Source organism: Physcomitrium patens, chromosome 9 (genome assembly GCF_059467195.1).
Source record: "Physcomitrium patens ecotype Gransden chromosome 9, ASM5946719v1, whole genome shotgun sequence".
NCBI classification, from domain to species: Eukaryota; Viridiplantae; Streptophyta; class Bryopsida; order Funariales; family Funariaceae; genus Physcomitrium; species Physcomitrium patens.
This window is the reverse complement of record NC_143418.1, coordinates 536,457-680,239: the sequence shown is the minus strand read 5'-3', so window position 1 is coordinate 680,239 and position 143,783 is coordinate 536,457. Positions and strand designations below refer to the sequence as shown.

General features: G+C 34.1%; 10 protein-coding genes, 1 long non-coding RNA gene and 1 other non-coding gene across 29 annotated transcripts; 7 read left to right on the top strand and 5 right to left on the bottom strand.

Moving 5' to 3' along the window:
* Positions 1-36,139: 36,139 nt before the first annotated feature.
* LOC112287106 (uncharacterized) lies at positions 36,140-41,578 on the top strand. Its single transcript, XM_024529797.3, has 6 exons — positions 36,140-37,306; positions 37,989-38,320; positions 38,564-38,889; positions 39,097-39,313; positions 40,336-40,637; positions 41,153-41,578. The coding sequence occupies exons 1-5, from the start codon at positions 36,814-36,816 to the stop codon at positions 40,612-40,614; spliced, it is 1,647 nt and encodes a 548-aa protein (XP_024385565.1). The 5' UTR covers positions 36,140-36,813; the 3' UTR covers positions 40,615-40,637; positions 41,153-41,578.
* A 2,679-nt stretch (positions 41,579-44,257) lies between these two features.
* On the bottom strand, positions 44,258-47,974 carry LOC112286809 (uncharacterized). Of its 2 annotated transcripts, XM_073536299.2 has the most exons (4): positions 47,767-47,974; positions 47,562-47,613; positions 47,268-47,430; positions 44,258-47,157 (listed from the first exon to the last, which is right to left on the bottom strand). In XM_073536299.2, exons 3-4 carry the CDS (start codon positions 47,375-47,377, stop codon positions 46,503-46,505), a joined length of 765 nt encoding a protein of 254 aa, XP_073392400.1. In that variant the 5' UTR covers positions 47,378-47,430; positions 47,562-47,613; positions 47,767-47,974; the 3' UTR covers positions 44,258-46,502. The 2 variants fall into 2 exon arrangements, with proteins under 2 accessions (XP_073392400.1, XP_073392399.1); XM_073536298.2 differs by having other exon boundaries at positions 47,268-47,613.
* Positions 44,402-45,704, top strand: LOC112286810 (protein METHYLENE BLUE SENSITIVITY 1). The gene has a single exon (XR_016504638.1). It is a non-coding gene; the product is annotated as a protein METHYLENE BLUE SENSITIVITY 1 (transcript).
* Positions 47,975-48,097: 123 nt separating the features above from the next.
* On the bottom strand, positions 48,098-52,537 carry LOC112286805 (uncharacterized). Its single transcript, XM_024529095.3, has one exon. It carries the CDS (start codon positions 52,051-52,053, stop codon positions 48,418-48,420), a length of 3,636 nt encoding a protein of 1,211 aa, XP_024384863.1. The 5' UTR covers positions 52,054-52,537; the 3' UTR covers positions 48,098-48,417.
* Positions 52,538-52,986: 449 nt separating this feature from the next.
* LOC112286806 (origin of replication complex subunit 1B) lies at positions 52,987-59,903 on the top strand. The gene is made up of 19 exons (XM_024529096.3): positions 52,987-53,174; positions 53,360-53,604; positions 53,731-53,841; positions 54,319-55,133; positions 55,452-55,540; positions 55,791-55,926; positions 56,045-56,191; positions 56,303-56,503; positions 56,705-56,853; positions 57,039-57,141; positions 57,258-57,380; positions 57,642-57,803; positions 57,908-57,965; positions 58,240-58,418; positions 58,573-58,824; positions 59,045-59,140; positions 59,250-59,326; positions 59,474-59,557; positions 59,676-59,903. Exons 2-19 carry the CDS (start codon positions 53,388-53,390, stop codon positions 59,737-59,739), a joined length of 3,063 nt encoding a protein of 1,020 aa, XP_024384864.1. The 5' UTR covers positions 52,987-53,174; positions 53,360-53,387; the 3' UTR covers positions 59,740-59,903.
* Positions 59,904-59,935: 32 nt separating this feature from the next.
* LOC112286807 (uncharacterized) lies at positions 59,936-65,624 on the bottom strand. Of its 11 annotated transcripts, none has more exons than XM_090252813.1 (17): positions 65,511-65,624; positions 64,668-64,826; positions 64,360-64,410; positions 63,849-64,024; positions 63,512-63,589; positions 63,220-63,331; positions 62,844-62,928; positions 62,667-62,718; positions 62,423-62,484; positions 62,117-62,229; positions 61,572-61,684; positions 61,360-61,428; positions 61,127-61,184; positions 60,821-60,894; positions 60,661-60,712; positions 60,332-60,411; positions 59,936-60,197 (listed from the first exon to the last, which is right to left on the bottom strand). In XM_090252813.1, exons 2-17 carry the CDS (start codon positions 64,789-64,791, stop codon positions 60,129-60,131), a joined length of 1,368 nt encoding a protein of 455 aa, XP_090108939.1. In that variant the 5' UTR covers positions 64,792-64,826; positions 65,511-65,624; the 3' UTR covers positions 59,936-60,128. The 11 variants fall into 11 exon arrangements, with proteins under 11 accessions (XP_090108939.1, XP_024384867.1, XP_090108941.1 ...); XM_024529099.3 differs by lacking the exon at positions 65,511-65,624 and adding an exon at positions 65,082-65,235 and having other exon boundaries at positions 64,668-64,833; XM_090252815.1 differs by lacking the exon at positions 65,511-65,624 and adding an exon at positions 65,086-65,233 and having other exon boundaries at positions 61,572-61,681; positions 64,668-64,833.
* A 7,893-nt stretch (positions 65,625-73,517) lies between these two features.
* LOC149988321 (uncharacterized) lies at positions 73,518-74,240 on the top strand. The gene is made up of 2 exons (XR_016504637.1): positions 73,518-73,586; positions 73,989-74,240. It is a non-coding gene; the product is annotated as an uncharacterized LOC149988321 (long non-coding RNA).
* A 666-nt stretch (positions 74,241-74,906) lies between these two features.
* On the bottom strand, positions 74,907-78,572 carry LOC112286409 (putative plant SNARE 13). Its single transcript, XM_024528272.3, has 10 exons — positions 78,270-78,572; positions 77,786-78,091; positions 77,440-77,532; positions 77,035-77,128; positions 76,835-76,940; positions 76,583-76,647; positions 76,358-76,429; positions 75,894-75,980; positions 75,536-75,610; positions 74,907-75,377 (listed from the first exon to the last, which is right to left on the bottom strand). Exons 2-10 carry the CDS (start codon positions 77,854-77,856, stop codon positions 75,288-75,290), a joined length of 753 nt encoding a protein of 250 aa, XP_024384040.1. The 5' UTR covers positions 77,857-78,091; positions 78,270-78,572; the 3' UTR covers positions 74,907-75,287.
* A 10,561-nt stretch (positions 78,573-89,133) lies between these two features.
* Positions 89,134-97,178, top strand: LOC112286571 (DNA mismatch repair protein MSH7). Of its 3 annotated transcripts, none has more exons than XM_024528550.3 (18): positions 89,134-89,297; positions 90,146-90,387; positions 90,728-91,235; positions 91,368-91,463; positions 91,911-91,966; positions 92,089-92,152; positions 92,459-92,554; positions 92,723-92,872; positions 93,034-93,067; positions 93,199-93,246; positions 93,337-93,548; positions 93,761-93,890; positions 94,182-94,459; positions 94,680-94,892; positions 95,086-95,529; positions 95,644-95,740; positions 96,043-96,170; positions 96,395-97,178. In XM_024528550.3, the coding sequence occupies exons 2-18, from the start codon at positions 90,170-90,172 to the stop codon at positions 96,851-96,853; spliced, it is 3,231 nt and encodes a 1,076-aa protein (XP_024384318.1). In that variant the 5' UTR covers positions 89,134-89,297; positions 90,146-90,169; the 3' UTR covers positions 96,854-97,178. The 3 variants fall into 3 exon arrangements, with proteins under 3 accessions (XP_024384318.1, XP_024384319.1, XP_073392307.1); XM_024528551.3 differs by having other exon boundaries at positions 89,138-89,221; XM_073536206.2 differs by lacking the exon at positions 89,134-89,297 and having other exon boundaries at positions 90,023-90,387.
* Positions 97,179-97,370: 192 nt separating this feature from the next.
* LOC112286572 (pyruvate kinase, cytosolic isozyme) lies at positions 97,371-100,490 on the bottom strand. 3 transcript variants are annotated; one of them, XM_024528553.2, is made up of 6 exons: positions 100,355-100,490; positions 99,825-99,937; positions 99,178-99,552; positions 98,596-99,057; positions 98,179-98,490; positions 97,371-98,056 (listed from the first exon to the last, which is right to left on the bottom strand). In XM_024528553.2, the coding sequence occupies exons 3-6, from the start codon at positions 99,454-99,456 to the stop codon at positions 97,532-97,534; spliced, it is 1,578 nt and encodes a 525-aa protein (XP_024384321.1). In that variant the 5' UTR covers positions 99,457-99,552; positions 99,825-99,937; positions 100,355-100,490; the 3' UTR covers positions 97,371-97,531. The 3 variants fall into 3 exon arrangements, with proteins under 3 accessions (XP_024384321.1, XP_024384320.1, XP_024384322.1); XM_024528552.2 differs by having other exon boundaries at positions 100,161-100,472; XM_024528554.3 differs by lacking the exon at positions 99,825-99,937.
* A 37,360-nt stretch (positions 100,491-137,850) lies between these two features.
* Positions 137,851-141,046, top strand: LOC112286839 (eukaryotic peptide chain release factor subunit 1-3). Its single transcript, XM_024529154.3, has 6 exons — positions 137,851-138,092; positions 138,467-138,668; positions 138,823-139,168; positions 139,324-139,723; positions 140,177-140,300; positions 140,483-141,046. Exons 1-6 carry the CDS (start codon positions 137,968-137,970, stop codon positions 140,603-140,605), a joined length of 1,320 nt encoding a protein of 439 aa, XP_024384922.1. The 5' UTR covers positions 137,851-137,967; the 3' UTR covers positions 140,606-141,046.
* A 944-nt stretch (positions 141,047-141,990) lies between these two features.
* LOC112286840 (uncharacterized) lies at positions 141,991-143,506 on the top strand. 3 transcript variants are annotated; one of them, XM_073536186.2, is made up of 2 exons: positions 141,991-142,131; positions 142,371-143,506. In XM_073536186.2, exon 2 carries the CDS (start codon positions 142,422-142,424, stop codon positions 142,818-142,820), a length of 399 nt encoding a protein of 132 aa, XP_073392287.1. In that variant the 5' UTR covers positions 141,991-142,131; positions 142,371-142,421; the 3' UTR covers positions 142,821-143,506. The 3 variants fall into 3 exon arrangements, with proteins under 3 accessions (XP_073392287.1, XP_073392289.1, XP_073392288.1); XM_073536188.2 differs by having other exon boundaries at positions 142,009-142,131; positions 142,321-143,506; XM_073536187.2 differs by lacking the exon at positions 141,991-142,131 and adding an exon at positions 142,137-142,194.
* The last annotated feature ends 277 nt before the right edge of the window (positions 143,507-143,783 follow it).

Below are 143,783 nucleotides of genomic sequence, written 5' to 3'. Positions count from 1 at the left end.
CTTGAGTCTAATATCTCTTCCACCTCAAATTCTTCATTATTATCTACTTCTATAGGAGGCGGTGGCATTTGTCTTCTTCTTTGTATATCCACTGTCTTATATGGTTCAAGAAGAGACACGTGGAATACAGGATGGATCTTCATTGACTCCGATAGATGTAACCGATATGCAACTGGGTTGATCTGTTCAGAAACAGAAAAGGGGCCAAGCCTACGATAGTCCAATTTGTCACAAGGTCGAGTGGTCTTGATATTGCGACGAAGTAGCCATACCTTATCACCCACGTTGAGTTGTAGATGTTGAAGCAGCTCCGATCATCTCTATATCTCCACTTTCTGCTATTCTTGTTCTTTCCTGTGTTGGTGAATTGAGTTGATGCATCGCAAGCATTAACTCCGTCATTTGCTCTTGCATTTGTGCCATTGCACTCTTCATTTCAACAAGCTCTGCCATAATGACACTAAGAAGAAAAATTTGTTTGATATTGCTCAAGACAAAAGAAAAAAAAGACTTGATAACAAAGAAGATACTAAGAACAATATTAGTTTAGAAGTGGGTAATCCGCAAACTTCTAATACGCTTATGTCTTGTCAAGAGAAAGGGGTAATCCACTCTTACTCAAGAAAAAACAAAGCTCTGATATTGTAAGTGTACTCTTGTCAATCTGTCAAGGACAAAGACCCGATGAGGAAAAATATACACCAAAAAGGCTATCTCGATATAATAAGTCAAAATATAAACAAGTAGGTATATTAAAAAGAAACTGGAATGGCTATTGCCGCAAGACAAGAAACTAAAGACTCTTGAACCTGGACTAGAAGCAAGAAAGGAGTTGACAAGAGTGAAGAGGGCTTCACTCTTGCCTCTATATATACTATCTAACTAGAAGCCACGTGGCGATGTTCTATAAGACCTCCAATATATGTTGACTTTCTAGGCCACATGCCTTTGCTTGCAAGGCAAGTTTTCTATGGATGGACCACGTAGTTAGCTTGTTCTTTAAGCTTCCAACATGCGTGGCACATGGCTAACTTGTTGACCAAGTTTCTAACCTAAAAGTCAACTATAGACTCCTATAAAGTCAAAGCAGCGTCTATGAAGCTTCTAAGAAGCTTCTCTAGAAGATATTACACAATTAACCTACTTTTACATACTTTTATCTATTCATATAGGTAATTATATGTATGTCCGTGACACACCTATGAATCAGAACCTATAGAGATGAAGTTTAAAGACCATAGTAGTTATATTATTTTCAATATTATTAGAACTCTGTCAAATCCTATTATTCTTGGTCTTTCTTGATTAAAAATGCATAACCCATCTATAGATTGGAGGTTACAAAGGATGACATTTCCTATAGAACATTCCGAGAGTAAGCATATTAGAAGATCTCGAATCATAAAATCCTTATTTATTGGAGGAAGAGCGTTATAACATCGTCCTAAGAAGGCACATTGTTTGTCATTTATGTGACTTCAACTAGCAAAGAGAAGATTTTGACAACAAATATACTGGAGTAATATAAAGATTTTGAAGACTTGTTTCAAAAGAAGAATGTCGACATGCTACTGGAGAATCGACCATATGATTGTGCCATAGACTTGCAAGAAGGAGCACAACCGCCTTTTGGTCCAATCTATAATTTGTCGCAGATGGAGTTAGCGGAATTGTAGAAGTACATTGACAAGAATCTAGCAAAGAACTTCATTTATCATTTGAAATCGCCAATTGGGGTACCAATCTTATTTGTGAAGAAGAAAGATGGCTCGTTGTGGATGTGCGTGGATTATCAAGGTCTCAAGAAGGTGACAAAGAAGAATCATTATCTATTATTCTTGATATCAGGTCTTCCTAGAGTAACTTGGATGTACAAGGATCTTTACAAAGATTGATTTAAAGAGAGCTTACAACCTTATACAAATTAAGGAAGGAGACAAATAGAAGACAAATTTTCATACAAGGTATGGCCATTTTGAATATAATATCATGCCTTTTGGTCTTATCAATGCTCCGGTGGTCTTTCAACACATGATGAATGATATCTTTCAGGAGCACCTTGACAATTTTGTTGTCATCTATCTAGATGATATTTTGATATTTTCCATGAATATAAAAGAGTATGAGAAACATGTTCGTCTGGTCTTTGAAAAACTTTGTAAGCGAGGACTTTACGCCAAGTTGGAAAAGTCCTTATTTAACCAAATTGAGATGGAATTTTTGGGATTCATTGCAACTATAGAAGGCTTGAAGATGGATCCTAAGAAGATAGAAGCAATCATATCATGGAAAGTTCCAAAGATGATTAGAGATGTACAATGATTTCTTGGCTTTGCTAACTTCTATCAGATCTTCATCAAGAATTATTCTCAAGTTGCTGCTCTGCTCAATTGATTGATATGTAAAGACAAGCTCAAATGGAGACCTCTAGTGGGAAAAACATTTCAAGATCTTAAGACGGCATTTACTATGGCTCCAATTTTGGTACATTCGGACTTTGAAAAGGCCTTCTATTTGGAGACCAATGCTTCAGATTTTGCTATGAGAGCTATATTTTTGTAGATAGGTGTAGATAAGAAGCTTCATCTAGTTACATTCTATTTTCGAAAGTTTTCTGCTACCGAGATCAACTATGAGATCTATGATAGAGAATTTCTTATGATAATCGATTCTTTCCAAGAGTGGCGTCATTTTTTCAAAAGAGCTGCGCATTTGGTGTCCGTATATACGGATCACAAAAATATAGAGTACTTCATGTTGGCTCAGGTTCTGAATCGTCGTCAAGCTTGATAGAATATGTTGCTATCCAGGTTTGACTTTGTTATTACTTATCGACCTGGGAAGCAACAAAGACTATCCCATGCATTATCAAAGAAATTATATCTAGCGCGAAAGGCTGAAGAAGTAGAATTTGATCAATAGTGTACAACAATGTTGAAGTCGGAACAATTCAGGCTTTGCTCTATTATAGTACCAATTGATACTGACTTTGTTAATTAGTTACGTACTGCGACTATTGGAGATTTCGTAGCCCTCAATATCATGCAACGTGTCAATAATGACAAGTTTAAGGTGGAAGGAGATCTTTTATACCTTGAAGAGCAGTTGTATATTCCAAAGGGACCAACACAGCTCCAAGTTCTCCAATCTCGACACGACTTTCCAGCTGTGAGACATTTTGGATTTAATAAGACCTTAAAACTTATTTCCTAAGATTTTTGGTGGTTCCAAATGTGGAAGGATGTCAAGGATTTTGTCCTCTCTTGTGACATTTATTCAAGATCCAAGAATCCTGGACATCGTTCTTATGGTCTTCTTCAGCCATTGTCTATTCTACGTTGGCCATGGTCTTTAGTTTCCATGGACTTCATTATAAACCTGCCACCATCAAATTCATTTGACAGCATCTTTGTTGTGGTAGTTCGGCTTACAAAGATGGCACACTTTGTCTCTTGCAAGAAAACATCGTCAAGCAAAGACACAGCAAGGCTCTTCTTTGATAGTGTGTATTGATATCATGGATTATTAGATGATATCATGTTGGATCGAGGAACCCAATTCGTATCAAAGTTCTAGAGATCTCTCTTTGAGATATTAAAGGTAGATATCAAGCTTTCTTCGACTTTCCATCCTCAAACTGACGGCCAAACAGAACGAGTGAATCAAACTTTGGAGTAGTATTTACGATGCAGCATCAACTACCAGCAAGATGATTGGACTACATATCTATCATTAGTCGAGTTTGCATATAACAACACCCTTCATGCGTCGACTCAACAAACACCATTCTTTTCTAACTATGGGTATCATCAGAAGCTTGATTTGTTGAGTCCGTCAACCAATAATAACTCGACAGCTGAAGGATTTATAAAACAACTATCGGAGCTTCAAACTACTTTGAAGCTTCAATTGTAAACCACCCAAGAAGCTTACAAGGCGTGCATAGATAAATTTTAGAATCAAGCACCTACTTTCAAAATTGGAGATAAAGTATGGCTGCTTTGACGGAATATCAAAACCAAGCAGCCATGTGATAAGTTGGACTACCGGAGATTGGGACCATTTGTCATTTAGAAGCAAATCAATCAAGTGGCATACCGTGTGGGATTACTGGCTGCTATGAAGTTATATCCAGTCTTTCATATTTCTTTGTTGGAGCCTTATTGAGAGTCGTCTTTTCTTAGAAGAGTGCAATGTCTGCCACTTAGTATTGAAATTGAGAACCACAAGGAATATAAGATAGAAAAGATACTAGATTCATGACAAAAGTTGGGAAAATTGGAGTATCTAGTGCATTGGAGTGGCTATGATATCAATGAGTGCAGATGGGAACCAACGGAAAATCTTATCAATGCATCACATAAGATACATGAGTTTCATCGATGCTATTTTCAGAAACCTAAGCTCTTTTGATGAAAGTTTTTTAGTGAAGTTCCTTCTCCTTGAAGCCTCTTAATCCTCACCCTTACTAAGAAGGGAGAGAAGAAACCTCTAAAAGACATAGTTAGAGACTATAAATTTGTAACTTGAGCCCATTCTTCCATGTTTAGTGCTTGTTTTTTTTTTGTCTGATATGGATAGCCAAAAGATAGATACCATACCAGTCATGTCTTCTCAATCGAGTATCTTATAAAGACGACTCTAAGATGAAGAATTGCATGTACCACAAAGACGATGGAGGATACTTAGTAACAGGTCGCTAGTGATTGTATTTGAGGTAGAACTTGCCTACGGTGATCTTTCCAAAGGAGTGTTTGTAGGGCATTTTCACAATGAAGACATGGAAATTTATGCCTAGTCAAAAATCAAAGGCGTAGGACACTATTGTTGGTTACAAGGACCAATGAACTACTTGTTGCACGAACAATAATTAGAGTATATTGCAGACACTATGCAACAAATTTTCAACTTCTTACATTGGTACTAACTCGCAATAGGAGTGCTTCTAAAGGACTTTGAAGCTAAAGGGGGGAGCGATGTTAAGGACATACACTAGGAAGTTGTAGAAGATTCTAGAAGGTTCTAGAGAAGCTTTGTAGTTTGTCGAAGCTACTTGAGAAGTTTTCAAGTTCGTGGAAGCTGCTTGAGAAGCTTCTTAGCTCGTGGAAGCTACATAAGAAGCTTTCTAGCTTGTGGAAGCTACTTGAGAAGCTTCTTAACTCGTAGAAGCTACTTGAAAAGCTTCTTATTTTATTGAAGCTACTTGAAAAGCTTCCTAGCTTGTAGTATATATAGAAGTCGAGACTGAAGGGATCTTCAATCTTGACAACACACCTCTTGGAGCTCTAGCTCACCTCTCTAGTGTTGTTTTTGTACACATCTGATTAATCTAATTCTTGTCGATTCTTCTTGAGCTTCTTGTTTAGATTTTCAGTTAGTATTCTAAATTCATGACAGATGTGTGCCATATGTCCAACTTATACTACAAGTGGTCAACATGTCGATACATGGCTTCTTTGTTGGCTAAGTTTTCAACCTACCAATCACCTATAGATATGTATACAAGCAAAATAGTATCTATAAAGTTTCTAAGAAGATTTCCTTAAGATATTATCATATTTATTTACTTTAATTTACTTCTATCTAAATAATTATCTAGATAAATATGTATGTCCGTGATATTATCTCCCTTTTTAGGGACGAGTTCCACAAGGAGCAGTGAGTACATAATGATGAAGTTCAAGATGTGGCTAACTTTATTTGTCACATACTTTGAACTTTATTTCCTTCAAAGGTCATTGATAGGTCTTTGCAGCCATCAATAATGTCTTATATTAAGGCGAGAAGACCACCTTGATATTTGATCATTATTGAGGACTTCATAACTTTCTTCAAACAAAATATTAGTAATACCATCAAGAGTGGTTTCTATCTCAAAAAATATCACTAAACATCGAGAGTTCCTTCAAAGGTCATGGTACCAAATGCGTTGTATCTTGCCATCTTATTGAAGAAGAACATGTTATTTTTGAAGATCTTCATTTCAATTTTGCCATCTTAAAAGTTGTGATAGTTGCAATGTCTTATCTAATAGCCCAACAAATGATAGCTTTTGAATTGAATTTGTTAGTTGTTAGTTCTCTATCTCCTAAGCACTAAAAAATACAAAGAAACAATATTACTATATAGAATGAAATATCCATTAGGCTTGCTTTGCTTTATAGCAAAGAATTTCTTAACTCTTCATCTTGATTTTGATGGATGTTATTGATGGAAAGCTTTAACTTTGGCTGATACATTTGCTAAATTTCTAGATGGCTCTTATGTGTATTCATTAATGTTATATCCATGCTAATGTATCAGATTTTCTAATCTATTTTGTGTCCCTTTGAATCTAAAACTTCTTCTACCTCAAATTCTTCATTATTATCCACTTCTATAGGAGGTCATGGAATTTGTCTCCTTCCTTGAATATCCATTGTATGGTATGGTTCAAGTAAAGATACATGGAATATATGATAGATTTTTAAAGACTCCGATAGGTATAATCAATAAGCAATTGGATTGATCTGTTCACAAATGGGAAATGGTCCATGCCTACAATAATCTAGCTTGTCACAAAAACAAATAGTTTTAATATTACGATGAAGTAACCATATCTTATCTCGCACAAGAAATTGAGGTTGTTCCTTATAATAGACATCTACATTGGCTTTTTGTCGTTCTTGAGCTTCTTTTAATTGTGCCTTTATTATTGCATGTAGCTCTAACAATTAATTTTTCACATCTTTTGCTGTAGGATTATTAACTTTTGAAAAGTCAAAAGTGTCAAATTGTAGATGATAACCATAATTGACAAAAAGGTGTTTGTTGACTAGAAGAATGTACCAAATTATTGTAAGCAAATTCTGCCAATGACAAAAGAGTTATTCAATCATCTTGTTGATAGTTAATGGTTCACCTCAAATACTACTCTGAAACTTGATTTACCTATTCTGTTTGACGATCAATTTGAGGGTGGAAAGCCGAAGATAGTTTTATATCCACCTTCAATATCTTGAAAAGAATTCTCCAAAATCTCGATAAAAATTATGTTTTTCTGTTTGATATAATATCCCTTGATAATCCATTATAGCGATAGATATTATCAACTAAGAATTTAGCTATTTTTTTTACCTATGATAGATTTTGTACATGGTACAAAATATGCCATCTCGGTGAAACGATCTACAATCACAAATATAGAATCATATGAACTTGAAGTTGAAAGATCCACGATAAAATCTATAGAGATAGAAGACCATGGTTGTTCTCATATAGGTAATGGTTGAAAAAGTTCATAAGGTCGATGATGAGGAGTTTTTGATCTTGAATAAATATCACATGTCTCTACAAATTCTTTAACAACCTTTCACATTTGAGGCCACCAAAAATCTCTTGAAATAAGCTCCAAAGACTTATTACAACCAAAATGTCTTGCTGTAGGGAAATTGTGATGAGCTTCAAGAGCACGTAATTGTGCTTCTCATTTTAGAACATATACATGTCCTTCAAAATAGAGTAGGTTCTCCTTAAACTCAAACTTGAAAGTATTTTGAGACTTAGAGGAATTATTTTTAATATCATAAACAAGAAGGTTTGAGGACATACTTGCTTGGATCTATTTGAAAAAATTCAAATCAATAATCAATGTTGATTTCATTGCTTAGACATGAAATTATTATAGCTTCAGTAAAATTATCTTTTGTTGGTCATAAGCTACTTCTTCTTCTTTTAGTATAAAATAAAAATATTTAGAAAAGGCATCAAATAATTCCTATTATTTTTCTAGCTGATAAGTGATATTAAATTCAAATCTTCATAAAGACATGCTTTAACAAGCCTAGCAATGATTCAAAATATGTGTTGATTTGAAATACTTGAGATTCTTGTGATCTGTATATACGATGTCATATTGTAAATGCTTACAGTATGTAAAAATTAGTTAAAACATATTATGTGTTGATAAATCTAGATATGTGTTAGAGAGGCTAGTAGATTAAATTAAAAGGAGTTGGTATAAGAAACTTTACTTTGTTTCTTTACTTCTTTTGATTTTGACATTAACATATATATATATATATATATATATAGGACCTAAATGTTTAATATGAAGCCTTGGAAGAAGGTGGAAACCTAAGGATAAAAATCTAAACTAGTAGGAGGCTAATTAGAAGGGATGAAAGCAAGGCATGGTCGGATGAAGGCAAGGAATGGAGAATTTCATCCCTATTGGTCGAATACTATGCCCAATGGGCTTCAAGGAGGCTGCCCAAGGCCTTATTACGGATTAGGGTTCTTCTTTCGAGAGCATTCGGAGATTACAAGCTAAAATTATAAAGTTTAGGATTTGGAATACAATTTGTGTACAAAAATTACACGATTTGGAATTAGGATGAAAAAGTTATAGCCGTTTGAAGTTAAGGTGTTTATTTAAGACATATTGTTACTCTTTTGAGAGTACGAGGAGTTTTACAGCAACTTTTGAAGATCGAAAGGTGCGACTGGAACGGCGATTTCAAGGCCTAAATCTTTCATAAAAAAGTTATTGTTTTTAGAGTATATATGAAGGAGTTGTAAGGAGTTGAAGGCGGCACTTCCAAATCAAAGGCAGTAAGTAAGCGGTTTTGTTTGTAGTAATGGTTGGAGCCATAACTTGAGTATTCGGATGAATTTTGACTCAAACTTTTTGGAGAATGTAAATTTTTGTGTTAAAAAGCTATACATACAAATTTCGTGGCATTTGAGCTTATATTTTGTAAGATATGAAGAAAATTGCACATGGATGTATAAAGACAAGGGTTTGAAGCGACTATTAGGGTTTTCAAGATATCTCAAGATCTGCAACGAATTTGCAATTGAAATTTGTTGTAGAAGTTAATAAGAATACATGAATATCTCATGTAAAATTTGAGTTTTTTTGGACGGTTGGATTAGGAGATATGAGGTGTTGAAGTTTGGGAAAATCTCCACATAAGAATAAACAAGGTTTTAGAAGATTTTATCATATTTTGGAAGTTGTGGGTTACTTGAGGATTGTATATTTGGTGTAATTATTCAAAAAGGAAAAAATTATATATAAACTTAGGACTTCTCTTATTTTCAAGCTTGATTGAATAATTAGTAATAGCCAGAAGCCCAACATTTTCTTAAGGCAAACTATCTCTACCCCGACAACGATGATTAAACTTGAAGCACCTTTTAAATAATGATGCCATTCTTGAAAAGAATCCGTGATTGTAAGAAGTTTCTTATTGTGGATCTCATAATTAATCTTGGTTGTTGAAAATTTTCTTGAATGAAAAGCTATTGGATAAAGTTTGTAATCTATTCTTATTTGTGGTAAGTCTCCACCCAAGGCAAAGTCAGATGCATCTATTTCCATAAAAAAATACTTTGAAGAAGTCAAAGTGATGTAGGATTAGTACAGAAATAAAAGTTTTTTTTAAAGCTTTATATGATGCTTTTACTTCTTTATTCTACTCGAGCTTGTCTTTATAAGTTAAGCATGTAAGTAGCACTACAACTTGAGAAAAGTTCTTGTTGAAGCTCAGATAAAAATTGGCAAATTCCAAAAAGCATTGTACATCTCTTATTGTTTTTGAAATCTTCCAGTCCATGATTGAGTGAACTTTTTTAGGATCCATCATTAGATCATTGTTTGAAATGATGTATCCTAAGAAGTCAACTTAAATAGTGTGGAATACATACTTTTCCATCTTGACATACAATCTTGCATCTCTAAGTTTTTATAATATACCATGAACATGAACTTCATATTTTTCTGTATCCTTAGAGTAGATTAAAATGTCATCTAAGTAATAGATAACAAATCATCTAGAAACTCATAAAAAATATCATTCATAAGATGTTAAAAAGTAGCTAGTACATTTGTGAGTCCAAAAGACATGACATTATATTCAAAGTGTCCATACCTTGTTTGAAATGCAGTCTTTCATTCATCTCCTTCTTGGATGTGGACCAGATTGTATGTTCCTTGTATATCTAATTTTTGTATAGATTTTAGCTTGATTAAATTGACCAAGATGTCCAAATACCAAAGGCAGAGGATATTTATTCTTGATGGTAATCTTGTTGAGTCCTTAATAATCCACATTCATTTGCTATAATCTATCATTTTTCTTCACAAATAATATAGGAGCTTTTATAAGAGATTTTGAATAGTGTATAAAATTCTTAGCTAATTTCTCATCAATGTACTTCTTGAATTCAACCAATTTATTTTGTGTTAAACTATAGATTCGACCAAATGGCAATTGAGTTCTTTCTTTAAGATCAATAGAGCAATCATATGGACAATGCTCCAAGAGAATATCTCCATTTTTCTTTTCAAAAATATCTTAAAAAACTTGATATTGACTTAGAAGTTCACTTAAAATCTTTCCATCATTTAAAATGGAAATGGCATAAATAACAAAAAATGATCTTTTTTTTGCTGCATGCAAAAAAACTTTTGTACCTACAAGTACAAGTTTGGCTATATTACATTCTGTCAAAGACAAGAACATGATAAAGATAAATAAACAAGTGAGACTTCTCTCAAAGAAAGATGACAAAATAAAAATAACTTGATATATATATTAAGAAAGAAACTGGAATGGCTATTGCCAAAAGCCAAGAAAACTAGACACCCTTAAAATTAGACTAGAAGGAAGAAAAGAATTGACAAGAGTGAAAGGACTTCACTCTTATCTCTATATATACTATCTAACTAAGGGCTATGTGGCAACGTTCTATTGGACCTCCAATATGTATTGACTTTCTAGGACACATGCCTTGACTTACAAGGTAAGTTTTTCTACGTGCGGGTCACATAATTAGCTTGGTCTTCAAGCTAACAATATGTGTGGCACATGGCCAACTTGTTGACCACGTTTCTAATCCAAAAAATCAATTAAAGATACCTATAAAGTCAAAGCAGTATCTATGAAACTTTTAGGAAGCTTTCATATCAAATACTATAGAATTAACTTACTTTTACTTACTTTTATTTACTTCTACCTATTTATACATGTAATTATTGGCTTATATGTGTATGTCCATGATATTATCCACCCTTCTAGAGATGAGTTCCATGAGGAACGGTAATCATATGTTGAGAAAATCTATGATATGACAAATTATATTCGCCACATACTCTGATCTTTATTCTCTTCAAAGATGATTGATAGGGCCTCTCAACCATCGGTAGTGTCTTATACCAGGGCGGAAAGACCACACAATTATTTGATCATTATTGAGGCCTTCATAACTTCTTTCGAATAAAACATTTAGAACACCGTCAGGAGTTGTTCCTACCTCTAGTAAAATCACCAAACATCTGGAGTCCCTTCCCAAGTCATGATACCAAATGTGTTGTATTTTGCCATCTATTCAAAGAAGAACATGTCACTCTTGAAGATCTTCATCTGGATTGCGTCGTCTTGAAGGTTGAGACAATCATAATGTCTCGTCTAGTAGGTCAACAAAGAAAGGCTCTTGAGTTGAATCCACTGGTTGTTGATTCTCCATTTCTTGAGCATCACAACTACAAAGAAGCTACAAACAAGGATTGAAAGTAGAATGATATCTTACCTAGATCTTGTTTCTTTTATAAAGAAGGTTTTCATCTTAATTTTGATGGATGTCATCGATAAAAAGCCTCCATCTCCTTTTTTACATTTGCAAGATTCTTTACTAGCTCCCATGTGCGTTCACTAATATCATATCTATGCTAATGGACAAGATATTTCAATTTATTTTGATGCCACCTTGAATTTAAGACTTCTTCTACTTCTATAAGAGGAGGTAGAGCTTGTCTTCTTCTTGGTATGTCCAATATCTTGTATTATTCAAGAAGAGACACATAAAATATTGGATGGATTTTTATTGACTCCGATAGATATAAACGATATGGAATTGGATTGATTTGTGCAGAAATAGAAAATAGTCCAAGCTTTCGATAGTCCAACTTGTTACAAGGACGACTAGTCTTGATATTACAATGAAGTAACCATACCTTATCACCTATGTGGAATGGTGGTTGTTCCTTTCAATAGACATCTACATTGATCTTTTGTTGTTCCTGAGCTTCTTTTAACTATGCCTTCATCATTGTATGTAGCTTTGACAAATAAATTGCCAAATCTTTCGCAGCAAAATTATCAACTTTTGAAAAGTCAAAAGTATCAAGTCGTGGATGATAACCATAATTAGCAAAGAAAGGTGTTTATTTTGTAGAAGAATGTACCATGTTATTGTAAGCAAACTCTGCCAATGGCAAAAGAGTTGTCCAATCATCTTATTGGTAGTTAATGGTACATCTTAAATACTACTCCAAAACTTGATTAACATGCTCCATTTATCCATCAGTTTGAGGATGGAATGTCAAAGATAGTTTTATATCTACTTTTAGAATCTTGAAAAAAGTCCGCCAAAATCTTAATACAAATTGAGTTCTTCCATCTGATATAATATCCTTGGATAATCCATGATAGCGATAGATATTGTCAAGAAAGAGCTTATTTTTTTCTTCACCTATGATAGATTTTGTACATGGTACAAAATGTGCCATCTTAGTAAAACGTTCTACTATCATGAATATAGAATCATAAGAACCTGAGATTGGAAGGTTTGTGATGAAATCCATAGAAATAGAAGACCATAGTTGTTCTGTAATGGATAATGGCTGAAGAAGTCCGTAAGGTCGATGACGAGGAGTTTTTAATCTCGAGCAAACATCACAAGATTGTACAAAATCTTTAACTGCTTTCCACATTTGGAGCCACCAAAAGTCCTTGGATATTACTTCCAAAGTTTTATTGTACCCAAAATGTTCTACTACTAGAAAATCATGATGAGCTTGAAGAACACATAATTGAGCTTCACCTTCTGGAACATATTGGCATCCCTCAAAATATAGTAGATTCTTCTTGAATTCAAACTCGAAAGTATCATGAGACTTTGAAGGATTTCCCTTAATATCACGAATAAGAGGATCAGAAGACATACTTGACTGAACTTACTTAATGAAAGTTGAATCAACAGTTAGTGTTGATTTCATTGCTCAAAGATGAAGATACTCTGGCTTCAAGAGAATTATCCATTGTTGATCAAAAGCAGCATCTCCTTCCTTTGGTGTAAGATAAGATTATCTAGAGAGTGCATCTAACAAACCTTATTGTTTTTCTGGTTGATAAGTGATCTTGAATTCGAATCTTGACAAAGACATACTCCAACGGGCTTGGCGACGATTTAAAACACGTGTTGACATAAAATATTCAAGGTTCTTATGATCCAAATACACTTTGACTGGATTAAAAGTACCTTTTAGATAATGGTGCCATTCTTGAAACAAATCCACAATTACAAGAAGTTCTTTGTCATGGATCTTATAGTTGATCTCGACTGCTAAAAATTTTTTAGAATGAAAAGCTACTGGATGAAGTTTATCATTTGTTTCCATTTGTGACAATACGACACCCAAAGCATCTTCATCTTTGAGTTCAAACAATTATGGATGTTGATTTCATTGCTCAAAGATGAAGATGCATTTGTTTCCATAAAAAATGGCTTAGAAAAATTGACGTGATACAAGATTGGTGCAGAAACAAAAGCTGTCTTCAGAGCTTCAAATGCTACTTCCGCTTCATGATTCTATTGAAGTTTATCTTTATAAGTCAAATGTGTAAGTGGAGTTGCAACTTGAGAGAAGTCTTTAATGAAGATCTCATAGTAGTTGGCAAATCCTAAAAAGCATTGGATATCTTTTATCATTTTTAAAATCTTCTAATCCATAATTGTTTGAACTTTCTTAGGATCCATCATAAGTCCATCATTTGAAATGATTTATCCTAAGAAGTCGACTTGAGTAGTATGAAATGTACACTTTTTTATCTTGGCATAGAGTCCTGCATCTCTTAATTTTTGTAATACTTGACGAACATGAAGTTCATGTTCTCTTTGGTTCTTAGAATAGATTAAGATGTCGTCTTTGTAACAGACAATAAAATCATCTAAAAACTCTCGAAAGACATCATTCATTAGATGTTGGAATACTGCTCGTACATTTATAAGTCCAAAAGGCATGATGTTGTATTCAAAATGTCCATACTTTATTCAAAACGCAGTCTTCCATTCATCTCCTTCTTTAATGTGTACCAAATTGTATCCTCTCCATAGATCTATTTTTGTATAGATCTTAGCTTGATTCAATTGATCAAGAAGTCTTGATATCAAAGGTAGCAGGTACCTATTTTTTATAGTGATTTTATTGAGTCTTCGATAATCAACACACATCCACAATGATCCATCTTTTTTCTTCACAAATAAAATTGGAGCTCTTGCTGGAGATTTGAAATGGCATATGAAGTTCTTGGCCAAATTTTCTTTAATATACTCCTTGAATTCAGCCAAATCATTTTGAGATAAATTGTAGATTGGTCCAAAAGGCGGTTGTACTCCTTCTTGAAGATCAATTGAGTAGTCATAGGAATGATATTCTGGAAGAGTATCTGCATTTTTTTTCTCAAATACATCTTGAAAATCTTGATATTGATTTGGAATGCCACTTGAAGTCTTTCCACCACTAAAAACATGTATGGCATAAATGACACAAGGTGATCTTTCTTTTGCAACATGCAAGAAAGTACTTGGACCTACAAATATAGATTTAATTATACTTAACTTATGACTTTTTATTTGATTAACTACACTCTTAGTTATACTTTCAAAAAAGTCAAGACTACAAGAAGTCCAATCTATTTTAAGATTATATTTTTTTAGCCATGATAAACCTGAAATGACTGGATTAGAAGGAGATCTAATGATATTAAATATTATAAAGCTACTATGACCATTATTTGTTATTTCTATAGAAAGGATTTCATGAGTAACATCTCTTGAAGACAACGGATGACCATCTATGACTTCTACATGAACAAGTTTAGTTTTATTTACTAAAAATATGCTATATCTTTTAGCAAATTTTTCATCTAAGAAACATGTTGAGGCTCTTGAATCTAGTAAGGTAGAGGCTTTGAGATGTTTAGATTCTAGAATAACATTTATCGTAAAACATGGAAAGGGTTCTGATGAAAGGATAGGACCTTCACTAGGCGTTGTATAAGGTTCCAACTGCACGGTCCTTATTGCAGCTGGACAAATTTATTTTCTAACATGCTATCTTCTTTGATTGCTGTACTTCTCATTTTATGATTGCATCACTTCTTTGGATAATGTTGAGTAGTGTGCTTAGGTTCTCTACAATATAAGCACAATCCTTCTTAAGGACGACGAGTCTTTTCTTGCTTAGTAAGAGGTATGAAACATACTGCATCAATTTGCATATCCTCTACTTCTAAATGTATGTGTTGAAGAGATGTTGGTGTTGCTATTGAATTATAGTTATGTTGAGGACTACTTGTACGGTTCTCAAATCGAAATTCAAAAAGGTAATTGTTGCACTTCACAGCAAAGTCAATTGCTTGACTTAATGTTTGAGGATCACATAAGTTTAGCATTAATTTTTTTACCTTATATTGTAATTCATAGAAAAATTGGCTAATAAGTGCAGCATCATTCCACTTGATATCAATTGCAAGTTGTCAAAATTGTGAAACATACGATATTACTGATCGATTGCTTTGTTGTAAAATATAGATCTTATTGGTTGCAATACAAATTGCATCATGTTCTCCATACATGAATCAAAACTCTGCCATAAAAACTTCTAAATTATCTAATATTGGATCTCGTCGTTCAAAAAAAGATGAAAACTATGATAATGCTAAATCTGAAAGAAGTATACCAATGAATCTAACTTGAGATCCTAGAGTTGGATAGCTTTGGTGTTAAAGTTCAATCACAAGTTGTACTTGATTGATAAATCTTCTAAACTTTGATTTGGTGCCATTAAACTTCTCGGGTAGGGCAATTCTTGGTTCTCTAACACTGGAAGGATGTTCTACTTTAGGAGAAGGGACATGATTTGGTGCAGATGTTGAAGCAACTCCAATCATTTCTATATCTTCACTTCTTGTCAATCTTGTTGCTCCTTGTGGTCGTAAATTGAGTTGATGCATCGCAAGCATTAACTCCCTCAATTGCTCTTGTATTTGTGCCATTGCACTCTTCATTTCAACAAGTTCTGCCATGATAACACTTAAAAAAGAGAAGGTATCTAATATTTTTCAAAACAAATAAAAGAGAGGACTTGAGAACAAAGAAAATACTAAAGACAATATCAGTTTAGAAGAGGATAATCTGTAACTTCTAATATGCTTATGTCTTATCAAGAAAAGGGGGTAATCCACTCTTAATTAAGTTTAGACAAAGCTCTCATATTGTAAGTATACTCTTCTCAATTTATCAAGGACAAGAACATGATAAAGACAAATAAAAAAGTGAGACTTCTCTCAAAGAAAGATGAAAAAATAGAAATAACTTGATATATATATCAAGAATGAAACTAGAATGGCTATTGCCAAAAGTCAAGAAAACTAGAGACATTTGAAACTAAACTGGAAGCAAGAAAGGAGTTGACAAGAGTGAAGAGGGCTTCACTCTTGTCTCTATATATACTATCTAACTAGGAGCTACGTGGCGATGTTCTACAGGACCTCCAATATGTGTTGACTTTGTAGGACACATGCCTTAACTTACAAGGTAAGTTTTTCTGCATGTGGGCCACATAGTTAGCTTGGTCTTCAAGCTAATAATATGTGTGGCACATGGCCAACTTGTTGACAATGTTTCTAATCCAAAAAGTCAATTAAAGATACCTATAAAGTCAAAGTAGCATCTATGAAGCTTCTAAGAAGCTATCATATCAAATACTATAGAATTAACTTACTTTTACCTAATTTTACTTACTTCTATCTATTTATACATGTAATTATTGGCTTACATGTGTATATCCGTGACAAATTCATGGCTTTCTATTGAATTAGAAAAATTCTTGATGATGTTTGAAAAAAAGTCAAGTTTATGAGAAAACTAATCTATTGGAGGATTATACTTTTTTAGCCACGATAAACCTAAAATGATTGGATTAGAGGGAGATCTAATTATACTAAAAATTATGTAATTATTATGACTATTTATTACTATATTTATAGGAAGTCTTTTATGAGCAACATCTCTAGAAGATAATGGACGACCGTCTATGACTTCTACATATACGGGTCTAATTCTTTGTACTAACTGTATATTATGACTTTTAACAAATTCTTCATCTAAAAAACAAGTAGAGGCTCTTAAATCTATTGAGGCAAAGGCTTTGTAGTTATTAGATTTTAAATGCACATCTATTCTAAAATAGGGAGAGGATTTTGAGGAGAGAATAAGACCTTCATTAAGAATTGTATAAACTTTTAGCCGCACAATCCTTATTGTAGCTAGACAAATTCATTTTTGGACATGTTTTCATCTTTAACAACAGTACTCTTTATTTTGTAGTGTAAGTATAAATTTTACTCCTCAGTCTCAATTACAAGATGGCCTCAATTAAGAATTACTTTTAATTGGTGGTGTGAAGTGAAGTAAGCAATTGGCAAAAGACCAAGGAAGAACAACCACAATACAAGTAAAAGAGATGAAATCAAGTAATTACAACATCCAAAATGAAGTCATAGTCCATTCACTGGATTTTCACCCAATAAAAAGTAAAAGTAAAAAAGTAAAAAATATATTTTTAGATAGATAATTTTTTTTATCTTTCCAATGACATAAAAATCATGTAATTCCAAGTTACTATGAGTAAGTTATGATAGATTAAAGATAGAATGTAAATAATAAAAAAGTTAAGTAAATAATTTTTACCTCAAGGATAACTTGCTTAAGAAATTAGGAGTTCGAGCCTCACCAAGGCTCACAAGTAGTGTATATTCCCTCCTTCAAGAGGCCTTGAGGCCTTAGACTTATCTTCCTACCTATACCCAAGGTGCTACAACCCATATGGGAATTAAGCACCTCTCTTCCTACAAGGACTATACTAGCTGCTGGTCCTCCTATTTTCTACTAGTAAAAATACTTTTTTTGCATTTTTGACTTCACCATGGTGTTCAAAAACACCCAATTAGCCTAGAAACCTTGCATAGTCTTCAAATCTTGCTTCATTTCTTCATAATGGCTCTCAAGGTGATAAACTCAATTTTACCAAAGTCTTGAAATTTTCTCTAAAAATTCATAAAAAATTCTAAATAAATTCTAAATAAATTCTAAAAATCCTATAATATTTTTATAATACTAATATCCATATGAGGCTATATTTTCCTATCTCGGTGATTTTTTATAGTAATAAAATCAATTTAAATCCACTAAAAATCATATTTTTTATATAGTTAATTAAAAAGACATGAAGCTCTTTTTCATGCTTCTTCTAACTACTAACTAATCATTGATAGGATTTTATAAGTAATACATGTAGATAGGAGCCAATAAAGATATTGATTTCAATAACTAACTCTTAATACTTAACAATAAGAAAAATACTAAATTAACTAAGATAATTGCCTCTAAGACTTACTAAGACTCCATTTTTATAACTTTTCTTCTAATAACACTTTTGTAATTTATAAATACTTCTAAATTATAATAAATACTCGAATAGTCAAAAAAAAATCTCTACTCTTAACATTTGTATAATTGAATGACTTAAAACTATGTTTTTAACTAATCTACTAATTAAGATCAATTTGTGGGACTCACATGTAGTTGCATTGTTTCTTTGGATAATATTGAACAATGTCTTTAGCTTTTCTACAATATAAACATAGTCTTTTTTAATGATAACAAGTCTTTTCTTGTTTGATAAGACATTTAAAATGTACTGCATCAATTTGCATGTCTTCTACTTCCAAATGCTTAAATTGAGAAGTCATTGGTGTCATCATTGAATTATAATAATATTGAGATTTCCTTGTATGATTCTTAGATCAAAACTCAAAAAGGAAATTATCACATTTTACAACAAAATCAATTGCTTGACTCAATGTCTAAGGATCAAGTAAATTGAACATCAATTTCTTTATTTTATTTGTAATCCATAGAAAAATTGGTTGATGAATGTTGTATCATCCCACTTGATATTTGTTGCTAATTATTGAAATTGTGAAGTGTATAATGTCACTAATTGATTATCTTGGCACAAGATACAAATCTTGTTAGTTGTAATATGGATTGTATCATGTTTTCTATACATAGATTAGAACTTCGCTAAGAATGCTTCGAAATTATCCAATATTAGATCACATTGTCGTAATGTGTGAAGTCTTGCTTGAGAATGCTTAGGACACCTGGCTGTAGAAGGAAGAATAGAAATTGCGATAACAAAATCCTAAATAGAATACTAACAATGCTCTAATTAGACTATAATAATAGTAAACAAACGTAATCAAATTCAAAACAACTCAAAGAAATTTCAAACAAACAATAAAATTCTTAAAGAAATATTAGAATGATTACAAATTTTACTCAAATATATGTCAATTCAACCTTAATTTAATTCTAGTTAAAACCCTATTGAATTTCACTCAACTTTAGACCAAACCTAATTAAATCTTAAACCCTAATAATTCCTAAATCCTAAGTCAAATCCTAAATAAATCTTAAATTAAACCCTATTCCAAATCCTAAACCCTAAAACCAAACCTTAAATCAAACCCTAAACCAAACCTTAAATCAAACCCTAAACCAAACCTTAAATCAAACCCTAAACCAAACCCTAATCCAACCCTAAATCCTAAACCAAATCTTAAATCAAATCCTAACCAAACCCTAAATCAAACCCTAACCAAACCCTAAACCCTAATCCAAACCCTAATCCAAATCCTAATTCAACCCTAAACTCTAATCCAAATCCTAAATCCTAAACCAAACCTTAAATCAAGCTCTAATCCAAATCCTAAATCAAACCCTAACCAAATCCTAAACCCTAATCTAAATCCTAATCCAATCCTAAACTCTAATCCAAATCCTAAATCCTAAATCAAACCTTAAATCAAACCCTAACCAAATCCTAATCCAAACCCTAATCCAAATCCTAAATCAAACCCTAACCAAACCCTAAACCCTAATCCAAACCCTAAACCGAACCCTAGCCAAATCCTAATCCAAATCCTAGTAATTCCTATGACAGATTTAAACCTCAATATCTAATGAATAAACCGTTGATCTCAATTCAAAATTTGCACACTTCTTAAAAATCAAGTTCAAAACAAGCAAAAAAAATTTGAAAAGGATCGGAGTTACTAAATTGACGAAAACCTCAAAAATGTGTTCGGGAGTTAGCCCGCCTCCTTCTCCAATCTTGTTGCCAACCTTCCAGAGCCAATTTCTCTTCTTTGCGCCGTTTGATTGGTTTCAAATTTCTCATGGACATAGGAAAACAAGTCTAATATCCTCTCACACAATTTTTACTCAAATCTAACTAGTAGATTGCATGAAATCTTAAAAACCCTCACTGGACCTAAAATTCTACTTTCTGAGACTTTGACTCACTCAAACCTCAATATCTCTCAGTTCAACCGTTAGATCAAGCTCAAATTTACAATATGTATTCAACACAATTATAACCATGAATCTAAAAAAATTCACTTATAGATCTGTAACAAAACTCTCGAAATTACTCAAAACATAAACCATATTTTATTTCATAAAATCCAAGTCATCCAAAAAAAACCCTCAACTTTGCAAAGCTCTTACAAATTCATATCAACTCTAAATCACCCAAAATTAATGCCTATAGAAACCCTATCCAACCTTCTCTCAAACCCCACTCTCCAATTTGCCAAAGAGTCCCGGAGTCATCGTCGAGACTCGGTTTTGTGCCTCACGGTCTGATTTCGACCCTGGTTCATAACCGGCCCTCTCCAGGTATCAATATCTAGTTTTTCTAAGTAACTTTTTTCTAGAATTTACTCTTAACTTTCTTCTAAAGATTCCTATATCATTTATTTTCCCAATCTACTTTGATTTGCCTTACTTATGGTACTACAAAGTAAGTAGAAGTCACCTTTCTAAAAGGCAGTATTGATACCTTTTAATTTTTCTACCCCTTTGGCTATTAACTATATTTCTAAGATAATTTGTTCTAATACTTTGAACTAAGATCTCTTAAATTATAAAAATCTCCACACTCTATCACCTATTAATCGTGTTACATCATGACAATGTCATTCAAGAAATGATGAAAACCATGATAAAGCAAAACTTAAAAGTAGTGTTTTAAGAAACCTGACTTGTGATCTTTGAGTTGGATAACTTTGAGGTTATAGTTCAATCACCAGTTGTACTTGCTTGATGAATCCTCAAAACTTAGAACTTATACGATCAAACTTTTCAAGCAATCTAATTTTTGGTTCCTTAAAATTTGAATGATGTTCTATTGTAGGAGTAGTAGTATGCCTTAGTGTAGATGTTGAAGCAACTCTAATCATTTCTATATCTTCATTGCTTGATAATCTTGTCGCTCTTTGTGGTAATAGACTGAGTTGAGGCATTGTAAGCATTAACTCTCTAATTTGCTCTTGCATTTGAGCCATTGCACTCTTCATTTCAGCAAGCTATGCCATGCTAGCACAATAAAAAGAAAGGTGTCTATTTTCACAAAATATAATACTCAAGAATCAAGAAAAAAAAAATCTAGAAACAATATCAATTTAGAAGAGGGTAATTTGTAACTTCTAATATGCTTATGTCTTATCAAGAAAAAGGGATAATCCACTCTTAATCAAGAAAAGACAAAGCTTTGATATTGTATGTGTATCCTTCTCAATCTGTCAAGGATACAAATTGAAAGAAGATGCTTAAAGTTGTAAAATTTGTGTCAAAAGAAAAGTGACAAAATAGAAGAAAGTATGTATATTCAAGGAAGAACTAGAATGGCTATTGCCAAAGACTAGAAAACATAAGGCTCTTAAAACTAGACTAAAAAGCAAGAAAGCAGTTGACAAGAATGAAAAAGGCCTTATTCTTGCCTCTATATATACTACTTAACTAAGAAATATGTGGCGACATGCTATAGGACCTCTAATATGCATCCAACTTGTAGGACACATATTTAATTTGCAAATCAAGTTTCTTAGGTGTGCGCCATATGTCCAACTTATACTATAAGTAGTCATCATATTGACACGTGGCCTCCTTGTTGACCAAGTTTTCAACCTACCAATCACCTATAGACATGTATAAAGGCAAAGCACTGTCTATGAAGCTTTTAAGAAGCTATCTTTAAGATATTATCATATTTATCTATTTTGACTTATTTCTACCTATTCTTATTATCTAGATAATTATCAAGATAAATATGTATGTCCATGATACCTTGTTATTCATTGATAGTATACCATTGTATTGTTCCATTCAAAATACTTGTACAATTGTAAGTCATAGTCAAAAAATTAATGTTGATAAGTCCTACTATGTTTTTTATTTTATTTTTAGTATTTGATATATTATTCCTTTGCATTAATTGACTTTGATTTCTTATTTTTGTTTTATTTTATTGAGTTTTATCTTCAATTTTTTAGTCTTATAATATAACTAATAATAATAAATTTTAATTATATATATATATATATATATATATATATTAACATTTAATTATATTTTTTCTTGGTTGATGTTGTCATTGTCAAAGCAAAATTGTGAAGTTAGTGAAGAAGATTTTTTAGTTGAGATAGTTACTTTTTGTAGATTTTAATTAAAATAAGTTTTAAAATTGGTATTTTCTTCAATAGCATTATCAATCAGATTTTATGTCATTTGCTATAAATACATGGCATGAGTGTTTATATTGTGGCCATAGTATATGAATTAAATTCAAGAAACAAAATTCAAAAGATTTAGAGTACAAGAAAGGACAAGAATTTTAGAGTATAAAAGCTATGTCAAATTAACATTTAGATTTTTTCTAAGATCAAGGTCTTTCAAATTTTATACATGAATGCTGATTTTCTTTTATCAAGTTGATTTCTATTGCTAATAAAATTAATAAGGCCAAAGGCCTTTGTAAATATGTTTACTTATTGTGAATTTTTGGAAATATAACTTATTGAAATTATATCATCTTGATGTTTATTTTTGATGTAATCATGGTGTCATGGACATACGTATTTATTATGATATCTACCTATATAATTAAGTAGAAGTAGATAAAATTATATTTATTTCAAAATATTTTCTAGAAAAACTTCCTAAAAACTTTATAGATAGTGCTTTGACTTTACATGTATTTGTAGTTGATTGATAGGATAGAAACTTGATTATTAAGTTAACCATGTGCTGGTAGCTTGTAGAATAAGCTAATTATGTAGCATATATATATCAAAAAATTGCCTTACAAGTTAAGATACATGTCTTGTAAAGTCAACACGTTTTAGAGGTATTATAGGATATTATCTCATAGTTCCTAGTTACGAGTATATTTGAAGGCAAGAGTGAAGTCTTCTTCACTCTTATCAATTCTTTTTTAGTCTTTAATCTTGTTTCAAGACTTTCCAATCTTTTTTTCTTTGGCAATAGCCATTCTAATATAATACTATATCATCTTTGAGTGATTTTTTAGTCCTTTCGAGTATCACAAGAGTGTATTGACATTTTAGTTCTTTAAAGTTCATATCCTTCATAATTTGATAAAAGTGCTAACTTTTTATTCTTGTCTTGTTTTAAAAGAGAGTAGATTATTCTACTTCTATTATTTTATTTTGAAGGTTGTAAAATACCTACTTTTAAATAAACTATTTAACTTTCTAATACTATTTTTTTTCCTTAAAAAAAGTGGATTATTCCTCTTTGTAGAAATTTTTATTTAATATTAAAGGTTGTAGATTACTCTCTTCTAATTTGACTTATAGATTTATTAAGTTGTTTGAAATAGAAGGAAAAATCATGGATGCTATACTTGATAGAAATAAAAATAGATTTTCAACTATTGTACATTTTTACAAACTTGTTAATACTCATAGAGTGGAAATTTCATGCAGCACCAGTGCCAACCATGGAATCACTAATCCTATGCCCACAAGTGTTTATGGCTATATTCAAAGAAAGTTATCAAAAAAAATAGCAAAAACTAAGCTCTTATCTTTATGGCAAGGATCACAATCAACTACCATATATGTTGTTGAATTCCAAAACCTTACTTGCAACATGGATTAGAATGACAAAGTCTTTATCAATCAATTTTGATATAAGTTGAAGGATAATATCAAAGATTTTTTTATTGATAATGCTAAAAGTAAAATCTTTAAAATAGTTTATTATTCAAGTTATTATATGCAATAATTTATTATTTAAAAGGCCTCAAGAACAAAGACTTGATTGGAGAAGAATAAGTCAAGTAACAATGGCAATTTTTAAGTTTTCAAAAACTTATTCATTAAGACCAAAATCAATACAAATTAATATAGTATGTTTTAAAACCATCATGAAGTAAGAAAAGATTTGACATCATTAAAAAGGTTTGTGCTTATATTGTGAAAAAGCTAAGTACACTACTTAATATTGTCCAAAGAAGCATCACAATTATAAAATCAGGAGCACAATTACCATAGAAGACAATGTGTTAGAAAACGAGTTTTTTCAACTATAATAGGAACTATGCAACTGGAATCATGTGCAACACTTAGTAAAGGTCCTATTCTCTTCTCAAATCCCTTACCTTGTTTTATAATAGATATGTATTTAGGACCTAAAAATCACAAAGTCTTTGCATTATTAGATTCAAGAGTCTAAGCCTATTTTATAGACAAATATTTTATCAAAAAATAAGAAGTATCTTGAATCAAAAAAACTAAACTTATATATGTAGAAGTCATAGATGCTTGTTCATTATTTTTTAGAGACGTTATTCATAAGACTATTTCTTTAGATGTAGAAATTAAAGATCATAATAGTATAATAATACATAATGTGATAAGATTTCTTACTAATTTAATTATTCTAGGATTATCTTGGTTAAAAAAATATAACCCTCATATAGATTGGATTTCTTATTGCCATATTACGTGAAGGCTTACTTGAGAATATACCAAAAACTTGGTTGTGGAAGGTAGAAGAGAAATTGGAAAAAAAAAAAAAAAAAAAAAAAAAAAAAAAATCTTAAAAACTCTAATAGAATCCTAAATAAACTCCAATTAAATCTTAATAATGATAATCAAACTTTAATCAAATCTAAAAAGAATCTTAAAGAAATTACAAAAGAAACATGAAGAAATCCTAAAAAAATTCTAAACAAATTGTAAAGAAATCATAAAGAAATAATAAGTAGATCTTAAAGAAATCCTAAAGAAATCTAAAAAAATCTACAATAAATCCTAAAGAAATATTAAAAAAAACCTTAAATAAATCTTAAATAAATCTAAATTAAATCTTATTTTAATCTTAATTAAAATCCTAATAGAAATTAATTAAAACTTAGATCAAATCCTAATTAAATCTTAAATCAAATCTTAGATAAATTTTAAAACTTAAATCAAATCCTAATTAAAACCTAACTAATTCTATTCAATCTTAAGATATATTAGAACCTCAATATCTATTGATTAAGATAATTTGTTATAATATTTTAAAATAAGATCTTCTATAATATAATATTTTCTTCTTTCTTTTATTCATTAATCATGTTACATCATGATATCGTAACATTAATTTTTCTTATAGTTTAATCCAAAATTTTAATAATAAAAAAGAAATAGATAAATCTAATACATCCAAATTCTTATTAATAGGTTCAAGAGCTTTCATGCATGCTATAAAAGAAGGACCATCTTTTACTATATATGCCACATCTATTTTTAATGGTAGAATAATACCAAGTAATATTTCTAGTAAATATTAAGATTTTGAAGATATTTTTTTAAAAAATAAATACATATATTCTTTTAGAGCATCAATCCTATGATTGTACAATTAATCTCTAAAAATGAGCTTAATCACCATTTAGATTAAACTTTAGCTTATTACAAAATGAGTTGGCTGCATTAAAAGAATGCATTGACAAGAACTTGGCTAAAAACTTCACATGCCACTCAAAATCTCTAGCAAGAGTTCCTATCTTATTTGTGAAGGAAAAAAATGGATCATGGCGGATGTGCATAGATTATCAAGGACTTAACAAGATTACTATCAAGAATAGGTATTTCTTATCTTTAATTTTAAGATTTTTTGACTAACTCAATCAAACAAAGATCTATATAAAAATAGATTTATGAAGAGCATATAACCTAGTCTACATTAAAAAAAGAAATAAGTAGAAAACTACTTTTTGAACTAAAAATAGATATTTTGAATATAATTTCATACCTTTTAGACTCACAAATATACTAGCTACTTTTTAACATCTCATGAATGATATCTTTTATAAATTTTTTAATGGTTTTATTGTATATTATTTAGACAATATTCTAATCTATTCCAAGAATACAAAAAAATATGAATATCATGTTTGTCATGTATTACTAAAACTTAGAGATATAGAAATATATTCAAAGATGGAAAAGTCTATATTCTACACTACTCAAGTTGATTTTCTAGGATACATCATTTCTAACAAAAGATTAATGATAGAACTTAAAAAGATCTTAACTATAATAGATTGGAAGGTTCCAAAAATAATCAAAGATATATAATATCTTTTGGAATTTATCAATTATTATCAAATCTTCATAAAGAACTTTTCTTACCATGAGTCAAAAAATTGTTTCAATGTTGACATATTTTAGAAAGAATAGTATATTACAAATGAATTTTAGTGAGTAATAACATGTGGTTTAATTAGCAAATAAAGTATTATTTTATAACTATCAAATGAACTCAAGTTAAAAAAAAATCCATTAGATAATTATGGAGCTATGACCAATCTAATTTGAAACAATATTAAAACATTTTTTTGAATATGGTATCTAATACATATCAATATTTTGTAAGACCTCCTTTGGCCTTGTTAACTACTTTTAACCTCCTAGGCATACTTTCTATTAAATTTTGGTATAAAATTGCTTCAATATTATTTTATTCCATAGCTATTCTTTTCCATAATTTCTAAACTATTTTGAAAAATCCAAGCATTATTTTTGATGGTAAGTAGATAGTAGTGGCTTTTTCTTCTTCACTAAGGCTCTCATATTCTATTTCTTGAAAAAATTTCAAATGATTTAGGCTAACACAAGATTATTGATAATATTGTTAAGGTTTTTAGCAACTTCAACAACATTTTCAGCCTTCTTAGTATTTGATTTGATAAGTAATTGTCTTTTCATCTATTACAATTAGCTTTTTTGTTCTACTTAATTTAAGATTTTTTCTATTAAAAGTAATTTTTTTTGCTAGCCTCGAGATAGTAGCTTCACTCTAGCCAAGTTCAAAAGCAATTTTGCTATAAGATATTTGAGAATGAAGAAGAACAGAGGTGATGTTGTCTTAGAAAGAGTGGAAAATGGGTCTCTTAGTTGTTCAAGGAATTGTCAAGGATACAAGAATCTCACAAAAAAATATGTAAAGATTAAAGACAAAGAATGAAATTGATAGCAAAAGTGGTTCCAAAGACTCTTATTTATACTATAATGAAGGTTACATAAATCAATGGTACTCTCTTTAGAAGTTTTTAAAAGTCTAAAGAAGCTTCTAAAAATCTAAAGAGGCTTCTAGAAGCCTATGGAAATTTCTAAAAGATTATAAAAGATTCTATAAGTATCTAAAAGATTCTAAAAATTAATAGAAGATTCTAAAAGGTCGTAAAATGTGATAACTTAGAATATATCCATGTCTAAAATTGTGATTATGAATGGTACTTTTATAGCTGCTAGTAAGTATTAATGATGTCATTAGATTAGTAATAATATTTTTATAGTAAATTTGATGATTGTAGAATGTTGTAATATTGAGTAATTGATAGAATCCAAAAATTAGACACTACACTGTAAAAATCATTTCAATACTACTCCAAATTAGATTGGTCATAGCTTAGCAATTATCTAATGGATTTTTTTCAACCTAGATTCATTTGGTAGCTGTAAAAGAGTACTTTATTTGTTATATAAACCACATGTTATTATTAACTACAATTCATCTATAATACATTATTCTTTCTAAAATATGTCAACATTGAAATAGTTTTTGAATCACTATAAGTTGTGGCTCTTCTTATATGTTTGATATATAAAGACAAACTTGAACGGAACAAAAGAGCTAAAACATATTTAAAACCTTAAATAAAACATTTATTTTTTCACCAATTTTATATCACATTAATTTTTCTAAGGCATTTTTCATAGAAATAGATGCAATGAAGTTTGCTATGAATGTTGTTTTATCACAAATGGGAGCAAATGATAAGCTCTATCTACTTGCTTTTCATTTCAAGAAATTTTCAGTAGCAAAGATTAACTACAAGATCCACAATAAAAAGCTTTTTGCAATTATGGATTCATTTGAAGAATGACATCATTATGTAGAAGGCACTTGTAGTCTAATTATTATGTATGTGGTGTCGTGATATAATACGACTATATAGTGAAACTATAATTAAAATTAAATTTCTAAAAGATAGCATTCTACCTTCTACTCTTTTTTGTAATTTTTATGTATTTGTGATATTAAGCAAATTAAGAACCAACAACCTCGAGATTCAAGTGAAGAGTTATCACTTACTAACTTATTAGATAAAATATTATAATTATCACAATATTTAAGATAATGTAATTGAGATGAAGATCCTCAAGAAAAATACATCCTTCCTTAAATAGATGGTAGGATACAATGTATTTGGTATGACGATCGTAGAAGAAACTCCCAATCTTTGGTGATTTTATTAGAGGTTAGAACAACAGTTGATGGTATTTTAAGTATTTTATTTAAAGAAAGTTACAAAGGCCTCAACAATGATCAAATAATAGGGTAGTCTTCTTGCCTTAGTGTGAAAAACTATTGATGACTAAAGAGACCTATCAACCATCTTCAAAGACAACAAAGATTAGAATATGTGGCAAATGCGATTTATCACATCTTAGATTTTCTCAATATATAATGATTGCTCCTTCTAGAACTTATTCTTAGAAGGGGAGATAATGTCACAAACATATATATTTATTATGAAATTTATATATATGATTAAGTAGAAATAAATAAAAGTAGATTTATTTCATAATATTTTTTAGAAAAGCTTCCTAAAAGCTTTATAGACATTGCTTTGATTGTACATATATTTGTAATTGATGGGTAGGATGGAAACTTGATCAATAAGTTAAGTACATGCTAATAGCTTATAAAACAATCTAACTATGTGGTATATATAAAAAAAAACTTACCTTACAAGTTAAAATATGTTGTTGGATTACATGAAGTCTTACTTGAGAATGCACCAAGCACCTATTTGTAGAAGGTAGAATAAAAATTACAACAACAAAATCTGAATTCTAATAGAATAATAAATAAATTTTAATTAAATATTAATAATACTAAATAAGCTTTAATCAAATTCAAAAGAAGCCTTAAAGAAATTACAAAAGAAACAATAAAAAATCTTAAAAGAATTCAAAAAAAATCCACAATAAATCTTATAAGAATTCTTAAAAAATCCTAAAGAAATACTAAAATAATCACAAAATATATCTTAAATAAATCTCAATCAAGTCCTAATTTAATTCTAATTGAAATCTTAATGGATTTCAATCAAATCTTATGCCAAATCTTAAATTTTGAACAAATTCTAAATTCTAAACAAATTTTAAGTCTTAAATCCTAAATCAAACCTTGAATCCTAATCCAATTCTTAATTCTAACCAAATTGTAATTAAATCCTAAATTCTAATTCAATCCTAATTCTAAATCAAATCTTAATCAAAATCTAACCAACTTAATATAATCCTAGCATAATTTAGAACTTTAATATCTATTGATTAAATCATTAATCTTACTTAAAATTTTACACACTTTTCAACAACTTAGTTGGCAAGAAGTACATAAAATTTGAAGAGAATCAAACTTATCAAATAGAAGAAAAATATCAAAATCCACTCCAGTGTTGGCTAGCCTCCTTCTTCAACCTTAATACTTATTTTCTAGCATCAATATCTCCTTCTCACATCATTCAATTGTTTTCAAAATTCACATATGTATAGAAAATTAAGTCTATTATCTTTATATATAAATTTTATCTAATCCAATTAGTAGATTTTTGAAGACCTTAGAAATCCCAATTGCCCTTCAAAGTCTAATTTCCGAGACTTCAACCTGCTTGAAATTCAATAACCTTCAATTCAACCATTTAATCAATTTCAAACTTATAGTATACACTTTAGACAACAATTTTTATAAGTCTTCAAAACTTGAATCATAGATCTATTACTAAACTTACAAAATTTTCCAAAACATAATACCTTTTTAATTTCACAAATTTTAGAGTTACCCAAAACAACCATGACTTTGCAAAAGTCTTAAAAAGTCATTACATGCTCAAATTACTTAAAACTAATGTTCAAAAAAACTTTATTAAGTTTTATTTCAAATTCTACTCTTCTATCTCCAAAACAAATCTAGGAGTTGTTGTAGGTGCTCAATTTTATGCCTTAGAATCTATTTTCGACCCAAGTTCATAATATGTCCACTTTGGATATCAAATTTTATCTTTTTGAATTAATTTTTATTAAAATAAACTCTTAACTTCTTTTTATATATACTTATATCTTTTTTTTAATCTATTTTATTTTAGATTATTTATAGTCTTACAAAATAAATAGAAGCTTATTATGTAAAAAAGTAGCATTTACCTTTTTAGATTTACTTTCTTTTGGACTATTGTCTATTTTCTAAGATAATTTGTTATAATATTTGAAGTAAAATCTTCTATAATATAATAATTTCTTCATCCTTTTCATCTATTTATCATGTTACATCACAACAACGTGTCTTACAAAGTCTACACATTTTAGAGGTCCTATAGAATATTGCTATGTAGCTCTTAATTAAGAATATAAATGGAGGCAAGGGTTAAGCCTTCTTTACTCTTGTCAATGTCTTTCTAGTCCTTAGTCTTCTTTCAAGACTTTCTAGTCTTTTTGTCTTTGGTAATAGCCATTCTAGTATAATAATATTTTATCTTTCAGTGATTTTCTAGTCTTTTTGAGTATCATAAGAGTGTATTGACATTTTAGTTTTTTGAAATTCGTGTCCTTGACACATGGTCTAATTCAATGTATTTTATTTTGTGATATATGTCGTGATTGATAATCAATCTAATGCTTCTCGTTTTATCACATAATAGTAATGTTTGACCTTTATTATATAATTTCAATTCTTTGAGCAATCTTTGGAAGTAAGTGATATTATAGGCGGTTTTAAAAAAGATCCAATATTTTACATTTGCAAAGAACAGTTCTATAGTTTATTAAAGCTTATCTCACAATACAATTGATATTGATATAAGTTTTATAGAATTCTAAATGTAGATTTTTGTGAATCAATATTCCTTGCTCAATAAACATTGGCAAAGGTAAAAAAAACCTTGTTTCTTGTTGATGGAATAAAACATATTATAATCCATTTTATCTATGAAGTACCTTAGAAATTTTGTTTTTTTATAGCAACATGATATATAAATTGTGATTTGTTCATATATCTTCATATTCTTCTAACCACAAATTGTATGTTGTAGAAATTAATCATTATATATAATAGTTTTTCAACTAAACTTTAATATAATTTAGAATCAGCTTCAAGTGTCTCGATTTTATATTATAATTGAGTTTTTTAATTTTTTTCTATAAAAGATGCTTTGCATTGATTTAATCCAAATTATTGAAATAAAATTTAGATTTATTATATTTGATAAAAATAGATATTATCATTATTTTATTGTGGCTTAATTTCCAAGTATAATTTAGCATTCTAAAGATCTTTCATTTTTAACATAGTCATCAATTTTTCTTTAAGCTTTTAAATATTATTTTTATTATTTTTTATAAAAATAATGTCATCTATGTATAATATTATAATATTATATTATCCATTATATATTGTAAAATACATATTTGGATCCTTGTTACTTTTCTAAAACTTTTGGTCATGTACATATTTATTGACTCTATTATATCAAACTTTGTAAACTTGTCTAAAGCCATATATCTCTTATTCAACAATTTGTAAACTTGTCTAAAGCCATATATCTCTTATTCAAAAGAATTTGTAAACTTTTGACATCCTTGTTCTTCAAATCCAAGAAATAACATTATGTAGACCTCTTCTTTTAGTTTTTTATTTAAAAATCTTATTTTAACATTTGAATGCCATAGTTTCTATTATTTTTTTGGCAACCAAAGCTATTATGCTTCTAATTGTAGAGCATTGTACTACATATAAAAAGGTTTTGAAGAAATGATTTTTTTTTCTTGTTTTTATCTTCAAGCTATTATATAAGCTTTCAATTCTTCAACATTCCTATTAAACACTGATTTTTTTTTTTTGTAGTTCTATCTTATAGATATTGGAATTCTTTTCTTTTAATAAATCTATTAGTCTTTATGTTTTATTTTTCCAAATTGAATCTACCTCCTATTTAATTGCTTCTTCTTATCTATCATGTTAAATTGCCTCATTATAATTTATAGATTATATGTTATATTTTATTTTAAGCATATAATTATCTTTATTTTTTATATTATAGTTTTTATTTTAAATAGAATATCTCTTTTAATGAGTTAGTTCTAGATGTGGCTGAAGTATACAACTAGATGTGTTCTTTGGAATAAGAAAGAATGAGTTACTTATTCTTGTGAACAAAGAAGGATCTGAGATATTGTCATCTCTATAATCAATATACCTAAGGATCAAGGTTTGATCAATCATCAATCAATTGATATTTTCAATTGAATCCTAAAGTAATGTATTTATGTTTAGAAACAACTCAAGTTTATTTATAGAAGCTAAGTGGTTTTTGACGTAGTCAAATCCTACAAGTATTTCATCAAACACAACATCACATCTAATATATATTTTGCAATGAAAAGAATCAAAAAAATTATATACTTTTATTTAATTTCTATATTCTAAAAATACATACTTGATAGATTATTTTTTCAATTTTTGACCAATTTTCTTTTGATATGTACAAGTATACTACAAAGTCAAGGATTCAAAGATGATTTATATGTCGTTTAATTTTATAGTATAATTAATTTAGAATTATGCCACAATTGGCTTTACTAGGGCTTAGGTTTATTAGATAATTGGTTGTATACATAGCTTCAATTCAAAGGTATTTAGGTAGTTGGTATATAATTGACATTAAGTATGCATTTTTGACTAATATTTTATTTCAACATTCACTAACCTTGTTTTGTTGTAAGGTGTAAGTTATAATAATTAGTCTCTTTCTTCTATGATCAATTAAGAGGCTATTGAATTCATATGTTATGTATTTTTTTCTATTAATTCTCAAGTTTCTTATTTATTTATTTATTTATTTTAATTTATGATCTAAACTCTCAATTTTTCATTGAATATTTCATCTTTATTGCATATGAAATACAATCAATTTTTACAAGAGTGATCATTTGTGAAGACAAGAAAGTACTTCAATCTTCTCTAAAAAGGTGTTTTTATAGGTCTAATTAAGTCAAAGTGAATAATTTGAAGTAACTTATTAATGTTGTATGGTGAGGCATTTGGAAATTATTCTTTGCATGTCATCATGTCAAACAATCTTTGCATATCTCTCAAATGGTGTTGAACAACAGCATTTCTTTCATTCTATTAACTCACAACAAATATTGAAAGCCAAAGTAGTATTAGTACCCATATCTTTTGTACTACAATCTTACATTTTCTTCTATTATAATCAAGTTAGCTTTGAAATCTATTGTTTTATTGTAAATTATTAGAGTCTAATGTTTTAATTTCTACTACTTATAGTTATTATTTTTTTCTTATATTCATTATTCAATATATATATATATATATATATATTTTGAAAACATGGCTATTTTTTCATTATTTTTCAATGATTCTAATGATATCAAGTTACAAGTCAATTTTAGCATGTATAAAATATTATGTAATTTTTAATTGCTCCAAAACCTAAGATTATATTAATGGATCTAACTGCTTTAATCTCGTGGAACTTGCTATGTATAATTTTTATTGATCTATTAGAATTCTATCCATCTATCATTTGAAGATTCAAGATCTCTCATGTGAAGTAATTGATTACTTAGAATCTTATGCATATAGCAAAAATTGGTATGTTGATTTAAAATTTCTTAAATCAATATATCAATTTTTGTTTTAATAATTGATAAAGTTTGCTTCAATAGTTTCTTGTCATAGACATATACATTATTTCAAAAATTACTTAAATATTATAAATAGATAAAAATAAAAATAATTTAATAATATCTTATAAATAAGCTTCGAAAAGCTTTATAGATGCAATTTTACCTTTAAACATGTCTACAAGTGATTGGTAGATTAAAAACTTGGCCAATAAATTAGTTAAGTGTTGTACATGTTGATAGCTTGTAGTACAAGCTAATGATATGGCGCACATATAGGAAACTTACCTTACAAGTTAAGACACTTGTCTTACAAATTGGACATGTGTAGTATGTCCTATAGAAAGTCACCACATAACTTCTCATTAGAAAGTATATATAAAGGCAAGAAAGAAGCCTTCTTCACTCTTCTCAATGCCTTTTTAGTCCTTAGTCTTATTTCAAGACTTTTTGCTCTTCTTGTCTTTGGTAATAGCCATTGCAGTTTCAATACTATATTAGTTTTGAGTGAATATCTATTCTTTTTGAATTATACAAGAGTATATTGAGTTTTTGGTTCTTCAAGATTCATATCCTTAACATTTCTTTAACATATCTTTTATAAATATTTTCTTCTACATAGTTGATATTGCTATATTAATATTGATTTTGCTAGTAGTTATAAGCTATGTGATTTGGTCTTCCATGCATGTAGCAAAAATATGATCTCATGTTTTTGATGTTGTATAGATTTGGATGGTAGATTAGAAAATGACAGTATTCTTATATTTAAGTAATTCAATAGCTCTCTTAGTTGTATTCTTATATTTAAGTAATTCAATAGCTCTCTTAGTTGTATTCTTATATTTAAGTAATTCAATAGCTCTAGGTCTTTAATTAATTCTTCATGTCCATGGTTTTAATAAGATAAGTACTTATATCTTCTCTCTCTTTCATTGAAATGTCATATAGCTTGTTTGTCAATAACATAATTTATTATTAGTCTCCTATATTAAACTTCTTTCTAAACATGTCTCATGTATTTATTAGATCATAGTATTATAAAATTATTTCGATCAGGCTATTTATTATTGACATAGTAAGTCCTGATTATGCCATTTGTTTTAATTATGCAAGTTGTGTCTCAATTATACACGTTGGAAGTTTACCCGCCACATTAGGTAACTTTCCTTTTTATTTAACCCTAATACAAACGTGGAGGGGATGTCTCGTGGATGAGGGAACGGCGGAGGTTGGGTATCACCAACAGAGCTTTCATATAACTTGAGAAGTTGCTTTCCAGACTTAATTTCTTCGCCGTTTGGAGCGATGTAGCTTACATCGTTTCCCTTCGAAGTACTGGTCATTTTAAAATAAGACTGCATTCCACGTGGAGGCTGAGTCAATATTCCAATTCTCACGCAGTTCTGTGCCCATGAAACAGCATGATTTCAATCATGACAGACTAATCTAGACATGGGAGTGTAGATCACACTCCTCTTCCAACCTCTAAGCGTTCCAGACTGAGTAGTCATCGACAATGTCTGATAAATGCACACAGGACTCCGAGGGTTTCAACCAGTTTATTGTATTCTTCCCGCTTTGTAGAATTATCCCGTTTTCCCCTTCGAAATAGCCCCTTGAGAATGACAAACAGGCTCGTCATTCTCCTGACTATGTCCAATGTTCCCGTAGCCACTAACCACCCCAGACTTGTTCCCGTATTTGCAAAGCACATGATCAGAAGCATTGGGAACGAGTTCTCGACCGAATTGTTATTTAATTAAAAGAGCAAATAGAACTCCCCCACCAACGCGTTGAATCACATTCGTACATCCCGAACAGACTTCTCCCCATCCGATGAACGTGTTTATTCGTGGAACTAGCTCATCCACCCTTAGATCGTGCGTCCTTCTCTTTCGCAGGGAGACTCTCTTGCCCTGTCTCTGGCTCTCTCGCGACTCTCGCTGCTATCAGTTTTTCGCTTCTTTTGTACCTCCACGATTGCTTTGTTCTACTTGAGAACAGTGTTTGTGATTGAATGTAGTTGGGAGAGTTGAGAGTGTGAGAGAAAAAGAAAAAAACAAAGCAAAAATGAGAAATGGTAAGCGAGGATTGTGGAGTGTGTATGCTGTAGCACAGGTGTGTGTACAGCGGGAAGTTGTGGTCATGAAGTCGCAGGGAGGATTGCAAGGGGGAAAAGGTTACTTCTAGACTAAGAGTGTTTTCAAGGGATTTTTTTTTTTTTTTTGTATTTTTGTATTTTTAATTTTTAGCATTATTGGCGGTTTTTGATGCAGCCTTGCATGATCAAGTAGCTGGCTGAATTTTTTTTTTAGCAACTGTTGAGTTTTTAGTGGCTGTTGAGAAGCTCTACAGTGGTCTGTGCATGCGAAGCAAAGCTTTCGTGCTGTTTCGTTGGTGTATGTTCATGATTCTGAGACGAGTGGCGTGTCCCCTTCCTTTGGTGTTGAAGCTCGAGGTAGTTGATATAGTCGTGTCAAATATCCCGGGGGTTTGAGTAATCCCGCCTTTTTCTGGTCTGTCCATGGTTTAATTTCGCTAAGGATACCGTGATGTACACTCGATTATGGCTCCCTTTATTGCTACCATGCAAGGAAGTACTCCAAGTATTCTTTGTAGGAGAGAGAAGGTAGGATTTATTGCAGGGGACTTCTCGGGTTTTACGGGATTAAGAATCAATTGCCACGGCAGGGACTTCATTGCTACAATTACATTGCCACACTATGTTTGCTCGACTTCATCACGCTATCGAGATTCTTCCATCCGACATAACAGTCGTTCCTCTAATCGCTACAAAAATGGAGGTAGCTCTTTCTCTAAGCCAGTATCACTATTGCCGGATGACATGAAGCTCTTGCGTGACTTGCGAGAATTTATTTCTTCCGCTGATCTTCCACCCTACCAAGTTCCATCTACCCGGGAGCTAGCCAGACATGGTAGGCAAGACCTTGCGAATGCGGTACGCCGAAGAGGCGAGAAAGTCATTTCTCAGCTTCTCTCGAACCCTAATTTTTCATCATCCAGTAGCGGCACGGCAAAACAATTCAAGCCAAATTCTGGTATTTCTTAATTCTGCCAAATGGCTTCCCCTGAGTGATTATGACTAGTCTCCATCTTAAGCAATTGTATGGTGCCTTTGATTTTTATTTTTTTTCCTGGGATTAGCTGCACATTTTGACAGATGCTTCCAGTTGTATTTGAGGATGCTTCTGAAATTTCAAATAGAAGTCATAGTCTTAGTTTTCTGACAAAATTACGTACAGTGTACCCAAATTAGTTCGCTGATAGCTCAGTTCCTTAGTTTTAGAACACGCACCTCCACAAGCATCCCATTCATACTTTCAACTCAAGGCGTAAAGATGCTCCAGAGAAGTCACAATATTGATTCACTCAGTTCCTGCACCTGGTTGCGGTACTAGAGTTGTAACCAGTTCAAATTTGTGAAATCCAGCGAGATACATCGCATCTTATTATGATGAAGTTTACCCTAGCTACGTTAATGTTGCTATTGATACGTCATTTATAGAGGTCAATGCATATTGGAGAAAAGTGCTCACTGCTCATTTTCATCCTCGAAGTAGGCATTCGACTAAGGACGAATACTTTAGGAGCTTGGTTTATTGCCGATAAAAGCGAGCATTTACATCTGTGATAATCATTCTTTTCAGGTGATACATGAAACAAATTTTCTGTTAAGTACATTGTTGATGTTATCTTGACATCATGCTTGTCGTTTTGCAGTTGTTGCTGCTTCGACAGAATCGGAGGTTTATGAAACCTCAAATGGGGTCATAAAACCAAAAGTAGATCCTAATTCTAGGATCGGTCGTGAGGGTGTAACAGATGAACCTCAGACCACTAATCTGGTCCCTCAACAAAGGCCGTCTCTCTTCACCCCTCAACACAAAGCTATTGTTGAAAAGAGATCGCTCAATTTTATTGATGACAATGATCGTGCTACAGTAGATGATGCTACTCAAATCACAAACCCTGGTCCAAGTTGTATGACCTATGATGAGAAGAAGAGTAAGCAAGGTTTGCCAAGGACACTGGATACAGTCAGACTTTCTGAGGTAGGTGTAAGGAAACGACTCCTGTATATTTGACTTCTCTGCCAATCATGTTCGTCTTTGAATATTTAACTCTTCAGCAGATTTAGATATGTGTTGGACAGCTCGGTCCCAGCTTTATTTTCTTTCTGAACAATTCGATTACTAATTTCGGCTGCTCTATGTATCATGATTTCGATTGCAAATATGAGGGTTACAGAGTAATTCACATGCAAACTGGAATTTTTGCTTTCCGCTTACTGTTAGGTTGCGGCTGCATGCGAGGAAGGAGATAGTGACGATGAAAATGCCACTGAATTGTATACTTACGAAGACTCGAGCGACAACCAGGATGATAAACATGTGAGGATTGAACCGACTGGAAACTTGGGAGAGTCGAGAGGGAGTGAAGCATGGCAAAAGCCTTTGTTGAAGTCTAAGTCTACGCTGTCCTTTAGTAACCCTGTTCGGGAAAGTACTGCCAATCCACGAAGAAATCTAGAAGCAGTATTTGATATCATGGCTAAGCAACGGGCATCTGACATGCCCTTGCAACATAGTAGACACGAAAAGGATTTGCTGTCAGCAGGCAGGTATTTCATTACTTAAACAATCCAGCTATTACGCTTTCAATCTGCATTGGCATGTTAATAATCTAAATTCACTAATAAATGAAGTTTGTCTCGACATTTAGAACGTAGTGTTGACAGTATCTTATGTGCTGCTTATTCCTCATACCTCTACTTTGATTTCATTCATGTTCCATTACCAAGTCATTCGGAATGTTATGTAATTTTCAGGACTGATTCAGAAGCAGAAGTTGCTCGGCTTTTAGCGCTACTTCATGCGAGGGAGATGGAGAATCTCAAGGTATTACGTGAGCTAGAGGAGACCAAGGCAATGCTTGCACTAGTTCGTGCTAAACATTCTGCTGAAATGGCACAAGCCAAACTGGTAGCTGTTGAGAAAGACCTACGCCTGCAAGTTGCTGAACAAGCTCTGCAATCATTAAAATTGGTACGATCTAGTCTTAACCAATTGTTGTACTTTCTAAGTCAGTCACAACTACTAGCACAGAGCCGAAATATGAACGACTGCGTTGTAGACTGGTGGAGCTTCTGTGACGTTTTATGGTGTTTAAAATCAGTCTTGATTTTGTTTGCTTGTTGCATCACCATCTCTTTCCTTGGATTTGGAGGTAGGATGCCTTGGCTATTCCGGAGATACCTCTCGTGTATATGCAAACAATTTCTCCTATTTGTTTATTTTTTATGGTTATTTTTTTTGTTTTGTTTATTTATTGCTTTTTATTGCTTTTTTTTCTTTGTCAGGCTGGTTGATGTGCTCGTAGTTCTTATTGATACATATATTGGAGTAGAGAAGTTACTATTTGGTCGATCTTGTCCTGCAAGGATGCTGGAGTGATGTGATGCTCAGTGGCATAATTTTAAAGAATTTGTAGCTCTTACATAAAAATTACCTATACATTTAGTCCATTTCACCGGAATCATCTCTAGATGTTGATTTTTTAAGGTTTTTTTTGTTTCTTGTGAGCATACGTTTTGAATATATGTAGATCCCTACCATTCAAAACTCCAACAGCCACAACTACCAAGAAAGATTCCATCAGAGAACCATGTGTGTTGAAGTATGTGTGCTCCAGTGATGAGTTTGTTTCTGTCTTTCTGGTTGTATTTGTTTATGTGCATTCCTTCAACTCTGATAGAAGTTGAATTCGCCTGTTGAAAGTGAGTCGGACCGAGTCTATGCCACAAATGTAATCTATATTTGCATGTTTGGTCATTTGACCAGTGGATTTTATGAGATTAACAATTTTTTCTCGAGGAACTTTAAAGATATGTTAAACGATTTCTTTCATTCTGTGTTACATGCGTTTCACCAAAGTATTCTATCTCTTTTATTAATTCTAGAGTATTTCAAAGTGATATCATGCATTTTTATTCGTTTTGTAATCTTTCTTCTGTGCTGGCTGAGCCTCATGTAATTTGTCTCTGACACTATTCTCTTCTTCACTTCAGACGCAGGTGGATTGGTGGGGTGAGGGAAGTCGAGTTGAGCTTGGTGGGAGTTTCAATGGTTGGGAACACCATATTCAATTGTTGCCTGACCTTTCCTCCAAGTCATCTCCAGTAAGGCCCGGCACTCCCAGTCCCCTGCTGTGGAGAATAGAACTTTGGCTTTACCCAGGTGTGTATGAAATCAAGTTCATCGTTGATGGCAAATGGGTGCTTGACAACCGCCGAGAAATCGTTCAAGGGCACATGGGACAAAACAATCTTCTGCACGTGGAATCCTGATTTACCTCTATTAGGGCTCTAAGGTTATTTCTCTATCCCGGTTCAATTCTTTTCATTTTTAGCGTTCTTTTTTTACTTGCTGTCGTATGAAAGCTGCATTGAACTTCTCTTAGATTGTATCATAGGACTATCATGCCATGACAGTGCTGTGTATTGGCAATTGAATAAATGTACTTCACTACCTCGTGCAGCCGTATGCTTAATTTCCTCGGTCTTATATTGTAATTGTCACCGATCGTGTAGTTTCGGAATGCTGTAAGTATGTTTTACCTAGAGAGCTTAAGGGCTGCTACATCAGTCTTGTCTTCTGTCTTCACTCTGAATTTTGTAATGGTTAGTATTAAGCTTCCGAAGCAAAGAAGACGTTCAATTTAGCCACTTCAAATTTTAAAAGAAACTTTTTGCCAATGATGAAGTAGATGTGGCTCGTATGCTTCACTTTAATGCATGTTACTCAACTGCACGATTTTTTTGAGTGACCAGTCACTGTTCTGGTTATTGGCGTTGCGTTGCCTCACTACGTGCCAAATCTCTGCAGTTAATCAAGATTCTTGCGTACATTGTAAAGCAATCTAGTACCCGTAGTGGGTACGCCTTGCCGTGCGTCGAGGTGATCAAGTTGCGGATGTTTGAATTTGATACATGAGAAATAGCCAGGTTAATAGATACTCTTGGAATCAACTGATGTAAACGGCCAATACCATCGGTTCGTAACTGTCTCGAATCCTTAATTAGGGTCGATCTTCTTCTTATTTTTTATTTTTATTTTTTGCTTACTGAGACACTGGAGGTTCCATGTTCTACAATGGCTCTTGCTACATGAAAATATTCTGTGTAATTATATATGTGAATAATTGCATATTTAGTCACACACTGCAAAATTACCGCTAGAATGCGACATGTTAACTCAAATTCTATTGTACTGAAATAAACTTGGATAAAACTTGTGAAGAGATTAATTTTATTTGAACTTTTGACATCATGTAGCCATGTCTTGCAAGATGTAGGTCAAGAGATTTAGTGAATGTTAGACTTCACTGCAACTTGTAGACATTCTTAAAATATGATGTAAGGCTTTATTAATTGTGATTTGGTAGAATATTTTGTACCCATATAGGCGTATTTTTATACTATTGTTACGAAGAGCATGTCTAGCCCACTTACTTTATGTTGTGTTGGATTAAGTTGAATCTTTATATCCTTTCAATGAATTTATTGTTGTTTGAATAGTAGCTAAATTATAATACTAATGTGTTGATGTTTTTATATTTTATTTTTCATTATATGTTGGCCATTGCAAGTATATTAATTATAGGTCTAATGTATTTGTACATTGAAATGTGCTTCTCAAATCACAAAGATTGTTTTAAGATATTATTGTTTGTTGTTTCATGCCACTTATATGTTATGGCAATTTAGATATATCAAAAACCACAAAATATGCAGAGCATTTAATTGCTAAAGGTTGGAATTTAATTTACCAATTTTGATATAATCATAAGACATGTAATTTGTACTATTGGTTTGTGCTCAACAATAATCAGAAATGTAATGAATTCGGATTCAATAAATTAAAAAAATAAAATCTTATTTTCTTTTTAAATGTTTTCGATTTTTTTTTAAATTGTAATCTTTAGTATTATAAACCTGTTTCAAGACCAATAACAAAACGGCATTAATAACTCATTAAATTATTATTGCCGTTTTTACTCATATTAAACTCTTCAGATACTAAATAAAAGCTATAAGTCAAAACACATATTCAATGATATCCCAGTACAGTGTGCATTGATGATAATAGAGAAAGATGTAATTTTTTGAATTTGAACATCAAATTTGGAATATATAACAAGTCGTTTGAATTTACAAACATAAAAGTTTTTCTGGGTACACATTTTTATTATTATAAGTTTCTTTATCACAATGTTTTTTTAAAAAATAAACAGTGTTTTTATTTATTTTTTAAAAGGTCTTGTTGAAATTATTTCTAACAAAGACTTATTTTAAACTAAACCAACATCTCTTTTTATGAGAGATGGGGATACCAAATTTTTGTATACCACAACATTAAGACAAGTTATTATTGAAGAAATGTTTTTATAAAGTTTGAAGTGCCAAAGTTTTGTATTTTAAGTATTTATTATATTAATATAAAACATTTGATTTATTGAACTTCTTAGAGTTCACTCTTTGTTGACAAGTCTTTATGCAACATTAATCCCATACAAAATAATATTGTGTATTAATCCATGACTTTGTTTTGTTGTCACAAATTAAATTTGAATTTATGTGTACTTTTACATGTATGTAATTGTCAATGATTGAAAATAATACCTAAATTTTATATAATATTATGCATAATTATTTTGAATCAACCGTAACTTAGACAAATGAATATCAAATGTTCTCAATACATATTTTAAATAGAAGAAATGTGTGTATTATTATAAATTTTATAAAGTAACTGGTTATTTTTATTTTAATAATAATAATTTATCATTATCATTATTTAGTAAAATAATTAAAGATAAAACAACAAAGATTTGAATATATGCATAAATATTAGAATTAGAGTCTCTTACTTTGTTTTGGAAAGTATATGTTAAAAGAATAGGATTCTAAATTCTTATACAAGAGAAATTAATTGCTGTAGGAGTTCATTTGTTAAAATAACATTGTAACAACAAAATTGAAGAAGTATCTCATTTATATTTTGTAAAGTAGACAACATACAAAATAGGCAATAAAGTTTGGCTTTGGGTATTAATATTAGATGTTGATTCTCTTTCTATCTTTGTCCATTATTAAAACATACAGTTGAAGTAAAAATTGGCTAAATTTTTTAAATGACCTTATAGATGGATAGATTCATAAAAGAGTGTGATATCTTTTAGATGAGCTAGATTATATTAAGACTTGAAATATTGTTAAATGGATGAATGAGTGATCCCAAAAATAGATATATTGCTTTTTAGATGGATGCACATAAATAAAAAGAAACCATTATCTTTAATATATAAGATACAATTAATAATTACTTATTGCCTAACTATTTGTGTCCTTTTTAAGGAATGTTATTATTTAAGAATTAATATTAATTATATAAGAAAAGAATTCATTTTAAAAAATAAAATAAACCATGATTGATTTTAAAAGAATTTATTCATTTACTAAATTTTTATATAGTAGGTAATATAATTCTTAAACATTCAATACAAAATCAATAAAAATATTCTTTATTTCTAAAATCCTCCAAAATATCACTAAGGTCTTTAATTATCTACTTTGTAAATTGGTAGCAACCCTTCACATTATTCTCAACAATAATTGTGTCCCATACTAGTTTTCAATCAAATTTGCAGCCAAAGTTGTCCAGGAGTTAATACTAGGTATTCACTAATGGAAATACACACCCAAAAAAAAAAGTAGAATGAAAAAGAAAAAGGAAAAGAAACATAGGCCCTAGAAGGAGACAAAGACAAAAGTAACCGGGAGGTGGAAAAAGTTACCTTCCTCGAAAGTGACGTAAACGAAGGATACCGGCGCAGCCAGTTAGGGCTGACGTCATATCGACTTCACGAGGTTGAAGACATTTTATGAAGCTTTGGCTCTCGCTGGGTTTGTGCCACTTGCAACTCCAACTACCGTTTCCTCGTGCTCGTGCCTTGTTCTCTCGATTGTTTGTAGCTTACCATTTCTAGATTCCTCAAACAATTCCGGTGATAAAAGAATTTGGTTGAGTCGTGAGAGAGGAGGGGAGAAGAGCCAGGTTGATTTCCGGGGCAAGATGACGGGGAAGGCGAAGCCGAAGAAGCACACGGCCAAGGAGATTGCGGCCAAGATCGACGCGGCCACGACAAATCGCGGCGGAGGGAAAGCGGGGGTAGTGGACAGGAAGGCATTGGACAAAGGCGGGCACGCGAAATTGGCGTGTCCAATTTGCAAGGCGACCGCGCCTGACGTGAAGAGCATGTCCATCCACCACGAGGCGAAGCATCCGAAGCTGCCATGGGAGGAGGACAAGCTCATCAACTTACATGCGACGGCCTCGACAGCTGAGGACAAGCCCAAACCCGGGGTGCGAGGCAGCTTGAAGAAATGACCGCGTGGTTTAATACAATTCGTGTATTATATCTGGGAGGAGTGACTTCGTCGAGTGTGATAGTAATGGCAATTATTGTCATGGTTGGGTGTGATAGTAATGGTGTCTATATATGACAATGTGTTGCAGATTCGAGAGAGAGAGAGGAAGAGAAGAGCTGAGTAGGAATTCGTAGATGGGGAACACACAAAGGTAGGAAGAAAGGAAGCCAGGAAGTTGGTAACACTACTCATGCGCGTCTCGGTTTTGGAGCTAACGATTGTTTTCAGGTACTTGTGAAGGTTTAGTGTGAAAAATTGCGAGCCCGAAGTTACGCCGCTTCCGTGAAAGCACTTCAAGTTCTGAACGAGCGATTTCTCATGTTTTGTTCCGCGCTGGCTTCCCTAGAGCTCTCGCACAAAATGAGCATCTTATTCTTGCATACGATTTGTAGTGGAACTTGCTGTGATTTTCATGATCTGCTGCCCCTGCCCAGCACTAAAGTCTTCATTTTCATCAACTCCGTGCTTGTGTCTGGAGATAGCTCCAACATGGGTGCGCGTAAAAGAGAAGCCGATGCTGGCCCTGCGACCTCTACAAACATAAACCTGAACATTTGCTCAGTAAGTAATGATGGAGGTATTTGTGGTTGTCTACCCTCAATGAAAAGCTGCCTGACAGATCGCAAGGAAGAGCATTTGTAGCCATCTTTTGTTGTTACGCTCTCTTAAGAGATTCTGTTCTATTTTTGTCTGGACGTTCTGAAGCCCCGAACCTCTGTAGTCACTGAAAGGGAACATTTTCCGCTGTTGGTTGCCGATTGAGGGAGGCCTTAGCTGACAGGTTCAGACACTTCATACATATCTGAAATTACAACTATTTGTAGAATTGTCTTATGGCCTCAAAGCTTTTTAAGGGGAGTAAAAGCTTTTTGTGTTGTTAATTTTATTGTTGGATATAATTTCAGAGAATTGATATATCTTCCTAGAGTTTTATTATTTCCACTCAACATCCTATTGAGCCTCTACACCATAGTTGTTGTGGTGGTCTTGTGACCTACTCAAAAGTAATTTTGCTTTGATTGGTTCTCCAATTTTTGCTTTGATTAGTTCTCTAATTTGTTTTTGTCAACAATGGGATCCAACATGATGGAGATTGTTTTCAGCAGCAAGCACCAAAGTCCTACACATGTATCCTCACCACATCTCAATGGGCAGAGATCTCGAGAGAGCACAACTTTTTCATTCAAACACCCCAAATCAAAGAACAATTGAAATGTAATTCCGAATTCCTAGTATCTACCTCACATTGGATTCTAGCACAGTGTACATAACTAGTCGCCTCGCTGTGTGTGGTTGTGACACATGGACTGATATGCCAGAAAATGTGCTTTTGTCACTGGGGCACCACGCCGCGCTGGAGCCCTTACACGGCGGCGGTAAGAATTTTGTTGTGGTCAATCTCTTACTTCATTTCACAGGATTAGTTTACTTAATCACATGTGAAGGCAGCTTCGCATGGTGCTTCTATTTGTAAATGGTACGTGGAGCATGGTTTTAATTCCAGGAAAGAATTGTTTTTGTCTCAATCAGCTGAGCATAATCATGCGCTAAACGTTCATCTTCATCTTACATGTCCATCATCCCTGAATCGTGAACTAACATTGCACCAGCAATGGTGGCTTGCCCAACGAGGCTCAACAATCTTTGTTCTCAACAACACTTTGAGTTTTGTGTTCCACACCCTTCAATGGCTTTCATCGGTGTTCTTTGAAACCTACTAATGACCCTCCATCAGCATCCTATGTTCACAATTGTTTGCTACGACGCTTAAACTCGAACCAAACTTCAAAGTGATTGAAAAGCAGACTGTCATGCGTCTGTTGACCAACATACTCCAGTCCAGCTTCCCTGAGACGAGCGCCACACACCCTCCCAGACAAGCGCGTGCAGAATTTGATGTTGTGCGACACATAGAGACGGCCATGAGGGGCGGCCAAACGCATAGCCATCACGGAGACGGTCTTCCACACAGCTGCATCAGCCATGTGCAGGAACACCGCGCTGGAATAAATCAGATCGAAAGGCGGTCCATCGAGAAGCGCAGCAGTGTTCTGGAGATCATCTCCGTGAATTAAGAAAGGACGTTTGTGTAGTAACCCATTTGCAGGAAGCTCATACAGAAGTGCGGCTGCCAGTGACAAGGAGTCCCGCTCCAAGCAGAAGAAATGGGAGAGTTCCAGGAATCGAATGAAATGCAATCCAGCTCGCAAGGTGCCACATCCGATCTCCAGGACGCGATGTCCTGGCTGCAAGGACACAGAAGTCGCAAGAAAATCGAAAACGTCGCGCCCTCCCGCCCATGGTTCTCCGTAGTAGCTGTGGTGCTGTTCGACGAGTAGCTCTCCAGGACAGTCGATCGCGCTGCTGCTGCCGTTCTTGTAATGCGAGATACCATGAAACCTGGAACAAGGAGATCGTCTTCACTTATTACAATCCCAATTTTGACACAATTCTCACGGAACGATGTTTATGGATTTTAGTTAAAGAAAGCATGATCCGACAGAAGATACCTGCGGAGGTCGAAGAGCTGCTGCTGACGAGTACGAGGATTGATGCCCTTGCGGGATGTGAGCCATGGGCTTTCATCATCTCCTCCAGCGGCGTTCCTTAAAGGCAGCATTTCTTGATGTAGCCAATCGAGATCACTAATACCAGAAATCCTCTGCTCACGACCTTTCGGTGTCCCCGATGCGCATTCACAGGCAAAGTATTGGCATGAAAGAGGTGATCTGCTCATTGCTGGAAACAGCAGCAAGCAGAAGAAGAAGGGGCACACCAAACCTGCTAAAAGCAATTTGGAATACCTTGAAAAGAGGCAGTCGTCACAACCTCCGTTGAGCACAGCCATCACCTCCCCTGATCAAACCCCAATCTTGTTACAAATTCAACAAACCAATTTCCGAACTCAAAATTGCAGCTTCACTCTTATGCTTTTCACTCTACTGCACTGCAGCAACAACACCAAGATTGGTCATTCCTAATCACAGTTTAGTGGCAATAGAACCAAACTTCATGCGGCAGATTGAGGCTAAGCCTTCTTTGGCACCCAATGCTGCATGCTGATGAGCCCTCTTTAAGAACCTTCGCAATATCCCGAAGCCTGAAACAGAACTGGGAAATTGGTTGTAAAGACCCATGCAGCCCATGCACACATACTCGTCAGATTAAGAATTTATTTACCAGTGACCAGAATCGAACCATTTCTCCATAGATGCTCCGATAACCTCTTCTACAAGCACTCGTTCTACTCTCTACAGGTGCAAGCAACATAAGAATTAAGTGTAATAGGCTAATCGCACTTTCTCTGGTATCAATGTTCATGTACAACTTGGGGACAAACTTGAGTTAACCATCTTCAGGCAGTGGGCCACCACCACAGGGACATAACCATCTTCCCATGGTGGAGTCCCAGAACCATTTCATTTAAGAAAACAAGTTGGGCTGTGAATGTGCAGCCACTTGCCGTAATATACAATATTGATCTCCCACAGCAATCAATGTGATGCTATAGTACACGAGATGAAACACCAGCAGGTGTTCTTATCACGGGCCATTAAATTGTGACCCAGAACTGTTCCTGTATAATTGAATAAGAAAGATCTACAGAGGAAAGTGATCGGATTTCTACAAATTTGGTCAGTGATGGTACACGAGCAGGTTTCAAGTTGGAATAATATCTAATACAAGAGGAGGAAAATGTGAGTTGAGGAGTTCTTGGGGGTAGCCCATGTGCTTAGCGAGAGCCAGAACCCAAGCTACCACATTTACAACCTCAGCTGCCAGCTTCGGACCGTCCTTTGCTGAGGGCTTGTCCTGTTTGCCAGGATTCTCGGCATACGTTCGCACATATTGTCCCAAAAATCGAATGTAGGCTGTGACGTGCAAGGGGTGCATCTGCTGAAGGATGGTCCCAATGCCCACGATAAGTGGGCAGCAATCAAGAGCAGCCTTCTTCATTCGACTAGTCAAAGTTCCCAGATGACTATCCAACACATATCTTGGTAGCTGGGAAATGGTGACGAGAAACAATAGGAGAGCGCACCCATTAGCTGGCCTGGTAGTTATGTAGATAGAATGGAGTGGTGTATAAAGTCCACACAAATGCAATTGCTTTCGCAACTCTCCCAGCATGCGGCTCTTTACTTCAGAATTCTCCACACCGCTTGCTGTACCCTCTTCGGAATCCATGATGTCAGCCAGCGCTGCCTTATTCATTGCGTCCACAGCATGTGATATAGTGCTCGATTCGAACTTAGCTGACGCCCGTAAATGAGATCCCAGAAGACAACGAAGCAGTTGTATTTGTCCGATTCGAGATACACTCTCCACCCAAGCGTTCCATCCTGCTGCATTAACTCCCACACGAGTGCAGTATTCGGTATATACGACTGTCCCAGGGTCGGGAATAGACGAGTTAGGAGTCAACACATTTTGGAGGGACTCTAACCAATTGCTCATTTCGCTGGATTCCGAACTGTATGAGAGATGCATAACTGCCTGCCGAATAGCATGTGTAACTTGAAAGCCCAGCAGCCGATCCAATCCAGTCAATCCGGCTGTTCCGAAAGTGGCTTGTAACAACGTCATAGTGCGTAACCCCACAAGCTCTTGCCCTTGAGCATCGAACCAACCACTCATCGGTGCTAGGTACATTGACTTCGAAGGGTCAGTCAATTGCAAGAGTTTATGTGCCAAACGCCCCATAAAATTGCTGGTCATAGAGGTATCTTTTGCAGGGACCGGGAATTGTGGAATGGGCTTTGCAGGATCCTGATACACGCTCTGCCAGTCCTGAACCTTCCTCTTCACGAAAGCATTGCACTCTTGCTCAGCATTGTAGTCAATAATGCGCGCAAATTCTTCATGCCACAGCTGAAGCCCATGCACATGCACATAATCCTGAAAATATTCCATGGATCGTCGTTGTGCTTGTAATGACAGTAGAAGCTCTTGTAATTGCTCCTCCAGTTCCACCACTCCGCCCGTTGGAAATACCAAGATGGTGTGTAACGATGTGGCAACCTGCTTCACCAGCTGCTTGCGTATCCCAATTTCCAGAAGCTGCCAAGGATCCACTTCTATGGCTCCCATGAACGTCTTCTTCATAGCCATGATACCTTGCGTGAATACAGCCACTCGGTGTGTTGCTTTCGCCAGCTTGTATCTCTCTTCAGGCTGAGCAAAATCGCGCAGACTCTCCTTCTCAAGCCGCCAAGGAAGCTCGTGCAACTGCTTCGTCTGTACAGCTATCACATCATTGAGGATGCTAAACATACTAACAGGTATGATCTCCATCACTGACCGCACGTAGGCCACTAGCTCTGAGGAATAATATTCTGAAACAGAGTAAAGGTCCATGCTGCCAGATTGCGAAATCCGTAGCAGGGGAATGTCCAGGATAGATCGAAGCTTGAGAAATAAGCAGGAAAGCTTGAGAACTGTAAAAGGGTCTGCATTGATGCGAGCATGGATCTGAGGAGTGAAGCCTACGATAAGGCCCCAGGCGTATGATGCATCAGTGACCACTGAAATGGTAGCCAACACACCTTCCTGGACATTGAGAGTGCGCACCATATGCTGCAGGTGAGTACGCGTTTCAGCAAGGTATTGCTTAATCTGAAGACTGCTTTCAATCTGATGAAACTGCTCAACTTCCTGCAGAGCCAAAATCATCTGTTGAATCTTTCGCACAGCACGAGAGGCTTCTGCTTTACACTCCAAAGCACGCACTTGTTGTCCCATCTGAAGGAACCAATTCTGCATATTTTCGTCCTTCACTTTGCGAGATAGCACCTTTGACCCCGAGAAAAAATCTGATAGCTCCTGCATGCACTCTGCTGCATGATTCTTACACTTCAGGAACTGTGCTTCTTTTCCCTCCAGAAGGTCCCCATAAACCTGCTTCAGCTCAAATTCAAGAGTTGCTGTTTCCAAAATGAGAGACAGCAGCAACTCACTGCCATTCGCCCCACCCAAAGCTACAATTATATCCTTCAGCTTCTTATTCATAGTGTTCCGATGCAGGAGCAGCCAACGCAGAGCTATATTGCTTTCACGCAAGCATGCCACTAGGCTTGCCATGTTGCTTAAAACAAACTCTTGAGTCAGCACACCTTCCGACAGAATGCCTCGCAGCTCTACCAGCAGCTCGGGTACTCTGGTACTGTAGGCCTGTCCAACCTCACGCACTTGTTGCGGAACAAGTATCGGAGCCAGAGCAGCTTTAGCAGCCTTGTATTGATCCCATGCAACCGACAAGTCCACCATAAAGCCCATAAAGATTGGCACAACCCACCACCCCAGCAAAAACTTGTCCACGATATCCTTCATTACTAGAGTCTCAGATTGCAAAATTTCCGGGACGAAATTCAGAAGAACATACATACATGCAACCTGCCCGCCCAGAGAAGCACACCGGTGCTCTGGGTTAGGATAATGGCGCATCTGGTTGTAAAGATCGTCACTTCGCAACCGTGCAATAGCTAGCCTCATCAACCGCCTGGGCAAAGGAAACCGACTGCACATCTCTTCAACATTCGAGAGGAGGATCATGTTAGGCTCCGCAGCAGACGGAGAGCTTGACCCTTGCAGGAATGACGCCAATAAGGCAACCGGTGCAAAAGCAGAGCTCGCTTTTGGAGGTGGTGGCACACTCCGACACAGCGACTGGATTGCCTCAAAATTCAAAAAATCACTGGAACCTCGACATCGACAATGCGCCACTAAAAGCTGCTCTCGAAGGCTTCCCGGCATCCGATGTTCCAGCAAAAGCAGTAGCACGCCGTGTAACATGAGTGCCTCCACGAGCAGCTGCCGCCCTTCCTCATCCTCCAGCACACTTTCCGCACTCTCCTGCAAGAACGCGCCAGCTCCATCTTGCAGCAGATCGTCAATGAACCGGCTCAAATCCTTGTAATACTTCACAATACCATCAAAGAGCAAAAAGAAACGCTCCACCACACTACCACACTCCTCCCGAAACTCGTCGTCCAGAGTCGCTAGGGTCTCAGAGGCTTCCACTTGCTCCTCGTACACTTCCGGCGACTTGAAATACTTGAAATCAAACAAAAGACCCGCGTACTTCCCTCCGCTATCCGACGCGGATGATTGATGCAATACCACAGGTGCGTGCTGCGAGAGACGCAGCAATTCCGCCACAAGCGCCTGGCCTCTGCTCACAAGCCCTAACAACACCTCCCCCGTCCTCGTCTCCATCACCACCGTGCGCTTGATACTCCCGCTTCTAAGCAACAACCCCCGCCCCCTCCGCAGCGGGCTGTCGACTAACGACGACATTGCCAGCAAGTTCAACCGCAACTCCAATTCTCCCACTCCTAACTCCCGACCATGAATTCGTTGCACGCATCGACTTCTCGCAGACCAAATCTCTTATCAAAAATACAAAGCAAAAAAAATCCTCGCGCATTCCAAATCGCTCCCTCCGCTGCTACCACAATCCACCACCATCAAAAACCCTCCCCTGTATCCAAATCACTAGCAGCATGAAGCGCAACAACACCTAAACCACGCATGCGACCCATCGAACCAGAAGCCAAAGCTTAACGCAAATCGTAGACGCAGATTCCAGTCAGCTCGATCCACTCGGCTCCGCCCGGATTGCAACCCCAGCGTGGGGCGAGCTAAACACAAATTGAAGCGCAATTCTGGAGCAATCTCGAAGAAACAAGGAACAAAGGACAGCCAACGACGCGAGCTGGGCGAATGGGCAATCTCTCAACAATTAGGGTTTGGGGTCAGCACCACAGCATCGCTCACTGTGGATGGTGGACTGCGTCAAATCAATCAAAATTTTCCTCATCCTTATAGTGATGAGAATTAAAACTATTCCACGTCAGCATAGGAGGTGGAATCAATTTTCTATAATGGACAATGCATTTGAGGCTACAGCAATTTTCAAATTCACCAAAATAACTAACCCCTTTTAATAGGTAAGTTTATTTCCACAATGTTTCCATACAGCTTGAGAGGTGAAACTGAAGGGAGGAAAGGTGACAACCACGTGGCGAATTTTCATTCGTGGAGATCCGGTTGAGTTGGATCATAAATTCATAGCTGGACTAGCCCACGTCAACGTTCCCGCGAATACTAACGGGTACATTGTTCGACGTGGCACAGCCCATAACTGTGTCTTTTTCCCGCCATTCTTTCGTCGTCCCGCTCTGTTGTATAAAGGTTCTGGCTCTCGCCAGTTTTGACTACTTCGCACGCGCTGCTGTGCATCGCAGCTCCAGCTAATTCGTCCGCAATCCAGGGGCCTTGGTATCAATCTTGCAAATGAGTCCGTTGAGAAAGGACCCATCGATCGCTGGACTGTTTCTATTCTGGATCGGTTTGGTATCGCTGGTGGGATGTGGGATTATTGCAATTTGCGCGTAAGGAGCTTGCTGTGATTGAAGGTAACTGACATGGGAGTTCGAGGGCAATAGCTATCGCTGGGTTGCATTCAATCGCTCGGGGTGGTGTGTCGATGCTTGGTGGAGCTTGAGGGAGGCACGCTGGAGTGGTATAACTCACATATGCCACTTGGATTGGTTGGGATGGTGCTGATGCATCGTTTGCACATGTGGGTATGGTGAAATAGGGGGCGGGAGGTGGAGGCGAGCTAGGATATGACTCCGGGGATGACGAGCCCGTTGGTGGAGGGGAAGATGGGGACAGGCGGGTCCCCTAGGACGAAAGAAGCTTGTATTGGCTCGCCAATTAATGTTGGGGTGGATGTCGTTGAGCCTCAACCGCGGCGGAAATGCCCAGAGAGTAGCTTGAAGCAGGCATTACGAGGAGCGCGGATGAGGGGATCCTTGAATGTGACCTTGGAGTCTCCTAAAGGTATCGGTCTACCCTTACTTTTGTTGGTGAGGAGCAGTTTTAGTATCATTCAGAGGTAGGAGAGCGTTGTGATCAGTAGTTTTGGTGGCAGTCTCAGAGTTAAATTCATCTCTGCTAATGTGCCAGCTATCCAGCTCCCAAATCCTTTGAACGATGGCCCGTCAAGCAGTCTCAAGCAAACTTTGAAGCGGGCGCGGGAAAGGGGAACTTTGGATGCCGGGTTGGAGTCGAATCCAGGTTTTCTTCTGCGCCTTCACGGATTTGCCTAATTCGACGTACCCAAATGCCTCAATTCTTCTCTCCCAGTTCTTTTAGGTGTCTGACGGGGGATATTACTTATATTTGAAAGTTTTATCAAACATTGAGCTTTTCGTCATTGAGTAATTCCAAGATTACAAGTTATGCTCTTTCGAAAGAAATGTGCACAAAGGGCACTGCCTTCCCTCTGCAAGTACCCCCCCCCCCTCTTTAGTCTTCAATGTGTGTGACATGATTGCAGACATATCATCTTGTAATGATTCAATGCGATTTTCTTGGAATTTAAGTACTTTCAATGTTCTACCAGCTGTAATTCACCATCTTTGGTTGTGGACACCCGCACAAGAAAACATTTAGGATGAGCTTAGAGTCCTGCGTGGACAAACTGCAAAGGATGAGCATGTAAAACGTAGGAATGTCTTTTGAAGTTTCAAACTGACTTGTGTAAAATTTTAGGTAAATCCCCGCGTCTGGACTATGTAAGGAATACAGCAGCATCCTCATTGTCACAAGCCCCTGTGGTCGCATCTTCTCCAATGACCCCGCAATGCACTCTGAAGGCATCCACAATCACGCCACCCACACCCGCATGTCTTCCATCCACAGAGAGAGTGAAGCCAAGGTGCCTGTTCGGCTCCGAGGATAAGAGAGCTGAGATCTTAAGCAACCATTCTCGAGCAGGGACTCCGAACAAACACGTAAAGGCGACTCCAAGCAAATCTGTGAGGTCCACGCCCAAGAAAGCTAAGACGAAGGACGATGTCGTTGACACTCCGTCGATGAGGAAATCTCCTCGGTTTGTTCGCGCTGTACAGAGGAATTTGAATGAAACCCCGACGAAGGAGAGACGCAGGCACAGGAATACCCTGGAACCGGGTCAGCGAGTGCCGACCAAGAAGTTTGTGCATAAGGAAAGTAGGAATGCAGCTCGTCGGACTGGTGGAAGTTCTCAGAAAGAGCAATTGCGACGATATGTCAAAAAGGTTGTCTCCGAAGGTGTGGAGTATCGGGTTGGTGATGACGTATATGTTCGAAAAGGTGTGAAAGAAAATGGAGACAACGCTGCTAACGGTGGTGCAGAGCAATGGTCTGATTCTGATGCGGAAGTCGAAGATTGCGTGCTCTGTGGCGAGAACGGTCAAAGCATCATGCTTGAATGTGATGAATGTTTAGGTGGGTATCATTTACGTTGCCTCGACCCACCGTTGGAGGAAGTTCCAGAAGGTGATTGGATGTGTCCAGTTTGTTCAGCCGTGGCAAGAGGCGACAATGTAAGTTCATCTAACTTTTTTGTCTTGCATAGCGTGGATTCACGGTCAAAACTGCCTCCACGCTCAGGGTGCTAAGTTCGGAATATTCATTGCAGGGCTCGTGATGCTACTTGTTTGCTCTCCAGACAATTTGGTTTTGTTCTGTCTCATTGTAAATCAGATAGATTAACGTTCCTATTCGATAGCTGTTCAGTAGTTCATTTCATTCTCACACGTCAAGTAGATATAAGGTCAAGCAATCCTTTAAATTCATTGAACCTCACCGTAGGTGTCTTTTACTTCTATATTTCCTTGTTCTAACTACAGAGAACACATCAGGTGGAACGCTCTACGCATGCGAAACGAAGACGGAGGACTACTCGCGAAAGGTTCATTGCGCAAGACATTTGGGCCTCTAGAATCGAGAAGTAAGGATTCCTGCTCACATTACCTTTAATGGAAGGATGTGAGGCTCTAATGTTTTACTCACTACGTACTTCCTTCTCTAACAATTATTGTTATAGACGAGAGTGTAATCGTTGCGTACAAAACCTTCGATGGGCACAGGTCAATTTTAGTCGAGTTCTAGCTCTAGAATGTCCCTTCGCCTCGTGTAGGCTTAGTCACAGTCTCCGGAAGCTACGGGTAGATCTAATTCTTCTTCGTAATCCCACGCAGGATATGGCGAGACAAAGAAGGAACACTGTATTTTCAAGGCCGATGGTGGGCTTTACCTGAGGAAACTGCCGATGGACGGCAACCATGGCACGGACGGAGAGAACTCTTTCGATCTAGTATAGCTGATGAGAATGAGGTAACTTTAAGAGTCTGGATTGCCTGCAGTGCTTTCATCTTAAGTTCTAACATCCTCGTGATGCTAAATCTAGACTGTGTCCTCAAAGATTCTAACGGTTTCTTCTGTGGAGTTTCAGATGAATACGATCATCAGACATTGTTTTGTCATGCCACCAGATCTGTACGCCAAAGCAGGGCATGAAGGTGACGACGTGTTTATGTGTGGCCACGAATACGATTTTCGGCACCAAACATTCAAGCGAATCGCAGATGAATTTGATGACGTGAGTTCATTAGCTTCCTCAATTGTGAAAGTTTCATTGTGAATTGTATTTTCTGTACTAATGAGGATTAAAAACTCTTTCTGATGCTTATTGTTGGTGATGCATATTCAGGTTAGCGAGGCAGATGACAGCGAGGATGAGAGCTTCGACCCATCCCGTAAGAGCAAATATCACAGTCTGGTGTCGAGTGACGATGACGACGACTTCGATAATGAGTTCGATATCAAGAAAAAGAGATGCACACCAAAAGGAACTCCCAAAGGAACTCCGAAAGCAAAACCAAAAAGTACTCAAGCCACTCCAAAAGCTGCTGTAAGTTAAACTCTCTGCTGTTCTTTTACGCTGATATCGTAATTCTGAATTGGAGCTACTCATGTCAAGGACAACAAGAACAATCAACTGGTTTGTGGTCTGTCTCCTACCCTAATATCTAAATAATTAAAGGTACTTTTGCATCGATCCGTATCTTAAGGGGCACGAAAACGTAACTCTTTTCACATTGTATATGACCAGAATGTATGGAAAGGCCGTGTCGATCGTATTGAAGGTGTTGGTGCGAAGGCAGTTCCTCGTCCTCGGAAGAGGCCCTTGACATATCTTGAGAAAGCTAAGGCTGCACTTGGACTGTCTGCGGCCCCAACGTCATTGCCCTGCAGAGACAAGTACGTACTCTTGCGCATTTTCCCTTCACAACCATTGTAACTCCTCAAATATTAATTGATACAAGTCACACATTGTTTTTAAGTTACCTGCTACTTCATTCGTACACTCTTTCCTCTAAGATGTTTGTGATTCTGTACTCCGTGTTTTCTTATCTTCGCTAAGCAGTGAGAAATGTTGTTAACAGGGAGAAGAGCGAAATTGAGGCATTTCTTAAGGACGCTGTAGCAGCAGGGGAAGAGTGCCTGGGACGTTGTCTCTACATCAGTGGTGTGCCCGGCACTGGCAAGGTGAGTAATGGATTGTTTTTGTGACAATGGTCATATCTGTTTCTCGTGTAGAGCAAAGCTTATAAAGAACGATCGACGGATGCTAACTGTCACTGTAATACTCTGTACATTTACAGACCGCAACAGTTTTGGAGGTTATGAAGGGCCTGAGAAGTAAGGTGGACAGTGGTGAATTGCCGCCTTATCGGTTTGTGGAGATAAATGGCCTTCGTCTACCCTCTCCCGAGCATGCCTATACCGTATTTATTCATAACCTGTAAATCTTGTAGCTTGTACTTGTGTTGCTTCTCCCAGGCGATTTATGTGTCATGTCATTTCATACAATATTGCGTCTGAGGTTGAATTCGTTAAACCCATTCATGTATGGTTCAACTGCAGCGTATGAAGACGTTGTACAGTACCCCATTGCGAGGTTTTTCACTGAATGCAATTCTCTGCGTTTAATTGAAACACTTGAACAATCCAGGCACGTTCGTGTACTGAACAGCTGATGTGCCCAGGTTCTTCATGAAGCATTGACCGGCCAACACTGTGGCTGGAGGCGCGCCTTGCAGTTTCTCGATGCACGATTTTCGGATAGCAAGCCGCTGCAAGGCGTGCATGCCCGTCCTTGCATCCTCTTGGTCGACGAGCTTGACCTTCTGGTCACACGGAGTCAATCGGTATTTAGCCTTGGCGTTTTCTCGCATGCAAATTCCTTGAACTGACTACATGTATATCCGTTTCCTTCGGGGCTGACCTTGTTACATATATAATTGATGTGTAGGTCCTTTATAATCTTTTTGACTGGCCAAGTCGTGCGAATTCACGCCTCATAGTAATCGGTATGTACTCTTTTTTTCTGTTATTGTTGCTAATAATGAACTTACGGTTTCCAAGGTGCTGCACTACAAAGCAAGTTGCTTCACAAGCGCACCATATGTCTCAAAATTTGGACGGTGTATCTTAATCTGGTCCTCCATGCCGTGGGTAGTTATAGATTCTACTGTCACGGATCTCCGTATTCTTAGACTATATCTTCCAGTTGTGCGTTGACGAGCAGCTCTCTGAGCCTCTGTACCATGATTTAATGTTCAAGTCGGTGTTTCCATAAATCAGGTATTGCCAACACGATGGATTTGCCTGAGCGAATGCTGCCCCGCATTGCGAGTCGACTGGGACTCCATAGGATTTCGTTTGGTCCCTATTCTCATACTCAGCTGCAGCAGATATTAGCAACTCGCCTGGAGGGAATTCCTGCTTTTGACAAACAAGCCGTTGAGTTTGCCTCCCGCAAGGTTGGTCCTTTCCTGCAACACTTTGTTTCGAGAGTATCCATCTCCAGGAATACCTTCTCTAGGCATGTTTAACGATACTGTGATGACTAGGTCGAAATACTGCACATATTACTTGAGCTATCACTGAGACCTAACTGAGTGTGCTACTTTACAGGTAGCTGCAGTTTCTGGAGATGCTCGAAGAGCCTTGGAACTGTGTAGACGGGCTGCAGAAATAACTGAGATGCGGGTCCAACCCATTACTACGAGTTTTACTACTTGCGAAGCAGCCCCAGCTTCATCTGTTCCTGTACATCAGCAGGATAGTAGCAATGAACCACCAGAATCACAGATAGCTTGCAAGCTGATCGGCATGAGTGATATTGAGGCAGCAATTGCAGAGATGTTCCAAGCACCCCATATTCAGGTATGACATTGATATGTGCCCCAAACAATAACCAACTTCTACACTCTCATTCGATCTTCCGTCGTACTGTGTGCTAAAGCAACGCAGCGGATTGCAGTTTCCACTCCATCTTATTGTTGGTTATTTCCAAGTATACACATTTTCAGGCTGGATACGTTCAATGTTTTTCTTATCCCGTGTATTGAGCTCTGATTTTTCTCTGCTCATTTTGAATATCCAGTTCATGAAAAGATGTTCCAAATTTTCCAAGATATTTCTTGTGGCCATGGTAATTGAACAACACCGGACCACAATGGTGGAAACAACTTTTGAGAAGGTCAGCGACATCTTCTATAGTGTCAACATACATTTGTACAATTTATTCTATCTCCCTGTTTCAGAGAAACTAGGAGAAATCATTCCAACTTTTTGTGGCAATTTCCCAGGTTGTATCTGCATTTATGCGTCTGTGTGTAACACACAAGGAGCATTGCCCTGGTGAAGATTTAATAATGACCGTGGGGTACAATATCTATCCCCTAAGCGTTCGTGAATGCCCCTCATTTACTTAATCGATTTTTAAAATAAACTCATTTTCCCCTATGTTTATTACCCATATTATATAAACTCTCAAATTGGACACTAAAAATAACAGTTGACGTGTGTAAAGGTGTAAGCTGGGAGTATCTAGGATACTATTATGTGAGCCTGCCATTCGTCATCGCCATCAAAAACTTCAACTTAATTTTCCCTGGTAAGTGACCATTTCAATCTTGAAACTTACTTCATATAGCCCACCTACAATAGCTAACAATTTTACCCGTATATGAAAAACTACACTTCTAACAGAATGGTTGTTTGCTGCGTGACAGTGATGATGTACAATTCGCTCTCAAAGATGATAAAGAATTATCATGGCTTTCGAAGTATCTATGAGTAGATGAATTTAACGGTGAAAATGTTACGTTTTCTGCGGCCATTAGTGTACATTATGATACACTGACAATCAGTTAGAACAATAGACAATGTGAAAGAGCATAACTGACTCTGATTAAACCGTTATACGTACATGAAAAAGAAAACTATCCTATTTTACTCTTCTTTTGCAGTGAACATCTGAACAATAATGATATATTTGAAAAACATAGTAACAAAATTGTATATATGTTTTATCAAAACAGACAGAATATATTGCCCTAATAATTTTGTATCATAACAGCTCAAATAATATGTGTGATATAGTTCTGACAACTGCCGTCTTACAAATGCCGTTTTTATTTTCACCTTCACGGTTTTTAATCAACTGAATGTGCAATTCACAACTATCACCAGCTAAGAACATTTGTAGCACTGGTCTGCTGTAATTTCTGTTGATAAGAACATGTAATTTCCGCCTGTCAACAAGTGCGACAATTATAAGTTAAAATATGTACACATTGAAATTGACTATATGATCCAAACTAGACAATTGATATTGGAATTTGCTTCACTTCAACCCGGTGTGCCATTGCTTTAACATATTCGTTACCTTGTTCGCACGTTGGAGTGGGTCCAAAAATTTAGTTTGAAAGAGCCGCACTGCTGCGTTTAGTGATGTTTTCTCCAAGTCTACACAGGGTAGAGCAAGCTTTTCACTGAGAATATGTACGGTGTGATTATGTAAACGAAAGATATGATATAGCAGTAGTAATGACCAGCCATCCTGAAAATTCCATTATTGGTTCACTAAATCATGTCCAGGGCACACGGAGAAGATATCATGCTATAAATCGTGATACCAATCGCACACGGGAATATGCTGTGCTCACGATTTCATGCCAAACAATCCATCCGTTAATAAGAATCGGGAAATACTACCTTTCACTTCTGGCCCCGCTTTACCTCCTTCGTTGTTAAGATCATACAATAACTGCAAACACAAAATTGCGGCATTAGACGCCTTTGATGCATATGATAATTCAAAAATCAATTGTCTAGTATGTTTGAGGTAGTTAATTATTTAGTGCAAAGAATTTACCTGGCCAAGAGTTGGTACAGTTGTTGGATCAAAGTTGTCACAGTCGAGTGGGTCGATTGGCACACATACACGACCTGCAGATACAGAGCAAGCAGATAGATGTGAAAGTACAGAGCTGGTACACATCTCATGTATTAGTGAATAAAATAATGCATAGCATCATGAAATAATCGAGAGTAAATTCCAATTACAATCACTGCTGCAGACGAAGAAGAAAGCCGAGCGCCTGATGCGACAATAACAATTTTTTGAATGAAATCTCAAAAACCAAATCATTTCAGGCGAAGGCTGAGAGAAGATATTTACCAGTTTTGGGATGAATACAAAAAGGCGCTTTGAGCAGATGGTTCATGTGCTTAGAAACCTGCAGGATTAAGAATTCCAAAACGAAAATACGGTAGCATTGAGTAAAGGCCGCGCTGGAAGGTTACAGATAATATAAAAGAGTGGAAGTAATAAGACAAAGACAGCAAGCTGGAGGAGGGGGCGCCTCGTGGCTCACTCTTATACCGTTTACAGAGATGGAATAAGACGATTACCTCTATATCAAGCCTGGGATATGTGTAAGAGAAAACAATTTCTTCGACGCTCCTTCTTACACTTGGAGCCTATGATCCAAAATGCAGTCCATCAGCGTTGAAAGATGGAAAGGCATCCAACTAGCCCCAGTCCCTGGCACCCACAAGAATGTCTAAAGACCAATGCACATGGGGCGTATTCATGTACTTAGATATCTGGGCTAGGACATTACCAATTTCTTGTTCTCTAATGTCTGCTTCAAATGTTTCCAGCGAATCGCACTGACGTCATCCTTGGAAGTTGAGGCACGTTTCCATCTATCCCGCATCTGAGTCCTTACAGCTGCTAATGAATTCCAATGGTAAATAACACAGGATGAACCAGACGAAGAAGAAAATAAAATAAAAAAAGGGGTGCACATAACTAAGATTCTGCTACACATGTTTAGTTTCCACTGCTTCTCACCAAAAACTTAGACCAGTTTCATACAAAAAAGGTTGCAGATTACACAAAGACGGATGAAGAGCTCGGATTGATAACGTCACCTAAAGCACAAGATAGCGACTATTCACGTGGCCCAAGCACTGGAGTTCACTTAACATACAATCAGAAGGATATATTTCAACAGTTTCGTGACCGAAATTCCGCAGGCTGTGTCTTCTTCAAAATTGAAGATGCCTCTTATCATGAAATGTGTTGCTTCGCCAATTTGTAAGCATGCAATAGAATTGAACAGAATTTTGAAACCAATCCACAGCAGGATCGAATTCCACTTACATTCATCTGGCACTAGTTCCAATACTTTATCGAATTGCTCCTCGGAACGCAGCAAGCCCTGATTTGGGAGTATGTGCTCCTCAAAGTAACCTCTGCAGATCTCATATGCACGTCTGCAACAGGACATCAATGAACTAAAAATTAAAAAGAGACATATTTATGTGATATTTCATATTAGAACTCGTGAATAAAAATCCTAGCTGACTGCCTCCAGCAAATGACTGCAAAAGAATTAGAAGAGGCAAATTGATGTGTAGGCTTCCAGCATAATGTAATGCTTACTGTGATGGGGGAGGTACAACTTACGAAAGTGCAGGATGAAGAGATGGCCCCGTAAGCGACACTTTCTTCGTAGTATTCTCATTACCCTACATCAATCAAATACGGTAGAATACATTAGATTGGATGATTTCAGTAAAACTGTGTTAGAGCAACAGCAAACCAGCCATACGTCCCCAGGAACCTTGGAAACCTTGGACCCACTTAATATCTCCCTGAGAAATTCACACTTGCAACATGAACTACGAAAGAGATGAGAATTACAACCAACCTTGTACAAAGTGAGATATCTAGCAATAGCGGACCTTGCCTCATTACTCAATCTGCACATGCAACAGAGTAACACACTAAGATTGCATGTCATGCTTGCAAGGATAATAAAGAGATCTCAAAGAACAGGATCTGGAAATCGTGAATCATGAAATGAAGTACTGAGAAAAGCATTAACCTCCTTGCTCGTGTATCACACACCCAACAATGAACTCCACGGCGTCCACTGTAGACCCATAGAAGGTGCTCGAAGCCAAAGTCCTCTGCGGAAAGGAATTTCACATGATTTTCTGTCTTTGGCAGTCGTTTAAAATATTCAAAACAAACCTAAATAGATGTATACATACAAATCACAGTCAATAGACTGAGCTATTCCATCAATGATCAGTACTTTTTCTGATGTGAAATTTGTAATGTTCAACCTAGGCGACTTCGCTAAGGCAGAAAATGGCAGTTAAATGAGTACCAAATATGGCAAGTGGAGCAACACAACAATCTCCAGCTGAAACTTGAATGCAATTTAGAGGGAGAACAGAGTAGATATAAAGAATAACCTCTAAGTACTGTATCCAATATTTTAATGGCCACATTCATCAAAGGCCAACATTTCAAACATATGTCCGCCCCGCTGCAACAAGTGCGGATGTCATCGTAGTCTGTCATATCCTGCCGGTTTCACCATATTCCCAAATTTCACATATCAATAGAAGAAGCTTCGTTATACAAGAATTTCATCTCGTGGTGAGACCAGTGATGGAAGAACTGCTGTTCTACAACTGGGTCTACAAAGAACGTTGATGAGGAGATTTCGGTAAACAGTAACTTAGCGGATACTTAAAAACTTACAATATCAAAAACAAGCTCTCTTTCAACAGAAGCAAAAACTCGATCTGAACCTCCAGCATACGCTGAGCGTTTAGCAGGCTGCAGCAAAACACGCATTTCGAACTTCCATTACTGAAGTGCACACGCCGTGAAGGAAGAAGGAACAAAAACAAAGTATAGAAAGCATCCGAAGTAAGGTGCTGATGTTGGTATTCAATGCCATCTTTTATTAATAGCCAGAATTATTTTCTTGCTGAAATATAAAGTTGCTTACAATGCCTTTCAAGATATTATGACAAAATTGCACACCATTCAGAGAATATGAAGGATTTAAACAATTTACAAGCAAGATACCAACCTCAACATTATACAGAGCTCCAATGTCGATCTTGTGGGGGCACTTGCTCTTAATCGTAGCTTCCATCTCGGCCACATCGTGGAATGACAAGTAACGAATATAGATATCGTGCTCCAGTGTGAAAGAAAACTCCCTTCTACTCATGATTGTTGCATCACATCCCGGATGTTTCCCATCTGGACAGCGTACACAGAGCCGCATACATTTTGTGAGTGAAATGGCAGATAATATTAGTTATACTAACACGTCCTAGCGAGTTGATGGAGTGGAACAACTGCATTGCTAGAATTAGACAATCTTTTGATCAGATTACTCGCAACTCACATCCACCTACAAGAACTCCAAAATCACGTGCACATAAACCCAGTCTAGGCCGTAGGTAGTGCAGATTATATGCCACAACCTTGCTCATCAAAAGATTTAAGTGGCTACAAATATGATGTTCAGGGTGAACAATCGACATAACCAGAAAGCCTGTAAATGCGTGTATGTCTTAAACACAAAACCTTACCGTGTCCGTAGGACAACCACTTGTATATCTCCGCGTACGGGAACAACCTCGCTGAGAAACCACGCACAAGAAGTAATGTTCCTGTAAGTAACTGAAATGCACTAATGGCAATTTGAGCATTTGAAGCTCGAATAATACGAGAAAACCTTGAGCAAGCGTAATAGCCCTAAAATGTACTCAGAGATACTATGGAGATCATAAATCTCAGCTTAGGGCTAATAAATAAATAACCTGTTTTCTTTCAAAATTAAAAAGAACGAAAGAACACATCACGAACGTTTTTCATGAGAGAAATCGTGTAACCATACCATAATAGATTCTCAAGTAATCGGGACTAAAGTCTTCATAAACAACCCGCGAATCTGCAGATGCCTCTGCTCCAACCTCCTCGACACGATCCTCGTCCATAGGATCGGCATTATCAGCCCCCATTGTCCGAAAACAACCTCAACCGCCAAGAAGAAATTCTGCAATCTAACTCCAGCCAAATCCCAGGACTTCGTGAAACAATTTCACAGCAACAAACGGAGTCTTGAACCTCTCACTCTAATTCTCAGTGAATAGCACACCACCACACACAAACTCAAACCCAACAAAAATGATACCAGCTCTCGCGCTCGAAACTATCCATACTTCACACGAGTGCACAAAATGAATAGCTGATACGAATGAAACTGCACGAACCGCAACAACAGTCGACGGAGTGGACGTGAAGGGTTAACCTACGAAATCAGAAGCGAAAAAGGGGCAGCAGATGAAGAATTAACAATTGGGTAAGAGTAGCTATGGAGTCGAGGGAGCATAGGCAAGAGACGAGAGCTGATTCATCACTGGCAATGGGGTTCAAAGCTACAGGCAGGACGTATTCGGCGTCTAGCCGTTGCTTGAGAAAAGCTGGGCTATGGCGGGAAGGGAACTCCAGAGAGCGGGAAAATCCACCTGCTAATAGTAGATATTGAATTGTCACTGCGTAGTAAAAAAAAAAAAAAAAAAAAAAAAAAAAAGCATGAGAACTGCTCCACAATTAAAAAAACAAAACAAATAAATAAATAAAACTTCCTAAAACTAAATGCATGAACTTTATCCAAATGGCGTGACCTAACAAAGTTCTTGCACGAAGATTTTACAAACCGTGGACGGAATATTCTTACGCAGAATCGTGATATGGGTCACTGCTGCCTCAGTGCATTTCTATATCCATCGATGTATTGGAATGGATTCCGTGGCTTCTTAGAGGAGGAAGAAGTAGCGCTCCACTGGCTCACACAAAAGGATGTAAAATCTGTGGAAAAAGAGAATATATGTATGTGTGCAAAGGTTCATGTTATGAGTCTCTTAAACAAGCAATGCTCGGCATCTAATTCCTGTGCCTGCACAAACGTGAGAAGACTGGTCAGGGGAAGAAGTTACAGCATGCTAATTCAGCCAACTCCATCGGATAAATTGAAGCTTTGGAAGCATTACAATTGGAAGATTCAGTCACAATGTTTGTTGCACGACAATTAAGTTTAGTGCTCTCCAAAAGTGAAGTAAAATCCTGTGGACAAGCTTGCTTTTGGATGAAGCTTGTGGACATTGTTGATCACAATTTAAAATTTGGTCTCGTTCGGCAGCTTGGTCCATCTGGCGTTAATTTGCCATTCTCTTAATTGATTTCGTTGTAAATCTATTCAATCAATTGAGCAAACCTCTAGCGTAGAAGTTTCTCAGCTGTTTGATCTTGTAAAATAGCCCATGAAGTAGAATTGTGGGCGTGGATGATGAGATTTCACACAATATATCAAGATTTCAAGAAAAAATGATAATGCGGTAAAGGGTATTGTATGATGAGAAAAGGGAAAAAAATAAACATTACACTCATATTTGCTGAAGGTTGTGATGCTTGGATGCTAATAAATATTTATATATATATATATATATATATATATACACATAGATATATTACTCACTTGTAGTCTTCCATTGCACCAAATATTTAGAAATAAGATACAAGGAATTTATTTTTAAATGTACTGTCCCAGTACAATATGTACTTCTGTGGTGAGGGTTTTTTAGATTTCATTTTAGCACTTTGTTTTTCTTTTGATTTGCACATTATATTGACTTGTGAAAGGCATATTTCACATAAACTTTAATCAAATGCTCAATTATCGACAATAAATTTAAAAAAAAAAAAAAAAAAACTCTATATACCACTTTTGTCTTTTTTATGATTTAAAAAATTCAATCACATTTATTGCACTCAAATATGTAAAATATATAATGAAGAGGCCAAAAATATAAATAAAATAGATATTTATCATTATTATTATTATGACATGTTTTTAAATGTATATAAAATCCATCAAACAATTTCATTGAAAAGACAATGAAGAAAGAAAATAACAATTTATTGAATTGAATAGTATATCATCTTAAGATTACATGTCCTCAATAAATAAGGTAGCTAAAATATCTAGAATAAAGTAATTAAAAAGTGTGATTAATCAAGATGGTCATAATTGTAAATTTTAATTAATAACAATGTTAAGCTAATTTATCTAATTATGCCAAAACATACCCCTTTTTAGCTACACCATCAAAATAATTGATGAAATTCATAAATCTCTTTCCTTGTTAAGTACTTCAATTGTTAGTAATGTTGGTCAGTTTATAGACAATGACGCAAATATTATGCTTTAATTTACATAAGCATTTATCAATCTTCATATAAAAAGTGAGAATATATTCTAAATATAAAATATTAATATTTACTTTTTCTTGTGAAAAAAGATACTTAATTTTAATGTGATTGAATTTTTCATGGAATTAAGAATTTTTTAGAAAGTAAAATATATGATTGATTAATTATATATAAAGTGTAGAGCTCTTGAATAATATATTCAATCTTTGAAAATATTACTTGCAACTACAATAATTCTTTTGTTGTTGCAGTAGCAATAATATACTATGTCTTGACTTAGGGCAATGCCACATCTGGTTGTTTTTTGCTGCATTAGAATAATATAATGCCATTAAGTTTAAAAATATAATTAGATATTGAATTTTTGGTATTAATATTATTTTCTCAATTAATATCTATTCTTCTACTTACTAATCAAATAGAAATATAAATAAACCTTTGTATAAGAATTGAGTGTTGCAAATTTTCTTTAAATAACAAAGAATTTGCTTTATTGTAGTCTAAAGCAAAAGATTAGGCTTAGCTAGGAACTAAGCCAAAAGATTTATTGAAAAAACAAGGTTCGATCTTATAAATGTTATTAAGTAGTGAAGACAACATAAGATTTAGTAATATAAGACTTTAGATATTTATTGGATTTTTGTAAATAAAAGAGTTAATGCTTTGACCTTGAAGCCAATAATACTAGCTTTTGAAGGTGTAGCAACTAATTTGTATGTTAATATATCAAATTTTATAATTTGTTTAACAATATATAGTATTCTATCCATTAATTAATTTCATCCATTGTATATAAAATAAAATCAATTAACAAAGATTATTAATTATAAGAAGTAGCACATTGCAAGCATCATAAAGATCAAATCAGCCTTTGTTGAGGCCTTGCATTGCAAATTGCTTACTACCATGCTTTGCCAAATTTTTAGATATATTATATAAACTTAATGATCTATGTTGTTATATATTTTCTTTGTAGATCACATGGTCCTTAGATATATTATGAACAAATCATATTTAAGTAGTAGATTAGCAAGATGGATATTGCTTTTAGCAAAATTTGATTATACAATGCAACACAAATTAAGGAAATAACACAAATAAGTTGATCGCCTTTCACAATTATCTACAAATATATGTATCTAAGCTATAAATCATGAACTTTCTCATGCTTAATTATTCTATGTTATGGTAGCATCTACATGATATGAACATATTTTAAATTTTTTTATATTCAACAACTACCCAATGCCTTATCAAAAAATGAACAACAAAAGATTAGAATAAATAGTATCTATTTTATTCTTATAGCCAAGAAACTATATTATTGAAGGATTGATGGAATTTTAAGATGTTATCTTAGTTATGAAGATGTATCACTTGTGTTAAAAGCTTGTCATACAAGTGCTTGTGGTGGACACTTCTTTGGTTGATAAATATTAATAAAAAAATCCTTAAAATAGACCATTTTTGGCCTATAATATTTGTCAATTTAGAATCTTTTGCAATATCTTGTCATGCTTGCCAAAGATATACATACAATGATTTAAATCTTGCAATGCCTTCAAATCTCTCACTTCCACTTATTCTATTTGAAAAAAGGGATATAAACTATATTGGACTTGTTTCTCTTATGTCTTTATATCAAATGTAATATATCATTAAAGCTACAAAATATTTGATCAAATGAGTAGAAGTAAAAGATGTGAAGAAAGCAAATGCTAAATACACTGTCATATTATTGTATGAGAATAACATAGCTTCTTTTGGTTGTCCAAAAATCCTTATGAGTGACAATAGTACTGTTTTTTTAAATAGATTTATTTTAATAAATAACCACATTGTTTACCATTAATTATGGGAAGACTACTCCATATCATCCTCAAATAAATGGTCTTGTAGGAAGAGTCAACCAAATCTTTGCTTGGATATTGACGAAAATTGTGATGGATTTTAAGCATGATTGGGATCTTAAACTTACTTTGGTACTTTGGGCTTACCAAACTACTTACTAGGTTTTTACAAAGACTATACTTTTTTCTTTGGTATATAGAATAAAAGCCATTTTGCTTAGAGAATTTGAAGTTCCATCCTTATGCATTGCCATTGACAAAAGATTGGATACTTCTCAATCTTTGAAAAAAATATTAGAGCATTTAAAAAGACTTAGTGAGATTAAAAGATTTGCAACTCAATACATAGAAATTACTCAAAGAAAGAAAAAAAAAGATTTTTGATAAAAACATAAAAAAATATCTTCTTACTCTGGGAATGTGGGTGATGGTTCAAGATGCTAGATAATTAGAATTTCCAACTAAGTTTAATATATCTTGGACCAAACCTTATATTATCAAAGAAGTCTTTGATAAAAATTTAATTCAATTTAAAACATTACATAGATAAGACTTTCCTACACAAACTAATAGAAGTCATTGTAAAGAGTATAGGGTATAAATATTGGTTCTAACACCAATGTATATTGTCATTTTTTTAGTAGTTTTAAATCAAATCTATAGATTACTTATATCCTTAGTATATTGTGATGTTAGGCTTAAGGCAAAGGCAGCAAGTATGGTTAAGTATTTTTAATTGAATCATGGTCGTCTCTTATGTAGCTAGTAGAACTAGATTAAATTGTTATGGATTTAAAATCATTTAATTTTTAATTTGAATCTTGATAGAATTATAATTGATATATATATATTGAACTAATAACAAAATATGAAGTTGCTATACATATAAACATGTCGAATCCAATGCATTCATTTGTTCTTTATTTTTGTTCATAGGTCAAAGTTTAATTACTTTTCTTCTTAAATCCTATTTCTTTCAATAAATAGTAATATCTATTTTTATAACTTTATTTATTTTAATTTTTTTATTAACCATGTTAAAGGCAAGAATTGGGTTTTTTTTATTTTCACAAATAATCTTAGATTGTAACCATATGTGAGTTCTATTAATAAATCTTAATTAGTAGAATTATTAAAAATATAGCTTTTAGTTATTCAAATATGAAAATATTAGTATTAGAGAGTCTTTTTGATGATTTAAGTATTCATAAGAATTTAGAAATGTGTACAAGGTACAAGAGTCAATTATTTTAGTTAATTTAATAATTTTACTTATTATTGAGTATTAAGGAGTAATTATTAAGACTAATATCTACATTAGTCTTCTATATATTTTCTTATATCTATATATATATATATATATATATATTATTTATTAAAAATCTATAAATATTAGTCAGTAATTAGAAGAAGTATGAGAAAGAACTTCATGTTTTTTTTAGTTATATTAGAAATAGGATTTTTAGTAGAATTATATTGATTTTATTAATATAAAAAATTATTAAAATAATAAAATTGGCTTTGATTAAATATTAGAATTATATGAATATTATAAAAAATTTAGAAATTATTTTAAAATATTTAGGAATTTTTAGAGAAACTTTTAAGATTTTGATAAAAATAAATTTTTACTACCTTGGGAGCTATTATGAAGAAATAAGGCAAGATTTAAAAGCCATACATAATATATAAAATAATTGAGGATTTTTGAATACTATGATAAATTTAAAAATAAAAAATATTAATTTTATTAATAAAAAATAGGTGAATCAATAGCTAATCTAGTTTTTATAGGAAGGAATTGCACCTTGAATATAATTAAGAAGATAAGATTAAGGCTTTTTGGCCTCTCTTAAAAACCCTAATATTATATATGTGAGTTTTGGTGAGGCTCAAATCCTTGATTTATAAGCAAGCTATCATTGAAATAAAATATTTTCACTTAATTTTTTCAATTATTTACTTGATATCTTTAAACCTTCATAAGTTACTCATAATAAATTAAATTTATATATTTCTTACGTCATTGAAAAGATAATAAAATCAACTATATAAAAATATATTTTTTATTTTTTATTAGATAAAAATCCAATGAATAAATTGTGACTAAGATTAGAGTGTATATTAGCTTAACTAGATTCTTTTCACTTATTTTGTATTTATTCTTCTTTGTTCTTATTGATTACTTGTCTCACTTTATACCACCAATTACAAATAACTCTTAATTGAGGCCATCTTGTAATTTGAATTGAAGATCAAATTTGACCTTCATACACAATTTTATATCTCTTGATTTGATTTTGATCTAAATTCATAATTAGTCCTCTCTAGGTATCAACATCTAATTCTTTTAAAAAATATTTTCTAAAAAATATAATTTATATCTGTCTTAAAATGCTTATAATACTAATTTTTTGTTTTAATTTATTTTTTTCTTATTTATGGCCTCAAAAAGTGAATAAAAGTCTATTTTGTAATAAGTTAATATTATTACTTTTTAGTTTAACTACCTCTTTGACTATTATTTTTATTATTAAAGTAATTTATTATTATATTTTGAAATAAGATCTTTTGTGATATGTGTTTTTTTTCTTTTCTCTTTCACCTATTAGCCATGTTACAACACAATAGTACTATATTGCCAATTATACCACTTATAACCAATATATACAACATATTGTAAGCTTATTGGCCAAGTTTTGAACCTACTAATTATCTATGGACATATATAGAGTCAAATTTGTATCTATGTAGTCTCTACAAAATCTCTCAATAAAATATTATATAATTAATCTACTTATATTAATTTCTATCTAACTCCACTTATCTAAGTAATTACAACTATTGGATATTTTTATGACATTGGTTCTAGTAATTGAAAACAAATAGATATTATTTTTATGGTGTTTATAGAAATGACATCATATACAAAATAGAAATTTGGACTTAAAGAATAGAAGGCCAATGACTAAATAAGACGTATGAATTCTATTTTAAAATTATATAGTTAGATGGTTCAATCAACAATACTATTTTTAAAATTTTTAATCACTTTTAGAAAGAATTTTATTAAATCGTTTTTAATAGAAGAATTAATGCTATTCTTTAAAAATAAAGTTAAAAGATGAATTTCTATGAAAATAAAAATTAATAGGTATAAATGAGTATAATAAAATATTATTTTTATTATATAAATATTTTATTTCAAAATAAATATATTATATCAAGTATTGATACTTTTAATAGTAGATAAAAGATTTATTGCAAATAATTTTTAAGTACATTAGAAATTCGAGAATATTTTTTAATATTCATTTGTAATAATATTAACTTAAAGCAAGAATATTGTAGGAACTAATGTCACAAAATAAGTTGGTTTTTTGTCTAAAAAATAAATATTAATCACAAAATAAATGACAAAGAAGGAGCATATGTTGAATAGTATTATAATTCAAATACTATAACTAAGTAATAAATGATGAATTAAATAGTGTAGAAAAAAATTATGATATTATCAAAAGAATAATTGTATGTAGATTAAATATTGATTAATATTTTTAACCACTAAGGTTGTGCTTCTTTTTGTAACATTTAGAAGCTTTATGATTGCACTTCTTACAATAGTGGTAAAGATTAAGTCATATAGAAGGCAAGGATAAAAGAAATTATAAATAATTTTTGAGATTTGATTTGTAAAATTGTGTTTATAAAATATTATTAAATGGTAGTATAGAAAATTTTATTTTGACATAAAGAAAATTATTTAAGATATGAAAAACATAAAAATATTGATTGCATATTCTTGAAGTATATTAGATAATAATTTTATGAATGCAAGGGAGGTTAGTCCATCTTATGTTATTACACACATATTCTAGGAATTTATGAGCTCCAAATAGTAAGTTAATTTATTGGATAATAATAAAGATACAACAAAAAATGACAACTTTTTAAAAGAGATTTTTCCAATTTTCTAAAAATTTGACAATATCATCAAATTCTATTATTTGAAAATATAATAGTTGTTTATATAAATTAATCTACAATGCTTTATAATTATTTCATGCATTTCTATATCTAATATAAAGTAATAAGAGATTGCAATGTGATGAGTTATTTTTTACAATAGTACAAAATTATAACAAATTATGACTTTAAATCTTTTAATTTCCAAGTTGAATGAGTAGTAGCATTGCTAGCTTTAAGTTGAGCTTTAGTATACTAAATCATGTTCCATAACTCAAAATAGGTCAAAAGTATCTTAAGTTTGATGCTCCATGTAGCATAATTATTTATTGTAAGAGCTAGTATATTATAAGCTTAAAGTGCATTCATAACAGGTCATAGCTAGAATAAGGTTGGAAAAATTCACAAAAAAGATAAAATGATGAGCATAACAATTAATGATCTTTAAAATATTCTTTAAATAAATATTTTTTAAAATAAATTAATAATAGTGTAGAATATGTAAATAAATTTTGTGGTAAGTTACTGGTTGGTTATTGACAACCTTGAGAATTAGACTTATGGTTAGGCAGTTTAGTTGGTAATAGTAGGTTGTTAGTGGAACAAATAGTTAAGAATTCAAAGGTTCATAACCTTTGGAATCTGCTGGCTGACGGTCCATCTTTTGGTAGGATAAAGAGGTTGAGAAAAACGAGATCCGGGCCAAAATATAAGAGTCGTAAGCCAGGGTAAGCTTGGTGCTACCTCTTTGTTTTCTTTGCTTTTATTATTTGCTTATGAAGAATTGTAATTGAAAGAAGTATTGTTTAAACCGTGATTAGAATATTGTGGAATATGACTTTGGATTGACCATTTTAGAGAAAATCTATGATCTTGAGAATTGAGATTATTGAATTGTATTGTGTTAAGTGAAGATATTGAATTATGTGTGATGAATTGAGAAACTAAATATAATAAGTAATCTGGAGATCAATAATTGAATATATTTAAACCACAAAGAGAGTAAAAGAGAGATGAACTGATAAGAATATGGAAGTATTGTTGAATTGATAGTCATAGAATGGATTATGTGTTGAATTAAGACAGAAGTAGTAAGCCTTGGTGTTTTGTAGTTTGATAATTGATTTCAGATAGCTGGAGTATAGTCAATTGTGACACTAACAGAGCCAATTCATATAGCCAATCTTTCCCTGAGTTCGAATCCACCTCTATTAGTTCAATTGCTTTGGTATATTGAAGCTTGAACACAACGAGAACAACAAATAGCTATAGAAACGTTTTTGGATCTATATTATATTTTAGTAAAGACAAAAAGAGCTTCTAATAAGGGCTACTCTCAATCAAACTCTATACTAATAAAATGAGTTCTTTAGTTACAAAATCACTAGGCTCATCTTCATAAACTCTTATTTCAAGGTTTTGAGGCATATGTTTGAAGAGCCAAAGCTTTGATACCATGTTAAGATAAGAGAGAAAAAATAATAATTTATTTAATTGATTTAAGTAATAACTTAAGACTATATATCCTCAATAGAATATGTAAGTGAAAGTGAAGCATTTAGAATAATGATCTAAAAGGTGTGACTAATCATAACTAACTCTCTTACAATTACTATCAAAAGTAATTGTGAAAATGAAAAGTGGCAATTTATACAACTCCTTCGAAGCATATAATTCTTTTAAGTACTAATCGTACTTGATTTGCAAAATGATTAAATTCTAAACTGAAATGAACTTAAAATTAAAATTAAGATTTAGACTAGGAATTTTGACAAGAATTAGGGCTTCTTTTGGACGTGAACTTTTAGCAATAGGCAAATGTTGGGATTTATTTGAAACACCAACAACCTCTCCATCTAAATAATTCATGTGTTTTTTGATCTGATCAAAATTGACAAACTCAAAGCAACGTCCGATCCAAAACAAATCTGAAATGGTTGGCATACACCGTACGAACGAATGAAAAGGACTACAAAATGTTAAACGCTTGCCAAAGCAGATAGTCCTTCGAACTCAGTAATAAACATACGCAGCAGGAGGTGCACCAGTCAGATAGAATTTCATTCTTTTACTATAATTTGAGAGTCTCCAATAACACTAGGTGCAAGGATAATTTCCTCAGGAAATCGAGTTACCTGTAAGTCATTCAACAACAGTGGATACATTGACATAGTGTCAACAGCCCTCTATTTCAGTGGCCGTTGCTTGTAATTCTGTTGTGCAAAGTTTACTTGGCACATATTCCGCTGTGAAGGCTCCACTGAAATCTGCTCTAAGTACGTTCCTAATGTGATAGACAAGACTGTCGTTCAGAGAGGCAAAAGCATTGACTCTCGTTGTGAACGAACAGAAAGGGACAATGGAAAAAAAGAAAAAGATTAAGTGTAAGTGATGTATTCCCAATTAGTCGGTGGGCCTAACAGAGGATTTTAACATTGGAAGTCCATTGCTGTCATCAGAAGCCGCCTTCTTCGAGGTGGGGGTGTTGAACGCGTTACTTCACCCTCGGGATGGACAAGCTGTCAAGAAAACAAGGGCAGTGAGTAAAGCATGTGGCACCCAAGCACATCGCAATTGCATGCAGTAACATGGAAAACTGCCTGACAGGCAGTACAATCCGCTCATTCTGCAGGATATGTTCGACATAAAAAAGATGAGATGAGGCACGAGAGAGCACCGTCATGATGACGATCACAATTATAGCGACCAGTATAATAAGTGCAACGACCATTATGCACCTATTCGTTGCCATCTGCACAGTGGAATTGAACTTGTTACAGGACAACGTAAATTTGGCAAGGAATGCATGATGATGAACATTACACACAAGCTGTCATGTCGCTGGCATTGAAACTCGGCGGTGAAAAGCTGACAATTCAAGTTGCCGCAAATACAGTGCGTAAATCATTCCGACTGCTGACATGCAGAAATTTTCCAGCTGAAGACGTCTAAAGACCCGGCTGTGGTTCAGAATTTCAGTATAATCTGCAATGAAGTGCAGCAGAAGTTTGAGGTAAGTGGAGTTGATGCCATACCTTGCGCACGATTTCTTTAAATGACGCGTCTTTCATGGAAAACCGAGTGGTTCCAACTTGATCATTTGGCTTGCTTGGTTGCTCCTCCTGACAGCATCGATAACAAGTTCACATTCGGCACCGTCACTTTTGATCCATTACACAACATGAACCTCAGGCTTTGTTGAGCTCATGAACTCCGCTAAGCATCCGTCCAATAGCCAGGCATACTTGCATTCTCTTAGTATTAGATGGATTGGAATTGAGAGTCCGTTTCCAAATGATGAGCAACTCCCACAATCCAAGCTAAATATACCTAAACGAGGGCCTCATAACCAAGTAATAACGTGGAACAACGCTCACAGACACCTAACAACCTCATCACTGCATGGATCGGCGCTTTTGAACAGGTTTACAAAAGGACATGCACAAGAAGCTTTCAATTCCATTAAAATCAATAGAGTGCCGAAGAAGGATTAACTTACGACGGTTTGCCCTATTCGATCTTCCGAAGTAGTAGCTGTCTCAGTCCCAATATGGATGTTATGTTCCAAAACCTACATCAGGATAATGAAGTAACAAGCTTAGTGCGCCAAGTGAGAAATCCAGATATGTCTAGACATCAAGAGCATGTGTAACGTTCGGCTTTGAAATGAAAAAAAATAATAAACCGAAAATAGAAAACATCATTTGAGTGAGTTCAAGTATACCTTACTAGACTTCTCTCTAGTTTTAGTTGCTTCGTCCATCGGTTGTGAATCCATTTGGGTAGACCCTGGATTTGACACAGCTACAGTAATTGAGACTAGGTGCATAGAGGAGACTACGAGATGCTGAAGTGATGTGGGTGCCATGAATTCAATTGTACATTTTCTCCCTATAAAAGAAGAAGTATGACGAATAGAGATGCATTATTTAAGGGCTGGAGGATAACCGACATGAGGCCAGGCGAGCATTGATACCTCTAGCAGATCTTGCATGTAGGCCTCCGTCTAGGTGTTCTTCTCTGTTCCCAATCGAACTTGTGTACGTTTTTCTTAGTGCAACAAATGAGTTGAGCTCCTTGATCTGAAGATGGAATTTACACTTGTCAAAGACTGAAGTCCGTATTAACTACTCAATATCCGCAATTGAGAAAAAAAATTGCAATCTCCAGGCGTACCAGAGCTTGCTTTTTCTCATTCAGCGTCTTGACAGATTCAGAACTTATAGTGCTTTCCGCCTCCTTCGTTTCTTTGTCAAACTCCTTTATCAGGCTGGCAGGACCCAAGAATTCCATACATCATTAGAGGCAAGAAGGACTCAGTATTACGATTCAAGACTTCACAGAAACATTGAACATGCCAGCAAACTGACGACGTTATGGCCTTGCTTCACTTTAAACAACGACTGCACCTGATGTAGCCAATCACTAGCTCAGAGAATGTTTGCATACGAATGGACAGTTCAGAGATACTTCAGCTAGGAAAAGCGAAACAAGTATAAATTTTGTACAATAATCGATCAATGGAATCAATTTAGACTGTAAACAAACAGTGTGTTGCCTCACAGTGAAGGATGTGCTTACCGCTTTGCCTCCCGCATCTTTGCAGTTAAATCCTCCAACTGCTTGTTCTGCTTATCCACATCCTTGACAATGTCTAATTTTTGAAATCCAGTCCTGTCACATCAACCCGAGACTCAGACGCATGCTAGTCAGGCATTATGTAATAGATGAATGTCAACTCAAGAAGGAGTATGTCTCCGGCGCTAGTCCTCAGAGAGTCATAGATTCAAAATTCTCAATTCGTCCAGCTCTCCAATTCCGTTACCTCTCACAATGCATAGAAAAGGATACTCAACAGAATCCCAGCGTCAATTCAGTCATATTAGAGAGGTTTACTCAAAATATGGCTGGGAAAAATTAATCTTACGTGAGGAGCTTGAAAATGTCCCTCGCTTCCTTCTCTATACTGGCCAGCTGAGGCGGCAGCCCTGGACCCATAGCTATGTTCTCAGCAGAGTTTCTTCCGAAGCTTAGACCAGGCGGACAAGTTGGGAATCCGTCCTTCAAGCTACACTGATCAGCTCCTAAATTGCGTCATCACGCGAAGATTTTATGTAACTCGTCTCTGCTATGGACAGGACCCGAAAAGCGATGGATCACTACACTCACGATGTGCCGAAGTTGACAGGCTCAGTCCTAACTCGGCTAAAAACTGCAAAAGCACCTTGACCTTCTGCAAAACGAGTTAAAACATTCGCGGTCACTCTCATATGCAACTGCTGAGACTTTGACAACAAAGCTAAAGCTAGCTCTGAAGACCTCAGGCGTCGGCTAACTCTTCCCTTTCTTAAAAACCTTCCACAGCATTACCACTTTGCCTCAAACCAACACATGTTTCAGCGCCTTCCCACCAAGATCTCCACAACGATTCTTGTGCTTCGCCTCAAACCCCAACTGTTCGCCCCTGTGCTGTTAATCCCGCCTTCGCACCATTACCCTCCTCCGTAGAAATCTGCACTAGCAATGCTTATAGCATTGTTCCGAAGCTACAGAACACAATGGATTGCTTCTAATCTTCGACTACCTCCATCACGAAAATAAATCCGTTGAGAAGAAGAAAATGCACAGGGCTCAGGGGAGATATGATCTATTTTTAGAAGCTTCGCAACTACTTCATTACTTTGCAAAGATGAGGATGTTCGCACCCTGGGATGTGTCACCTGCAAAGCAATGGAATGCTAACGTGGCAAATGAGACGTTGGAAATTCCTGGTGGAAAATTCGTGCTGGACCCCACATATTGACGTTGCGCCGACTTGATCGGGAGTCCCCTCAACTTCGGCGCCTCGTAGAAAGTCCTGATCGCCGCCCCTCTTCGATCTTCAATGGCCTAGTTTTCATATCATTACTATTTATACTCCTGGCTGGGAATCGTAATTACTAGAGTGATTTCCGCAGAGGGAGTGCAGTCTTAATCTTGTTGCACAAAGCATTTCATAGAGTTCGGCGATCCACCTGGTTTAGGGTTTTGATTCAGCTCAAGATACTTCGGTGCTAGATGTACTACAACCTGTGGATGTGTGACATTTCAGCATTACGCTACATTAAAAACTGAGCGTGCCGTACATACATCAGATTTTAGATGATTTTTGAATGTCATGACTTGAAAAAGTTTTAGCTGACGGCTGACGAAAAAACTCTGCAGTAAATGGTGGGATCCTTCATCTTGCTACACGTAACTAGCGGATTGCTTGTGGAGCACGCTGTCATCATCTTTCTCCTCCCTCTCGGCTTTCGTTATAAAGATGTCGGACCTCGAGCATCCACCCATTTCATTCTAAGGCTAAGAGGTTAGAAATCTGTGCAGAGATGATTGCAGGGTCTTGGTACCACTATCTATTCCATGAATAGTTCCTTAACATTGGGGCCTCCTGCGGTATGTCTTGAAGACTATCTTCGATGGTGTTCATTCACCAAGGCTCAACCATCTCAACCTGCTTCGAAGACCATTATGAATTTGACATGATGAAGCACCAGCATAATCTCGTGTAGACGATGCTAGTGGGTGAAACCCTCCACCTAGTGATCTGTGAATTTTCTTGTCGTGTCTCCCCTGCGTTCGGTCCGAAGATATTGCTAATCTAGGCATACATTGCAGCAAGTTATCAAATAAAAACTTTAGTGTATACATCTTCGAAACTCCCGATCGGCGAGGTCTTACATCTGGTGCGAATTCATCATTGCGTGTCGACTTCAACAGCAGCAGCAAGGCATGCAACCGAAGAGTAACTGATGCCTTTTCAGGTTCTTTGATTGTAGTTGTTGCGAAGGATTCTCGGGGTAGTGTCAAGCCTTTGAGTCGTCTTCTGCACGGACTTCTACAGTCGACGATGAGGACTTTAAACACATCACATAATTTAATTATTAGGAAGATGAGGGTGCGGTGAAGTTGAGAAATATATCTGTGACATCACTATATATAGGGAATTGTTAATTCTACACTCCTAACCCCTAATTGATATTGCTACACCCTAATTGATATTGGGGGTGATGGGCCCATAGGTTTTTGGATAGAGTCTGTGGTTTTTGGATTTTTTTTCTAAACTATCTTTGTAAAACCTAATAATAAATTTGGATAGAGTCTGTGGTTTTTGGAATTTTTTTCTAGACTATCTTTGTAAAACCTAATAATAAATTTGGATAGAGTCTGTGGTTTTTGGAATTTTTTTCTAGACTATCTTTGTAAAACCTAATAATAAATTGAAGGGGGGTTTTTTTTTTTGAGACTCTAATCTTTGAAATTATCTCTCTCTCACACTATTTGTTTTCTTGCTTACTTGGAAGGATGTTACTATTGTGTTGAAGCCCCATGGTTGAAAAATATGCTAAAGAAGTGATAATAAGCTAGAGAAAGAGAAAAAGAAGAAGATTGAAAATAGTAGATAGAACAAGTGTAGAATCACATTGCAACATGGGCCTTCTTCATGATAGCCAATACAATTTATTCAAAGATTTCATCACCAACATTAAATAATTTGTACTTTTCTATGACTATATCATTGTTAAGAAGGGAATAATAGGCAACAACAAATTTTGGTCAAAATGCAATAAGGAATGACAACATGGTCACAAAACTATAACTAATATGTAGCACAAGCATACTTGCTTTACTAGTTGTGTCTTTGAAGCTATTGCATGATACAATAAAACATTGGAAAAATAGCCGTTTTCAATAAAAATTAGTAGATACAACCATTTGCAAACAACAAATTTGTTTGCACCTGCTATGTCATGCCATCTTAGTCTTTGTATATGCACTCGCATTTAGAATCTTTTTGCTATAAAAATTAGGCCAAGTATGGTGTTAATCTCAATTAAATAAGTAAATACCTACATTTTTTCTATTTCAATAAATATATACAATTAATATAGAACTATGCAGCATGAGAGATTGCAAGGTTGTATTCTAATTCTTTAGTATAATTCAAGTCTTTGATTATCAATTTCACACATATATGACATCAAAACAAATTTCTTGATACAATTCTTCTTTGTACATCTATCTTGAATTTGCTTAACTTATGACTATCTCTTAAGGACATACACTAGGAATTTGTAAAAGATTTTAAAAGGTTCTAAAGAAGCTTTGTAGTTTGTAGAAGCTACTTGAGAAGTTTTCAAGCTTGTGGAAGCTGCTTGAGAAGCTTCATAATTCATAGAAGCTGCTTGAGAAGCTTCCTAATTTGTAGAAGCTACTTGAGTTCTAGCTCACCTCTCTAGTGTTGTTCTTGTACTCATTTGATTAATCTAGTTCTTGTATATTCTTCTTGAGCTTTTTGTTTAGATTTCCATTGAGTATTCTAAATTCGTGACAATTTGTCGAGACTACATTCATCTTTCATATTCGAGCTAGTTCCTTCTTGTTAGAGTGTGGATTATCCCTCTACTTGAAGGTGCTGGCATTTTAGAGGTTGTGGATTACCCTCCTCTAAACTGATATTTCTTCTATTATAATATTGGAGTCTTAACTTTCTTAGAGAGAGTGAATTACTCCTCTTCTTGAAGGTTTTAAGGCATTTCAGAGGTTGTAGAGTACTCTCTTCTAAACCAATACTACCTTCTTATAGAGTCATTTCTTTCCTTCTCTTAGAATGGCCGGAGGTCAAGATATTAGTATGATTGAAAGTTTGGAGTCCAAGTTGGACACCATTATGAATACTCTTGCTACGTTATCACAAAGAACTGTAGAGATTGAAGGAATCATTGCAAGACTTCATAATGATGGAGCATCTGGGATGGCACAATCGAGGATTCACCAGCTTTAAGCTTCAATACCAAGAGAAGCAGCTTTGCCTCTAGTTCAATAAGTACCATTGGTCTTATGATGAAAGGAGCCCCAAATTAGCCTTCCAAACAAGTTCGATGGTACGCATTCCAAGTTTTGAGGTTTTGTCAATCAAATTAGATTGATAATAGCTTTACAGCTCGAACGTTATCCGATGTAGGAGTCACGTATTGGACTGGTTGGAACTTTGCTCACGGGGCAAGCTCTATCATAGTTTGCTCCTTTGTTTCAGAAAAAATCATCAATTTTGAACAACTTCGAAACTTTTTTGGATGCATTTGCAAAAGTATTTGGCAAACATGACAAGGCACGATGGGCTACAACAAAGATTTGGTCGCTACGACAAGGGGTACACTCCGCGTCAATCTATGTATCAAATTTCAGACAATTAGCGTGTGACATCAACTGGGACAAGGAAGCATTGATGAGTCAATTTTATTGGGGCTTGAGGGATGACGTGAAGGATTTGTTACTATCTCTTCCCAATCTGCGAATGCTCAATGAAACCATTAGCCAAGTTATGAAGTACAATAACTGCCTGTTCCAACATCGCCAAGACCAACGTTGATGACAACATATGACTCACCAAGCTCCAATTATGTCAGCAAGCAGCTTGAATTCACATTCAGAGGTGGAAGACATACAAATTCACGCGATACGTATTAAATCTCTAACTCTAGAAGAAAAAAGCAGTGTATGAAGGAAAGAATATGCTCGTATTGCAATGAAGAAGGCTACAGAGCTAGAAACTACTCCAAGAAGCAAAATCGACGCATTGTCAAGACCAGAGGTGCGTTTGTTTAGGAAAACAAGGATGCCTAGCCACAACAGGGATCGTGCGCCTGAATAATTCAATACTACTACAACAATCAGGTTCCTCTCTTTTCACTCAATCTGCCCATTACTTTACCATTTCTCTATCTTTTCGCCCTCTGAAACTAAAAACCTTAGCATTATTAGATTCAAGAGTATCTGCTTACTTTTTAGACGAAGAATTTACTAAGCGTCACAAGATTCTTCTAGTACAAAAAGCTATACCCGTTCACGTAGAAGTAATAGATGGACGACCTTTATTGTCTGGTAGTATCACCCATGAATCAAAATCTATAAAGGTGACATTTAAAGACTATAGTAGTTATATTATTTTCAATATTATTAGAACTCCGTCAAACCCTGTTATTCTTGGTCTTTTTTGATTAGCAATGCATAATCCATCTATAGATTGGAGGTTATGAAGGATGACATTTCTTATAGGACATTCCGAGAGTAAGCATGTTAGAAGATCCCGAATCAAAAAATCCTTATTTATTGGAGCAAGAGCATTTGTAACATCGTCCAAAGAAGGCACATTGTTTGTCATTTATGTAACTCCAACTACCAGAGAGAAGATTTCCACAACAAACATACCAAAGTAATATAAGGATTTTGAAGACGTGTTTCAAAAGAAGAATGTCGACATGCTACCGGAGCATCGACCATACGATTGTGCCATAGACTTGCACGAAGGAGCACAACCACCTTTTGGCCCAATCTACAATTTGTCGCAGATGGAGTTAACGGAGTTGCGGAAGTATATTGACAAGAATCTAGCCAAGAACTTCATTCTTCATTCAAAGTTGCCAGCTAGGGCACCAATCTTATTTGTGAAGAAGAAAGATGGCTTGCTGTGGATGTGCGTGGATTATCAAGGTCTCAACAAGGTGACAAAGAAGAATTGTTATCCTTTATCCTTAATATCAAGTCTTCTAGAGCAACTTGGGCGTGCAAGGATCTTTATAAAGATTGATCTAAGGGAGAGCTTACAACCTCGTGCGAATCAAAGAAGGAGACAAATGGAAGACAACTTTCTGTATAAGGTATGGCCAATTTGAATATAATATCATGCCTTTCGATCTTACCAATGCTCCGGTAGTCTTTCAACACATGATGAATGATATCTTTTGAGAGCACCTTGACGATTTTGTTGTCATTTATCTACATAATATTTTGATATTTTCGAAGAATGTAGAAGAGCATGAAAAACACGTTCGTTTGGTCCTTGAAAAACTCTGCGAGCGAGGACTTTATGCCAAGTTAGAGAAGTGCTTGTTTAATCAAACTGAGATGGAATTTTTGGGATTCATTGCAACTATAGAAGGCTTGAAGATGGATCCTAAGAAGGTGGAAGCAATCGTATCATGGAAAGTTCCAAAGACGATTAAAGATGTAAAATGCTTTCTTGGCTTTGCTAACTTCTATCGGATTTTCATCAAGAATTATTCTCAAGTTGTTGTTCCACTTACTCAGTTGACATGTAAAGACAAGTTCGAATGGAGATCCTTAGCAGAAAAAGCATTTCAAGATCTTAAGATGGCATTTACTATGGCTCCAATCTTGATACATCTGGACTTTGCAAAAACCTTCTATTTGGAGACTGATGCTTCAGATTTGCTATGAGAGCTGTACTTTTGCAGATAGGCATAGACGAGAAGCTTCATCCGGTTGTATTCTACTCTCGAAAGTTTTGTGCTACCGAGATCAATTATGAGATCTACGGTAAAGAACTTCTTGCGATAGTAGATTCTTTTCAAGAGTGGCATCACTTTCTCGAAGCAGCTACACATCCGATGATTGTATACATGGATTGCAAGAATTTGGAGTACTTCATGTCGGCTCAGATTCTGAATTATCATCAAGCTCGATGGAATATGTTGCTATCAAAGTTTGACTTTTTTATTACTTATCACCTTGGAAAGCAACAAGGACTATCCAATGCATTATCAAAGAGATCATATCTAGTACCAAAGGTTAGAGAAGCAGTGTTTGATCAACAATATATAACATTGTTGAAGTCGAAATAATTTAGGCTTTGCTCTGCTATAGTATTAATTGATGTTAACTTCCTCAACTAGGTACGTACTACGACTATTGGAGATTTCGTAGCCCTCGATGTCACGCAACATATCAATAATGACAAATTCAAGGTGGAAGGAGATTTTTTATACTTTGAGGAGCAATTGTATATTCCAAAGGGACTAGCACGACTCCGAATTCTTCAATCTCGACATGACTTTCCAACTGGGGGATATTTTGGATTCAATAAGACCTTGGAACTTATTTCTCGAGATTTTTGGTGGCTCCAAATGTGGAAGGATGTCAAGGATTTTGTCCTCTCCTTTAATATTTGTTTAAGATCCAAAAATCCTCGACATCATCCTTATGATCTTCTTTAGCCATTGCATATTTCACATCGACTATGGTCTTCAGTTTCTATGGACTTCATTATGGACCTGTGGCCATCAAATTCATTTAACAGAATCTTTGTTGTGATAGTTCGGCTTACAAAGATGACACACTTTGTCCCTTGCAAGAAAACATCGTCAAACAAAGACACAGCAAGGCTCTTCGTTGATAGTGTGTATCAATATCATGGTTTACCAGATGATATCATATTGGATCAAGGAATCCAATTTGTATCAAAGTTCTGGAGATCTCTCTTTGACATATTAAAGGTGGATATCAAGCTTTTTTCGGCTTTCCATCTTCAAACTAACAGCCAAACGAAACAAGTGAATCAAACTTTGGAGCAGTATTTATGATACAACATCAACTATCAGCAAGATGATTGGACTGCATATCTATCATTAGTCTAGTTTGTATATAACAACATCCTTCATGCGTCAACTCAATAAATACCATTCTTTTTAAACTATGGATATCATCCGAAGCTTGAATTATCGAGTCCATCAACCAATAACAACCAGACAGTTGAAGAATTTGTGAAACAACTATCGAAGCTTCAAACTACGTTGAAGCTTCAATTGCAAACCGTCCAAGAAGCTTATAAGGCGTTCGCAGAAATTTTTTGGAATTAGGTACCTACTTTCAAAATTAGAGATAAAATATGGGTGCTTTGACGAAATATCAAAACCAAGCAGTCATGTGATAAGTTGGACTACCAAAGATTGGGACTATTTGTCATCTAGAAGCAAATGAATCCAATGGCGTATCGTCTGGGATTACTAGTTGCTATGAAGGTACACCCAATCTTTCATGTTTCTTTGTTGGAGCCTTATCGAGAGTTGTCTTTTCGTGGAAGAGTGCAATGTCTGCCACCTGGTATTGAAATTGAGAACCACGAGGAATACAAGGTGGAAAAGATACTAGATTTGTAGTATAAGTAGGAGAAATTGGAGTACCTAGTGCATTGGAGCGGCTATGATATCAATGAGCACACATGGGAACTAGTTGAAAATCTTATCAATACGTCATATAAGATACAAGAGTTTCATTGACACTATCTTCAAAAACCTAAGCCCTTGAGGAAGCTACTTGTAGAAGCTACTTGAGAAGCTTCCTAACTTCTAGTATATATAGGAGCTGAGATTGAAGGGATCCTCATTCTCGACAACACACTTCTTGGAGCTCTAGCTCACCTCTCTAGTGTTGTTCTTGTACTCATCTGATTAATTTAGTTCTTGTCGATTCTTCTTGAGCTTCTTCTTTAGATTTTCCGTCAATATTCTAAATTCGTGACACTATCATTATGTCTTCAAATTTGATTGCACCTACAAGACCAACAAATTTTTGTATGCCTTTGCTATATATTGTAAACATAATAATATATATATATTTTTAGTTTTTTTAGTTTTTTTTTAGTTTTTTTTTAGTTTTTTTTTTAGTTTTTTATTTTATTTTATTTTTTTTTTATTTTTTAGTTTTTTTTTTTGAATGAAGAAATAAAAGGGACTTTTGACTTTTGAGCTTTTGAACAAGTACAAAACCTTTTTGTTGATGAAATCATATGAAAGATCTTTATAAGTAACTACAAACTTGTATTCATGTCTTCATTGCAAACCATTTTTTCATCATCTATAATCTATTATATATTTGGCACATCAATAAGAATATTTTAGAGCATTATAAATACAAATTTTCAACAAATAAAAAATCTTCTTGCAAAAATAGAATTAAGTCATAGGAAATTTTATAACAAAAGCCTTTGATAATAATTAGAAAAGATTTAGGACATAATATACGATTGGTCACTTAAATGCTATTATTTACATTCCCACAACCTATATACCTTTAAAGAAGCACTTTATTGCATATTGGTCCTCTAACATCTCTACTTTGGCAACATAAACATTTTTTTATATAGAAAATGGTCACTTGGCATTGAAACAATAGCTTCAAGTATTGACACTTGATTTTTACAATGTTTATCATTGGATCACCATGTATCTTTATTACCAAGATAAGAAATTGAAGAAAAAAATTAGAGACGAAAAGATATGACTTTGGGTGGATTTTAGTGATTAATATTACAATCTAATGATAAAGAAAAATATTGTGTTTTGAATTCTCAAAGATCCATGCCTTACATTCTAAGAGAACATGAGAAAAAGAGGCATATTTTGGACATTTTACCACCTCATTTGGAATACCTTGCAAGTATACAATGCAAAATGTGCCTTGTAAAAGATAATAGATTGTGTATTGGCAACTTCCATCATCAATGGCACCTACATCCTCTACCTCCATAGCCCATTGTTCCTCTTCCCTTGACATATAGAATACTTGCAATTACTTCAATTGTCAGATTGCTTATTGACACCTATTCCACTCTAATCTATATCAATATATAACAACACAAAAAACACTAATCTATTTGGCATTGCAATGGTTTTGAGCTCTAAATAATATAATCTCTTTTTAGTCAAGAGTACATCTTCTTGGAGCTTTGAACTGTATACCAATATTTTCTACACTATACCAATATTATCTACACAATGGGATCTTTTGTTGTTTGAGATTGTGGATAATTGTACGGTTAGATAAACAAAATGTAGAAGATGTGGTTAAGTTGGGCAAAATGTCCTTATTTGTTCTTATAGTTTGAAGATGTGAAAGAGACAATTTTGGAGACCAGGGTTCCAAAAAAGAACCTCCTCAATTTAAAATCAAGTTTTATAAACAAAGTCCAATTTTTTTTCTTTCTAAGAACTTTGCATGGGTGTTGCTCCTTGATCTTGCAAGTTGACCAATCCTAGGTTGTAACAATATCAATTAGAGATGTAGCATTAACAATTCCCTATACATGTATGTATATAGACGGTGTGACTGAAGCTGTTTTCACCAAAAGGCAAGTTAGCCATGAGAATGTTGGGAAACGGGTCAACGAACAAGAGTGGCTTTAGCTCTCAAAGAAAATGTCTTTTTAGCAGCAGCTTATGTTTTGTCACTTACGCTTCTGACAGCGAGCAGGAGATGTTGGAAAACGCATTCGAGTTGAGCCACTTCTAGTTTCGGACATGGAGCTATGAAAGCTGGTCGAATATTCAACTCTTGGACCCACAGCATGAGGGCTTGGCGGACGCTAACGGTTTCCTGGGGAGAATGTGTTCACGACGATGCATGCATCGACACACTATGACAATTCACATGCTCAAAATACACTTCTACTTTTTATCCACCTCATCGAGAATTACACCGACGTTACTTTGCAGCAGCTCCTTCCGACTCTGCACTGCCTTCATCGCACTAACTTAACTAATTTGATGTTCAGAACGCTTGGAAACTGTCAAACTAATTGATCATAATAGAAGATTCGGCTACAAAACCCCGATTAATTCTTGCCTCAATGGATTTCCAAACTGTATTGCTGCAGAGCGCACTAGAACACGGCTCACAAATCTTGTCGAGCACGCAGCAGACTTCTTGGAGTAGGCTTTCAGACACGAAGTAGATTGTTCATCGCTCAAAGACGTCTGAAAAAAGCTCGCAACTAACAAATGGCATTAAGAGTGGCAAACTTCATTACAATTCCGTTGACAGACAATTTTCGAGCACGTCGTGCGCCATGTTATCCCTCAAATACCGTACGAATAGCAAGAGGCAGTGGCATCTTCCCTGGAAAGAAAGAAAAATCCGCCCCTACGCAATGCATACTGTAATTTCATGCTAATTTCTTAATCCTAGTTTGATTTGTAGACCACCGCGACACTCTCTTAATGCAAGCCAGGCAGCAGACTGCTGGGAACTCTACGATACAAACGGAAACCAACTCTGTCATCCGAAGCATGAATAATCAATACTCCAGGCTCGTTGCATGCGATTCCATGCGCAGATTTGCCGCAACAACCTCATGAACTGAGTGCTCCAAAACAATCCGTCGAATCCTTCACCGCAAGCTTCACGGACATGGTCGTCGGCGAGGTAGAGCCCATTTAGCCAAGGCAGAGCCCATTCAGCAGAGCCCATTTAGCCAAGACAGAGGCCATCTAGCAGAGCCCATTTAGCTAAGGCACAGCCCATTTAGCAGAGCCCATTTAGCCTCGAGTTCCAGACCTAATTAGCTCTGGTTTCAGGTTCGGCAAGCTCGGTGAGAGGTTTGGCGCACTTGCTCTGGATTTCTGCTCCCGCCTTTCCCAAGTCCAAATCACTTACCGTTCAACTGCCGCGAAGGAGGATTTTGGTGTGACGAATTGGTTTCGATTTTTCCATGGAGCTGAGGATTACGTAACTGTTTTCTAGCAGAGTAGGAATCGAACTGCGAATTGGACTGATCCGCTGCGAATTGCTTAGGTGCTTGGTTTTTTAGAATCTTCTGGGCGGTAGGTCACTTCGCGCTGCCTACGGAAGGGAATGAGTGATGCGTCTGTGAGTTGGTGGTTCGTTGCGTTTGGAGTGGATGCTTGTCTCGTGCTGGAAGATTTTCCTTCCGATTTTTTCTTTACCGAGCTGAATCAGCTGGTTATGATCCATTTTCCCTGCTTAGTTCGCTGAGATGTGAGTTTGGAAGAGCCTTTGCGGCGACCTGTGTTCGGTGCATTCGGTGATCCGTTGTAGGTTGTAGCGACTTTTATTTCCTTGATCGTTGCCGTGCTGTTTTGAGGAGGCAGTGCTAGAGACACGTTAAGTATTTTTGAAAGTGTTCCGGAGTATGCGATGAATTCTCCTTTTCCGTGTTTGTGTCTTGTTGTTGAGCATTCTTGGAATTTCTGAATAGGAAGAGATACTGTTACGAACTTCAGGGCTTTAAATGGTCGCTGGTGCACATCTTGTACTTGTGTTACACGACAAAGTGTGATCTCCTCCGGTGTTTTATTAGACGGTCGTTGTGAGACTTCAATTCTTCCTTCTATTTTTGGTCGAACCATCAAGAGCATTTTGTCACACCACGGTTGAATTTAAAGTTTCTTGAAGACTGGTTCCCGATCAGATATAAAATCGTGGCTAGAGCAACTCAAAAATCTAACTTCCTGATGTGTTCACGGGGCTTCTTCAGTCTACCCTGAACCGAATACATTAGTGATGCTGCTACTTTTCCACCCTGGTCTACCATTAGAATGACTTTGTTCATTATTAATTGAAGTCAATTTGGTGCTTTGAAGAGTTCATTTCAGAGCTTTTTACAGCTGCATGGCACAGCGTTCGAACTTATTGCTTTAACTACATACAGGTGAAACCAGTGCTGTAAGGAGTCATGGCCCAGCAACGAAATCTGTTTTCATTCTTTAAAAAAGGTCAAGAGGGTCCCTCGAGAGGGAGCTCCTCAAGTTCTCCTTTGCACGGTATAGACGGCAAGAAGCAAGCGAATTCCATAGAGTTTAGGCAGCAGCATGCGCAGTCAGAGAATACCATCACAAAAAGCACTCAATATTCTGAGGATAACATTGGAAGTAGTGGTTCACCTGCGTCCAGGTAAGATCAATTCTTTGGACAGAGTAATCTCTACACCTGATTTGTGAGCCTGGTGCATTGTAGACTGATACATTTCAATGCTTCAAGTGTATAGGATTGCGAGATGCTTACTAGTGGGCCCTTATGTTGTAAATTTCTACGTTTTTTTTCTTCTAATTACGGTAGACTAATTAGAAATCTTTCGGCTTCTGTTGAGGATTCCATTATTTAGAACATATGTAAAGACCCTAGCGGTTAGCTCACATGTTTCATTATATTATTGTTACGAATTCTTGTGACGTAACCACCTCAGTCTAAAGTGCTGCGAGCATGAAACTCAGTTATGTGTGTGCTTCTGCAGTCCAAATCTCGAATCTACTCCTCTGAAAAACTCGAAAGAGGCGTTATGGTCCAAGTTTAAGCCCCCTGCGACTGCCTCAATTGTTGTAAAACCTCCTGCCTCTGCCTTCACTGTTGCAAAACCTCCTGATTCAGATTTAAATGGTGCAACTTCAAGACCATTTATTCCTCGACTCAAACGCGTTCAAGATGAGGTGTCGCAAGGTGATTCTCCCGGTGGAACTTGTAACTCAACTTCAGATTCAAACAAGAGAAGGAAGCTGATGGATGTGTTAGGAGTAGAGGAAGGGCTTCCGCAGGGAAGCAAGTGGGCAGCTGCTGCAGCTAAGTTCGAGTGGCTGCTGCCCAATAAGATCAAAGACGCTATGGGAAGAAGACCTGATCACCCACTGTACGACAAGAGAACCTTGCACATCCCTCCTGATGTTTTGTCGAAAATGACAGCCTCACAAAGACAGTACTGGACGGCGAAGAGCAAGTATATGGATACCGTGCTTTTCTTCAAAGTGGTAAATATACCGTGTAACTTCGTGAAAGTTTTGGTTATGCTTTTGCGCAACTGATTCATTACCAAAATGATCACATTATGCGATTCTGAACCTAATAATCGCTACGGACTTTGTTTCTGTAATCGATGACAGGGCAAATTCTACGAGCTCTATGAATTTGACGCAGAGATTGGACAGAAGGAAATGGACTGGAAGCTCACTCTTAGTGGCGTCGGCAAATGTAGACAGGTGAGCATGCTGGCTGCCACTTTTTTAAAAAAACTATCTGAGGTGTAAGTTTCTTCTCTTCTTCTTTTTGAATTTCATCTCATATCTCTGTTTTTCATTAGAAATGTTTTTCCGGCTTGAGTTGCTTTTATGTTTGTAGCATGCTAGGAATTGATTTCAAACACATCTGCATCAGCACTTGCATGCGCCATAGTAAAGCCGAATGTTCGATTTCAAGTAATGATGGCAGCTGGTTACTCCGTGTATATTGTAGTTTCGTGCAAAATTCCTTGAAACCTGGTTTTGATTTGATCTGTGCTAGTCTAGATTGACGTGTGTATGTTGTGATCATACCCGGCTTGTCTAGTTTAGGTGTACTTTGTTTTGTTCATCTTGTGTTTCCAAGCATACATTCAAATGAATACAGGATTGAGTTATACCAACACGTTCGGGATTCTTTTATGTCAGGTTGGCGTTCCAGAAAGCGGGATTGATGACGCTGTTCAGAAATTGGTTGCTCGGGGGTAAACCTCTTTGACACTGCTTCTTTGCAGCGTGAGCTATATTGCGTAGGAGCTATCTGGGCGTCCTTTTGGTTGTGTAAACGAAAACGCTAAATCTTACCTTTATCTATCATGTTTTTCAGGTACAAAGTGGGAAGAGTAGAGCAACTTGAGACATCTGAGCAAGCCAAGCAGCGTGGAGGTGGGGTAAGTGAAGCAATCCGGAAATCTAGGTGGTAGTTGTTTCGTAAACTTAAGAAAAGTGGACTTTTAATTGTGTGGATGTGAAACAAACTTCTTCATTCTTGCAGACACACACATTATAGAATCAGGTTTTTCCGGTGCTTCAGCCTTGGTCAAATGTTTGTCTCAATTCCACAGTTTTATGATTTGTAGAAACAATGGATTTTTTAAAGTATGTTCTCTGGTAAAGTATATGGTGTGTTCATTAATTGTTGATCGAGAGTATGACGCATCAATCCTTGAAACTGATGGCCACTACTTGGATCACAGATGGTTCAGCGTGACCTTACCCACGTCGTTACTCCTTCGACCAGGCTTGATGGAAATTTGCGTCCCGAAGCTGTTCACCTTCTTGCTTTGAGGGAGGTAAGGTCTTGGTTGACAGCCGTTTATCCAAGCTGTACTTTCTTGGAAAAATAGCACAATTATACCTCTGTCTAAGCAGTCCTGCCATGCATTATTATTCTTAAGACTATTTAGATGTTTTGTTGGATGTATCTTCTAATTTGATTACTTCATCTTACATGTTGCCAGGATACTTTGGATGGGCCCCACGACAATGCATTGAGCCAAGGGTCTGTAGCTATCGGGTTTGCCTTTGTAGATGCTGCAGCTGGCAAGTTTTACGTTGGAACGATCAACGATGATTGCTCACGTTCAGCCTTGGAGTCGCTTCTAGCTCAGGTACTTTGCTTGTGTACACATTTTCTGATTGTATAATGCAAATTCTGTAGCTGTTCTTCTTCACCTTGTCGGCTTCGTCTAGTATGTATCACTTCCTGGTCCTAATTCAACTTTGACAACATAACTTAGAAAAACTAACAAATTGCGTGTTGCTTTTGCAGGTTGCTCCTCAAGAAATTCTATACGAATTGGGAGGTATTGTACACTGTCTAAAGTTTGCGGTGTTGTGTATTCACAGTGCTGTATTTCTTCGCTTTTAATATCCTTTCTGAGGAGATTAAAAATAGCTGAAAAGAAAAACCTCATATGATTCTTTGCTGTTGCAGCGGTCTCTAATGACACGTTAAAGCTGCTTCGCCATCGGACCACTCCAGGTAACATCTCTGAATATGATCAGCAGATTTTGGTCTCGATGGGATGAATCTACTATGTATAGGAGTCACTAACCTTACCATTGTTTACAGGCCAGCTTCCCGTTATGATGACGCCTCTGACGGATGAATTCCAGGAGGCAAACTTTGCGATGAAGCTGATGAAGGATAAGAAATACTTCCGTTCAGGTGGTAGTTCAGGTGATTTCAGGGGTCCATGGCCAGAAGCTCTGGAGATTTTAACTAACAAGCATCTGGCTGCTAGTGCTCTCGGAGCTCTTGTTGCACATTTGACACGGATGAAAGTGAGATTCTTACTGTGATTTAATGAGTTTCAAATAACGTACCTGTGGATGTTAAGTGGCTGTTTGTTTTCTTGTTGCCAAAACTTTGGGTTTTAACCATCAGCCATGGGAACATCCTTCAGCAGGAGTCTACTTCGAGTAAATTTTTCTTGAATCTGTGAGCTTCTTTTTAATCGGTGCTTAAAACTTGATCGCGTTATGGTTGGGGGCAGGTGAACGATGAGTTGTTACCAAATGGTGTTCTTCTTTCTTATGAAGTATTTCGTGGATCACTTAGACTTGATGGACAATCCATCGTAAACCTTGAACTTCTTGAGAATAAGGATGATGGATCACGAGCAGGTCAGTATACTTTCATCAAGACACTTCTGTAGCCATGCGCTTATCACTGAGAATTTTGTTCCCGGCCCGTGTGTAACATGACTGTTTACAGTAAGAGGGTACCAATCTTCTTAAGTATGTTTCTAGCATTTGGTGATTTCTGCTTAATTTTTCTTTCAACTGTTGTACATCATTAATGATCAAAAGTTAGCAAGCAATGGTGGGTGACCTGTTAGTTATAACTTTAGGTTTGACAAGTACTATCTGTTACAGACGAAATTTATGACTCGTGGTTTTTACTTTCTACTTCAGGTACATTGCTTGATTACTTGGACAAATGTGTGACCAAATTTGGTAAGCGCATGTTAAGGCGTTGGATCTGCCATCCTTTGCAAAACACAGCGGAGCTCAATGATCGTTTAGATGCAGTGGAGGAGCTTTCAAGTCGTGAGGAGATGGCTTGTTTGATAAGGGAGGACTTGCGTGTGCTACCTGATCTTGAAAGATTGGTTGCCCGGGTTAGAGGACTCGCGGGGTCTTCAAATCTTGGAGTTGTCCCTATGGCTGCTAAAAAAGTACACCAACGGCGGGTAAGGATGTTTTTCCCGATCATTCAATAGTTCCTTTTATGTGGTATTGACTTATTTGATTGCAGTTTTGAAGTGCTATAGAATTTACAGTGACAAAATGCGTGGATGTCGCACAACGGCCTACTTGGGGTTTAATATCGATCCGGGGCATGCAATTTTTCGTCATTTGTGCGTGCTTTTTGGTACTTTCCCTTGATACATGGCTTTTGTACACCTATAGATGAAAACTTTTGGAGAAGCTGTTCAAGCATTACGGGGAGGTTTCGAGTTACTGGAGAAGCTACAGTCTTGTAGAGATGGGTTGGGTCCTCCAAAAGCGCGTCTATTGGAGGCTGCAATGTCTTTAGGTGATGGGAATGCTGCTTTGGATACCCTTGAAGCTATTGACAGTTGCATCGATCGAAGTTCAAGTGCTATCAAATTGTATTCAAAGGTGAGATGTCATGTCTAAAAAGCACTACCTATCACCTGGAATATGTAGTTTTACAAAACTTTCTTTTGACTTCTATGTAATATATTTTAGCCCTTTGAACTACAATTTTTGAATCTTTCTATTTCACCAACCACACACCTTCGGTTAGAACCTTTATCTAACTGACGCTTGCACTGCATATTTCTATGTCTAGGGAGGAGCTACAGATGATGATAATGATAGCGATAGTGATGAACTGTCTGCCTTGGAAAAAGAAGCGGAGAGTTTGATGAAGGTCATGCTTAGCTTCAACGAACATAGTGAGCTATGGCAAGCGGCGGTTGAAACCCTTGCGCGATTGGATATTTTAATCAGTTTTGCTGCAATTTCAAAAATTGCAGCTGGACCTACATGTAGACCACAGTTTGTACAAAATAACAATGTTGGTCTTGGAGGTTCTATTCTTGATATCAAGGGCCTCTGGCATCCATATGGTTCTGGTGGAAATGGAGGTGTAATTGTACCTAATGATGTGGAGCTTGGAACAACTCGCAAGGAATCCTCTGTCAATCCTAGAACAATGCTCTTGACTGGTCCAAACATGGGCGGCAAGTCTACTTTACTGAGGGCAACATGCCTGGCTGTTATAATGGCTCAGGTATACGCATAAGGTTTCCCTTCTCTCTGCAATATATCATTGACTGTCTTCGTGTTACAGGTGAAATGTTAATGACTCTGATGTGTTTCTCACTTCAAAAGTTCTCTTGTGCAGCTAGGGTGTTTTGTACCTGGAAATTCTTGCCGGCTTTCCCCAGTAGACACCATCTTTACTCGGCTTGGTGCCAGTGATCGTATCATGGAAGGACATAGTGAGTATCAACTCTTTGTGAATCTTGTCAACCTGAGTCTAATTATTTGGTGCCAAGGAGATTGTTTTTTGGCATGAGTACTACATTATTAAGTTTGTGCCCACAGAGAAGTTAATAGCAGTTCTTTGTAGCCCCTTTGTGCTTGACCCAATATCATGCTACAGAGAGAACTTCACTGATGTATGACTCCGGTAAACTTGCTGAATACTCATGTAACATTCAGCGTATGGAGCTTAGCCTTTCAAGACTTGTTTTGCTTTTGTAATTTTCGTAAATCTAATAAGATCTACACTCCTTGGCAGGCACATTCATGGTGGAGTGTACAGAAGCTGCTTCTGTATTAAGGCACGCAACCAACAACTCTCTGGTAGTGTTGGATGAGCTTGGTCGTGGAACTTCAACATTTGATGGCTATGCCATTGCATATGCGGTAAGATGGGTTTTTCTTCAGGGCTGTTATTTTTCGTAAATGATATTTAATAACAGTATATTTCTTCACTCGAGACGAGGCTTCCGTTCTATTTTGGTTCTCTGCGAATACTCATCCTCGATCGTTTGTTCCCATTGACAATTCAGAAATTTATTGCACTGAAGCTCGCTACTTTTGAAAATCTTTGGAAATTGAAATACCTTCTTTTTGTCGTCTGGTTTCAGGTGCTTCGGCATGTTGTTGATACCCTGGATTGCCGGCTACTTTTTGCTACGCACTACCATGCTTTGACCACCGAGTTTGCTTCTCATCCTTCTGTTGGACTTCGGCACATGGCATGTTCTCTGCTACAGTCCGATTACAAAAGTGGAAAATCCATTGGCGAGCAGGAGATTGTATTCTTGTACAAACTCACGGAGGGTGTCTGTCAGCAGAGCTACGGGCTTCAAGTTGCAACGCTTGCAGGGCTTCCGCCCTCACTGGTTCGCTCAGCTGAATGTGCCAGTAATGCAATCAAGACAAAAATTTCCTCCGCTTTTGATGCTGCCCTCGTCAAGGAGGGTCTGCCTCATTTACACATGCAGTGGTTTGCAGCCCTCGTAGAGGCATTCAGCTTTGATGAAGATGACTTTATGGAAACTTTCATTTGTATATGGGAGGAGATGCGCCGGTCATCGGTTTGATCAGTGCGAAGACTATAAGACCTTTAGTCTTAAAGTACAATGGTTGTCGTGTAATATAGTATCTGGCGTTTGGAGGATGGACAATGAGCAGGCGTTCATAGTGATTTTGAAGCTATTTTTGTACCGAAAGGCTGCTAACGTAATATGAACTAGAATAAAAATCCGTAAAAGTCCATGCATGGATAAGGTCGAGTAGCAAACAACGGCACTCGTACCTGGTATGGTGCATGCAGGGTGACCACCATTGTTATCCACCAAAACCAACCCCGATTGGGTAGGAACAGACATCTCTGGTTCCAGAGTTAAAAACGAAGTTTTTGGCTAATTTTTTTATGCAATGGATCAGGTTGGTTGTAAGAACTGGTCTTTTCTCGATTGCTTTTCCTTCTGAAAGATCATCGTGGCGATTGTTAGCACGCTATCGAACATATCTTCAACATTTTTCGGACGCGCTCAATACTCCGAAACTCGCTTCAACAAATCCTACCTCGAAGAGCAGGAGAAAGTACAAGTTCCCGCTGTTGAAGCATGTTCCAGAAGAAATTTACTAAAACGAGCTATAATACATCCATACGCTGCCATAAACGGCGAAAATAATTCCTGTATTAATTGCTCAACCTTGGTATAAACTAATTACGGATTTGGGTGCAGTCGAGACGATGCACTCGCCCCTCGTCTTCATGCCGCCACCTTGACTACCTTCTCCTTGACCTCGACGATCTTGATAACAGACGCGGCGCCGATTCTGTGGATCGCAACAACAGAGTCTCCAACAATGCACAGCTTCCGCTTCAAGGCGTGATCTAGAGCCGCGCCGAGGATAGCGTCGGTGGATTCCGAGTCGGTGGCCTTGGCGGACCCCTCAGCGAGCAGCGACAGGAGGCCGCGACAGACCAAGCTGTGTCTGGCAGGAGATTCCTCGCTGATCTCCCATGTGAGGCTGTCGGTGGTTAAGACCGGCACTGCCACGGACAAGATGGGTACCGAAGGGCGGTACTTGGCCACCAGCTTGGCGGTGGTGCCGCCGCGCGTGAGGACGATGATCAGCGACGCTCGGACCTTCTTCGCACACCGCACTGCAGATGAAGCCAAGCTCTCCAACGGGCTCATGGGCAGTGGGACCGACTTCATGATCTCTTTGAAGATGGCCGAATAGTCGAGAGAGGCCTCGGCTTCCTGGCAGATGCGGGACATCACCGCCACCTGCACAAACACGACATCGAATCAGCTGAATCGGAGGGCTCTTGTATGATAAAAAGTGATTGGAAGTTTGCTTTCAGTACGCTAGCCGCAAAAAAGTGGTTTCTGGGCATGGGAATCCTTACTGCAAGGTCAGGGTAAGAGCCATTCGCAGTTTCGCCACTGAGCATGACGCAGTCGGTGCCATCGAGCACAGCATTCGCCACGTCTGTGGCTTCTGCGCGAGTGGGACGAGGGTACTTGATCATGGACTCCAGCATCTGAGTCGCAGTGATCACAGGCTTTCCGGCAGAGTTGCACTTGTAGATCATCATCTTCTGCGCCAGGAAGATCTTCTCGGTGGGAATCTCCATCCCTAGATCGCCTCTGGCTACCATAATGCCGTCGGTTTCTCTAAGGATATCGTCGAAGTTCACCAATCCTTCTTGATTCTCCACCTTTCAAACGACTCCAGATCTCACAAAATCAGCTCCAACATTAAAAAGTTGCAAATAAAAACAACCCTTGAATGTTCGAGGTCGGCGAAATCAAAAAATGTGTACCTTGGAGATGATCTGGATCGTTTTTGCGTGGCTTCCAAGAAGCGCTCTGATCTTCTTGACGTCCTCCCCTTTTCTCACGAATGAAGCAGCGATGAAATCAATCTTGTTGGGAATGCCCCATTGCACAATGTCATCAGTATCCTTCGTCGTAATGGTCGGCAAGTCCACCACGACACCAGGCAGATTCACGTTCTTCTTCTCCCCGAGCATGGTTGTGTTCTCACACCTGCACCTCACCATTCCTCTTGCCACGTCGCATTCTAGCACCGTGAAGGTGATGGTTCCGTCCGAACACAAAATCTCGGTCCCAGGCGATACGTGCTCCGCCAGCTTCGGATAGCTCATGCAAATCATATGCTCGTCCCCCAAATGAGAGTAGTCCGTGGTAATCCATATCTCCTTGCCGCGGATGAGCTTCATAGGCTTCCCCGTCTTGTGTTGCCCGGTTCGGATCTCCGGTCCCTGAAACGAATTCATGCGAACCATCACTCGTCAGCTGCTGATAATCAACATCTGCAAACAAACGTCCACGCCAAGCTTCTAGGAGCGCAAGACAGGATTAAGCCCAAAACTTCAGCTTACCTTTGTGTCAAGAAGCACCGCGCACATGATCCCCGTGTTCAGCTGCGCCTGCCGAAGATTATCCAGTGTGTATTGGTGATACTCGAACGTACCATGGGAGAAGTTGAAGCGGGCAACGTTCATGCCCGCTCTCAAAAGCTTCTCCAGAATCGGCACTTCTCTTGACTTGGGGCCCAGAGTGCAAACAATCTTCGTTTTCGAAACTCTGGAGTGTCCGTCGTCTGTTTGCAGCGTGTCGCTGAGCAAAGTGACCATATCCGTGTAAGTGGTGGTCGTCATGACAGCAGCCTGCAAGGTTGAGCTCGATGCGCAAGAAAACAACCTCCTATATCCGGTTGAAGCGTAGGCTTGGACTACCCTCCCTCCTCACGGATCCTTCATCAAACCACGGAAAGATAGCAAAAGAGTTCAGCAAAACTAAATCACAGTCAGCCATGGCGGCTAACAGCCACCAACTAGAGCCTGGAGTGTTAACAATCATCATCGAGAGGCACTTCCATCAAATAGCAACACTTTTCAATACACGAAAACAACCCTTCTGGATTACATTCCCGTGCTTGAGCTCATTGCAGCTCTCGCGTCCATGAACATTCTTCAATGAAAACAGGGGCATTCTCAAGTAATCCCGAGAAAGAGTTTATCAAAACCTGGCTCTATGACAGCAGCCTTCTCTGACAAACGCAGCCAAAGCAAAGACACGGGAACACGCGCGCTCACAGCCACGAGACAATTTGGGTAGGTACGCAGCGCAGTGCAGACCCTGGGATCAATGCGATGCAACGATGAGAAAAGGGGTCTCAAGCAAGCAGGTAAGCTGGAAAACCCTCTGGGTGAACCACAGCCTCTAAAGCCCCCCTGAAGGCTGTCAATCCAACTCACAGCCACCTCCCGAAATCACGAACTCTGCGGATACAATGATTTCCCGTCTCATTCGCCCCCTCCCCACAATAGAAAAGAACTTAAGAACAGCGAGTCAAGCAAACCTGCTCGGATCTCTCACAGCAGCAACAGTGCCAAGACCCAAAATTAGACAACCCACATGGAAACCCTCCGCCGCGCAATCCCACGACTAAAAATAAAAAGTCGACCCCGAATCCTCAATAAAACCCAGACTGGACCATCATTACAAAAAAGCGCAAAGTGGCTCTGTTTTGCAGACTGTGAGACCACGACGCACCGAGGCGAATGAATGCGAATGCGTCAGCTGTAAGACAATCAGCCAGGGATGGTTTTGGGTCTGCTTGACGTCGATCTGCAAGCTTGAGAGTGAGGGAAGGGCATGATTGGGTGATATTAAGGGATGGGTGGGTGGGTGGGAGCGTAGGCACACAATGTTTTTGGGCCGGGAAGAGGCCGCTTTAGTTGAAGGTTGACCCGAAGGGGCGGGCTTTTGGGTAGGCAGTCCACGCCTTTGCATTGACGAGCAGCTTTGCACGGGATCCTTCAACATTCGACGCCGCCGCAGCGTCAATTGCGTCAATCGCATACACACTCTTCTCCCTCGCTCGATCAATCCCCTTGCTCCCCTTCTCCCCCTTTCCGATCACTGGCTGGTCCCCATTCTCTCCGCCACCTCTTTCCCCTGATCCAACCACCCAGCATCGCCCTTCATTCATCCACATTCATCAATTACATTCATCCACGCTCGTCTCTTCGTTTGTGTCTGTACGTTTTATTTTCATTCGTCGGCGTTCATCCGTTCATTCAAGTCGCCTTCTGGTCTGGTGTTGGCCTGGGGGCCTTTTTTCTTTTTCCCCTGCCTTTTGCTTTTAGTGAAGTTCATGCCACGCTAATTGTGTATCCTGTGTAGCAAATGTACTGATTTTTTATTTATAATTTTTGAATTTTTTTTGGTTTCTCATAATTATCAAATACGTTACGTATTTCTCCAAAGATGTATGTATGTATGTATGGGAGTACAACAATTAGTAGAGCTTGTATGTAGTGACTCTTTTCACTGAACTTCTCACTGAATTTTCCAAAGAAATTTATCAGAGTGAGCTAATGTTAACGACATTAGAACACAATGGTAATAGTAAAGTAATGTATATATTGTAAATTATAAATAAAAAATCAGTACATATAAAATATATTTTTTTAATGTATATAAAAATACCCTCCATATTTATAATGTAAAGTCATATATACATTAAAAAAATCGCATCTTGATTACTGTAAAAAGAATAAATAAAATCACTACATATAAAATATATTTTATCATTCAATTCAACCAATTCGAAAGTTGGTAAAATTTAATTTTATGCAATTTAAATAAATTAACACATAAATTTCTATTTCACAATTTCTTTGTACGAAGAATTCTACAACAAAGATAAGATTCTGATGCCAAAATATACAGTTCTTTTACTCATGTGCAAGTGAGACAAAATAGATTTGTTTATTGCTATGTTGTAAGGTGAGAAGTTAAGAAGTTAATGTTTGATACTAAAAGAAATGTAAGACAATCTTTGCCATGCTATAAAAGACAGGTATTGTTGTGATTAAATTTAATATGGCAATGGGTTGCAATCATAGCACGCTCTTATTTAGAGCATGTTAAATAATTTTCTTTGTCTACTTTCACCAAACTTTGGTCTTTTTAATCTTGAAACAACAAGAATATTGATTTTTTGCGAGAATTTTACTCCTGAATAATAGAAATCTTAATAACTGCTATCCTCAAATAATTGGTAGATGAATTAACATATAGGTGGTTTAATGTACACATGAATTGATGTATGGTTTTATTTTTTTATTTCTTTATGAAAGTATATACAAACAGTCACCCTTAACTTTAATCTATGATACATCTATAAAGACAGTTCTAAAGAATTTCAAATTGACTTAAAAAAAGATTATAAAAATAACTTTTGATAAATGCTATTTTTTAAAAAATGTATTTAAAATAAATTTATATGTTTTTTAATATAATATTTTTTGTAAAAACGATTGTAATTTATAAATTTCTCTATCTGTTCATATATATATATATACGGAATTATAGATAGAATTTAGGATTATTTTAATAAAATGTATAAGAAGGTACTACATAATATTGAGATTCTGCATATTAATATAATATACTGATTTGTAACATATTTTCATGTTATGAATATAATATTAAAGATTTTTATTCAGAATATGAACACGTTCTTATATGTGATAGTAATTTTGAAATCAATTAAAAAATTAATTTCTATCCACCTATATCGAAATCATAGATGCTTGAAATCAAAAGCATCAACATTAATGTTTTAACAAATGTAAGAACCTGATGTTAAAAAAAAAATGATTATGTCACTTACAAATGTTTACAAACATAATGGATTGATACTTAGTGGACTGCTGAATGACGATATGGCCATTACCAAATATTCAATGACATGTAAATAAGACAAGCAAACTAGAAAGCCACAAACTAAAAACAATTGTGCACTAAAAGCCTCTTTCAATAGAAATTCTGTTGAAATCTTTTTTGATCATGACCAAATAATAAAATATGATGCAATTTACTCATCAAATGCATGATATATGTCTAATTTTTTTTAAAATGAGTCAAATGATTTTATTTATGTAAATGGTGGTGCAAATATGCACAACAACCCATTAGTATATATACCACCATCTGCTAAAATATATAATCTTATTTAACATAAGTGCTTAGGCTTAATGATAACATGCTAGTGTGCCCATGTTTTAAAAACCTATGTCTAAAGTTACCATCCATTTTGATTTCATGAAGAAAACATTTTAGAGAATTCTAATGTCAAAGGCCTAACATCAAAGGTAGTAAAGTTGTACATATACTGGGAATGATAATATATGTCATTAAGCTGTGAATGTAGAAAGAAACATGAAAAATTCTCTATTGAACTTGTCTTCTAATCTACAAATGTCTACTATAAGAACTTAATTAGGTTTACAATATTATCTTGCAATTTGATGGCAAAGAAAACATTAAGGTTTTTAAAGTAAAAATCACAACTTTGTTGTGAACGACACTTGTTTCATTTGTTTTCAAGTAGAAATTATTATTTATTTTATTTTATTTTATTTTTTATTCTTCAATTTTGAAGAATGAGTTGGATGACCTTCTTCAAGTAACTTTGGACCATGGAGGCCCATATTCCAATATGGAAGTATGAACTTAGTTGCACTTTGATATTTCTTCTGCTATCAAGAGTAGATGGTGAATACTTTTTATATTGCTCAAAACATAGTATGCATTTAATTCATAAACTAATTATTTTTTGAAGTGATTTTCTACTTCTATTTTGTTATTTTTTTTCTATTGGCTCCAAGCAACAAAGATTAGAAAAAAATTAAATAAAAAGTAATTACAATTTTTACTTTTAAAAGAAAAAAATAAAGTTGTTTCTAATAAAAAATTAAAAAAATATAATCCTTTCATTACAAAAAATATCTATTGGAAGTCCTTTAATTATTTATAAAAATAATTGAAAAAAATCTTAACAAACCTAAATCTTGAGGCTCTTATAATGTATTGAATTAATTTGCTTGTCTTATCTATATGTCATTTAATAGTTGATAATGGATTGATCTTCACTTACATTAAAACTATTTGATTGGATAAATATAGTCTTTGAAACTATAGTTGGAGAATATCACTCAAGAATGTATTTAATTTTCTAAACCATATCTTAGAGCAAATTGCTTGAAACATTAGATTGGATAATCTTCAAATGGAGATTTATTAGTGATTGTAGTTATAATTACATTTTATTGGAGGATCTTCTAATTAAGATTTATAGATGATTGTAGCTTAAATACACTATATTAGAGGATCTTCTAATAGATTTTTTTTTATAATTACATCTACAAAAATATTACATAATATTGAGGTTCTTCAATAATTGTAAATAAAAAATAAAAAAGAAATCTATGTAATTCAAAAAATTTAGGCAAGAAATAATAGAGCTGTAAGCAATAAAAATAAATAAAATATAGTTAAATTTAGTCATAAATTTTAATATAAATGAGTCTTGTTTTAGACTATTTCAATGTTTATAAAAAGAAATTAAAAAAAATCTAAAAAAATCTAAAATTTGATGCCTCTATTGATGTATTGAGTTAGTTTTTTTCTCTTATTTAAATGGCATTGATTGATTGGTAATAAGTTGATATCTACATATCCTAATACTATTTGGTTTGACAAGATCCCTTAAAGCTATGGTTAAAGAATATCAGTAGAAAATATATTATATTTTTTAACAATATTTTAAAATAAAAAAATTTAAATTTAAAATTTGAATGATTTTTTAAAAAAATTATTATTAATAAGTAAGATGTAAGGTGTATTAGTTGAAAGGTTGTTGGCTTAAAATGCAACCTTCTTTATATCCTTGAAATGATAAATCTTTATCAAATTATCTTCTCTATTAGCTCTAAAAAATTTGCAAGCTTTTTGATTCAAAATAAAGATTTGAAACTTACCAAATGAAGCATCTCTCAAAATATTATTGATCATGTTGTTAATATTTTTTATAATGATACAACTCTAAAAGACAATGGCTATACATTGATAAAAATAATTTGAAATATAGTGCGACTATCATTTAATTTTTGGATGTTGCAATTTTTGATTCAATATATTAAAATTTCATTCAAATTAAGAACAACAATGTTCATTAGTTACACTTGTATATTCTATGATAGATTAATTAAAATATCTTATCTTGTTGTATGTACAAATAGTTGGAAACAAGAAGATTAGTAGTTGTCTATGCTTTTCAAAAACTAATAATTTTAGTTTTATACTACTCATAAATTTGTATTTTACTTCATTAATTATTGTATTATTATGTAACTAATATATAATAGATAATAATGATATATTAATATTTAATTTTAAAGATTATCTTTTTATATGTTGAATATTATTAAATAAAAATTGGTATCTTCAATTACCAATGAAAAATATTGTCTAAACTTCTCTTCATCTTTAGCCTTGAATGTTCTTAGGTTTTTTTTTTTTTTTTTTTTTTTTTTTTTTTTGTATTCTTAAAAAGAATTTAAAGGACATCAAAGGATTATCTAATATAACCTCTTTTTATAGGGCTTATTCAAATATAAAACTAAGAAGATTTTAACAACCTACTTAGACTAACACAAATATTATCATTTGCATCTATAAAATTTTCTACCCTTATTATTACAAATGATTTTGAGTTGGCTGATCTAATCACTCTTATTATGGTCTTAACAATGTTTTTTTCTTTTGCAACACAATAACTTAACAACTAGTTTAAAATGAATCTCTATATCTTTAATACCCTTGAAGACAATTACATCATTTTTACAATTGATCTTTGATGCTTTTGAAGATTATGTAATATCACAATATTAGTTCTAACATTAACTTTATTATCAACATATAAGTTTTACATAATAACTTAATCTTATGCTATCTTAATCAATATCATAAAATAATAATAATTTAAATATTGATTTATACATTTAAAGCTTTGTTTAAGTTAATATTACAAACATATATATATATATATATATATATATATATATATATATTAATACTAGTAATTACTACAAAAAGAGAAGTTATTTAAATTAATAAGATATAAGCATATTGAAAGTTATAGATTACCTAATTCAATATTAATATTATTCTTAGATTATTTTGTTCTTGAATCCTTTCTTAAACATGTCCTAAATAATATTAGATATTATTTATATTATCTTATTAAAAAAAAAAAATTTAAAAATGAATGATGAAATAATATAAATACAAGAAAAAAAATAAAAGATTTAATATTGCAATGCATCATCTCAATTTATTACTACAAGGACCAACAATAGTAATTGGAAGTAAAGATATAGAAACAATTGAAGTTGCTTAAATATCTTTATTAAATCATATTAATTCTTCTACTATGGAATATTATTTAAGCATCATTATAAGTATTAGAGAACCAAAAATTGTCTTGTTTGAGAAGTTTGATGAAAAGATAAAGTTTTGAGGATTTATAAATGAAAAATAATTCATAATTCTACTTCAACTCTAAAGTTATTCAATTTCAAGATTATAAGTTAAGTTTATTAAAATATTTATTTTAAATTTAGTTTTACTATTATTACTTTTAATAATATAATCTAATATTAAAAAATTTAGAGATTTAAAAAAAAAATCCACATATAGAAAATATTCTATCTATCTATCTATCTATCTATCTATCTATCTATCTATCTATCTATCTATATATTAATACATGGTCATAATAACTTATTAATATTTAATATTATTAAATATTTTAATCTAGTGATTTTAGATTTATTATAGCTAAAAATAAATAATCATCAAATAAATTGAATTTCTTTTAATCTTAAATTTTTCTATAGCATAATCAAGACTTTTGCTAATCAAGTAAAAATTTATATGTATAATACAACCAAACCTTAATTTTTAAGTGTAAGAGCTTTCATACAAGTTGCAAAAAAAAGACCGTCTTTTGTTATTTATATCACATCTATTTTTAATAATAAAAAAACTTTAAATAATATTCCAATTAGAAATAATAATTATCAAGATGTTTTTAAGAAGAAAAATATATGTAAACTTTAAAAAAAAAATACTTATAATTATTCAATTGACTTTAAAAATGAAGTTCAATTGATATTTAGACCAGTCTATTGCTTATTACAAAATGAATTGGCTTCATTTAAGGAATATATTGATAAAAGTTTAGGCAAGAATTATATATGCTATTTAAAATTTCTTAGAATGATTCTAATCTTATTTGTAAAAAAATAAAAAAAAATAAAAAATTATGGATGTGTATAGACTATTGAAGACTCAATAAGATTTCCATCAAAAATAGATATCCACTAATTTTGATATTATGACTTTTTGATCAACTAAATCAAGCAAAAATATAGATAAAAATAGTTCTATAAGAAGCTTACAATTTGATACATATTAAAAAAATAGATGAATAGAAGACTATATTTCAAACTATGTATGAATACTTTAAATAAAATGTTGTTTATTTTAGACTTACAAATGTGCCAATTGCTTTTCAACATCTAATGAATGATATTTTTGAGAGTTATTAGATTCTTTTATTTTTTATTATCTAAAAAATATCTTTAATTATTCTAATAATACAAAAAATATATAAATTTTATATTTGTTGTATTTTAAAAAAATTAGACATATAAAAATATATGATAAATTTAAATAAGATATATTTTATAAAACTTAGATTAATTTTTTAGGCTATATTATTTCAAATGATGGCTTTAGAATAGATCTTAAGAATATTAAAACTATCATAGATTAGAAGATTTTAATTATAATAAGAGATGTCAAATATTTTTTGAGATTTTTTAACTACTTTTGGATTTTTATTAAAAATATTTTTTAAGTCTTAGATTTATTTCTACATTTGACTTATAAAGAAAAACTTAAGTAGAATAAAGGAGCTAAAGTAGCATTTGAAGCTTTGAAGATAACTTTTATTGCAATATTCATTTTATAATGTCTTTTTTTTTCAAAATAAATTTTATATAAATTAATGTATTGGAATTTGTTTTGAATATAATATTATTATAAATAGAAAAAATAAAAAATTTCACATTAAAAATTTAAAATCAAGAAAAATTTAGCATTTAAGATCAATTATAAGATCCATGGCAAAAAACTCTTTATACTTGTGGATTTATTTTAAGAATATCTTCATTAAATAGAAGGTATTTTTATATTATAACGTGGCTATTAAATAAAATAAAAAATATTACATTATAAAAGAACTTAATTAATAAATATTTTAGCAAATTATCTTAAGAATATAGATAATAGTGAAGGAAGTAATTAAATTAGTAAATCATAATGTTGATTCTTTAGAAAATAGGCTTCTACTTATTTTTTATAGCCTTAAATGAAAGAAAAAAAGTAGAAAAAAAAATAACATATATAGGCATCTTAATGAAAGAAATTAAATTAATTTGTAATAAAAATTATCTTAAAAAATTAAGAATTGATATCCAAAGAGGACTAATTGTTAACCACATTCAATAATAGACTTTATGATATAAAATTTTACATCTATAGGTGATTTTGGGGTTTTTTTTAATTGATTAAAGAATAAAAATTGAAAAAAATTAGATTAAGGTTTTTAAAGGGATAATTTTGAATGATTTTAGTTTTTAATAACTTTATTAAGGCTTTAAAAAGTTAGAATTGTTTTGAATGATGTTAATTTTAAAAAAAATATAAAGTATTTATACAATGGAAAATATTGTGAACTTAATAATTGATGTATGGATGATAGTTTTTAGTTGTGTGATTATAGTTGTATCAAATATGTATCATAAGTCTGAACTTGATTGAATTATTCATTTGAAGGTTATTGAAATTTAAGTATCTTGAGGTCTTAGAAATTGGAGTTTGAAGACTAATAAAGGTTTTTAAAATTTACAATAATTTGTCAATTAAATTAAAATTATTATTTTTTATAATAATAATTAATTAGATTTTTAACATTAAAACAAATTCTAAGAAAAATTGGATGGTAAAATCAAGAAATATTGACATTGGAAGATTGGCATTAAAGTTGGAAAATATACTAGCCAATATTTAAGCAAATTATGAGATTTATCTTTTATTTAGGTGCTTTTAAATATCTTATGCATTATTTGGGTTGTAAATCAAAGTTTAAGATAAGTGCAAGTTCTTCCACATCCATATAAATAAAAAAAATTATTTAATATTATTTATCAATATAAAATATTATATTACTAATTAGATGATATTTTGAAATATTTTTATCTTATATCAAAAGAAAAAGAAAAATAAAATTATTGATTAATAAAAAATAGCTATTTTGAAGCTATAAAAATTTATCTTCAACTAATAAATTTAATATTAACTATTAATTTAATATTTTTTATTAAATTTAATTAATTATATATTTAGATTATTTTATGTATGATATTAAAAATAATTCTATTATATCATATAATACTTTTAATTTTTAATTCAAATATAATATTTTTATTTTAAGGATTATTTATATGTTCTAAAAGATAAAATATAATTAGATGCTTTTTAAGCTTGTTACAATTTTTTAGCTTTATGATATTTTGGATACAACAAGATGTTGAAGTTAATCTTAAGAGATTATTAATGGCCTTAAATGTAAAAAAATAATTAAAGTCTTATTTAAAGACAAATACTACTTTAATAATCAATTACATCTCAAATACTACTTTAATAATTAAAGACTATTCAAATATTAAAGTAGTATTTGAGATATACCATCAACTACTATTAAGATGATCAAAAAACTCTTTTTCTATTGACAAAGTTTGTTTATAATAATATCATATATTCTTCTACTTAAGAATCAACTTTTATGTATTAATTATAATTATTATTTATAATTTAGTACTTTTGACTTATAAAAATTAATAAACTTAAAATAAAAGATCTGAATTTTTTTATTGCAATTATATATAACAATAAAAATACAACTAAATGAAGCTTAAGAACAACAAAAGATTAATGTAGATGTCTATTAAAAAAATAATTTTAATTCAATATTGGCAGCAAGATATAGGTATTTTATTATAACATTAAGATTATTTTTCCTTGTAAAATTTTTAATTATTTTAGATTACAAATTTGACTTATATAGATAAACTTGAATAGAATCAAGAAAAGAAAGAAACATTTAAAAATTTAAAAACATCCTTTATTTTTGCATCAATTTTATATCATGCTGACTTTTTCATACCATTCTTTATAAAAACAAATGCATTATACTTTGCTTTGAGTACCATAAAGTGACAAATATGAATAGATGATAAACTTTACTTAATAGCTTTTCATTTAATTTTTTTTTTAGCAGTTGAGATTAATTACAAGATCTACAACAACAAACTTCTAGCAATTATAGATTTATTTTAAGAATAGTGCCATTACTTAGAAGATGCTTATAGTCTAATCACTATATATATGGTGTCAAAGCAAGAGAATTGGCTTCAAGAAAACATGGGATTTTTGGTTGTAACTAGATATGGTCAAACATTGCCTTTTATTCAAATGAACTCTACTATTTCATATGTACATAATAGCTCTTGATAGTATGTGGCACTTGACACTTCTTTCTTCACTCAAATAAATTCCACAACTCTATAATTCATTATATTTTAGCATATGATGTCTCTTTGGAGCACTAACTAATCCTGATATGTATATGTATATGTATATATATATATATATATATATATATATATATATATATCAAATCTCACTTCTTAAAATTCTCTATAATATATTTTATGTATAAACAAAGCCATAGATTATGTTAACACAAGATAAATGAATCTTCTTTACATATAAAAAGGCACCACTACTTCATACTAACTCTTCTTATAGTAAAGAAGAGCTTTTTGAAAATCTTATAAAGAAAGAAACAACTCTTCAAAATTTCAAATCCAAATTCAAAATATACTATGAGAGAACCTCCAAAAAAAATCCTAACAAATGGGTGGCTCTTTTTTTATCCAAAAAATCACTATTGCTTCATATTAACTTCTCTTGGGACAAGTAAAAGATTTTTGGAAATCTTATAAATAAAACATGAACTCTTCAAAATCTCAAATCTAAATTCAAAATATACTATGAAAAAATCTTTAAAGAGTGGCTGACTCTTTTTTTATCCTTAAAGACTTTGTGGCTTCGTAATAAATCTTCTTGGAGAAATTAAGAGCTTTTTGAAAATCTTGTAAAGAGAAGAACAGCTTCTCAATATATCAAATTTGAATTTAAAATATATTATGAAAAAATCTCTAGAAAAAAATCATAAAGAATAATTGTTTTTTTTTTATTAAAAAAATTTACTATTGATTCATATTAATTCTTAAAAAAATAAGAGATTTTTAAAATGATTATATAAAAATTCATTAAAGTTTCAAATCCAAATTTGAAATATACTATAAGAAAACCTCTAAAGAAAAATTCTTAAGTGTAATTAATTCTTTTTTTATGCAAATAATCACGATAGCTTTATAATACTTTTTTTTAAAATAAAGAAGATCTTTTTGAAAAGCTTGTAAAAAAAAATCAAATCTTCAAATTTCAAACCCAAATTTGAAATACACTATGAAAAAACCTTTAAAGAAAAACCTTAAAAAATGAGTGGTTATTTCTAAAAAAAAAGATTCTAAGCAAAGGAAAAAAAGAGAGCAATCTAAAAATCAACACCAGCCTAAGTTACTCCACCTTAGCCCATATTTTTTTACTTTAGTATCATACCATTTTATTTTAAGCTCATACCAACTTATCTTGATTTATATCCACAACTATCTTTTTATTTATTTATTTTATTTTATTTTATAGCAAATAAAATTTTAATAATATTTTATATTAATATATAAAAGAGTCGAGATTGAGTGGATCCTTAGTCTCAACAACTCACTTCTTGTGGTGTAGTCAAGACCTTCTTGCCTTGTATTTAGTTATTGTTCCAATGTCGAGCTAACTCAATTTTTTGGTCTTAAGTCTTTGTCTAGTATATGGTCCCTAATAGTTTGTCGAGATTTCCATAAGATAATATTAAAAGCTTAGTCTTTCTTGACAAAGAGTGAATTATTTCTCTTTTTGAAAATACTAAAGCAGTTTAGAGGTTGCGGATTATCCTCCCATAGACTAATATTGTTTTTTTCTTCATATTCTTTTGGAGGGTTTTTTTAATATCATAGATCAAGTTTTTTTTTTTTTTTTTTTTTTTTTTTGGTAAAAAAGTCAATATGATAGACTCTAAAGAGATTAAGTCAGACTCTATTATTAATACTCTTGTGTCATAGAGATACACATGTAAGCTAGTAATTACCTGTATAAATAGGTAGAAGTAAGTAGAAGTAGATAAAAATAAGTTAATTCTATAATATCTTCTATGATAGCTTCTTAGAAGCTGTATAGATGCTGCTTTGACTTTATAGATGTCTTTAATTGACTTTTTGGATTAAAAATATGGTCAACAAGTTGGCCATGTCCCACACGTGTTGTTAGCTTGAAGACCAAGTTAAGTATAAGGCCCTCACGTAGAAAAACTTGTCTTGTAAGTCAAAGCATGTGTCTTACAAAATCAACATACATTGGAGGTCATATAGAACATCGCTATGTAGCCTCTAGTTAGATAGTATATATAGAGACAAGAATAAAGCCCTCTTCACTCTTGTCAACTCTTTTCTTACTTCTAGTCTAGTTTCAAGAGTCTTAATTTTTCTTATCTTTTGGCAATAATCATTTTTAATTTCTTTTAATATACATACTTATTTTTACTTTGTCACTCTTTCTTTGATATGGATTTCATTGTTTTATGCATCATCTTTTAGTTCATATCCTTGATAGATTGGCAATAGTACACTTATAGTATCAGAGCTTTGTTTTGTTTGTTTAAGAGTAGATTATCCTTTTTTTATGATAAGACATAAGCATATTAGAAGTTACGGATTACCTTCTTCTAAATTGATATAGTTCTTAGTATTTTCTTTATCTTCTAATCCTTTCTTCTACTTGTCTTGAGTAGTATTAGATATTTTTTGAGTGTTATTATGGTAGAGCTTGTTGAAATGAAGAGTGCAATGGCACAAATGCAAAAGTAATTGAGGGAATTGATGCTTGCAATGCATGAACTTAGCTTACTACCACAAGGATTAACAATAATTGCAGGACGTGAGGATATAGAGATGATTAGAGCTGCTTCAATATCTGCACTAAATCATGTCCCTCCACCCATGGTGGAACATCCTTCAAGTATTAGAGAACTAAGAGTTGCCTTGCCCGAGAAGTTTGATGGTGTAAAATCCAAATTTTGAGGATTTATCAATCTAGTAAAATTTTTGATTGAACTTCAATCTCAAAGCTATTCAATTCTAGGATTACAAATTAGATTCATTGGCACTCTTCTTTCAAGTTCAGCACTATCATAGTTTTCATCTTTTCTTAAATGATAAGATCTAATATTGAATAATCTCGAAGCATTTTTGGTAGAATTTTAGTCCATGTATAGAGAACATGATGCAATTCATGTTGCAACCAACAAGATCCATATTTTGTGACAAGGCAATCAATCTATAATATTATATACTTCACAATTTTGATAACTTGCAATTGATATCAAGTTAGATGATGCTACACTTATTAGCCAATTTTTCTATAGATTACAATATGAAGTAAAGAAATTGATGCTCAACTTACCTAATCTTCAAACATTGAGTCAAGCAATTGACTTTGCTGTGAAATGTAACAATTAAATTTTTCAATTTCGATCTGAGAGTCGTACAAATGGACCTCAATATTATTGCAATTTGATAGCAACACCAACATCTCCTCAATACATACATACAGAAGTAGAAGATATGTAAATTGATGTGGTACGTTTTAAAGCTCTTATCGAATAAGAAAAGACTTGCCATTGTTAAGAAGAATTGTCCTTATATTATAGAGAACTTAAATACACTGCTCAACATTATCCAAAGAAAGGACAAAATCACAAAATGAGGAGCACAACTATCAAAGAAGATAATGGGTCGAAAAACAAATTTATCTAGTTATAATAGGGACCGTGCGGTTGGAATCTTATACAATTTTTAATGAAGGTTCTATCCTCTCTTTAGAATCCTCTTCTTATTTTATAGTAGATGTGTGTTTAGGATCTAATAATTATAAAGCCTCTATCTTGATAGATTCACAAGCCTCATCTTTTTTTTTTAGATATAGAATTTATTAAAAGTTATAAAATATTGTTAGTACAAAAAATTAAACCTGTTCATGTAGAAGTCATAGATGGTCATTCGTTGTCTTCTAGAAATGTTATTTATGAAACACTTCCTGTAGATGTAATAATAAATGGTCATAGTAGTTGCGTAATCTTTAATATAATTAGATCTCTCTCTAATGTAGTGATTTTAGATTTATCATGGTTAAAAAAGTATAATCCTTGCATAGATTGAATTTCTCGTATCTTTAACTTCTCTAAAAGAAAAATTAAGAGTAAAATTAATCTAGTAAAAAGTCATAAGTCTAGTACAATTAAACCTATATTTATAAGTGCAAGAGTTTTTTTTGCATGTTGCAAAAGAAGGATCACTTTGTGTCCTTTACACCATACATGTTTCTAATGATGTGAAGACTTCAAGTAGCATTTCTAGCCAATATTAAGAATTCTAAAATGTATTAGAAAAGAAGAATGTGGATATTTTTCTAAAACATTGCCTCTATGACTGTTCAATTGACCTTCAAGAAGGAGTACAACCGCCATTTGGACCAATCTATAGTTTATCATGAACTTCTATCTAGAGACTTTTGGTGGCCTAAAATATGGAAGGATGTTAAAGAATTTGTACTATCATGTGATATTTATTCCAAGTCAAAGAACCCTCCTATAGACTTCTTTGATTCTTTCTTTATCCGAGACAACTATAGTCATCTATCTCTATGGATTTTATTAGAGATCTTCCGCCATCAAGCTTATTTGATACTATCTTTGTAGTTGTTGATTGATTGACTAAGATGGTACATTTTATACCTTATAAGAAGTCAATTACTGGTGTAGAGATGGCAAGACTCTTTATTGACAATGTCTATCATTACCACGGGTTGCCAAATGACTTTATATTGAATCATGGACTATAATTTGTATCAAGGTTTTGAAAGGCACTCTTCAAGATTCTTCAAGTTTATACCATCTTTTTTTTTCTACCTTTCATCCTCAACTGATGGCTAAATAGAGCAAATCAACCAAATTCTTGAGTAATATTTCAGGTGTACCATTAAGTATCATTCAGACGATTGGACTTCCTACTTGTCGTTGATAGAGTTTACAAATAACTACACAATCTATTCATCTATGCAACAAATACTATCAAAATAGATAGAGTTTGCCTTAAGAAAGCATTGGGTTCCTGACTGCTACTAATTACTCAATCAAGTCTTGAGATAAGAAAGATCAAGTTTATATATATATATATATATATATATATATATATATTAAATAATTTTAGAAGTAATTAAATCAAATATATAAGTCTTAAGTTCCCAAAAATATCCAAAATATGATTAAAATTTCTAAATCCTTATATATCCTTATGGAATATTATTTTCAAACTTTAATAATTTATATCTTTCAATTAGATTATTTAAACGTATTCAAATTTTATATAAAGTATTAATGTACTTTTAACAAGTACTACAAAAAATTTGAACTACAAATTCATCACAGATCTTAAGATATCACCAAAATCCTAATAGTAGCTTCAAACCTTAGTTTTTATACACCTATGTGCAATTTTCTTCATATCTCACAAAGTAAGTATTCAAATGCCACAAATTTTATATATATAGCTTTTTAACACAATAATCTATCTTTTTTAAAAGATTTGAGGTAAAATCTATTTTTTAAAAAAGATTAGAGAGAGCACTTTTTCAACTATACTTTTCATCTAAAAACTTAAGATATGGATCCAACCATTATTATGAACAAAATCACTTACTTACTACCTTTGATTTGGATGTACTAACTTCAATTTTCTATAATTTCTTCATTCAAACTTCAAATTCATCAAACAACATATGAAAAGTATAGTTGAAAAAGTGTTCTTTCTCATCCTAATCACTAATCCCTCTTTGCTCTTTGTAAATGTATGTTATGTCCCAAAGAGTGATAGTAGGTACAAAATTGACACCTTAAATTTGAGTGCCAATAACTCCTTCATAAAAACTCCAAATCACACAAAATTTACATCCAATCCATATCCAAAAATCTAAACTTGTTGATGCTAGTCTTCAAAACTCAAATGGTCTTGAAAGAAAAATCCTAATCCCTAATAAAACCTCATGTAGCCTCCTTGAAGCCAATTGGACATGGCCTTCAACCAATAGGGATGAAGATCTCCATTCCTTGCCTTCATTCGACCATGCCTTATTTTTATCCCTCCCAATAAGCCTCCTACTAGTTAAGATTTTTACCTTTAGGTTCTAAACTCCTTTCAAGGCTTCATACTAAATATTTAGGTCCTATAATTATTTTAATGTTATAATTAAAATAGATAAAATTTAAAATAAAGTTTCTTATATCTTCTTTCTTTAAATTAATCTATTAACCATTCTAATACATACCAAGACTCATAAACATATTATATGTTCTAACTAATTTTTACATACTATAAGCAATTACAGTACAACAATGTCATTCTATTCAAATTACGATCATCATCCAAAGTTGGATATGATAGAGCCTTCAAAGTCAAAAAATCAAGCAGTGGAAGAGTTTGCTACGAAAATGGCCTAACTTCAAGTAATTATGAAGACTCAGCTAAAAAGGACTTAATAATGTTATAAGCTACTGGCAGATGAATTAAAGAAGGAATATCTTCCATTCTAAATTAGTGACAAAGTATGGCTTCTTTGGTGCAATATAAAAATCAATAGGCTATGTGATAAATTAGACTACCAAAGGATGGGACTATTTGTGATTTAGAATAAATCAATAACGTAACTTATTGTTTGAAGTTACCTTCTATCAGTCTTTTATGTTTTACTTTTGGAAAGGTATAATAAATCAAACATACCAGGTTGTAGACAACCACCACCTCCTATAGTTGAAATCAATGATTATGTTAAATTTGAGATAGAAAAGGTATTAGATTCAAGGATAAGACATGGAAGGCTTGAATATCTAGTCCATTGGCATGAATATGATATCAACAATTGCACATGGGAATTAGTTGGCAATCTTATAAATGTAAAAATGAAGGTTCAAAAGTTCCATCAATGACATCCATCCAAACCAAAAGCGGCAAAATAAAGAACAGTAGCTTGACAAGACATAAACACCCAGCCAATCATACCATCTCAACCAAGTAGATTGCGAAGAAGATCTCGACATAAAGAACGACTTAAACTACAAAGATATCAAAGAATATCTAATAATAGGTCATTGGTAATTGTCTTTGAGATAGAACTTGCTTATGAAGGACATCCAGAAGGAGTGTTTAGAGAATAATTTCATAATGAAGATATTGAAGTTCGTGTTTGGTCACAAGTAGAGGGCTTGAGATACTATCAATGGCTACAAGGGCCTATGAACTATTTGCCTTACAAAAAAAAATAGAATATATAGCGGACACTGTGTGACAGATCTTTAATTTTTTGTGCATATACTAACTTGCAACAATATTGCTTCTTGGAAACCTTGAAGCTAGAAGATGTGATGTCATGGACATATAACTAAAAAAGATTTGAGAAGATTCTAGGAGGTTTTAGAAGATTCTAAGAAGATTCTTATAGATTCTAGAAGATTCTAATAGGTTCTTAAAAGATTCCAAAAGATTCTAAAAGATTCTAAGAAAATTCTAGAAGGTCATAGGAGATCCTAGAAGGTTCTAAGAGACTTTAGATGATTTAAGAAGTTGCTGAAGAAGGAGCTTAGGCTTGCTTTGTTTGCAAACCTCATGAAATTTTTTTAAGAAGTTTTCTAAGAAATAGTATATATAGGAGTCAAGGTTGACAGGATCTTCAATCTCGACAACTCACTTCTTGTTGTTTAGCGAGGACCTTTTTACTTTGTATCCAATTATTGTTCCAATGTCGAGCTCACTCTATTTCTTCGTCTTGAATTCTTATCTTGTATATGGTTCCCAATTCTATGAGTGATTTTATTTGCTCCTAAAGCAAATGATAGAAATCTTGGCTATTGCTTTGACTTATCTTTGTAAGCTTTGGTAAGAGCATTTATAATAGAAGGATGTCTTCTCTCATTTTTTCCATTAGTCTCATGATTATAAGCAATTGTCAGCTTCAATTTCACATCATATCTTTGAAGAATTATTTTGTCCTCTATTATATCTAATTCTATTCAATCAACTCTCATTCTTTCAATGCTATGATATCTTCTAAAGATATCTTTTAAAATGAATTTACACACTTTATTTGTAGTTTTGGTCTTTAAAGCTCTACCTTCAATACAATTTGAGATTTTTTTTTGCCAAAAAAGGATATTTCATCTACCACTATCAATGGTACTCCATCTTTCTTTTTTGGCCTTTTTCACAAGAAACTATCTCTTAAAATATAGCCATAAGACTAATATTTGATGTCTTTAAAAGCCTTATTTGACTAATCTTCTTATCTCTTCATCATACTCAATAGATGTTAATGCCTTTCAACTTACCTCTATAAAGACCTCTTTGAAATGATGATCTTTATTACTTTTACTTACTCTATTAGTAGCTAATACATAGTTATAGTCTTCTTCATTATTATCTTCACAAATTACTTGTATTTCCATCTCTTCTTCATAAATATATCTAACTTTAGATAACATATCTATTATAGTATTCTTTTTATTAGAAATATGAATCAATATAAGATTGAATGTTCTAATATAGGCTATTGATCTTAATATGATAATATCATAAATAGAATAGTCAATAATCATATCTAATAATAATAAATAAATAATTTTTAATATCAAATTCACTCCAATTAAGTAATTTTTATTTGCCTTCATAGTTGTAAATACTTCTAAAAGTTTTTTATTTTTTTTGTGGATATGCTTTTTGTCTATTTATGAAAATTCTTGTCTTAAATTTGATGGCAAACCTTCTCCAATAATTCAATTCAATAATTTGATGGCAAACCTTGACCAATAATTCAATCAATAGTTATTATGCTTTTGTCGATAATAACAACAATTAATTTTTTACAATCATAATTAATTTACTTCAAGATTGGAGGTGACTTCAAAATCTCTTTAAAACCTTTAAATTCCATCCATACGTCCTAATTAATAGATTTATTAAATCTATTAAATATAGATCAATTAAATCTATTAGATATAGATCTATTAAATCTATTAAATATAGATCTATTAAATCCATTAAATATAGATCTATTAAATCTATTAAATAAAAATTTGTTAAATCTATTAAAAATATATTTAAATAAAAAAATATAAATTCTACCAGTAGAAAATAGGAGGATTAATAGCTAGTCTAATCCTTATAAGAAAAGAGGTGCATAAGTTCTATATAGATTATAGTACCTTAGATGTAGGTAGGAAGATAAGACTAAGGCCTCAAGACTTCTTTAAGAAATTTATATTTAGTATATGTGAACCTTGGTGAGGCTTAAATCCTTGATTTGTAAGTAAGTTATCCTTGAGATAAAATATTTTTATTTAATTTTTTAATTATTCAATTCCTATCATTAAAATTTTATAATTTATTCATATTAATTTGGATTCACATGTTTCTTATGTCATTAAAAAGATAATAAATTTTTTATGTAAAAATATTTTTTTAATTTTAATTTTAATTTTTTAATAGATAAAAATTCAATAATCAAACTATGAATTACTTTTGTTATATGTAATTACTCGATTGTACTTATTTCACTTATTTTTTATTTTCCTTTCTTTTATTTTTATTAATTGTATCTTCTTCTTCATGCCACTAATTACAAGTAATTCTTAATTGAGGCCTTCTTGTAATTTAGATTGAGAGAGAAATTTTTCTTTAAAAAATCTTCTATAACTAACTCTTGCTTTTGATTCCGTGTGAACTTAGTTCTTTTTCTTAAGAGATTGTATAGTGGCTTAACTATATGAGTAAAGTAAGGAACCTAAGTTTGATAAAAGATATAATTCCTTAAAAATATTCTTACTTCAATGATGCTATTACATGTCTTTTTCCTAGAAATAATATCAACTTTTTCATGATTAGATTTTCTACCACACCTCCGACACAAGTATCCAACCACGACAATCTCATCTATTCTAAACTTAGACTTATCAATTGAAAAGGTTAAAATTGATTTCTTTAAGTCTCTTTAAAATCTTCTCTATAACTTTAATGTAATCATTAACAAACCTTCTACATCCATCAGCATCTAATGTCAAATCTTTGGCCTCTTCTATGCAACTTTTGATAGGTATATTAACCACAAAATGAATAATTTTATCAAGTATAAATTTCTTCAAGATTTGGTGTATGGTACTCTATATATGAGCTATTGAGTTTGTGGCACTTTGAAGAAAAGAACACATCTTTATATGTTTTAATGGAATCTTCATGGTTATCTTCATGATTAGCTATATATCTTAGATAAACCTCAAAATTCTAGATTATTTTAGTATTGTGAACCATTTATTAGAATATAGAACCATAGATGGTTCAAGTATCCCTATTTACATCTTTTTTTTTAGTAGATTTATCAATTTAGATAGTAATATTTTTGACACATGAATTAGCTTCAAATTCCAAGGCATATGTGAAATTATAAAAATGACCATTAGTACAATAATATTTGGATTAACACATCTAATTTTATTTGATGAAGAGGAAAAAATCATATTATTCTTGGAGATCATTTCTTAGAACCTTTTCTTTTCAAATTCTTTCAAGAATTCACTCCTTCCAATCCTTAGCTTAGTCAATATTTGCTTTGTAAAATTTTATCCAATTCTTCTAATTTTCTTTGAATCTAGGCTCTTCTTTAGCCTTCTTTGATATGATCTTCAAAGTGTAGTAGCAATTGTGTTTCCATCAGCTTTATCTTTTTTTCTACAATTTTATATTTAATATTCACTATTATTTTAGTTTTCAAGCCATAACTCCTAATCAGCCTTATTTCAATAATTATCTTCAATATTTCTTCATATGAGCCTCTTCATTAAATCTTTACTATTACATTATTAGATGTAAAACCTCTTCTTGTAAAGTCTCCGAAACTTGTAAAACATCATTTGAAAATCTTTTTTCTTAAATAAATCCAAAAATAAAGCCATCATTCAAAATTATATAATTTTCTTTTTCAATCTTCTTAATTGATCATCTATACATAGAATCTAAATCCTTAATCTTTTGAAAACTTATAAATCCATCTTTTATTGAACTTCAAAGCTTACATCCACTCTTCTATATATTGAGGCATGCAATTATAGATGATTTTTTTACACCTATAGCACACCATACTCCACATGTATAATATAAAAATTTAGATTTTTTTTTAATTAAAATCTTGGTCATTAGGATATTTTGTGCCCTTGCTATCACTATTTTAGTTGTCATTTGCATCTTCTTCTTGATCACATCGATGATGAACTCATAAATTTTTTTTGACTATATCAAGAAATTTTCTTTAAGTAAATTCAATCTTGGCATCTAAAATCTTTTTTTATAAAATATCCTTTATGTCAATTAAAGATTCAATATTAGATTTGAATTTATAAGCTGGTGCCATACCTTTTTTCTTCATATTATTTTCTTTTTCATTGCCTTTGTTATTGCTCATCCTCTCTTCTCACTTCTCTTTTGAAGATAAAATATTAGCTCCTAGATGTGAAGCACAAGGCTATACTTCTAGTCTTATGTTGCTTACTAATCCGTCTCTTGGAGTAGCTTTTTTATTCCTTGAAATCTTTTTCTTATTAATTAGCTCTTCTACTTTAATTTTTTACCAAATCTATTCCTCATGATCTCTATTAATGTATTATAAAGTTCCTTATCACTATGCTTACCTATCAAATAGGCCTTCATGGTAGTTGCATCAATTAAATCATTCCACATAATTAATCTTTTGATAACTTATTCTCCTTTCATTATTACTTCTCTAGATATATGTATAGAGATTCATACCTTATTGTACTCAACTTTAATGGCAAAAGTCTCTACTTCTTTATCACATGAAGAGTTGACTCTTTCTAATATATCTTCCATAAATTTTTTCATGCTTATTTTCTCAAAATTAGTCTTTAGAAGCTCATTGATTGTATTATTTATGATTTTGCCTACTTTGAAGGTAATAATGCCACTCTTTATGGCATCTTTGCATAATCAATAAGTACCACATTTGTGATTTGAATCATTACACCTAATGCACCTCACGATAAGTGCCTTTGATCCTTCAACCAATTGTGAAGTGCTTAATCTTGTATTTTTTTCAAAGTATTTATTTTTATTTTTAATTTTTTCATGTCTTTTATTAATTATTTAAGGATATATTCATCTATAGTCTTATTCTTTAAAGTATTTAATAGACTAAAAGCAAACAAAGTTGTTTGAAGAGCCTTTATTACTATTATTGATGTTGTTTTTATTCTCGACATTAATCTTCTAGCCTTCACATAATATTACTTGGCAATGAAGCTCACTGCTATCACCATGTAAAATGGCTAATAGGTGAAAGGATGAAGGAAATATTATATTTTTGAAGTGAGAGCAAACTTCATAGAGTGTTGATAGGCATTGATTTGGAGTGATTTGGATTTTTATTGACTTTGTAAGAGCTTTGGAAAGTCAAGATTTGATTAGGATTTGATTAGGATTTGATTATCATTTGATTAAGATTTGATTAGAATTTATTTAGGATTTGATTATGATTTGTTTAGGATTTGATTAGGATTTTTTTAGGATTTTTTAAGGATTTCATTAGAATTTTTTTAGGATTTGGTTAGGATTTTATTAGGATTTGTTTAGGATTTGTTTAGAATTTGTTTAGGATTTGTTTAGAATTTGTTTAGGATTTTGTTAGGATTTTTTTAGGATTTTACTAGGATTTATTTAGGATTTAGTTAAAATTTGTATATGATTTGATTAGAATTTATTTGGAATTTGATTAGAATTTATTTAGGATTTATTTATGATTTGTTTAGAATTTATTTAGGATTTTTTATGATTTATTTAGAATTTGGTTAGGATTTGGTTAGGATTTGATTAGGATTTATTTAGAATTTGTTTAGGATTTTTTTAAAGATTTTATTAGTATTTGATTAGAATTTTATTAGGATTTATTTAAGATTTATTTAAGATTTGTTTAAGATTTGACTAGGATTTGATTATGGTTTATTTAAGATTTGGTTAGGATTTATTTAGAGTTTGATTAGAATTTAATTAGGATTTGATTAGGATTTAGTTATGATTTGACTAGGATTTGATTGGAATTTGATTAGGTTTTAGTTATGATTTGACTAGGATTTGATTAGAATTTGATTAGATTTTGATTAAGATTTAATTAAGATTTTTATTTTTATATTTTATTAAGATTTATATTTTAGTATATTATTAAATTTCTATACTATTTTTTATGATTCTTTAATGGATCTTTAAGAATGCTTTGTATTTCTTACATAAATTTTTTGAAATTTTAATTGAATTTGATCATTGTTTGATTATATTTGCTAATATTTAATTATAATTTATTTAAGAATCTATTAGAGTTGTTAGGACTTGTTGTAATTTTTCTTTTATCTTCCATAGCCAAGTACTTGGTGCATTCTCAAACCAAACGCCATGTAATATAACATTGCTTCCTCCAACTTTTTTCAATTGGTAATAAAACCACCTTCTTCCATTCCACTTTGAAGAAGAAAAAAAAAAAATCTAATTTTTAATGCCTCATTTACATCTTGTAGAAACAACTTTGATTTTTTCATCTCTAGAAGGTACTTCTTAGATAATGAAAGTTCTCCAATTTGTTTTTCAAATTTCTTTAGTAGATTGTTTGGTTCCATATATTTATTTGATTTTTATTCTATCCAATCAAGAAAACCTCTTTCAGACATTCTTTCAATGTCTTGATCAAAATATTCATCTTTCAATCTTTCTTCAAATCTAACTCATGTATTCACACGGATATTTCTATACAATTATTTTTTGATTTTTAAAATTTTTGAGTAACTATTAGATTAAATGTATCAATCATCTTAGCTTCTAAAACTTCATAGATTTCTATTATATAGGTATAGATCCCTAAAAATCAAATAATATTCTTTCTATTAAATCTCTATACTTTGCTAATAAGATCCCTCAATGCTTTAGTAGCTTCATGTCTATTTGCATCAGCAACTTCTTGGTTTATGAATATTTTTATTATTTTTTAAAATTCTTCTACAAAATTATGACTACATCTCCTAATTGAACCTCCTTTCTCTATATCCTCTATCTTATCTTATCTAACCTAATAGCCCTAAAGCAACTTCTAGTGGAAGCACAAGATATGGAGATGAAAGAGTTTCTTTAAAAAAAAAACATAGGATTTTTGGCTTCAACTAGATATTATCAAACACTATCTTTTATTCAAATGAACTCCACTACCTCATATATACAAAGTAGCTCTTGATAATATGTATAGCTAATACTCCTTTCTTTACTCAAATAAATGCCATAGTCCCATACTTCATTAGATTTTAGCATATAATGGCTTTTTTGATTGTTACTTAATTCAAATATATATATATATATATATATATATATATATATATATATATATATATATATAAACCAAATCTCAATTTTTAAAATTTTCTATAATATATTTCATGATCATGAAAAGCCAAATATATTAATATAAGAAAAATAATTTTTTTTATAAATTAAAAAAAAAAACACCATGTTTTTATATTAATATTTTTTGAAGAAAGTAAAAGCTTTTTATAAAGAAAAATAACTCTTCAAAATCTAAAATCCAAATTTGAAATATATTTAAAAAAAAAACCTCCAAAGAAATACTTTAAAGAGTGGTTTTCTCATTTTTTAAACTACAACTCTTTATAAAATGAGATAACCACTCTTTAAAGTATCTAATACTTTAAAGAGTGGTTATCTCATTACTACAACTTTATTATAATTTTTCTCAGAGCAAGTATAAGCTTTCTACAAAGCTGTCACGGACATACATATAATTACCTATATGAATAGATAAAAGTATGTAAAAGTAGATAAAAGTAGGTTAATTGTGTAATATCTTCTAGAGAAGCTTCTTAGAAGCTTCATAGACGCTACTTTGACTTTATAGGAGTCTATAGTTGACTTTTAGGCTAGAAACTTGTTCAACAAGTTAGCCATGTGCCACACATGTTGGAAGCTTAAAGAACAAGCTAACTACGTGGTCCATCCATAGAAAACTTGCCTTGCAAGCAAAGACATGTGGCCTAGAAAGTCAACATATATTGGAGGTCTTATAGAACATCGCCATGTGGCTTCTAGTTAGATAGTATATATAGAGGCAAGAGTGAAGCCCTCTTCACTCTTGTCAACTCCTTTCTTGCTTCTAGTCTAGTTTCAAGGGTCTCTAGTTTTCTTGTATTTTGGCAATAGCCATTCTAATTTCTTTCTTAATATACATATTTCTATTTTGTCCTATTTCTTTGAGAAAAGTCTCACTTACTCTTTAGCTTTCATCGAGTTCTTGTCCTTGACAGATTGACAAGAATACACTTACAATATGAGAGCTTTGTCTTTTCTTGATTAAGAGTGGATTACCCCTTTTTCTTGATAAGACATAAGCGCATTAGAAGTTGCGGATTACCCTCTTTTAAACTGATATTGTTCTTAGTATTTTCTTTGTTATCAATTCCTCTCTTCTATTTGTTTTGAGCGTTATTAGACATCTTCTCTTTTCTAAGTGCTACTATGGCAGAGCTTGTTGAAATGAAGAGTGCAATGGCACAGATGCAAGAACAATTGAAGGAGTTAATGCTTACGATGCATCAAATCAATTTACCACCACAAGGAGCAACAAGAATGGTAGGAAGTGAAGATATAGAGATGATTGGGACTGCTTCAACATCTGCACCAAACCATGTCCCTTCTCCTAGAATGGAACACCCTTCGAGTGTTAGAGAACCGAGAGTGGCCTTGCCCGAGAAGTTTGATGGTACCAGATCCAAGTTTCGAGGATTCATCAATCAGGTCCAACTAGTGATTGAACTTCAACCCCAGAGCTATCCAACTCCAGGGTCACAAGTTAGATTCATTGATACATTTCTTTCAGGTTCAGCATTGTCATGGTTTTCATCTTTTCTTGAACGACGAGATCCAATATTGGATAATCTGGAGGCTTTTTTGGCGGAGTTTCGATCCATGTTTGGAGAACATGATGCAATTCGTGTTGCAACCAACAAGATCCGTATTTTGCGACAAGGCAATCGATCAGTAACATTATATGCTTCGTAATTTCGACAACTTGCAACTGATATCAAGTGGGATGATGCCGCACTTGTGAGTCAATTTCTCTACGGATTACAATATGAGGTAAAGAAATTGATGCTTAATTTACCTGATCCTCAAACATTGAGTCAAACAATTGACTTTGCTGTGAAGTGCGACAATCGACTTTTTGAATTTCGATCCGAGAGTCGCACAAGTAGGCCTCAACGTTACTACAATTCAATGGCAACACCGACGTCTCCTCAACACATACCTTCAGAAGTAGAGGATATGCAAATTGATGCGGTACGTTTCAAACCTCTTACTGAGCAAGAAAATTCTCGTCGTCGACAAGAAGGATTGTGCTTATATTGTGGAGAACCTAAGCACACTGCTCAACATTGTCCAAAGAAGCGACGTAACTACAAAATGAGAAGTACGGCTGTCAAAGAAGACAGTATGTCGGAAAACGAGTACGTCCAGCTACAATAGGGACCGTGCGGCTGGAATCTTGTACAACTTCTAATGAAGGTCTTATCCTCTCCTCAGAACCATCTCCTTGTTTTATAATAGATGTGCGTTTAGGACCTAATAATTACAAAGCCTCTGCCTTGATAGATTCAGGAGCCTCAGCTTGTTTTTTAGATGAAGAATTTGCTAGATGTCATAGAATATCATTAATACAAAAAACTAAACCTGTACACGTAGAAGTCATAGATGGTCGTCCGTTGTCTTCTGGAGATGTAACTCACGAAACACTTCCTGTAGATGTAGTAATAAATGGTCATAGTAGTTGCGTAATTTTTAATATAATTAGATCTCCCTCTAATCCAGTAATTTTAGGCTTATCATGGTTAGAAAAGTATAATCCTCGAATAGATTGGATTTCTCGTAAACTTGATTTTCCTCGGAGCATTAGTAACAGTTCTATTAATCAAGTAAAAAACCATGAGTCTAGTATAGTAAAACCCGCACTTATAGGTGCAAAAGCATTTATACACGCAGCAAAAGAAGGATCAACTTTTGCTATTTATGCTGCACCTATTTCTGAAAGCGTAAAGACTTCAAGTGGCATTCCAAGTCAATATCAGGATTATCAAGACGTTTTTGAGAAAAAGAATGCAGATATTCTTCCTGAGCATCGCCCATACGATTGTTCAATCGATCTCAAGGAAGGAACTCAGCCACCATTTGGACCAATTTACAGTTTATCGCAAGATGAGTTGGTTGAACTCAAGACATATATTGACGAGAATTTAGCGAAGAATTTCATACGCCATTCAAAATCTCCAGCATGAGCTCCAATTTTATTCGTAAAGAAAAAAGATGGATCTTTACGAATGTGTGTTGACTATCGAGGACTCAACAAGATCACAATCAAGAACAGGTATCCATTACCTTTGATATCAGGACTCCTTGACCAGTTAAATCAAGCTAAGATCTATACAAAAATAGATCTAAGAGGAGCATATAATCTAGTACGGATCAAAGAAGGAGATGAATGGAAGACTGCGTTTCGAACCAGGTACGGACACTTTGAATACAATGTCATGCCTTTTGGACTCACGAATGCACCAGCTGCTTTTCAACATCTCATGAATGATGTATTTCGTGAATTCTTAGACAATTTTGTCGTCTGTTACCTAGACGATATCCTGATTTATTCTAAGAATGTTGAAGAACATGAAATACATGTTCGTCAAGTATTACAAAAACTTAGAGATGCAGGATTGTACGCCAAGATAGAAAAGTGTGTATTTCACACTACTCAAGTTGACTTTTTAGGATACATCATTTCAAATGATGGTCTTATGATGGATTCTAAGAAAGTCCAAACAATCATGGATTGGAAGATTCCAAAGACTGTAAGAGATGTCCAATGTTTCTTGGGATTTGCCAATTACTATCGGATCTTCATCAAAGACTTCTCACGAGTTGCAGCTCCACTTACACGCTTGACTAGTAAAGATAAATTCCAATGGAATCAAGAAGCGGAAGCAGCATTTGAAGCCTTGAAGACATCGTTTGTCTCTGCACCAGTCTTATATCGTGTTGACTTTTCCAAGGTATTTTTTATGGAAACAGACGCATCGGATTTTGCCTTCGGTGCAGTTTTATCACAAATGGGAACAGATGACAAACTCCATCCGATAGCTTTTCATTCAAGAAAATTCTCAGCAGCTGAGATCAATTATGAGATCCACGATAAAGAACTTCTTGCAATCGTGGATTCTTTTCAAGAATGGCGTCATTATCTAGAAGGTGCTTCTAGTCCAGTCACTGTGTATACAGATCACAAGAACCTCGAGTATTTCATGTCAGCACGCGTGTTGAATCGTCGTCAAGCTCGTTGGAGTATGTCTTTGTCAAGATTCGACTTCATTATCACTTATCGGCCAGGAAAACAACAAGGTTTGTCCGATGCCCTGTCTAGACGTTCTTATTTTGCACCAAAAGAAGGAGATGCAGCTTTTGAGCAACAAAGAACGGTCCTCTTGAAACCGGAGCAATTTCACCTCCGAGCAGTGAAATCAACACTGACTGTTGATTCAACTTTTCTCAAGCAAATCCAGTCCAGTATGTCCTCAGACCCTCTTGTTCATGATATCGAGAATAATTCTTCCAAGTCTCATGATTCTTCTAAGTTCGAGTTCAAGAATAATCTATTATATTTTGAAGGACGCCTATATGTTCCAGAAGGAAAAGCACGTTTGCGTGTTCTTCAAGCACGTCATGACTTTCCAGCAGCAGGTCACTTTGGATATAATAAGACTCTGGAACTCATATCAAGAGATTTTTGGTGGCCACAAATGTGGAAGTCAGTCAAAGACTTTGTACAATCATGTGATATTTGTTCAAGATCAAAAATTCCTCGACATCGACCTTACGGACTTCTTCAGCCATTACCTATACCAGAACAACCATGGTCTTCTGTTTCTATGGATTTCATCACAGATCTTCCAAACTCAAGATCTTATGATTCTATATTTGTGATAGTAGATCGTTTCACCAAGATGGCACATTTTATGCCATGTACAAAATCTATCACAGGTGAAGAAACAGCTAAGCTTTTCATTGATAATATCTATCGCTATCATGGATTACCTAAAGATATCATATCGGATAGGGGAACTCAATTTGTGTCGAGATTCTGGAGGACTCTTTTCAAGATTTTAAAAGTGGACATAAAGCTATCTTCAGCTTTCCATCCTCAAACTGATGGACAAACAGAGCGCGTAAACCAAGTCTTGGAACAGTATTTAAGGTGTACCATCAACTACCAACAAGATGATTGGACAATCCTTCTGCCATTGGTAGAGTTTGCTTATAATAATACAGTACATTCTTCCACGCAACAAACACCTTTCTTTGCCAATTATGGCTATCATCCACGACTTGATACTTTTGATTTTTCAAAAGTTGATAATCCTGCAGCAGAAGATATGGCAAATCGGTTGTCAGAGTTACATGCAATAATGAAGGCGCAATTGAAGAAAGCTCAAGAACGACAAAAGATAAATGCAGATGTATATCGTAAAGAGCAACCACAACTCAACGTGGGTGATAAGGTATGGCTACTTCGTCGCAATATCAAGACCACTCGACCTTGTGACAAATTGGACTATCGTAGGCTTGGCCCCTTTTCTGTTTCTGAACAGATCAACCCAGTTGCATATCGGTTACATCTACCGGAGTCAATGAAGATCCATCCTGTATTCCACGTGTCTCTTCTTGAACCATATAAGATAGTGGATATACAAGGAAGAAGACAAATGCCACCGCCTCCTATAGAAGTAGATAATAATGAAGAATTTGAGGTGGAAGAGATATTAGACTCAAGGCGGCGCCGAAATAAGCTGGAATATCTTGTTCATTGGCGCGGATATGATATTAGTGAGCGCACATGGGAGCCATCCAGGAATCTAGCAAATGCATCAGCTAAAGTCAAAGTTTTTCATCAACGACATCCATCAAAACCAAGATGAAAACCTCTCTTATAAAAGAGACAAGATTGAGGCAAGATAACATTCAATTTCCTATCCTTGTTTGTGACTTCTTTGCATTTGTGACGCTAATTAGATGGAGAGCCAACAACCAGCGGATTCAACTCAAGAACCTTCGTTTGCTGACTTACCGGATGAGACATTGCGATTGTCACAACCTTCAAGACGACGCAACCGAGATGAAGATCCTCAAGAACGACATGTTCTTCCTCGAATAGATGGTGAGATACAACGCATTTGGTATAACGACCTTGGAAGAGATTCTCGATGTTTGGTGATATTATTGGAGATAGGAACGACTCCTGATGGTGTTTCAAATGTATTATTTGAAGGAAGTTATGAAGGCCTCAACAGTGATCAAATAACAGGGTGGTCTTCTCGCCCTGGAATGGGACACTATCGATGGCTAAGAGGACCCATCAACTATCTTCGAAGAGAACAAAGATCAGAGTATGTAGCAAATACAATTCGCCGCATATTAGATTTTCTCAATATATAATCACCGCTCCTCGTGGAACTCGTCCCTAGAAGGGGGGGTAATGTCACGGACATACATATAATTACCTATATGAATAGATAAAAGTATGTAAAAGTAGATAAAAGTAGGTTAATTGTGTAATATCTTCTAGAGAAGCTTCTTAGAAGCTTCATAGACGCTGCTTTGACTTTATAGGAGTCTATAGTTGACTTTTAGGCTAGAAACTTGGTCAACAAGTTAGCCATGTGCCACACATGTTGGAAGCTTAAAGAACAAGCTAACTACGTGGTCCATCCATAGAAAACTTGCCTTGCAAGCAAAGGCATGTGGCCTAGAAAGTCAACATATATTGGAGGTCTTATAGAACATCGCCATGTGGCTTCTAGTTAGATAGTATATATAGAGGCAAGAGTGAAGCCCTCTTCACTCTTGTCAACTCCTTTCTTGCTTCTAGTCTAGTTTCAAGGGTCTCTAGTTTTCTTGTATTTTGGCAATAGCCATTCTAATTTCTTTCTTAATATACATATTTCTATTTTGTCCTATTTCTTTGAGAAAAGTCTCACTTACTCTTTAGCTTTCATCGAGTTCTTGTCCTTGACAAAAGCTTATAAAGAAAGAAACAACTCTTTAATATCTCAAATTCAAATTTAAAATATACTATGAAAATTTTTTTGAAGGAATATCCTAAAGAATAGCTAGCTATCTTTAAAGAAAAATAGCTTGAACAAAGGAGAAAGAAAAAACAATCTAAAAGTTAACATAAGCCTATGTTATTCCACCTTAGTTCATATTTTTTTATTCCAGCACTATACTACTCCATCTTGATCTCATACCAACTTATCTTAACTTATATCTACAAATATATTTATTTTATTATAAACTAAATTCTCATAATATTTTATAATATTTTTATATATTACATCACTTCCTAGCATGACAATGGATTACATGAACCTTAAGTATTTTATATCAATATGTATTTTGAATCATTGCCAAGCTTGTTGGAGCATGTCTTTGTCAAGATTCAAATTCAAGATCACTTATTGACTAAAACAAATAATAAGGTTTGTCAAATATTCTTTTTATATGATCTTATCTTGGACCAAAAGAAAAAAATGTAGCTTTTGATGAACAATAAATAATTCTCTTGAAGCCAAAGAATTTCATCTTTGAATAATGAAATCAATACTAATTATTGAATCAATTTTTTTAGGCAAATTCAATCAAGTATATCCTATAATATTTTTATTTGTGATTTTAAAGAAAATTCTTCAAAATTTCATGATACTTCCATGTTTGAATTCAAGAACAATATATTCTATTTCAAAGATTGCTTACATGTTTTAGAAGGTAAATTATAATTACATATTCTTCAAATTCATTACAACTTTATAATAGTAGAATATTTTAGATACAACAAGCTTTTCGAGCTAATATCTAGAAATTTTTGATGGTCTCAAATATGAAAGGCAATCAAAGTTTTTATAAAATTATGAAGTATTTGGTAAAAATAAAAACTCTTCTCCATTGACCTTATAGAATGTTTTAGCCATTATTTATTTTTAAACAACCATGGTCTTTTATTTCTAAGGATTTTATCATGGAACTTCAAGTCTTAGGTTCTTATGACTTTACATTCATGATAGTAGTTTATTTCATCGAGATAATACATTTTATACCATGTATAAAATCTATTATAAATAAAATAAAATAAAATTTTTATTAGATAATATCTATTACTATCATAGATTATGCAAAGATATTATATCAAATAGAAGGACACAATTTGTATGAAGATTTGAAAGGATCTTTTTTAAGATATTTAAAATAGATATAAAATTATCTTCAATTTTTTATCCTCAAATTGATAGACAAAAAAAGTCTATAAATAAAATTTTAGAGCAATATTTGAAATATATCATCAACTACTAATGAGATGAATAATTATTTTCCATTGGCAAAGTTTTTTTATAATAATATAATATACTTTTCTATTAAATAAATATTTTTTCCTAATTATAGTTATTATTCATGACTTGATGTTTTTTGCTTATTGAAAATTGATAATTCTATCATAAAAGATTTAGAAAATTATTTATCTGAGTTATATACAATAATGTCGGTACAACTAAAAGAAGCTCAAGAATGATAAAAGATCAACACATATATTTATTTTAAGGAACAACTTCAATTCTAAGTTTTTAATGAAGTATGATTATTTTGTGATAATATTAAGATTATTTTTTCTTAAAACAAGTTAGATTATCATAGATTTAAACCATTTTTTTTTATATAAATAAGTCAATCTAGTTGCTTATCAATTATATCTACCAAAGTCTATAAAGATCCATCTTATATTTGATGTATCTTTTCTTGATCCAGATAAGATAGTGAATATCCCAAAAATAAGATAAATATCATTGCATCTTCTAAAAGTGGATAATAATCAAGAATTTGAGGTGAAAGAAGTCTTAGACTCAAGGTGACACTAACTTAGGTTTAAATATTTTATTTATTGGTACAAATATAATATTAATAAAAGTACTTGGAAGCTAGCAAAAAATCTTATAAATACAATAAAGAAGGTCAAAACTTTTCATCAACAATATCTATCAAAATTAAGTTGAAGAGTCAAGTAAATCTTTGCTATAAAAGAAAGAATGTTCAATAAAGATTGCATTCTATCTTTTATCATTTACTGTGATTATTTTGTATTAGTAGTGTTAATAAGATGAAAAATCAACAACCAATTGATTTAATTAAAGAGCTATTATTTTTTGACTTATTATACAAAAAATTGTCATTATCATAATCTTCAAGACAACATAACAAAGATAAAGACCTGTAATAACAACATGTTCTTCCTTGAATACATGGCAAGATATAATATATTTGATATTACAAACTTGGAAAAGAGTCTTGGTAATTGATAATTTTATTAGAAGTAGAAATAATTCCAGATGGTGTTATAAATATTTTATTTGAAAGAAGTTACAAAGGCCTTAACAATGATCAAATAATAGGGTGATCTTTTTACCTTCAAATAAAAAGTTATCAATGATAAAGAAGACCTATCAACTATCTTCAAAAGGAACAAAGATCACAGTATGTGGCAAGTATAATTTATCACATCTTAGACTTTTTCAATATAAGATGACTATTCTTTATTGATATTGTCTCTAGAAGAGAGAGAAATTTTAAAGACATATGTTTTTACTCTTATAATTATTTAAATAATATGAATAAGTAGGAATAAGTAAGAATAAATTAATTTAATAATATCTTATAGAAAAGCTTCATAGAAGCTTTGTAGATACAATTTTACTTTTATATGTGACTTCAAGTAATTGATAGATTGAACATTTGGCCAATAAGTTAGCCACATATCACATATGTTGGTAGCTTGTAGTAAAAACTAACCATGTAGCATACATATAGAAAGCTTGCTTCACAAGTCAAGACATATGACTCACAAGTTAGACATGTGTTGGAAGTCTTATAAAACATTGTCATATAGCTTTTAGTTAGATAGTATAAATAAAAATAAGAATAAAGCATTTTTCACTCTTGTCAATTCTTTTTTTACTTCTAGCCTAGTTTTAAGACTTTCTAGATTTCTAAGCTTTGACAATAGCCATTCAAGTTTCTTCTTGAATATGCATATTTTTTTATTATCATTTTGTCATCTTTCTTTGATACTTATCTCACTTGTTTACATATCTTACTTGAGTTCTTATGCTTATTATCATGTATTTGATGTATCTCTTCTTGAGTTATATAAAATAAAAAATATACTTAGAAAAAATCAAATATCACTTTATATTATAAATATCAAATTTATCAAGTATTTGAGATAGAAGAAGATATAAATATTATATTATGTATAAATATATATATATATATATATATTTATGGTAGTATAAATTAAATAAATTTTATTTTTACAAAAAAAATATATAAGTTTTGAATTGTTCTATGACCTTTATAAGTTTTATTTATATTTTTATAGTAATTTTTTATTTTTTAAAAATATTTTTTTATAATATATTTTTTTTCTTTTATCTAATAATTTTATTAAAAGATAATAGTATTAAAAAAATATTTATGATTATTTGTCTTTTCAATTGTCTATACCAATATCCTAATTTGATCTAGCCCACATTCATTTTATCAATAAGTTTTACATATGTTGAATCTATATATAAAACATATTTTCTATCATGACTGATATATATATATATATATATATATATATATATTTTAGTAGAAAAAATCCTTAGTCAATGCAACCATATTAGGCTTTATGGTTTTTAGAGCCTTTATGGACTTCTTAGAAATAACCTTTTAAAGAAATTGATTTGAAATATTTTTTATTATATATCCTCAAAGTATTTAAAGAAATTAATATTAGCCTACAAAAATAAATTATTTTTTATTGGCTTTAAATGTTGATTATATTTTTTAATACTTGTTCATTCTTCTTTTGTATCTAGATATAAGTCAAAGAGATTTGATAAGTGACTCTCAATCCAATTGTCTTAATGCTTGTCCAAATCAAAAATATATTATTTTTAATATACAACAACAAGATCTATAGAATTTTCAGAATTATCTCTCTATATTTTTATATTAAAATAATTTAATTATTATCATAATTAAAACTAAAGCAATTGTAAATTTTGGAAAGTATTTAATATAATAAATATATTAGTATAAATAGAATATATATATATATATATATATATATATTAAGTTAATATCCATGACATTCAAATGAACACATTGTAAGACATAATGGATATTTTTTGATATATGCATATTAGATATGTATAGGCTTCAATGATCTAAAAGACCTCTATTTTATTCAAAAAATAGCAAACTACATTAAAAAAAAAGATTCCATTTAAACACCAATAATGTTTTTGTTTAAGATCCTTAATAAATGCAAAAGATACTTGGTTTTCTTTTGAAGTGCCTACACAAGTATAGACTTGAAATACTTGACATTTTATGTAAAAAAGTCTTTATCAAATAGAGAGCCTTTATTAATTAGCAACTTATGCACCTCTCTATTGTATTGCCCACATATATTATAATAGTAGGTATCTTTGGTGATGTCTTTGTTAGAATAAAATTCACCCCTAAATTCAAATTATAAGATAGTCTTGATTAAATGTTTCTTTTAATTAGTAGTGTAAAGTGAGACAAGCAAAATACAAGAATAAAAAAATAAAAAAGAAAAAAATAATAAAAAAATGTAATTAAAGAATTATACATTCTAAAACTTAGTTACAATTTGTTCACAAAATTTTTACTTTATAAAAATAATAAATAAAAATGATTTTTTAATTTTTTAATTTTAATATATTTAAAATAATATAAAAAATATGTAAATCTAATTTATTATGAATAAATTATGAAGGTTTAAAGATAAGAAGTAAATAATTAAAAAATTAAATAAATAGATTTTATTTTGAAGGTAATTTAATTGTAGATCAAGGATTTGAGTCTCACTAATGGTCATGTGTAGTATAAAATAGTTTTCTAAAAAAGAAAAGAGGTCTTATTCTTATCCTCTTATCTACTTCCAAGATGATACAATCCATATGAGACTTGTGCATCTTCCTTCTTACAAGAACTACACTAGCTATTGCTATTCCTATTTTCTATTAATAAAACTATTTTTTTATATTTGACTTCATTATTGTATTCAAAAACATCCAATTAGTTTATGAATCTTGTATGGCCTTCAAATCTTATTCTATTCCTTCATAATAGCATCCAAAGTGATAATACTCAATTTTACCAAAGTCTTAAAAATTTCTCTAAATTTTTTCTGAAATATTATAAATAAATTATAAATATATTTTAAATTTTTCTATAATATTTTTATTATTTTATTATCAATTTAAAGCTGTAAGTTTCAATCTTGGTGATTTTTTACAAGAATAGTATTAATTTAAATTAACTAAAAATTATTTTTTTATTATAAATAAGTAAAATGACATGAGGTTCTTTCTCATGCTCCTTCCACCAACTAAAATTTACATTTTTTTTTTGTTATAGTTTATGCACATATAAAAAAAATTAATATAGATACTAGTCTTAATAATTAAACATTAATATTTAACAAGAAAAAAAATTACTATACCAACTAAGATACTTAGCTCTAAGACTTACTAAGATTCTATTCTTATAAATTTTTCTCTAATAAGTCTTTTATAACTTATGAATAATTCTAAATTCTAATAAATACTTAAATAACAAAAAAGACACTTTAATCTTAATATTTTTATAACTATATCACTTAAATCTATGTTTTTAATCAATCTGCTAATTAAGTTTCATTGATAGAAGTCACATTTCTCTACCTTGAGTATCTCAATGAAGCATTTAAGAAGAAAAAACTCTAAACTGTTTTCTTTCTTATTCAATGATCTACATTTGAAAAGAAGCAAGTAAATATGATGTCTTTCCAATTGAAATGTAAGCATCATCATCTTTTGCTTTGACTCTATCCAACAAAAGTCTTATGTACATAATGCTTCTTTGTACTACTTTCTACAAACAGTTGATGGTGATTGTTTGAAACTTCAACAAGTTGGAGTGCTAATTTTGGATTCAATATAATGAAATTACTAAATTGAAATGAAACATCAAAAATTCAATTTCAGCAATAATAGCATACCACTCACTAAGTTTTTAACTTATTCAATTTAATATTTCTTTTAAAGATTAGATTCAAAGTCAAGTTTTTAATATTTTAATTTTTATTTATGATTCCTATAAATTTATTTTCATATTCATTGATTTATTTTATTGTTATTCATTTATTTTTTGAAGCTTATGAGGCTTAAAAATGCTTTGATTTTAAGCACTGCAAACATCAAATTAAAAGCCATTTATATGATACCAAAAATGAGAAATACATGTTCAGATTTTCACCGTTGAAAACATTCTGAGGTATTGTAAACAGATGTGCACGTACAATCCAAATATCACGAATAGTACTCACAAAATGGTTACGAATGAGCTCCACAAACCACCCTTCATCACCTCATCCATCCTCCCCGTCCACGGGAGGTCATTCATCCAATTAGGGTGGTACTACCCTCTCCGACCCCCGCTAACTTCGGATAGGGCAGTCGGTGTCTAGGCCAGGCCAGGCCGGGCCCTGCGTCGATGAGGGCAACAACGCTGCCAGGGGCTGCGCTCTTACTTCCTTCATTGTTGTTGTTGTTGTACGGGATTGTGGTATCTCTGTGATCTGGTGCATTTCTGCGGCGCTGCCTCTCTCTTCATCTCTTTCTCCTCTCCACCGACGCGCGTACGCCAGGCGAAATGGCAGATGGCGGCGAAGGAACCGACAAAAACATCGAGATATGGAAAATCAAGAAGCTCATCAAGGCCTTGGAGTCGGCTCGTGGCAATGGCACGTCCATGATCTCGCTCATCATGCCTCCTCGGTGCGTTTAGGGTTTGAATTTTTGCTTACAGACCATTGCTGGTGGTGTGAAGTCGTGGTCGTGTTCTTTACTCCTGCGGTGAGGGTTGTGGTTGAATTAGAGGTTTCGAAACGTTGCATCGTTTTGTTGTTGCGGATATGTGTGGCTGAGCTCTCGAATCGCTTGTTTGAGAATCTGTATGTTGTCCCATCGTGATCTGACTTGAGACCGATCTGTTGTCGGATTCACTGCGGTGTCGAACTTAGGTTAACGACTAATTCAACCCCCTTTGGAAATCTCTCAACACTATGGTAGAGTTTGCCTCTGTTTTTCTTATGGTTTGTGTCATTTTAGGAGTTTTGATTGGAGGGTTTGGAATGGTGGTTGTGTTTTAGGGATCAAGTTTCCCGGGTGACTAAGATGCTCGGAGACGAGTTTGGGACAGCTTCCAATATCAAGAACAGGGTGAACAGGCAGTCCGTGTTGGGAGCCATCACGTCTGCGCAGCAAAGGCTGAAACTGTACAACAAGGTGCCCCCAAACGGGCTGGTGCTGTACACAGGCACAATTGTGACGGACGATGGCAAGGAGAAGAAGGTGCATATACATGGGATGTATTTTGTGTGCATTGGATGTCGGGTGTGCGTGGGGATTGTGGAATGGTGAGGTCGGGGTGGAGTGTAGCGTGAGAGGAGGATGGTGAGGATGAAGTGTGGGAAGGGGATTGAGTGGAAGATGGTTGGTGGTGCAGGTGACGATCGACTTCGAGCCGTTCAAGCCCATCAATGCATCGCTGTATCTGTGCGACAACAAGTTCCACACGGAGGCGTTGAACGAGCTGCTGGAGTCGGACGACAAGTTCGGGTTCATCGTGATGGACGGAAACGGGACGCTGTTTGGGACTCTGAGCGGGAACACGCGCGAGGTGCTGCACAAGTTCACGGTGGATCTACCGAAGAAGCACGGTCGTGGAGGGCAGTCGGCGCTGCGTTTCGCTCGGCTGCGGATGGAGAAGAGGCACAATTACGTGCGGAAGACGGCGGAGCTGGCGACGCAGTTCTACATCAACCCGGCGACGAGTCAGCCGAATGTGTCAGGTAGGGGGGATGGGGGATGTGAGTGGGAGTGGGGCATGTGTGCATGTGGAGTGCGGGGTTTAAGGAGTGATGGCGAAGAGAGAGAGAGAGAGAGAGAGAGAGAGAGAGAGAGAGTGTGGTGGTGATATTGAGGGTTGTGTGTGTGTGGAGCGTAGGGTTGATTCTGGCGGGTTCGGCGGATTTTAAGACGGAGCTGAGCCAGTCGGACATGTTCGATCCTCGGCTGCAAGCGAAGGTGCTGAACGTAGTGGACGTGTCGTACGGGGGGGACAACGGGTTCAACCAGGCGATCGAGCTGTCGGCGGAGATTCTGGCGAACGTAAAGTTCATACAGGAGAAGAGGCTGATCGGGAAGTACTTCGACGAGATCAGTCAGGACACGGGGAAGTACGTGTTCGGGATCGACGACACGCTGAAGGCTCTGGAGATGGGGGCGGTGGAGACATTGATCGTGTGGGAGAACTTGGACACGAACCGATACGTGCTGAAGAACGCGGTAACTGGGGAGATCGTGATCAAGCATCTCACCAAGGAGCAAGAAGCGGACCAATCCAAGTATGACATTTTGTCAACTTTTTATTGGAGCTTAGTATTCGCAGGAAATTTTGTTCTTGAGGAATATTCGATTGTCATTCTCTGATTTAATGTACTTTTTGTTTTGATTAGCTGTTTTAAGCAAGGGGACCGGGGATTAGATGTTCCTGGTTTTAGCTACAGGGCTATGTTGACCTTGTCTATTTTCCCGATTACACATGTCCTTTTTAACAAGGAGTTCATTGTTATTGTGTTGTATTGCATGTCATAGGGGTAACGCCGGTGATGCATTAATAGAGCTTTAGAATGGGCAGACGAAGCACTTGTAGAGTAGCTAAGTTGTAACAGTCTAGTGCAGTTTTTTCTTTTCTTTTCTTTTCCTTTCTTCCTCTTTGATTGACACATCATTATTTATTGGTGCGTGCATTTTATAAAGTTAATGATTGTTTAACCTATCATTGGTGGTTATTTCAGCTTCAGGGATGCTGAGAGCAACGCCGAATTGGAAGTTCAGGAGAAGTTGTCGCTCCTGGAGTGGTTCGCAAATGAGTACAAGCGGTTTGGATGTACGTTAGAATTTGTTACGAACAAGTCACAGGTGCGTGCACTTGTCAAGAGTAGACCTACTTCCTCGGTGTTCGTAAGATGTTGCAAATGCTTGCTATGTCAAGGACGTAGTATCTTTTTTTGAACGTGTCTTTTTATTTCAGATAATCATGGATCAGTTGTCTTTGTATTCGATTGAAGTGTTGAATTTTTGTTTATGTTCGTGGTTTTCAGGAAGGATCACAGTTTTGTCGTGGTTTTGGTGGAATTGGAGGAATCTTGCGCTATCAGCTCGATATGCGCACATTCGATGAGCTTTCAGACGGAGAATATGAAGGTTACGAAGATGATTATTAGACTACTAGGGTGGTTAATGTGTATCGTGTCCGTCTTCTCTCTTCATGTTGGGAGTAAAATCCCCATTTAGACCTATTGGTTAGTTAAACACGGTGAGATGATTTCCTGACAGAATCTGCTCAACTGAATGGCTTTAGTGTTTAAGGTTGGGGAGTGAGGGGAATCATGGGACACCGAAGTTGTTAATATTGGGAAGTTGTGCGCGGGTTTAAATTTTCATTTGGTTTTTTTTTTTTTTTTTTAATATATATATATTAGATTCTCAGTTTTGATGGATCATAAGGTTTTTGATGCGCATCTTATTAGGGCTAGCTGAGTTTTTAGAAGCGCGCACTTTTATGAGTTGATAGGTGAGTAGCTCACGTTGTTTATGGGCGTTTTTTTGGCGGCTTGGAAACTGGTATGGTTTAGCTGGAAGCAGTTTTTGAGATCTTACCCCTCTTTTTATTTGCACCGAGTACATGTTTGATGTTTCACTTTATTGACTACACTGTTTCTCAATTTCTCTCTTCTGTTTGGCCTTACGGGTTTTGATTTTGTGCTGGGATTTGAAAGTCGATCATTTTTCTGGTATGTTGCGAGTGTGAGTAATTCGAACCTTGCTCACAATTAAGGCCTCAAACTTGCCGATTTTGGAAAAGAATTTGCACTGAAATCCAATTCAATTGGTGATTGGTCGAATACTTTGAAACTTCAGCTCACATTCATCGTGACTATTTCCAACACGGGGCGATGCCCTTCTGAGCACACTCCGTTAGGATAGCAAGTATCACGGAACGAGTATTTTTTCAAGGGTAGTTCCAGTAGAGCGAAGAGGTGCACGCTTAAGGGGTGGCGTTAGGAACAGCGCGAAGAATGGTAGCAACTAATTTCCTCAATTTAGAACCCGTTGGCGATGCATTCTGGATCTTGAAATCTCACAACGTCGAGTTGCACAATTGGTTGCCAGAGGGGCATGTGTTGCCTCATGTTGGTAATATGGTCGTAATTTGGTACGCTTTGGTACAGTACGTCTCGACACGATTACGAGAGCGATTCTGATCAATCATCTGCGCTAAGGTCAGCATACGGACCAATTGGATTGTTTAACCACGAGGTTTGTCCTGCATTAGCTCTCCTTTTCACAGCAACCTAATCCAGGAAATTGGCAGATTTTGCCCAAATCTGTCAAAATCTGGCCATGGCTAGCGCAGTTCAAACTCATACAATTGAACCCTGGGCAGCCTACTAAGTTGCCTACTAAGCAGTGTACCTGAGTCTCGAGGGTTGTAGACCGACCGTGACAAGGGATGCACACCGGATATCGAGCCGGGTATGGATTCTTTGATGATATCTTATGCGTCGTTGACCAAGTCAACAAGTAGACATGATCATGTTGTACTTAGTGAGGCGTTATCGCTTGTGTGTCCTTCAGCTTGCAGTACTAAGTTGTAAAAAAATGATCCCGAGGAATATACAAATTCAGAGTACAGATTTTGCCCAAATGGGCTGGAGCGCTGTTTCGAACTAGTACATAATCAGCTAAGGTATGCCCACTTTGTATCGGCCTGTCGTTAATCACCTCTGTAATTAGCGGCATAATTATTCCTGTGAGAGTCTGGGCACGTTTTAAATTGCCTCGTGTTTGTTTGATAATTTGTTTGTTTGTTGTGTTCGGCACTGTTCTGCACCAATGCCAACACATATTCCAGCTGATGTTGCCCTTTGTTGTGTAGTGTGAGATTGTAGATACTTGGGTCTGAGACCTTCCTCCTCGATTGTGCAGAGGATTTGACAGCCCTTGACCTTCTTCTTCCACTAGTGAGGCACCCAACAAATGGCTCTGACATGTTTCTGGAACTTCTTTCCGGGTATTTCTCTGGCACTGATATTGCTGATCGTCGTGAACGTCGACTGCCAAACAACGGTGGGTATTATGTCCATTAAGAACAACCTGCCTTACCGCACCAGAATCCAGTGTACTTCAAACGAGGAGACGCTGCCCTTCCACGATTCAGATCCAGGAGACGTATTCCAATTCAACTTCGACTGTGAGAGGCAGCTTTCTTGGACATGCAGTTTCGAGTGGGAGGACAAGGACGGCACGTTTGTGATGTGGGAGAGGCCTGACCACTCGGGATTGTGTGACCGTGTCTGCCCCTGGAAAGTGGGCGAAGATGGTCTCTCTTTGCTTAGATCTGGTGGAAACACAGTTCTCATTTACTTCTGGCGTTGAACCTTGCACGATGCTTGCGTCTGAGACATGTGGGTTGACTTCATACAGCCAAGCTTCCGTCCGCTTGCTTCCTCCCATTGGATTGTGTTTTGCTGGGATATCAAGCTTTCTGTTATCGTTGTTTTTTGTTTGGTTTCTGTTATTGTTTGTTTTGTACCGTTTTTTTTCGACGTTGCCGAGTTTCTCATCGCCGGTTCACAACATCCATAACTTCCAGTGGCTCACATATGTTTTCTTTTTTGGCTACGAAGTAGAGCTCCATGTGGATTTTGATCTTATAACAGAGCTGATTCTGAAACCCACTTCGAAGGAGACTTAGAACACCAGATTGTAGACTGCCAAGTTGGACTCTGACATTGAAGATTTTGATTGATCACTGTAGCAGGGTCTTGTTGAATACCGTGTTTGAATGCCGGCAGATCCAGTTAGTGCACCGGAGCAGGCAAAATCATCCTGCTCAAATGCTTGATCTCATCAGAAGAAAAGTGAATGAATAAAATTGTGGAGCCTTGTTAATATTATAGAGAAATGTGCCATTGATATGTTAGAGGAGTTTAATGATACGAGACCCATGTGAGCTTTCCACCCATCCATTCAAATGAAGGCATTACACAACTCCAGAATTAGTTTTTAGTTCATGATATAGAAATCCTTCTTTAACTGAGGATAAAATTTTGATATCGTCATATCTTTCATCAACATGTGAATGGACATTGTTTTATAGATTCACGCAATTTGATGGACTAGTAGAGTATAGTTTGATCACCTGCCAATATCATAGTTGCAACTCGTCAATAGGCTAGAAAGTGAAAATCTTTCATTTGAGTAAATACAAACAATGTTTTATAAACAGTACGCAAATCTAACTTCAACATACAATATTTTATTCAGCATTTTTATTTTAAGTTAACTCTAATGTGTGGTAAAATGATCTTAAACAAAAACTGATAATAACGTATCTTA

Excerpts from the sequence above, each read along its gene's own strand:
- LOC112286571 (XM_024528550.3), top strand. The coding sequence starts at position 90,170 with ATGGCCCAGCAACGAAATCTGTTTTCATTCTTTAAAAAAGGTCAAGAG. Across the intron at positions 91,967-92,088 it reads CAGAAATTGGTTGCTCGGGG|GTACAAAGTGGGAAGAGTAG; the intron begins GTAAACCTCTTT and ends CATGTTTTTCAG. Across the intron at positions 93,549-93,760 it reads CACATTTGACACGGATGAAA|GTGAACGATGAGTTGTTACC; the intron begins GTGAGATTCTTA and ends GGTTGGGGGCAG.
- LOC112286807 (XM_090252813.1), bottom strand. The coding sequence starts at position 64,791 with ATGGGGGCTGATAATGCCGATCCTATGGACGAGGATCGTGTCGAGGAG. Across the intron at positions 63,332-63,511 it reads GAGAGCTTGTTTTTGATATT|GATATGACAGACTACGATGA; the intron begins GTAAGTTTTTAA and ends TGAAACCGGCAG. Across the intron at positions 61,685-62,116 it reads GGAACTAGTGCCAGATGAAT|CAGCTGTAAGGACTCAGATG; the intron begins GTAAGTGGAATT and ends GGAATTCATTAG.
- LOC112286409 (XM_024528272.3), bottom strand. The coding sequence starts at position 77,856 with ATGGGTCCAGGGCTGCCGCCTCAGCTGGCCAGTATAGAGAAGGAAGCG. Across the intron at positions 76,941-77,034 it reads ATGAGAAAAAGCAAGCTCTG|ATCAAGGAGCTCAACTCATT; the intron begins GTACGCCTGGAG and ends TTCCATCTTCAG. Across the intron at positions 75,981-76,357 it reads ATCGAATAGGGCAAACCGTC|GAGGAGCAACCAAGCAAGCC; the intron begins GTAAGTTAATCC and ends CGATGCTGTCAG.
- LOC112286839 (XM_024529154.3), top strand. The coding sequence starts at position 137,968 with ATGGCAGATGGCGGCGAAGGAACCGACAAAAACATCGAGATATGGAAA. Across the intron at positions 138,093-138,466 it reads TCGCTCATCATGCCTCCTCG|GGATCAAGTTTCCCGGGTGA; the intron begins GTGCGTTTAGGG and ends GTTGTGTTTTAG. Across the intron at positions 139,169-139,323 it reads GAGTCAGCCGAATGTGTCAG|GGTTGATTCTGGCGGGTTCG; the intron begins GTAGGGGGGATG and ends TGTGGAGCGTAG.
- LOC112286840 (XM_073536186.2), top strand. The coding sequence starts at position 142,422 with ATGGCTCTGACATGTTTCTGGAACTTCTTTCCGGGTATTTCTCTGGCA.
- LOC112286805 (XM_024529095.3), bottom strand. The coding sequence starts at position 52,053 with ATGTCGTCGTTAGTCGACAGCCCGCTGCGGAGGGGGCGGGGGTTGTTG.
- LOC112286572 (XM_024528553.2), bottom strand. The coding sequence starts at position 99,456 with ATGACGACCACCACTTACACGGATATGGTCACTTTGCTCAGCGACACG. Across the intron at positions 99,058-99,177 it reads CGGTGCTTCTTGACACAAAG|GGACCGGAGATCCGAACCGG; the intron begins GTAAGCTGAAGT and ends AATTCGTTTCAG. Across the intron at positions 98,057-98,178 it reads GCTCTTACCCTGACCTTGCA|GTGGCGGTGATGTCCCGCAT; the intron begins GTAAGGATTCCC and ends GTGTTTGTGCAG.
- LOC112286806 (XM_024529096.3), top strand. The coding sequence starts at position 53,388 with ATGACTCCGGGGATGACGAGCCCGTTGGTGGAGGGGAAGATGGGGACA. Across the intron at positions 56,192-56,302 it reads TCGCAGATGAATTTGATGAC|GTTAGCGAGGCAGATGACAG; the intron begins GTGAGTTCATTA and ends ATGCATATTCAG. Across the intron at positions 57,804-57,907 it reads TGGTCACACGGAGTCAATCG|GTCCTTTATAATCTTTTTGA; the intron begins GTATTTAGCCTT and ends ATTGATGTGTAG.
- LOC112287106 (XM_024529797.3), top strand. The coding sequence starts at position 36,814 with ATGGCTCCCTTTATTGCTACCATGCAAGGAAGTACTCCAAGTATTCTT. Across the intron at positions 37,307-37,988 it reads ACAATTCAAGCCAAATTCTG|TTGTTGCTGCTTCGACAGAA; the intron begins GTATTTCTTAAT and ends GTCGTTTTGCAG. Across the intron at positions 39,314-40,335 it reads CTCTGCAATCATTAAAATTG|ACGCAGGTGGATTGGTGGGG; the intron begins GTACGATCTAGT and ends TCTTCACTTCAG.
- LOC112286809 (XM_073536298.2), bottom strand. The coding sequence starts at position 47,605 with ATGGCTGTGCTCAACGGAGGTTGTGACGACTGCCTCTTTTCAAGGTAT. Across the intron at positions 47,158-47,267 it reads CAGCTCTTCGACCTCCGCAG|GTTTCATGGTATCTCGCATT; the intron begins GTATCTTCTGTC and ends TCCTTGTTCCAG.